This window comes from Bufo bufo, chromosome 4 (assembly GCF_905171765.1).
Source record: "Bufo bufo chromosome 4, aBufBuf1.1, whole genome shotgun sequence".
Taxonomy (NCBI): domain Eukaryota; kingdom Metazoa; phylum Chordata; class Amphibia; order Anura; family Bufonidae; genus Bufo; species Bufo bufo.
The window spans coordinates 205,707,526-205,851,704 of NC_053392.1; positions in this window are offsets into that span (position 1 = coordinate 205,707,526).

Sequence of the window (144,179 nt, forward strand, 5' to 3'; positions counted from 1 at the left end):
TCAGTAATGAGTAGCTCCGCCGTTATTGTTTATCACTTAAAAAATTTGTTTCGGCATGCTTGATGCAAGCGTTTCCATGAGGTGAGTAGGAACATTTCTCCAAGTGGTGAAGATGGCCGCACGAAGGCCATCTACTGTCTGGAACTGTTGTCCATTTTTGTAAACTTCCCTTACCATCCATCCCCAAAGGTTCTCAATTGGAATTAGATCAGGGGAACATGCAGGATGGGCCAAAAAAATAATGTTATTCTCCTGGAAGAAGTCCCTTGTCCTGCGGGCATTGTGTACTGTAGCGTTGTCCTGTTGAAAAACCCAGTCGTTACCACACAGACAAGGGCCCTCAGTCATGAGGAATGCTCTCTGCAACATCTGGACATAGCCAGCGGCCGTTTAACGCCCCTGCACATCCTGAAGCTCCATTGTTCCACTGAAGGAAAAAGCACCCCAGACCATAATGGTTCCCCCTCCACTGTGGCGCGTAGAAAACAGGTGGGATCTGCTTGTCATGCCAGTAACGTTGGAAACCATCAAGACCATCAAGGTAAAAAAAATTCTCATCAGAGAATAAAACTTTCTTCCACCTTTGAATGTCCTATGTTTGGTGCTCTCTTGCAAAGTCCAAATGAGCAGTTCTGTAGCGTTCAAGGAGACAAGGTCTTTGAAGACGTTTTTTGTTTTTGAAGCCCTTCAGTCTCAGATGCCATCTGATGGTTATGGGGCTGCAGTCAGCACCAGTAAGGTCCTTAACTTGGGTCGAGGATCGTCCAGTGTCTTGACGGACAGCCAATTGGATCCTCCGGCTCAGTGCTGATGAAATTTTTTTGGGTCTTCCACTTGACTTTTTTGTTCCATAACCCTCAGGATCATTTAAGAAATTCCTTACTGCGTCCCACCTCAGCAGCGATGGCGCGCTGTGAGAGACCCTGCTTATGCAGTTCAACAACCCAACCAAGTTCAAAAAGGGAGAGTTTTTTTGCCTTTGCCATCACAACGTGTGACTACCTGACAGAAAATGACAATGAATCCACATCTTTGCACAGATTTGGCCTTTTAAAGGCATGTGGTCCTCAAATTTTGATCGTTATTAGGCTACTTTCACACTAGCGTTCGGGTGTCCGCTTGTGAGCTCCGTTTGAAGGGGCTCACAAGCGGCCCCGAACGCATCCGTACTGCCCTAATGCATTCTGAGTGGACGCGGATCCGCTCAGAATGCATCAGTCTGGCATCGTTCAGCGTCCGCTCAGCAAGCGGACACCTGAACACTGCTTGCAGCGTTCGGGTGTCCGCCTGGCCGTGCGGAGGCAAGCGGATCCGTCCAGACTTACAATGTAAGTCAATGGGGACAGATCCGTTTGAAGTTAACACAGTATGGCTCAATTTTCAAACGGATCCATCCCCCATTGACTTTCAATGTAAAGTCTGGACGGATCCGTCTGAAGCTACTTACAGACTTAGAATTTTTTCTACAATATAATGCAGACGGATCCGTTCTGAACGGATCCCAAGTCTGCATTATATGAGCGGATCCGTCTGGGCTCTGAACGGTAGTGTGAAAGTAGCCTAAGTGATGAGCGGCACGGGTCATATTTGAATTTGCGATATTTCGCGAATATTTTGTAGAATATTCGTCGAATATTCACAAGTTCGAAAATTCACGATTTTTTTTACTCTAAAAATCGGAAAGGTAAGGATTGTGTAATATGCGAATTTTCGGATTCAAATTTTTTATTGAGAATTTTTCAACTTACAACTATTAGACAAAGAAGATTATAGCACTATATTAGCTAAATTGCTCTATATTCCATTTTTTTGGGAATATTCTCTATATTGCTATAACTTAGTTTTTTCCGAATATTCGTAATATTCTAAAACAAGAATATATAGCAATATAGCGAATATTCCAAAAAAAGAATATAGGGCAAAATTCGCAAACACTACTACTCCTAAAGTCAAGTATATTGCAGCCTTCTTATTGGCCCACAAGCTAGAAGCAGTGAGGGATCATGTGTACTGATAAAAAATAAAATAAAATGAAGAAAAAAAAATAAAAAATACATTCGAATATTCAAAATTACGAATGTATATAACTATATTCGAAATATTCGCGAATTTTCGAAGTACCTATATTCGCGATAAAAATTCGAAATTCGGATATTCGTGATCAACACTAATCGCTATTTTCAATTTATTGAATGCTCAAAAAATGTTTTGTCTCACTCTCATTTCTTCTTGTTGCATGTTGAAGCTCTACTTGGAATCTTGTTAAATATGATTTTTAAACTTTTGATCAGGACTGTATATATATATATATATATATATATTTATATATATACTGTATATATATATATATATATATATATATATATATATATTTTTTTTGTAATTACACCATTTTTACAATTACTAAACAAAATCAAAAATATATAAATGTAATTTAGCCTCTATTTCTGCAAAGTTCCTGACAGAGCTGCATGGACAGTTACTAAAAAATAAAAATAAAAATAAAATATAAGACTTCTGATGTATAGGAATACTTACCACTAGTATGTATTCCTATACAGCAGAAGTCTAATATTTTATTTTTATTTTTTTGGAACTGTCCATGCAGCTCTATAGTGCAGTGGTTACCATTCTTGGCTATAATGTAGAAGGTTGTGAGTTCAAATCCCATCAGAAACTTTTCAGAAATAGAGGCTAAATTAGATTTAAATACACCCACTTGAGCATACGCGATATTTGGCCAAACACCGCGATGTGTCTAGCATGCTCGCCCAACACTAATGCTCATATCTCTGGTATGGTAGCAGCTAGAGATATTGTTTGAAAGCTGGCATTTCAAGCTTTCATACAATACCAGAATGACAGCATTACTGTATCTTCAGTAAATGGGAACATATTAATGTCAGAAATTGGAATGCAGTGAACGCAGCTGAAAGTGAAAGTAAAAGCAGCATTTAACCGTGATTATTCCCGACTCGATTTCTAACATTGATATCTCTTATTTATCTTGGGTTAATGCTGTCATTTTGGTCTTGTATGAAAACCTGGAATGCCAGCTTTCAAACATGCATGCTTCTAGCTGTTACCAATCAGGAGATATTAGCAGCTAAAGCAGCCCTCCCCCTTCCACTTCTTGGACAGAACAGTTAAGTACCTTTCCCACAGCACAAGTTGTACATCTCATTCGTCACTTGTGACATTACTAATGCTGTTCTACTGTTAAAGAGCTTGAAAGGGGTTGTATACAAGCCCAGAAGACCACACAGCATTATATATGACTTTTCAGGGTAATTTGAGCACTTTAGATTCAGGTAAAATTTATTTATTCAAATTTTAGATTTGTAAATAATTTTTGCTGACTTAGAATTAATTGTTAGTGTCACTATCTACAGTATTTAAAAAAAAAATCCTAAAATCCTTCAGTTTTCATATTGGCCACTAAGCCCTATAATAGGCTTTTTGGGGTGCGCAGACCACTTTTTAGCAGTAATCTCCTTTGCAGGGTTAGCCTAACATATCAGCTATTTGTAGATAGATAGATAGATAGATAGATAGATAGATAGATAGATAGATAGATAAACTCTCCCATAGAAGTCAGTGAGGCCCCTTCTGTCCATTTTGTTGGCTCATGGGGCTGCCATAAAACATATCTCTAAATACTGTCAACAACAGTTCAGGCAAGATGGCAGCCTCCATAATAATATTTAGGAAGTAGAATTAAAAGAATCTACCAACAGAAAATAAAAACAGATTAAAAAGTAAGATATGTGTCGTTATGTGGTTTTAACCAGAAGAAAACTTATAGGTGACACATTCATTTAAGTTTGTTGTCTGTCAAAATCTGTTGTATCCATAAGTTTGTTGCCCCAATGAGCCAAGTAAAAGATCTCCTTGTTTAAAGTAGCACTCCCACAAAAATTGTATATTCTCTGACTTGCTAGAAAGGTACATGATGTAATCTGTACTGAATGTAAGCTTCTCACCAGAGACTGTATTTGTGATCCTTTGATCGCCAACTGACACAGGACAGGAGATCAGTTACTTCTCTTTTAATTCATATGACACTGACACTGAGGCTCCCATATGAGACTGTCTTCCTGTCCACACATAAGATGCTGTGTTATTTGGAAATTCTGATTACTGATCACATGAGATAGCTACAATTAGAAGAGAGGGGATAGCTCACAAATATAGTCACTGACAAGAAGATTATATTTACTACAGATTACATCATGTACCTTTCTAACAGGTCAGAGAATAAATTTTTTTGCAGGAGTTCTTCTTTAAGTTACAACTGTGTTTACTGGATTACTTTTTCTATACTAACTTCAGGAGTAAGGATGACCAAACCCGAGCTGCAAAGTTCGGGTTCATACCGAACTTTGCGAGTTTGAGTACCCAGACCCGAACCCAGACTTTTTCACTAAAAGTCCGGGTTCGGTGTTTGGGTGATTTTATTTTCCGTTATAACATTGTTACAGATGGGAGAGCGGGGTGACGTCATCGCACACACCACAGGTACTTTTGCAGCTCCTGCTGATTGAAGATAGAAGAGACTGCTGCAGAGCAATCAAGTGGATGAGGTGAGTTGTTTTGGTTTGTTTTTTAACCCCTAAATGGCCATATTCTTTTGCATTCTGTCTTAAGAATGCTATTATTTTCTGATATAACTATGTTATAATGGAAAATAATAAAGTGAAGTTTGGATCCCCATTAACTTCAAACTTGACCCGAACTTGACCCAGAACCCGAACTTTGACCTGAATTTAGTCCGAACCCGGTGAAACCGAGCTTCCACGGGTTCACTCATTCCAATTCAGGAGCAACGCATACTTCTCAGGGCTAAAAAGATCTGTTCTATAAGGTCTGACACCCTTAAATTTTGACAAAAGAGCAAACGTGTTTGTTGGGTGATTGTTTACTTTATGTGGCAATAAAAATTGTTGGTAGCACTACTCCGTGTGTAAACAGGGGAAGTGCTGCTGATGAATGAAGACAGCATGTGGACAAACAATCGCATGAACTGCTCTAAAAGAGCGTCAGTCAACAAGTTAAAGTTAATTGTAATCCAAAGGGTGGTATAAAATGTCACACAAAAGCACATAAAATAGCAGCATATTAAGAACAATACGTAGTTCCGTAAGGCTATCAAGTAACCTGAGAAAGGGATACAACAATGTAAACTTGGCTATAAGGGGTGTAGTAAGGAGCAAGGGTCCGTCATTGATGGAAGGTAAGCGTCACCAAGGTTCCTGGCCTCGGTGAGATAAGAACCGGGAATTTTGTGTGTCAGCGGCAGCTAGTGCTCGCTGACACTGTTTTAGTTAGTGTGGCTGTAAAGCCCGGTTCTTATTGGGAGCAGCCAAAGAGCAGGGTGGGTGGCTGTTCCCCATGTCCAGGCAGGGTTTTGGGCTGGGGTTTAAAAACCCAGCCAGCAGCTCAGCTGGGTGTGGAATGAACCTCCAGGTGATAGTGGAGCTCTGTGTTTTGGAAGCTGAGGAGTTCTGCCATACTGCAAGGCCGAGAGCTGCATGAGAGCTGCCAGCTGGAAGCCAGGCGTCCTAAAGCCTGCTTTGGACTGCCAGGTGACGTGTTTTTGAGTTCTGTGGACTTTTGCTGTGTGAATTAACACAAGGATTCCTGCAGTGTGAATTAACACCAGGGCCCTGCCAAGTATTGTGTTTCTTTTCTGCCTTTTTGTGTGACTAAACACTGACTTTTGCTTTTCAACCGTGGTTTTGCCTCTGTATTGCGTCCTCTTACCCTGCCTACCAAAGCAAATCCCTACAGGGGTTAAAGCAGTTGAAGATGGGGGGAGTCCTAACAAGTCATGTCCATCCTGGTGAAGTACAAACAAGGGAAACACACACCATGGAACAAATGGCCCTTCAAGTGTAGTCCATGTTGTGGCTCCCATTAGTCCTTTATTTCTAGAAAAGGAAGGCATTTTTAGAGAAGGAATTCCAGGTCTTCCTCGCTGCTGGAGCTACTAAACCTCATTAGAGGGCACTCCTGCTTCTGGTAGCTCAGGGTTGCAGCAGTTGTGGTGCGCCAGTGCCCTCTAGTGGTGCCTTTTGAGGATGGCTGAGCAAAACCGGGATCCCACGGTGCAGAGGTGGGCAATACCTCTGGCTGGAGAGGCTCTGGAAGGCAGACTGGGGGTGTCTGTGGCAGCTTCCATGGGAGGATGTATGGCTGCACCCCGGGGTTAAATGTCAGCACACAATTATTAATCTGGCCGAACCATAGTGTTGGTGGTGCGGCCAGGTCAGGGATGAGGGGCTTCGGTTCTGGCTGGGGTTGTTCCCTCAAGTGCATCCTTCCATCTGGGGCCTCCTGAAGGCAGCGTACTCTCCCTGCAGAGCCTGGGTCTTCCTGTCAGGTCTCTGGGGTAACTGCAGGGGACAATGGTTTGGCAAGCAAAGTCACATCGGCGGCGAAAGGGCCTTGAATGGAGCGCATGGGGGTGTATTCCACCCATATACAGGTTGTGGTGGACCTACGGCAAATAGTGGCGCTTAACGGAGCGGTGGCCCACAAATATCTATACTCCCACGAGGTTTGGGCATAAGCGGTTATTTCTACCGGGACTTTAGGGTTGAGGCGTCCTGACCCAGGGGTGTCTTTTCTTGGCGGCGCAGTGGAAATTCCGGCCGCCTCTGCCGCATCAGAAAGCGTGCGGGGCGGAGCCTGTTCGGGTCTAGTGGCAGTTTCGGGACCCACCGGGCGCTGTGCAGGGGCAGCTTTGGTTCAGACCGGGGGCCTCCTGTTGGCGCTTGGCGGTGGTCACGGCCATCTCTGGAGCTGGGACGTCAGGTGATGGGGACGTAGATGTAGTCAGCAATGCAGGAACCTCAAGGGCCTGGGCAGCTTGACTGATGGTGGCTTCCGCAGGAGCAGGCTGGTCGCCGCTGGCAGCCATCTTGGGGGATGTCTCGTCTGTGCATCTAGCCGTTGCGGAGGGATCTACAGCCTCCGGGTTCCGGACTGTAGACAAGATGTCGTCATCCATGGGAGCGGGTTCCGGAATGGCGCCCATCTTTATTTGAATGGCGGCGGTCGTCTTTCCACCAGTCGCAGCATGCATAGCTTCCGGGGACACTCCAAACGTGCAGAGGCCAGCTCTCCTCATGAGCTGGGAGACCCATATCTCTGGTGGCTAAGTCTCGTAGACTAGTTCTCCCTGGATCGCCATTTGATCCCACTTGGGTGATGAGAGCGCCATGTTTCCTGCGTCTCCTCTCTCACTCGGTACATGGAATGAGGATGGAGCCCAGAGGGAGGAGTTTTCACTCCATTGGCTCACATTGCAAAGTTCTTGCTGGGTGTTCTTGAGTTTTCCCGCTTCTGAAAGGCATGAAGAAGCGGCGCCATTACACGAATATGCCGATTTAACCCTTGAAGTCCTGGTGCACACGTTTTAGCGCTTTCTGGCACCGCAATTAAGTCAATAAAGTAAATTTTTAGGATTTTGGCACAATTCTTAGGCCTTGTAGCAGTGTTAAACATGCAATTTGATCCTGATGAGGCACACAATTCGATCCGATCCTGTTATGGCACACAGTTTGATCCTGTTGGCACACAGCTTGATCCTGTTCCAGTGATGCCACTTATGCAGTGACCAGAAATGGGTACGCTGACGCCAATTATGCTGTGGGTCAGGATATACAGTCGTGGCCAAAAGTTTTGAGAATTACATAAATATTGGAAATTGGAAAAGTTGCTGCTTAAGTTTTTATAATAGCAATTTGCATATACTCCAGAATGCTATGAAGAGTGATCAGATGAATTGCATAGTCCTTCTTTGCCATGTAAATTAACTTAATCCCCAAAAAAACTTTCCACTGCATTTCATTGCTGTCATTAAAGGACCTGCTGAGATCATTTCAGTAATCGTCTTGTTAACTCAGGTGAGAATGTTGATGAGCACAAGGCTGGAGATCATTATGTCAGGCTGATTGGGTTAAAATGGCAGACTTGACATGTTAAAAGGAGGGTGATGCTTGAAATCATTGTTCTTCCATTGTTAACCATGGTGACCTGCAAAGAAACGCATGAAGCCATCATTGCGTTGCATAAAAATGGCTTCACAGGCAAGGATATTGTGGCTACTAAGATTGCACCTCAATCAACAATTTATAGGATCATCAAGAACTTCAAGGAAAGAGGTTCAATTCTTGTTAAGAAGGCTTCAGGGCGTACAAGAAAGTCCAGCAAGCGCCAGGATCGTCTCCTAAAGAGGATTCAGCTGCGGGATCGGAGTGCCACCAGTGCAGAGCTTGCTCAGGAATGGCAGCAGGCAGGTGTGAGTGCATCTGCACGCACAGTGAGGCGAAGACTTTTGGAAGATGGCCTGGTGTCAAGAAGGGCAGCAAAGAAGCCACTTCTCTCCAAAAAAAACATCAGGGACAGATTGATCTTCTGCAGAAAGTATGGTGAATGGACTGCTGAGGACTGGGGCAAAGTCATATTCTCCGATGAAGCCTTTTTCCGATTGTTGGGGCATCTGGAAAAAGGCTTGTCCGGAGAAGAAAAGGTGAGCGCTACCATCAGTCCTGTGTCATGCCAACAGTAAAGCATCCTGAGACCATTCATGTGTGGGGTTGCTTCTCATCCAAGGGAGTGGGCTCACTCCCAATTTTGCCCAAAAACACAGCCATGAATAAAGAATGGTACCAAAACACCCTCCAACAGCAACTTCTTCCAACAATCCAACAACAGTTTGGTGAAGAACAATGCATTTTCCAGCACGATGGAGCACCGTGCTATAAGGCAAAAGTGATAACTAAGTGGCTCGGGGACCAAAACGTTGACATTTTGGGTCCATGGCCTGGAAACTCCCCAGATCTTTATCCCATTGAGAACTTGTGATCAATCCTCAAGAGGCGGGTGGACAAACAAAAACCCACTAATTCTGACAAACTCCAAGAAGTGATTATGAAAGAATGGGTTGCTATCAGTCAGGAATTGGCCCAGAATTTGATTGAGAGCATGCCCAGTCGTATTGCAGAAGTCCTGAAAAAGAAGGGCCAACACTGCAAATACTGACTCTTTGCATAAATGTCATGTAATTGTCGATAAAAGCCTTTGAAACGTATGAAGTGCATGTAATTATATTTCACTACATCACAGAAACAACTGAAACAAAGATCTAAAAGCAGTTTAGCAGCAAACTTTGTGAAAACTAATATTTTTGTCATTCTCAAAACTTTTGGCCACGACTGTAGGTGGTTAATAGTTTGTAGTTTGCTCATTACGCCAATTGCAGCGTGCGCAGGGTACAATCACAGGGCCCTTCAAAGGTGTTATAACGCACGTCCCAGAGTAGGAATGGCAGAGTGGTGTGATTGCCTATAAAGTCTCTGTATGATGATGATAATGGAATGGTGTCAACGGTGTCTCCTACCTGGGTACGGCTGGACTCCTGGCTCAATTGCAATAAAATTAAGTGTAGAGATAGGTGGAGTAATGGAGGGATTTTGCAGCAGAAACTGATATCCAGACTTTTGATAAAGTTCAAACTCGTCTTTACTGAGAGTAACTTTCATCCAAGCAATTTACAACTTTGGTCTTAGGTCCCAGCAGGCTTTCAGCAATAGTTGGCAGGAATTTATCTTCTGCTCTATCACCCTGGAGCTTGCAGGAAAGGACGTCTGCTTTGTAGCTCTAAACATGTGGCAGGGATTTAGCTTCTGCACTTTCTATCTTTTGCTGTATGGGAGCTGACTAGCTGAGGAGGAATATGACTTCTCCTGGGTCTCTGGAGTTTACTCACAGTTATATTCTCAGGGAATTCTTTCTTCCTGGAATTGGAGGTTGTCTGCTTGTTTCATCCAGCTGAGGCTGCAGGGCTCAGGCTGGGGCTTGTGATCAATGTCAGCATGAGACTAGATCCTGGCTTGGTTTCCCTATATCTGGGTGACTCCTGAGCTCTATCACACAGCCCTCCCAACAGGGATGGCTGGCACACTGCCTCTAACTTGCTTCTCCACCTAAGCTGCAGGATGTGGGCACAGCCCACTTTGCTCACAACGGGGGAGCTAAGCGGGAATGAACTATTCCAGCTTAGAAATACTAAACTGAACCTGAGTCCTTACCAAGCCATTGCTGCCACCTGCTGGTGAACATGGAAAACTATAACAATACACATTTAACATGGTTTATAATGCACAGTTGTGAAGACATAATGTAAAATCATATGAGATAACAAGGTAAAGGCTCTTAACAGATTGTAGCGGGGAAGAAGAGTTTAGTAACACAACTCTGGGGTGTTACAGGGCTATAGCTGGGCTACATTGAGTTTCAGTTTAATCATTTGCTTACACAGTACTGTTCATCTGATAAACTATAAAAGATGTAGATTTAATATACATTTATAGACAAACAATCTGCTTTCTTTTTGCCATTTCAGTCTTACGTTTATTAAAAAGTAACATCATGAACATTTCATTCAGTATAAAGAATAGAAGGAATCAGATCAGCTCCACAGAGAGTGGAGTTTTAACTAAATGAAACAATAGCAATCTTTTAGATAAGGGAAAGATTAGCCATTTTAGCTTCTGGCTAGAAATCCAGGGGAATACGATTTTCTTCAAAACTGACAAAGAACATCAAATAGAGCCATTAAATGGAAGCTGCATACTTGGGAATTCAGATGGTAATATGAATCTACGACAAAGCTCTGCTCTCTTAGCATGTGGAGGCTTAATCGTTGTTCTGCAGAGAGGCTCAGCATGGTGTATTCATCTGCAATATCTTCACATGTCTGTGTGGATTAGATTTACAAAACACAAAACCTTTATTAGTTGAATTACTAATAAAGATTAGGTGAAATCTCTATTGACACTTTTAGTTTTACCTTGCTGAAGGTAATAACATCCCATTGCTTCTAGCTATACATGCAATGGAAGTTAGAAACGTCTCAGACCCATTCATGTACAGTCTATCTGAGAAAGGCACTCAACCCCAAAATGCATTATTTTGGACTAATGCATCTTTTAGTTCCATTGCATGTATCGCTCCCGATGCTGGGGACTGCAGCTTAGAGGTGCTATCTGTTAACATCTGCTTCAGCCATGGGATTTGGATTGACATCTATATATAAAAACTTTTTACAACAAAGTTAGGTGAGCATACATCACTTTCCCTTTACAGTGTACTCTGCAATATTAACTCTTTATTTTTTTTTCTCCAATAGCCTTTTAATGCTCTAAGCTAATCATTCAATTTACAGGACATATAACAGTTCACATGCTCTTCAATTACATTTGTTCTCCAGTAGAGAAGCAGAAATGGTAATCTACACTGCAATTATGTACTGTATATTGTGTAATCATAAATGGTTGAGTGACATAATCACATGATCACTCTTTACTTTCCGGCCATGGGTGGTAATATTTCTGAAACTGAGCAGTTTGTGAACCGCCAGCATGCTGCTGTGGTGAAAGTGTATTGTCAGTGGATAAATGGAACAACACCACATGCCATTGTTGTGATGGGATGTGAACTTCAGCAACAAAGGTGCTCACTGGTGGCCCGACATTGTACAGTGGAACAGCTCAACACCAAAGTGAACCAAGGGGCTACCAGACGTGTGTCTACAACAGCAGGTCGGTTAACCCTACTGAGTATGGTGCACCAAAGAAGATAAAGTTGCATTGGCAGAAAAGGCTTCAATTTTCCCTTTAGTATCAGAACTGGACCATAGCTTCATCGAATCGATGGATGTTGGTGTGCAAGCAAAAATTATAGAACACCCTAAAACCATTGCTGGATAAACAATTGCTGGTAATGTCAGCGTTATGGTTTGATTGAAGCAGGGGTGTTATATAGCAATAATATACTTTCTATATAGTGCATTTAGGTAGTGCAGCATTTGTTTGCGGTTTTACTGCGTTATTGCAGCTACACAGAGTGACAAACGCTATTGGAGCAAATAATTTCAACTGGTGTGATATACCAGTTGCCCCCCAAAAAAACTGATTAAAGCAGGGGTGTTATATACCAATAATATACTTTCTATATTGGCAGTATATACTTTCTATATCACCACTGAGAAAGAAGTCAGAACCCACAAGACTTCAAAATGCGTCTGGGAGTAATCTGGACCCTCCAATACCACCATTTCTGCGTACGCTACAGACTACCAGGACTTGCACCTCTTCTTTATCTGCTGGTTGAGAACAGATTTGTCCCATGCCTGCTAAAGAATTCCCTGGAGCTATATTGTCCCATTCCACCTTGATTGGAGCAACCCAGGATCTGTGCACGAGAGACGCTGAAACAGCAGAGACCAGATGAAAGAGCTACATTTCGCTTTGGAGGTAAGGGAGTAGTACAGCTCATAAAGAGGTGGGACGCCACCAGAGAGCCTGAATCCCGAATTATTCAAGCTAACTTGTGAATTATTACACAGTGTTTCTATTACAAAATATTGACTTTGTGAGCCGATCGAATATATGGTGTTGGATCAATACAACACCTGTAACTAACAGGCAATAATCGAACTGAAACCACGTCCTGCTTTCTGTGAAAATTACACAAATGCATTTCAACATGTTAAAAGGCGATCGCTAATGTCGAATATTTGGTGATCACCTGATCGAAAATCCGGCTTGAACGATCATTATTTGTTAACCAGAGTACACTGTGGTGCGCATACAAATTGCGGTTATCGAATTCATTGTGGTTATCGAATATATGGTGATGGTTTGATCGAAATTCTGCCCGAACGATCATATTATTCGATGACCTGATTACATTTGCTGCCAGGCATATAGGTACAACAAATTACCTTATACCTCAGTTATTTATATATCCAATCGTCATTTTAGTGTTGTTTTAAATTTTAATCATTGTGTGTTTTATTTTTTGCACAATTTACGTATCTTGTATGCTGATTTTAGAATTATGATTTTTCAATATTTGTGACCTGTATAACATTACAATATCTGAATTTAATAAAAATTCAATGTTTGAGCAGTCCTCCGGATATATGAGTGCCATATCTTCCTTAACTATCTTTTTGCAATATACTTTCTATATAGTGCATTTGGGTAGTGCAGCATTTGTTTGCGGTTTTGTTGCGTTACCACAGCTACACAGATTGACAAACGCTATTGGAACGAATAATTTCTACTGGTGTGATATACCAGTTGCCCCCCCAAAAAACTGATTGAGGCAGGGGTGTGGCATACCTTCTTACACACATACTACTCTTCTATAGGGACTTTTGTCACAGGGTCATTTTGAAAATGACTGGCAGAGGAAGTGGCAGGCCATTCCGCAGGGGTGGTAGGGGTCGGGCAGGTGCATTAGGCCGAAGCCTAAGTGGGAAGTTTCAGAAGGTGCGTGCTTAAGGACGCACCAGAATTGGTTGAGTGGCTCACTCAGCATTCCGCTTCTGCACCCTCCTCATCCTCTCTATCTGCACCCTCTTCACTCTCTGCTTTGTGCACCCCAAAGTCACCACCAGCACCACCACCATATCCCCTCCGCTCGTGTCAGAGGAATTATTTTCCAAACCATTCCAAGACGTTGCCGATGCACAGCTATTCTTGGCATCGGATCAGGAATAGGAGGTATCAATGGTCGCCACCGAGCAGTCTGAAGACACTTTCAAGATCAGCCCAAGGAGGGTGGTCCCCGCTGTTGCTGCCTACGCCAAGATCCCTAATGTCAGTGGTGGTGAAGGTGACGATGATGACGTGTCGATGGACATCACGTGGGTGCCCACAAGAGAAGAAGTGGAGGGGAGTTCAGAGGGAGAGACGGAGCAGCAGACAGGGATGAGAAGGAGGAGAAGCAGGCAGAACTTACATTGCACAGGAGGTAAAATGCAGACTGCTAATGTATCTGGAATGAGCCATCCACTATGCACGGTCACATCTGGCGCTTCCAGGACGCCGACACATGGCTCCGCAGTGTGGGCTTTTTTTAACATGTCCACTGCTGACAATAGTGTTGCCATCTGCAGCCTGTGCTGTCAATGCATATGTCGCGGTAAGCCCAACACTTACTTAGGGACGACCGCCTTAAGAAGGCAACTGGCCTCCTATCACCGAGCCCAGTGGGAGCAACACCGTCAGAACCCACAAAGCCACACTCCCGGAGCTCCACGTCCTGCCTCTTCTCCTTCTCCTCTCTCCTCCTATTTTTCCTCCACTCCACCGTGCTGTCATCGCATTCATCTGACAAAAGGCAGGCTTCCGTGGCCCAAATCTTTAAGTGTAAAAAGATGATGACGCTGGAAAACACTCTTGCCCAACGTCTGACCGCTGACTTGTCAGATATGCTAGACCACCAACTACTGCCATATAAACTGGTGGATTCGGAGGCCTTTAGAAGATTTGTGGCCATTGGCAAACCCCAATGGAAGGTCCCCGGAAGGAAATATTTCTCCCAGAAGGGCATCCCAGAGCTATATGGCCATGTTCAGCTGCAAGTGAATGTATCTCTGTCACACAACGTCGGTTCCAAGATATATCTGACCACAGATACTTGGTCTAGCAAGCACGGGCAGAGAAGGTACATAACTTTTACTGCCCACCAGGTAAACCTTCTGACGGCCGTCAAGCATGCAACCCGTGGCACCCGTGTGGATTTGGGGTTACCACCACGGATTGCATGCAGGCCTGCCTCTTCTTTTCCTCCTCCTACTCCATCCTTCGTCTCCTCCTCGGCTGACTCCTCCTTTTCCACTGCTAGCGACTCTTCTTCTGCACCCCCCCAAGCTCCCCAGAACCTATTTGTTGTGCCTATTCAGCTTTGCGGTCACAGGCCGATCAGTGGCTAACCCCACTCAATTTGACAGTTGGTAAAGTGGTGTGTGACAACGGTGCCAATCTGCTGAGCGCGCTGAAACAGGGCAAAATGACACACATGCCGTGCATGGCACACATCCTTAACTTAGTCGTGCAGCGATTTGTTGCCAAATACCCCGGGGAAGTCTTACGGCAGGCCAGGGAAATCTCTGGCCATTTTAGAAGATCTTACACGGCCATGGCTTGCCTTGCTGACGTTCAGCAGCGACACCACCTGCCCATCAGTTGTCTGATTTGTGACAGCCCGACGCGCTGGAACTCCACCTTGTATATGCTTGATAGGCTGCTCTAGCAGAAATGTGCCAATAGCAGTCAGCGCGCCATCAGTGACATCGTACCTTATGCCTTCTTTCTGGAGCGTGCATTTCGTCGTGTCATTGATCAAGCCGTTGAGAAACAGAAGCAGGAAGATGAGGAAGTCTCAATGCTGGATGAATTCCCAAGTCAACAGGAGTCTGAAGAGGAGTCAGAGGAGGATGGTGCCGGGGCGGAGAAGGAGCAAGAAGAGCATGCTTTAAATGTTTCTGGGATCCCTGGTGTTGTCCGGGGCTGGGGAGAGGAGACGGAGGAAGACATTATCCTGGATGATGAGCAGGAGCCAGGCCACTCTACCGCTTCCAGTTCAGTGCAAATGGGGGCCTTCATGCTCCAGTGTTTGAAGAGGGACCCCCGAATAAAAAGCATGAAGGGCAAGGACGAATACTGGGTGGCAACGTACTTAGACCCCCGGTACAAACACAAAATGGCGAACATGTTTCCAGCATCACAGAGGGCTGTCAGAATGCAGCACTTTCAGGTCTTGCTTTGAGAAATGCTGCATTCTGATTTTGCGAGCGCAGAGAAATTTCAGAGAAACAGTTGAGGGGTACCAATCCTACAGCGCATGCAAGAAGAGGGAGGTTTGAAGATGTGTTGGTCACTTCGGATATGAGATCATTCTTGTAGCCAACCCATTGTCAGCCGCACTGCCAATCCAGCTTCAGGAAACAGCTAGACAAACAGGTGTCCAAATACATTGGGTTAACGGCCGATGTCGATGCTCTGAGAAGCAAGGAACCCCTGACTACTGGGTGTACAGGCTTGACCTGTGGCCAGAGCTGGCACCATTTGCCATGGAACTCTTGGCTAGCCCCTCGTCCAGTGTCCTGTCTGACGTTTAGCACAGCAGGGGGGATCGTGACCGACAAGTGCACTCACCTAGCTCACGAAAGCGTGGACTACCTCACATTTATCAAAATGAATGAGGCATGGATCTCGAAAGAATTCAACACATGTGACGACCACGTTTAATTGAATTTCCTCATGACAGCCCACAAATATCTGCCACCACCCAGATCAAATAATGGTCCCTATCTTAGGTAAATACAGGGGCATAAAAGTCCTTTTCTGTCAGTTGAATGCCTAATGTTTTGGGCCTCGGAGTAATTCAACACCTGTGATGACCACGTGTTTCAACTAGTATCACTAGGGGTTTTGTCAAGAGGGGGGATTTCATTAGCCATGTTTTTAATACAATTTTATATTTTTTGTTCTTTTAAAACATATGTATTTGACCTATATTTGTACTGGCCTTCAGTAAAATTTAGATCCATTGACTGTAGACCTCCAGCCACATAATCGCTTGATCTTTTCTGTACGGTGAATGCATAATTTTTGGGCCTGTAATACACTGACCTGCAGTAAAATTGATATCCAATAACCGTTAGTGATGATCGAGCACCAAAGTATTCGGATGTTCGGGTGTTCAACCCGAACACATTGCTACATTTGTGTGCTCGAGTATAATATAAGTCAATGGGAGACAACCATGCACCCCCTGCTCTGAAGAGGGTGCATTGGAAAAAGTCAGAAAGTGACAGAAACAACCACCTAAATGGATCAGGATCAGCATGGTGACGATGTCTGGATGCATCTTGGACTCCCAGGTCACTGCCTGGAACCATGTTGTCAGAGTTGTACGTCACTTTTACAGACTGACAAAAATACACACAAAACCCCCCAAAAAATCTATTTTACAGGAAAAATTCTTAGGAAACATTCTTTCCTGTATATTCAATTGTATATAAAGTGCAAGTGCTGCAAAAAATTACAAGCACGAGGCACAGGCTTTATCACATAAAGAGGGCCTCGTTCACATTGCAGTACAATTGTTCAGGTAGTGGGACTCCTACAGTACACCACAGATTATGGACACTATATTAGGCCCAGATTAATGGAATTTGCAATACAGACACTGTTTTCTGATGTAGTACAGTATTGGTTACAGAACACCACAGATTATGGACACTATATTAGTAGAGATGTCCCGAACTATTCCCTGGCGAACAGTTCCCGGCGAAATAGAGCTTGTTCGCGTTCGACGCGGCGGGCGAACATATGCGATGTTCGGTCCACCTCCTATACATCATCATTGAGCAAACTTTGACCCTGTACCTCACAGTCAGCAGACACATTCCAGCCAATCAGCATACCCTCCCTCCCAGACCCTCCCACCTCCTATCAAAAAGCAAGGACAGCATCCATCTTAGATTTATTCTGAAGCTGCAGTGTCAAAAATTTGACTAAGTTGTATTAGCAATGCGATTAATACAGGTTATATTAATCACATTGCGAATACAACTTAGAGCTGGGTTCCTAATGGTTGTATTGCTAGAATATAGCGAAGATTGAGAATATAGTGCTATATTAGTTATATTCTTCAATTCTAGCAATACAACCATTAGGAACTCAGATCTAAGTTGTAATCGCAATGTGATTAATACAGGTTATATTAATCGCATTGCAAATTCAACTTAGAGCTAGGTTCCTAATGGTTGTATTGCTAGAATATAACGAAGATTGAGAATATAGTGCTATATTCGTTATATTCGTCAATTCTAGCAATACAACCATTAGGAACTTAGCTCTAAGTTGAATTCGCAATGCGATTAATGCAGGTTATATTAATCGCATTGCGAATTCAACTTACCACACTCTGCGTCAACTACGTAATTTTCCATGGGAGTTTTGCCATGGATCCCCCTCCAGCATGCCACAGTCCAGGTGTTAGTCCCCTTGAAACAACTTTTCCATCACTATTGTGGCCAGAAAGAGTCCCTGTGGGTTTTAAAATTCGCCTGTCTATTGAAGTCTAAGGTGGTTCACCCGTTCGCGAACATTTGCGTAAATTTGTGTTCGCCGCCCACGAACGCAAAATTTTATGTTCGCGACATCTCTATATATTAGGCCCAGATTATTGGAATTTGCAATACAGACACAGTTTTTGGATGCAGGACAGTATATGTCACAGAACACCACAGATTATGGACACTATATTAGGCCCAGATTATTGGAATTTGCTATACAGACACTGTTTTCTGATGTAGTACAGAATTGGTTACAGAACATCACAGATTATGGACACTATATTAGGCCCAGATTATTGGAATTTGCAATACAGACACAGTTTTCGGATACAGGACAGTATATGACACAGAACACCACAGATATGGGCACTATATAAGGCCCAGGTAATTGGAATTTGCAATACAGATACTGTTTGCAGATATAGTTCAATATTTTTTACACAAAGCCACACACTATGGACACTATTCTGAAGCTGTACACCACTCATGGTGGAGCACAGCTTCAGAATAGCAGGAGTTTACATGCAAAAGTTCAAAGGAAGAAATACTAAGCGGCACTAACCAGTGTGGAATTCAAACTTGATGCTTTAATCGGTAAAGTCACAATCCAAGTGTATACGGCATGGGGCAGACGAACAACCTACACGCCCCAAACAGCGGTGGCCGTTTCACGCTAGTTGCGCTTCGTCGGGCTGTAATTTCATGTGTCAGCGGCAGCTAGTGCTGGCTGACATGGTTTTGCTATTTAGTATGGCTGTAAAGCTGATCCAGGCCGGCTCTTACTGGGAGCATCCAAAGTGCAGGGTGAGGGCTGCTCCCCACTTTCCAGGCCGGGTCTTGGTTTGGGTTATAAAACACAGGCAACACTGACAGGTGGTAGGAATTTACTCCTCTCTGACAGTGAAGCTCTGTCAGCCTCTGTGTTGGGACCTGAGAGTTTGGGCCTGGGTAAAGGCCTGCTGCCTTGTTGGCGTGAGAGCTGGTGGTTTTCTGCTATGTCAAAGGACTTCTGCATTGCTGCATGGTGTGATCAAACACCAGACTCAAGGTGACTGTTTTCCTTGAAACTGACTTTTTGTTTTGCTTATCTTTATGTGTGAATAAACACCGAACTGTTTAAGTTGAAAACGTTGTTGTTGCCTCTATCCTGCGTCCGCAAGCCTATCTACCAGAGCAAATCCCCACAACACCTATATCCCAACCCTCAGGTAATCTGGGATTGTTTCTTAATACACTATTTGTGTTTTAACAGTTTCTGTATATTTTTTAAAACACAATCTCTTACATTTTATTAAAAACAACAATATATATATATATATATATATGGAATTCAAAATATATAAAAATTTCACAATTCTCATTCCTTACATTTTTTTTTTAAAATGTGTGCTTGTCTACTCTATGTCTGTCCCTTTAGATCTTATACAGGGTCTCCTTTAAACACTAAGGTTAGGCATCTTACAACAGAAGATAATTTAGATCTTTCCAAGGCATATTACCACGCATTTGTATCAGCTCTGGGTTTAAACTTTCACTCAGAGGAGTGCCGTATTCTATCTAATAGTCGGTCTGATATTCTCTATAGAAGTTGGTATACGAAGAATAGGAGGAATACACTGCGGTATGTATATCTCACTCCTTCTGCACCTGTAGTTATTCATGAAACTAGCTTGAACAAAAGGAAGAAACACATACCCATGCATTCCTCCTCTGAGTACTGTATATCCTCTGATAAATCCTACCTCCCTTCAAATATACTCTAGGAGAGAACACATGCCACTCGCAAAGGCATACATGCCTAGGATCACAATACTAGGGGCCAGATTTTTCCAATCCCTACCTCATTAACATATTTTCATCCTGATTCAATTTTGTCTCTAATAGGCCCCTAAAAAAAATATATATTATTTTTATTTAATGGAGATGCATATAAAGTCAACCTGGGGGGCATATATTGATATATTTTAGCCCCCACCTACATAATATTCTTCTCATACTTAATGGAGGTATCTGTCACGGCGGACAGGATCTCAGATACACAGACAACTAAATACACAAGTGTCTAGGCTAGATGCTGGGGAAAGTTCACCTCCTAGCACATCCCTGACTTCTCTCCCTATGCTGCTAAGCCCACATTCAGACCTTGATGGTAGGAATGATGTGTCCTCATGCCTGGACTGCAAACACCCTAGAATCCCTGAGATGGTGAAAGGGGAGAAGGGGCAGAAGACACACAAATAGCCTAGACCACAAACAACACAAACAGAAACCAAACTTATCTGAGCTGGAACAGACAATCCTTCCTTCCTTGAATCCAAGGCCAGACTGAATTCTATAACCTGCACGGCCCTCTGGGATTGAAGGCAATTTAAGCCAATGACCCCACCCAGAGCACCTGAAGGAAGGCGGATCCAGCATGATTCCAAAACAAACAAAAGGTTAGACACCGGCTGCCAATCTGACAGACCTCCGCACACCGTCCGAGCAGGGCATGACAGTATCTCTATATCATACATGCAGATTTGATATCCCACTCAATATTCAAACCCACAGGCTGCAATGTACTCATGTTATATATCCATTCCACGTCCCTTTTATTTATCTGTTTCACCCGATTCCCTTCTCTCCATTTTTTATGTACCACTTCTACACCCATAAATTTCAAACCTGCTGGATTTTTTGATGCATTTTTTTAAAATGCGCAGAAACACTATGAGTTTCTAAACCTTTTTTAATGTTTCTGATGTGTTCACTTATCCTTGCTTTTAATTTTCTTAGTGTTCTTCCCACATATTGGAGCTTACACGGGCACTCCAGTACATAAATAACTCTCGCACTTTCACAGGATAGGTTTCCTTTTACTTTTAACTCTCTTTGATTTACTGTCGACTCAACCATATTTCTAGTTCTGTTCTTTTTTTCCTCTCTGGATCTGTTCTTACATCCTATACAGAAACTGCACCATGTGAACGTGCTTCTTGCTACGTGGAGCCCCTCTTTCTTCAGCTATGTACAATTTAATCCTTCACTGTGGGTGCTCGTTTAAAAATGAATGGGGGTTTGTCTGGAATTAGGGGGCCTATTACTCCATCATTTTTAGGATTCCCCAATTTTTCTGGATGATATGTTTTATTTAAGGACATACTATGGAATATGATGTTGAAAATGCAAACTTATATCTATCTTCATCTACTATTGTTCTATTTTTTGCATCCACACTTCCTGATCGTACTTCCTCCCTATGGGTCCTCAACATCCCCTCCTTATAGCCCTTCTCTCTAAACCTGTTCGTCATAATCCTTTATTTGTGAACAGCTCCTCCATATTCTCTGGAATTGACGCTTTGGTATGTTTTTGATCCAGGAGTTATAATGACAACTCTTCACATCTATATAGCCATTTCGATCTGTGGGCTTAAAGAAGGTTTTGGTGTGTATTACACCACCTATTACCATCATTTCCAGATCCAGAGAATTCACTGACTTTTTGCTAATATTTTCTGTGAATTTAATGTTCCAGGTGTTTTCATTAATGTACGCAATAAATTCCTTCAGAAAAGTCTCCTCCCCCTTCCAGATAAACAGGCAGTCATCAATATATCTCTTCCATATGACTAAATTGCCTTCTCCCCTCACTCTATTCATGAAGGGGTTGATATAAAACTGCTCCCAGTACGCCATAAATATATTTGCAAAACTTGGTGTGAATTTCGCGCCCATCGCTGTACCGGTCGCCTGGGCATAAAATCGCTCCCCATACCCGAAGTAATTGTGCTCTAGGCAATAGTCAAAACAATCAAGGATGAATCGTTTTTGATTATCCCCGTTCATAAAATGTCGCACTGCTTCCAAACCTATTGTTTTAGGGATAATGGTATATAAAGATGTTACATCTACTGTTACTAAGTACATATCATCCATAAACATTCGATGTTCATTCAATATTTTCAATGCTTGTCCAGTGTTTTTCAGATAGGAATGTGTGGTGGGCACATATTTTTGAAGGAATATGTCTACATATTCGGAGACCCTACTTGTAATGGATTCCATTCCGGAGACAATGGGTCTCCCAAGGGGGTTTTCAGAATCCTTATATATTCTCGGTAATAAATAGATAACTGGTGTGTTGGGATGTGCATTATTTAAATAATTATATTCTCTCTTATCTAGGATTTCTTTTTTTAACCCTCTATCTAGGAGCTTTTTCAGTTCCCTTTTATATTCAATTACAGGATTTCCTTTCAGTGTTTTATATGTGGTGTGGTCACTCAGTATTTTTAGCATCCCCTGTTCATATCTGTCTCTATCAAACACCACTATCCCACCCCCTTTGTCCGCCGGCTTTATGACTATTTTGTCATTTTTCTTCCAAACCTCTCAGAGCTTCTCGTCCTTTCCTATTTAGGTTTGTCTTCTTCTCACCTTTATAGTTTATTTCTTCTAATCCTTTTAACACACTCCTTTGAAATGCTACTACGCACTCATTCTCCTTATTCTTGGGGTAGAATGTAGACTTATTCCTGAGATTAGTGTGTACACAATTACTATCTATTACTTTACTTTGGATGGGGTTAGGCGTTATATATTTAAAAATATTCAATTTCCTCACGTACCTTCGGACATCTAAATAAGTTTGAAACTTGTTCCCCATACTAGTAGGGGCAAATTTAAGACATTTATTCAATACTTTTTCTTCTTCTGGTGGCAGCCACTGATGAAGGAGCAGGATGCTCCGAAACGCGTATGGTACTTATCAATCTGAGAACATATCGAAAGGAGCAACAACACAATATGTAACAAATTCTTCTACCAAAATAGAAGATATTTAGGTAAAGCGCTATAATAGAAGTCCGGCACAAGCATCTAACACTTGGGACGCCACATGAGACGCCAAAAAACACGTGGCACGCTGCACAGCAGACTATCTGCAGACTGTCATACACACAAGAGCAAGCCTCAGTGAGTAGAACACGAGTGCCTCAGTGACAGCTTTTCATCTGGAAATCGACACCACGGTAAAGTACAACTATTTATCTATTGGGACATACACAAATACTAAAAACTTGGTGTCTGCTTGGAGAAACACGAACAAATCTATTATAATTCTCCTCCTTAGCAGCTAGCACCCTGACACAGCGACATAGCTGTTTTCACAAAGTATATACATATGCCTATGTTCCATCTTTTTGCAATTAACTACTAATGAACTGAAACCAACCAATATCTAACAACAACTAAGAACTATTACCTCTCTATGACAATATCATTTTTTCTAATGGGCAGCATAAAATCATGAATAGGCTTTAATTACAAAAGGAAAAATTATGTCTACCGAATGTTAAATCATGTTCTTTGATTGCTAAATTATTTTTATGAACTACAGTGTATCAGGATGTACTCAGTTTATTGGATCAATTTGTAGGATTTTGATGAAATTTTAGGACTGTAAAGTATTTTTCTTCCATTCTTTACTGGCAGAACTTTCATTGCAGGACTATTGACTGTCCCACCATGGTGGACCATTTTTAATACACTTTTTTTACTATGTTTTAGTTTTAATTTTAATTAATTTGCTATTTTTATCTTGTCATATAAATTTTAAGTGTCACATATTTTTATTCATTAAAGGTATGTTAAATGTAAATAAAACTTGCCTGTTACATTTTTAAACTAAATTATTTTTATTCATATGCAAATAAGCAAGTACGAGCCCCAAGGGGAAGGGCTGAATCATTTGAGCACTGCTTTATAACACCCCCTGTGCTCTGCACACTCCCACCTACTCTTGATTGACAGGGCTAGGCACCGTTAGAGCTGTGTCCAAATATGTACATATCATCTACACTATGTACTATAGCCTTACCACATTGAGATATGCTCAGAAAGCTAATATACATATTTTACATTTATTCACAGGCACAATATATGATTATAAAGACACCAGTAATATTTGCCAGCTTCCAAAGATAAAAAAAAAAAATGATGTTCTCTATGTAAAAAGGCTATAGCTTACTTATAAGAACTAAGTTTTGTATGTAGAAATACCAGTTTTGAATCTTGGGATAGACTTTTTTTCTTCATATTTTATTTCTTCCACATGTAACTCATAATAAAAGCCAATATCCTTATCATATAGAGAATAAAGTTTTTGTGCCTATAAAGCTAATAAATATTGATGTTTTTTTCTATAATCATATAGTGTGTCTATAAATTAAAAAGTAATAGCTTTTAGATATCTAAGCAAATATAAATATATTAAGGCCTTTTCCTATTATGATTATAAATTATGTATTATAATATAGCCTTTTATTACAAGTTAAATGAGAATCAATCAAGGGGATGAGGGAGTGTGCAGAGCACAGGGGGTGTTACAAAGCAGTGTTGAAAGGACTCAGTCCCACCCCGTGGTGCCCGAGCTTGCTAATTTCCATATAAATAAAAACACAGCTGTATCGACAAAAGAAAGGTATCATTTTAATCAGCATGAGTCCTACCAGGCAGTATGCCTAGTTTTATAGGGTTGATCATGCTGATAGAGCCTCTTTAAGACCCTCCTTTTTAAACTCGAGACAACAGATTGAGTGATTTGAACTCCATTTATTAAAACCACACAACTCTTAATAAATTTGCTGCATTTTGGAGTGTCCTATAGTAAAAAAAATAAAAACAATGCTTGTTTTGAGCAGGCATAGTTTTGCATTAATAAATCTATATAAAAGTCATAGGTCACAACCCCTCCCAATAAATCATACCCACTATTTTAACTTTTAGTGAACACAGAATATAAAGTGAAAATTTTGTGCAGTTTGCAGGTTGTGCCATTTTGTTGAGCAAATTATCATTTTCTACCTAAAGCAAAAACATCTGCCAGACATTTCTCTCAATGTGCCTATAGAATCTTGACATTGCTATAATTCATGCTAATTTATGATTAATTTCAACTTTAAACGGTTTTGGTAAATGTCTGCGAGTGGTACTACCATAACTCATGTGCAACATATCCGCTGTCTTGGGGTTATGTTTGAGTAAGATCTTTTCTTCATTCCCTGTACTACTACATTCGTACTTGCTTACTCAAGTCACATGCACCTCAAACACATCTCCAGAATCCAACTTTTCCTTACTCTTCATAGTAACTCTGATTCATTCTCATCATGATTACTGTAACTCCATACTAATAGATTTTACCGTAACAAAAATCTCCCCTCTCCAACCTATGTTGAATTCAGCAGCCAGGCTTATCTATCCTTACAGCTGCTACTCTGATGCCTCTAACCTATGCCAGTTACTACAGTGGTTGTTCACATGGTATAGAATTCAGTTTAAACTTCTCACTCTTATCCATAAAGCTCTCCACAGTGCTGCAACCCCCCACCCCCATCTCCTCCCTCATCTCAGTCTCAGCTCTCTGTTCTGACAATGATCTAAGACTAACATTGACTATTATGCGAACTTCATATTCCTGGATCCAAGACTCTTGAGCTGCACCAGTTCTCTGTGTAACAACGGCTGCTGTACCCTTCTGTTCCCCTGCTTATTCCCATTTCACCGCTGTGGTCCTGGGCTCTGTATCTGTAGGTGGTATTGCTTTTCAGGATTCCGCTCCACAGCTTCCACTCAGCCCTGGACACAGCATTAGGTCGGCTGGTTTCATGTTACACTGCTCTAAGGGCGGAGTGCATCACTTCCTGGGCTTTGTGGGTTAGGTCAGGTGACCTCGCTGACCAACCCTGGCTTTCCTGCAGGTATTAAAGTGGCTCAGCCCTCTTCCAAGATGCCTCAATGTCAAGGTCCTTGAGTTGCTGGTTCCTGATACTCTTGTGTGCTCCTGATTTATACTTCGTTCCTGGACTCTGCTTATTGTCTGTTCCATGCCTGCTTGCCTTGTCTCTCCTGTTGCCGTCCCGGATTGCCTGACCTGTACCTGTGCCGCCTGCACTGACCATTTGCCTGTCTGACTATGCCTCTGCATCATCCTTCGGTACTGCACTGTTGCACCTGGTAATGACCCCGCCTGCCTGACTGCGTGTGTACTTCTGGTACCTACCCAGATATCTTCTGGTCCACCTGGACACGCTGCTACTGACTCAGGTATTGCTCTGGAGTAGCCCCTGGCAACTACCCTAACGGATGAAGTCTATCCTCACCATCTGAGGCTCTAGTGAAAACCAGGTAGTTGCTTAGACACACCCCTCCAGAGTATAGCCAGTCAGTGGCACAGTGGATTCACACTCGCTGACCCGTGACACTCTGGAACACTCTTTCTTAGGGCTCTTTCACACCTGCGTTCTTTTCTTCCGGCATAGAGTTCCGTCGTCGGGGCTCTATGCCGGAAGAATCCTGATCAGGATTATCCCCATGCATTCTGAATGGAGAGAAATCCATTCAGGATGCATCAGGATGTCTTCAGTTCCGGAACGGAACGTTTTTTGGCCGGAAAAAATACTGCAGCATGCTGCGCTTTTTGCTCCAGCCAAAAATCCTGAAGACTTGCCGCAAGGCCGGATTCGGAATTAATGCCCATTGAAAGGCATTGATCTGGATACGGCCTTAAGCTAAACGTCGTTTCGGCGCATTGCGTCCTGGCAGCCATGGTAAAGTGTAGCGGGGAGCAGCATACTTACCGTCCGTGCGGCTCCCGGGGCGCTCCAGAGTGACGTCAGGGCGCCCCAAGCGCATGGATCACGTGATCGCATGGCACGTCATCCATGCGCATGGGGCGCTCTGACGTCATTCTGGAGCGCCCCGGGAGCCGCACGGACTGTAAGTATACCGCTCCCCCGCTCCCCGCTCCTACTATGGCAACCAGGACTTTAATAGCGTCCTGGCTGCCATAGTAACACTGAAAGCATTTTGAAGACGGATCCGTCTTCAAATGCTTTCAGTACACTTGCGTTTTTCCGCATCCGGCGTGTAATTCCGGCAAGTGGAGTACACGCAGTAGCCGGACCACGCAAGTGTGAAAGAGGCCTTAGACCCATTTTAAGAATTCCATACATATACATCTGTTCAGACAGACATTTCACATTCTCTAACATACTCTTCACTATCCACTTTCTGCTATGCTATTTCTCAGAAACGTATCCCTTCATTTAACAGTAACCCTAACACTCCATGTATTCAAATGCACTTCCTACTGTATATCTACATACACAAATATAAGATGGAGACTGGCTCATCTAGCTCTATGTGCACTACCCTTTAAATAAAAGATACAAACCAAGGGCTTTTACCCCTATGTACTCACATTGTAAGCTTTTGTGAGAAGGACCCTCTTTCCTATTATTTGAATTGTTGAACATTTTGTTTTATTATGTATGATTTTGTTTGTACGTGTACCCTCTGATTGTAAAGTGGTCTGGAATATGTTGGCCCTGATCACATTGAACATCCAGATGCTCCAATTGCAGACACTTTTTTGTTCAAGGCCAGGTTTATTTTTATGTTCTACTTTTTGTTAACTATTTACAGTGCTCAACACAACAATGGAGTTTTTACAGAATGAGTCCACATACAGACACAAGCGCTGTGTGACTGAACTCTCTAATTTTTACTGACAAATTGATTCCATAGGAGGGAACACATACCTAAACTTTGCAAACCATGCTTGGCTAGCCTTAAAGGGGTTAACAACAACAAAGATGGTTCATCTGACAGCCAGAGAGACTCAGTGATTACATATACAGATAGTTGCAGTGGTTTAATTTACATATGGTTGCAGAGGCAATGTAGTTTTCCCTCTCAATGAAGAAGGCTCTATGGTGCCCTCCTCAAACATGAGCCTGTCTCTCTCTTTTCTGTGCTGCATTATCTCCTTAAGATCTGTGCTTATTAGAGTACAGCTTTCACTTTCAGTACTATCAGTGTTTCTGCTGTTACCGGTCAAGCACCCTAGCATGCTTAAAGCTCTTGCTAGTTTGTTATACTTAACCCAGATTTACATGTACGTGGCACTTTGCCATGCTCTGCTAGCTCAATTTCACTCAGCAGCAGTATCTAGTGCCTTAGGTGTGACTCAAGAACTCCCTTCAGGGCTATAGCCCATGCTGCAACAAAAACAGTACTATTTTATCATTTTAGAGCCACCCAGTACAGCTTCCTTGCATATCATATCAAGTTTGTTAAACATTGCCCCAACTAATATGAACACTTTTCCTAAGCATGGAAGCCTAGGAACTTTTTCTTCACTACTAGTCGTATACAGAGGAACAAAGAAGATAAACACATATTATTAAAAGCAAAAGCCAGTATCATGTACAAAGGTAAATTATATTACAACAAACTGGTATTACGTGTCCATTACAGAACAAAATTGACACCCAACAACCACTTCCCACTCAAGATCGGAATAAACATTTGGTGTGAGCCCTTTTCTGGGACCATTGCTAAGTCTATCAAATACTATATAAATCAAGCCTCTGTACTGTTCAGTTATAGAGCACTTTCAGAAGTGCAAATATAAAATGAAATAAATTATATTTGGTATATATTGATTGCCCAAATCAATTGCCAGTGAACTGTTAATCTATTATGAAGCAATTTATTTTTTAACTTGTACAAACAAGCTACCAACTTGTTTTTCTGCATCAACTTTGCTTATTTAGGTTGGTTACATTTCTCCATATGTCTTATAATAAGATCCATGTTGACTTATTAATGTAAAAAATAGCAAATTCAAGTTCATGTTGAATAACACCAGCACAAGTTTAACTTATCACAAAAATCATTTCAAGGGTCAGCAATGTTTTTAGTTCTGTAACAAATGAATTACTTGGATAATTACTTCTCCATATTCTCCTTAATATGACCTTTTGCTGCTGGCAATTTACTAACTATTGAAGATGTCCCATGCAGTTTCATTTAAATTTAGTGATTTACATTGTCCAAATGTTTTTCACGAGCCTAAATGACCTTCACAGATTCATACATAACATTGTCAAATTCATTAACCAACACGTAATCTCTCGGTTTGGAATTATGTGGTTAAACCCCTTGACGAACAACTGTGTACACATACTGTATAAGTAGTCTCTTTAAGTTGTCTCACATAGCAAACACCTGGAACTAATGTCTGTGATTGGCAATAGTGTCAATTGCCAAAATTATCCCCTCATATTCTATGGTCAAATGTGACAGCAGAAAACCTGAGAATGCTGTACTCCCGAGTCCTGGATGCCTCTCCTGCATGGCATTTGGGGGATCTGTTGCTTATCTATGAAACTCCTAGTCTCTCTAAGAAACCAGGGCTTTTAAAAGTGTATTTCCTAAGGAGACCTGCGCGTGGCAGGGCTCCATAAGAACATAACATATCTGAAATTAATTTCAATGGCAATTCAATGCAATGCATTGTACAAGCAATCTAATGACTGCTCATTACAGTCATCTATGGTGACTAAAAAAAAAGTAAAAAAGTAAAAAATAAAAATAAAAATTTAAAATATCCCCTTTTCCCATAATTAAAATAAAAATAAATAAACAATAAAAACATGAACATCATAGGCAAAATAGCTTCCCAAAATTCCTGTACTATTAAAATATAAAAATAGTTATCCTATAGATTCACCCTTTTTTCGTCGCTTCACCTCCAATCAAAAAGTCATACACACTCAAAAATGTTGTTAAGGAAAGCTAGAGATTGTCCCACAAAAATGAGCCCCCACACAGCTCTATAGACATAACTATTTAAAAGTCATGGAGGCTAGAATATTGCAATCAAAATAAAATAAATTATTTTAGTAAAATGTAAGTTTTTATTCTTTTAGCTTTCCACTAAATTGTATGCAATATTAAATGGTGCTATTAAAAAATTCAACTTATCTTGCAAAAAGCAAGCCCTCATATGGCTTTATGAATGGAAAAATAAAAAAAAGTGGGTCAGGGAAGGCAGATGGATCTCCACTGATCTGATTCTGATTAACTATCCTGAGGATAGATCATCAATACAATAAAACTAGCAGAAAGACCCGCCTTTGCACGGGTATATATCATCTATTTCATTTAATGTTTGTGTGTGTCGTTAAAAGATATCAACAGTATCCACTTTGATATCTACAGTATCCCGCCCCTTTAACAGTGACATCCACAGCGGCCTACGCCCTTAACAGTAACATCCACAGCGCCCTCCCCTTTAACAGTAACCTCCACAGCGGCTGCCCCTTTATTAGTGACCTCCAGTGATTTCCAAAATAACCAGCCCCCTTAACAGTGACCTCCACAGAGCTCTGTTCCCTTACACTGTCACCTACACAACACCCCGCCCCTTAACAGTGACCTCTACAGCACCCATCCCCTTTAACAGTGACATCCACAGCATACGCCCCCTTAACAGTGACCTCTACAGCTGCCCACCCCTTAACAGTGACCTCCACAGCATCCCACCCCTTAACAATGACCTCCACCATTCCCTGCCCCCTTAACAGAGACCTCCACAGCACCCGCCCCTTTAATAGTGACCTCCACAGCATACGCCCCCTTAACAGTGACCTCTACAGCTGCCCACCCCTTAACAGTGACCTCCACAGCATCCCACCCCCTTAACAGTGACCTCCACAGCGGCCTCCCCTTTATTAGTGACCTCCACAGTACCCTATCTCCTTAACAGTGATTTCCACAACACCCCGTCCCCTTAACAGTGGCCTCTAGAGCAATCTGCCCTTTAACACTGACCTCCATAGCGGACCGTCCCCTTAACTGTGACCTCCACAGTAGCATGTCCCTAGGGTGGCCAGAGATCTGGTTTTAGGCCGGACAGTCCGGTTTTCAGACTCCCTATCCTCCGTCTGGCGCAAGGCCTGGACGGACACTGGGATGTCCTTTTGAACAGCTCACTCTCAGACAGCAACACTGTGCTGCCTGAGCATGAGCTGCAGGGAGAAAATCACCCTCCCTCCAACCCCAGCAGCTGACAGAAGTAGATTTTTACCTTAATTTTTTCAATCCCTGTTGGCTGCGGAGTGGGAGGGGGCATGGCCTAATCGGAGCTGGGTCGTGGCTTAGTGAGACCTAGGGGTGAGGTTTTTAAGTCTGTAATTTGAGGGTGGCTTAAATGGCCACCCTATCTGCCCCGTGAATTGTGACCTCCACAGCACTCCGCTCCCTTAACAGTGTCATCCACAGCGCCCTGCCCCTTTAAAGCCGACCTACAACAGTGAAGAAAAATGTCTGGAATGTTATGGAAACCTGGTGTAAAACTGTGTGTATGTAGAGACTAAGGGCTTGCAAGCTTCTATTGGCTGATAAGGGTCATGTGACCAGGCTTCTATTGGCTAATGCATTTTTTAGGAATTTCTCAGGAACGGTAAGTGCTAGAGAGTAGAGTTGAGCGGACACCTGGATGTTCGGGCTTGACGTGCACTTTCTGAATTTTATGATAGCCGCTATGGCACATAATAGGTATATTTAGTGTTAGGAACCCGTCTAACTAGAGATTGCCTTGACGTTCGGCAGACGGGCTCAAATAATTTTGTAAAAAACGATTTGCCAAGTATCTCTAACTTATTAGTTCAGCATTTGCTATTATGATGCAATTTTGTACCTTATTTGATTTGCAGTGAGCTGTTGCATTGCTTGTTTTGTTTAACAGTCTTGTTCTCAGCCATAGCAACGTGCCCCTGCGCTTTGGGATGTGCTGACTGACCCCCTTTTTCTTCGGGCTTGACGGGTTCGGCCAAACTTCGGAAAACAGTTCGAGTTTGGGACCTGAACTCGAACCGAACTTAACCCCGAACATTTTTCCAGCCATTTTAGTGCTCAAAAGTTCGGGTCCCCATTGCCTTCAATGGGGACCCGAACTTTTGAGCACTAAAATGGCTGGAAAAATGTAATGGAAAGGGCTAGAGGGCTGCAAATACCAGCAAAATGTGGTTAAGAACATGACAAGTGCTCTGCAAACAAATGTGGATAGGGAAATGACTTAAAATAACACAAAATACGTAAAAATAAAAAATAATAATCTTGATCTAGGAGGACCAGGTCCATATGGAGAAGGAGGTTGAGGAGGCAGTGGATGTGGCAGTGTAGGTGGAAGTGGCAGTGGAGGAGGAGGAGGTAGCCTAAACTGCTTTTTGTTTTTAAATTAATTGACAATTTTTATTATTTTCTAATTTTTCATAGCAAGGTACATGTTCTAAGACAAATTGTGAAACATTACATGTGACATAAAAGAAGGCAGCATTGGCATTCAGAAAATTGTCACAAATATAGACAACTAACGGGCTATTAAGCCCAACATTAACAGGTATCAGATGTAATTAGACATAGTTACAATTCAGAATAAACAGAGTATCAGGGATGCTTGAATATATTTCCTGTGGTGTAAGGAAGGGGCCAAGCGGAATAAAAGGATTCCTCTAGCAAACTGTGGACAGGTAGACTACATCCAATATGTACATGTTGATAGAGCTTATTATACAAACTTTCTATACAACTTCCATGGTGTCCATACTTTTAGGAACGAGGATCTAGAATGTGATTCCCAATGGGAGATTTCCTCCAGCCTATATATCTGGTCTACTTTATTGATCCAGTGGTCAATACTGGGGATTTCAGAGGACAGCCAGTGCGTTGGTAGGAGTAGTCTAGCAGCAGCCAGTAAGAGAGAGAAGAAGGACGATTTGTGAGGTCCTATATTACCCATTCCCAGGGATATCAGGGCTAGCTCAGGTGTGCAGGGGAGGGATGACTGGCATATCTGATTGCATAATTGAATTATCTTATGCCACCAAGGATTAATTAGAACACAAGACCACCAGATGTGCATAAATGTACCTTTAGATACATGACACCTCCAGCAAACGTCGGAGGCTGTGGAGCTGTACATACATGTTTTGTCCGGGGTCTTGTACCATCGCATTAGAATTTTGTAACTATTCTCTAGGATGCGAATACACCTGGATATCTTGTGGGGGGAAATTAAGAGTTTAGAGATCTCTTGGGGTGACAGGTTTCGTTGTAAGTCCCTTTCCCAAAGGTCCACAATTGCAGGCTTAGGAAAGGAGGAGGGCGACTTCAGGTGTTTATATATTTTAGAAATAGCTTTGGATGGGTATGTCTTACTGCACAGCATTTCCTCAAACCAGCTAGATTCCCCTGTTTGGGAGGCATTTTTTGCCAAGAGAAGCGTTTCTGTCCTGAGGAAATGTAGTAGGGCAGGATTGTGGATCTGTGTATCCAGCGACATGCATATTTCAGGGTCAGAGAGAACACAGCCCTCATGATCGAGTAGTTGCGAGGTGACCATCTCTGAAGATCTTATGATAGATGGGCAGCTATCCCTTAGTTCCTTTGGTGCCAAATCAATAATATCCTTTATAAGCAAAAGAGGAGAAGGAAGTGTAGGGCCCTCAGGGCTGGACGTGAACTTCCTCCAAACCTTTAGGGTGTTGCGAGTGAGTGGGTTGGTTGTTGAGCAATGTGGTGGGAGTGTCTTATTGGCCAGCAGAAGTGCCCGAGAGGAAGAGGGGAGTAAAGCGTTCTCTAGTTTGAGCCAGGATTTGTGGGTCGGTTCTCTAATCAAGTCTAAAGCTCTAGAAAGTTGGATAGCATCCATGTAGGCCTCAGGGTCAGGGAGACCAATACCACCTTTAGGTCTAGGCTTGGTCAGAGTTTCAAAGGAGATACGTGGGCTTTTACCTTGCCAAATGAACTTACGAATAGCTTTATTCAGAGAGGCAAAATATGATTTAGGTATTTCAATAGGGAGAACCTGCATCAAATAGGTGAGTTTTGGCATGATCAGAGACATAAAGATGTTTTTCCTACCAAACCACGAGAGATAATGAGAATCTAGTGATTCCATCTGGGCCTGCATGGATGGTAGGAGGGGTTTGTAATTTAGTCGGAATAGGTCAGACAAAGGGGGCGATAATTTGACCCCTAAATAAGTTAATTGCTGGGTTTGCCAATTAAATGGGGAATTTACTTGAAGAGAGGAGAGGCTAGTGGAAGAGAGGCCTATATGGAGTACTTGGGACTTGGAGGGATTAATCTTGAAATTATAGAGGGAACCGAAAAGGCTAAGTGTAGATAGGATCTTGGGCATGGATTTATGCGGATTGGTGGTGATAATTAATAAGTAATCAGCAAACGCAGCTATTTTAAATTCTCGGGCCCCAACCTTCAGACCTTTAATAAAAGGGGTGAGAGGGGGCACCCCTGCCTCGTTCCATTTCTAATGAGGAAACTGGAGGAGAGTATTCCATTGACCGACACGGACGCCGAGGAGCAGGTGTACATAGCAAACACTGCATTAATATATTGTTCCAGTAATTGGAATTTCGACAGAGTCAATCTGATATATGTCCAATCGACTCTGTCAAATGCTTTCTCGGCATCCGTGCCGATCAGGACCAGGGGATGGGGGTGCTTTTGAGAGGCAAAGTATAAGGCGTCTAATATTTTGGTGGTATTATCTTTCCCTTCCCTTCCTTTTACAAAGCCCACTTGGTCAGGGTGGATTAGCTCTGGTAAGAAGCTCTGTAACCTGGTGGCTAACATCTTGGCTATGAGTTTAAGGTCTACATTAAGTAAGGAAATTGGGCGATAGTTGGAGCATGATGTAGGATCTTTGCCTTCTTTGGGAATTATTGTTATAGTGGCCTTAGTCATATCGGAGGAGAGTGGAAGATTGGTAAGTGCAAGATTGCAGACAGGAAGCAAATGGGGTAACAAAATGTCTTTGAAGGTTGAGAAGTAAGATATGGGGAGACCATCTGGGCCAGGGCATTTACCTCTGGGGGTTGATTTGATGGCTGCAGTTAGTTCCGAGACAGTGAATGGCTTGGCTAAAGATTCCTGTTGTAGTAAAGTTAAGGTTGGGAGATTAAGAGTATCTAGGAAGGAGGTAATGTTAGATTCCCTACTCAAAGAAGGATTAGGAAGGTCAGGGACTGGGAGATTATAAAGGGATTTATAGAATAGTCTAAATTGTTCAGCGATCTCCTCTGCTTTGAACAGTTGGGTGCCCTGCAGGGATTTAAGGGATTGAACATAGCAGGAATTCCTTCTCTGCTTGATCCGATTCATCACATATTTAGAGGCTTTATTGCCGTGAGCAAAAATTTTCTGCTGAGCAGTCAAGAAAAACTTGGCTGAGCGTTCATTTAAGAAATTTTTTAACTGAGCTCTGAGGGAAGATAGTTCCGCTAGTTGTTGGTCCTTCAGGGATTGCTTATGTGCTTTTTCAATCAGGTGGATTTTTGTCAGTAGATCGTTGAGTTTTTTCTCTGATTCTTTCTTCAGAAAGGAGCAGAGACCAATCAACCTGCCTCTGATGTAGGCTTTGTGGGCGTCCCAAAGAACTTGGGGGGACACTTCAGAGGTATTATTTATTAGGAAATAATCCTCAAGATGAGAGGATATTAGGGCAGTGTGTTTGGCGTTGTTTAGTAGAGATTCATTAAATCTCCAGTTGGGTTGTCTATTGGTTTTTTGGTCTGGGCGTACTTCACAGAAAATCGGGGTGTGGTCAGATAGGGTAATATTCCTAATTTTTGGAAATGAACAGAATTGCAGTTTTCTCTTTCGGGACTAAAATATAATCGATTCTACTATATGAGTTATTAGCAGGGGAATAAAAGGAGTAATCAATTGCTTCGGGGTTGTGGCAGCGGCAAATATCCAAAACTCCCAGGTTATGTAGTTTCATATGTAGTAATCTGCGAGTTTTCGCTGATGTTGGGGATTTTTTGGAGGAGGTATCCATTGAGGGATTCAAGGCTATATTAAAGTCACCGGCCACAATGAGAAAGCCTTCTCTATGTTTCTCTATCAGAGAAAAAACAGGGGAGAGCCAACTGACTTGATCTACATTTGGGGCGTATATGTTTGCAAAAGTAAACATAGATTGTCCCACTTGGCCCTTGAGGATTAGGTATCTACCATCTGGGTCCTGAACATGGGATTTGTATTGGAAAGGGAGCCCCCTACCAAATCAATACTGACTCCCCTCGAGGCCGCACCCCCAGCCCCACAATGGTACCAGCCAGGAAATTTAGAGTGGGAAAGGTTGGGGTAATTATCATGCTTGAAATGTGTCTCCTGCAGAAAGACCATTGAACATTTCTCTTTATGCAAGAGAGAGAGAATCTGACATCTCTTAGAAGGAAATCTCAGTCCCTTAACATTGTACGAAGCTAATTTAAAATCTACCATATCTTTTTAGAGAGAAGGGCAGTTGGAAAGGCTATAAGTGGTGTAGCAAAAAAAAATCTGACCAACCAGCACCAAAGCGGAGGAGAGAGCGCGACCACGAGGGGAGCCAGAAAGCATCCATTCACCAGGGGGAGCCCCAACATACGTATTCTGTAATTGTGGGGACATCTGTTTACACTTTAGAGAGAGTATTGAAGTGGCATCAGAGTACCTGTCAAAACAAAAACAATATGGAACACAAAATAAAACAGTGAATAAAGACCAAAAATTTGTGGTTATTATCCAAACAAGATAGGGCATATCAATTGTGCCTTTCTGATTAGGCAGCATACAGGGGGGGAAGGGTAAAGTACCCAGAAGCATTTCCCTCTTTAATGAATTTTATACTGGAATATATTGACTCAGGTAGTGATAGTGGAAAAACCGGGGAGTCAGCAGGGTGATAAGGAGAACCTTTATATGCCCATTAAGGAACAGGTAAAGGGACGGATGGTGGGGGTGGGGATCATGTCTAGACCCACTGGTAGAGAAGGTAATGTGGAATATTTAAAGATATAGGTGTGCAAGAGAGGGTCACCCACTTGGTACCTTAGGTATGGAAGGGCATAATTGTATAGGAGGTAATTTGTTTGTTACTGAGACAGTAATTGGCATTGTGACTGTCTTGACCTTAAAACAGATGGGAAAACTAACAGGAGAAATCCCTACTGTCTCGACGTCTAATACTGGGAGGAGAGTAAAGCATAGTTAGAGAGAATGAGAAAATGCAAGCTAGATTCTCCACCCAGTATATAGGATATAGTCACATATTAAGCATTGTAATAGTAACTTGGAATTAGGAAGTCCCGTATAGTGATTTTCTTGGACCCCTAGACTTAGGGGGGAGAAAGCAGAGCAGATTACTTATCCACCATAGACAGACATTTGGGGGTGGAAAAGGAATACCCCCTTCTGTTTCTTTGGATCTTTGGGGTGCGTAGAGGTTCCCAGGGGGTCACCGTAGGGAGGTCAGGTAAGGAACTCAAGTTCTGGACCATGTCCCAGTTCTCAATGGGCAATGGGGAAAGCTGAAGAAGGTCATATGTTTTATCCAGATCTGTAAAAGAGGTAATATGGATGCGTCGTCCCTCATGCAGGAAAGATAGACCAAAAGGGAATGTCCACCTGTAAATAATTCTGTGCTGACGTAGCCAGTCGGTGAGAGGCCTCAGGGCTTTACGTTTTTTGAGAGTTGACTGTGCTAAATCCTGGAAAATAGTGATGTTGTTTTCCTCCTAATCCACAGAATTAGAATTTCTGGCGCTTTCCAGTATGGCTTCTTTTACAGGGAAGTGCAGGAATTTGCAAATTATATCCCTGGGGGCTCATTTGCTTGCGGTTTAGGTCGGAGAGCTCTATGGGCCCTTTCAAGCAGGACCTCATGTGCAGAATCAGGACCCAGAATTTTGAGGCATATCTGGATTACCGTTTCTGGAATATCCATGGCTGAGACAGTTTCAGGAATGCCTCTAAAACACAAATTGTTGCGCCTGCTCCTGTTCTCTTGGTCCTCCATGGCTGTGTACAGTGAGTTGATGTGGCTTTGAGCTAGCGACAGGCTAGATGACACCTCGCTCTGATGGTGCAGAATTACGGCCTGGGTTTCCTCTAAAGCCTCCACCCTCCGGCCTATGTGTCTAACGTCCTCTTTTATTGAGGAGATATCGAGACTAAGGGGACCCAGGGCTTCTGCAAGAGCCTCCTTCAGGTAAGATCTGGATATGGGCAGACAGTCCGCATCGCTGGGATCATCCCCTACCTTATTGCCTCCAGTAGCTGCTGATGTCTTGTGTCCTGAGCGTGGGGTGCCGGGTGCCATCTTGGATTCGCGGCTCACTGCCGCAGCGGATGCTTTTTTAATAAATTTCTCCATCTCACCAGCTTGAGTCTGGGAGTGATTGTTACCCAGTTGTTCAGTGGGTTTCTGGCCCCCGATTTTAACCATTGTAGAGTCCAGTAAGCCTATAATAAGGTGCTGTGAGGGGTATGCAGGCAGGAGAGCAGCTCTTCACACGTCCATCCGGCTCAAGCGCAGGCTCCACCCCTAAACTGCTTTTTGGTTTTACTTTTTTTTTTTTTTTTTAATTAGGGTACACCCCAAAACTTTGGAAAAAATATAACCCTCCAGTCGTGCTAAACACACGTTCAGACAATACACCAGCTGCAGGGCAGGCCAGCACCTCCAAGACGTAAAGGGCAAGCTTATGCCATGTGCCCAATTTGGAGACCCAGAAGTTGCAGGGGCTGAGTTCGTGTAGGCGTGTGCATACTTACTGCCCCACCCACCATGTCGCACGTCCCTGTGATGTTCACGATCCAATTTGATATCTGCTCTATCAACTTTCGATGTTCTTTTATGCGCCTACCATGGTGATTACTGGTGGCGGGGAATCAGGGTTCCAGGCCAGAGAGGGAGCGTGAGAAAAATAGACCAAATTTAAGTGAGATGAATTTATTTAAAAAATTTGGGATCAAGAAGAAATGTGGGAAAAGTTATTGAGGCGCAAATGTGGGACAAATTACAGAAGCCCAAATGTGGGCCAAAAGAGTCAAGCGGAATTGTGGAAAAAGCTATTGAGTCGCAAATGTTGGCCAAAAGAGTATAGCGCAAATGTGGGACAAAGTATTGAAGCTTAAATGTGGTACAACTTGCTTAAGTTTAAGCATTGAATCAAAGGAGGTGGCGCGCATCAATTAAAGAAGCATTTCAGAAATTTTATTCCCTGTCACCTATGCAGAGCAGGGGTTTATTCACGTCTAAAATTGTATAATGTCAACCCAAGAATGTAACAGAAAAATTACAGAAATTAATTAACCTGTCTACTTGGTAGAGCAGGGGTCTATGACAGAAAACAATTGTTTATTGTCACCCGAAAATGTAAAATAAAAATTATTGAAATTTATTAAGCTGTCAACTAGGTAGAGGATATGGAACAGAAGACCGGCACTTCACAGGTGGAATCTTCAAACTTTTATTTCAGCATAGGAGGAAATAGCACAGATGCGACACGTGTTTCGGCTCAGGTGTGAGCCTTTGTCAAGCATAATGAACTATTGCATGAAACACATTTAAATAGGCCGCCTACATGGGCGTCGAACGTGATGAAGTCACATCACCATGGGAACGGAGATACAAATCATAAGGTGCAACAATTCTCTACATTGTTGCAACAAGGTACTATGCTGTATGTGATACAATTACATCTTTAAGAGTATTACAGAAAAGAGAAATCAATAGTAGACATGGGATACAATAAATCTAGAAATTACAATAAACATATTCAATGTAATGATAATAATAATCATCTATTTGAGAACTAAATAACCCACTGGCTGTCTCAAAATATCAACATATTAAATCTTGCTGCTCTTTTTTCTTTTTTCAGATGCTTCATTATTTTCATTTTCTCTGTGACTGAATGAATAAAGAATATATATAGTACATTAAAAATGTAATTACAGTAGAATTTCCTATTGGATCTTACAGGAATGCACTCAAATCATATTCTCGATTTAAACCTTTCGGTTCAATGGTCTGCAGGGTGTGAATCCAAAAACTTTCACGTTTTTTCAGTAATAGCAACCTGTTGCCACCTCTGCGTGGTGGCAGTACCTGCTCAATTATTTGAAACCTTAATTGTGAGACATTGTGAGCACACCTGTCAAAATGAAGGGGAACAGGCAATAGCAAATTTTTCTTACGTATGGTGGATTTGTGATTACTGAACCTGTCCTTCATTCTGACAGATGTCTCACCAATGTACAATAAGCCACAAGGGCATTTTAGCAGATATACAACAAAATTGCTATCGCAAGTGAAGAAACCTTTTACTGGAAATTTCTTACCAGTGTGCGGATGAAAAAAGGATTCGCCCTTAATTACCGCAGAACAGTGAACACACTGTAGACAAGGGAAAGTGCCTCTTTTTGGTGTGGAAAGAAAAAGTTGACGGGGCATGCTAGTAGTACCACCTATGTCCGCTTTTACAATAGTGTCTCTAATGTTCCTGGTTCTCTTATAGCAGATCAAAGGGATATCGTGGAATTCGGCAACATCTGGATAAGCTGAGCGCATAATCCCCCAGTGTTTATTAACCACATGACGAAACTTATTTATCCAGGGGTGATATTTGACAATAAACGGTAACCGCTTATTTTCAACATGGGGCTTAAATGTCTCAATCTTACATTTCTCTATCTCTGAATCTAAGAGGGGTTTAGGATATCCCCTTAGCAAGAATTTTTCTGCCATTTCATTGAATCTGACCTCCCTCACTAATGGATCTGACACAATCCTCTTGATACGCTTAAATTGTGAGGAGGGTAAAGACCTTTTCACCGCCGGTGAATGGTTGCTGGAGTAGTACAACAAACTGTTCTTATCCGTTTTTTTGATGTATAAATCAGTCTGTACACAACCATCATGACCCTTTATCACCAAAGTATCTAAAAAATTAATTTTGTCATGGTCATGCTGCACTGTAAAGCACAACTCGGGCCATATATTGTTAATGTACTGGGTAAATTTTTCCAAGGACTCAATGCCGCCCCGCCATACGCAAAAAATGTCGTCTATAAAACGACGCCAGGCAATACACGATTGTTTATATAATGGATTTACGTATATGAATTTCTCCTCAAGCCACGACATATAGCTATTTGCGTACGGCGGTGCGGCATGCGAGCCCATCGCGGTACCCCGTTTCTGCTGAAAGAATGTGTCCTGGAACAGAAAATAATTTTCCTGTAAAGTCAGTGCCAATAATTGTAGAAAAAATTGTTTTTCTTGACTAGAATATTCTGACTGTTCCAGGATCCATTCTACGGCAGTAAGACCTTTTGTGTGCTCAATAGATGTGTAAAGACTGCACACATCAAATGTTACCAATAAATCTCCTACCTCAAGACGTACATTTTTAATGTCTAACAAAAATTGATTAGTGTCAAGTACAAAAGATGGCATTTTTTTCGTTAATGGGGTGAGGACTTTTTCAATCAACATGGCTGGTGCAGATAAGATGGAGTCATTTGATGCTACAATGGGCCGTCCCGGGGGGGCTGTCATACATTTGTGAATTTTAGGCAGCGTGTATAAGACTGGTGTGACAGGATGTTGATTTATCAGAAATTGACACAATTTTTCATCGAGCAGACCCAATTCTTTGTATGTGTGAACAATACTGGTTAATTTACGTTTAATATCATAAATAATATAAGAGAACCAGGAACATTAGAGACACTATTGTAAAAGCGGACATAGGTGGTACTACTAGCATGCCCCGTCAACTTTTTCTTTCCACACCAAAAAGAGGCACTTTCCCTTGTCTACAGTGTGTTCACTGTTCTGCGGTAATTAAGGGCGAATCCTTTTTTCATCCGCACACTGGTAAGAAATTTCCAGTAAAAGGTTTCTTCACTTGCGATAGCAATTTTGTTGTATATCTGCTAAAATGCCCTTGTGGCTTATTGTACATTGGTGAGACATCTGTCAGAATGAAGGACAGGTTCAGTAATCACAAATCCACCATACGTAAGAAAAATTTGCTATTGCCTGTTCCCCTTCATTTTGACAGGTGTGCTCACAATGTCTCACAATTAAGGTTTCAAATAATTGAGCAGGTACTGCCACCACGCAGAGGTGGCAACAGGTTGCTATTACTGAAAAAACGTGAAAGTTTTTGGATTCACACCCTGCAGACCATTGAACCGAAAGGTTTAAATCGAGAATATGATTTGAGTGCATTCCTGTAAGATCCAATAGGAAATTCTACTGTAATTACATTTTTAATGTACTATATATATTCTTTATTCATTCAGTCACAGAGAAAATGAAAATAATGAAGCATCTGAAAAAAGAAAAAAGAGCAGCAAGATTTAATATGTTGATATTTTGAGACAGCCAGTGGGTTATTTAGTTCTCAAATAGATGATTATTATTATCATTACATTGAATATGTTTATTGTAATTTCTAGATTTATTGTATCCCATGTCTACTATTGATTTCTCTTTTCTGTAATACTCTTAAAGATGTAATTGTATCACATACAGCATAGTACCTTGTTGCAACAATGTAGAGAATTGTTGCACCTTATGATTTGTATCTCCGTTCCCATGGTGATGTGACTTCATCACGTTCGACGCCCATGTAGGCGGCCTATTTAAATGTGTTTCATGCAATAGTTCATTATGCTTGACAAAGGCTCACACCTGAGCCGAAACACGTGTCGCATCTGTGCTATTTCCTCCTATGCTGAAATAAAAGTTTGAAGATTCCACCTGTGAAGTGCCGGTCTTCTGTTCCATATTGTAAGTGGGCTTTTCATACCCTGGACGCGTGCACCACGACTCTGCCAGAGGAGTGCCGACTGCTTTCCCCTTTTTGGTATCCAACTAGGTAGAGGAGGGGTATATTACACCCAAAAATTGGTGAATTTGACCATAAAATGTAACTGAGAAATGTTTTTTTTTTTTTTACCGGTCTAATAGGTATAGCAGTGGTACATCACACCAAAAAATTGCTGAATTTCACCAGAAAATGTAACTGCCAATTTTTTTTATTGTTTAATCCGTCTACTAGGTATAGCAGTGGTACTTCACACCCAAAAATTGTTGAATTTCAACTGAAAATGTAACTGACAAATATATTTAATTTTTTTAACCGTCATACTAGGTAAAGCAGTGGCACTATACACCCAAAAATTGGTGAATTTCACCCGAAAATGTTAATGACAATTTTATTTAATTTTTTTAACCGGCCTACTAGATAGAGCAGTTGTACTATACACCCAAAAATTAGTGAATTTCACCATAAAATGTAAGAGACCAATTTTTTTATTGTTTAATCTGTCTACTAGGTATAGCAGTGGTACTTCACACCCAAAAATGGTTGAATTTCAACTGCAAATGTAACTGACAAATATATTTTTTTCTGTTAACCGGCCTACTAGGTATAGCAGTGGTACTATACACCCAAAAATTGGTGAATTCCACCAGAAAATGTAAATGACAAAGTAGTGAAATGATATAAAATAAAACACGTACAAAAAAAAAATAGATTTTTGAGGTGGAGTTCCATATGGAGTAGGAGTTTGAGGAGGCATTGGACGTAGTGAAGTAGGTGGAAGCGGCGGTGGAGGAGGACGAGATAGACAACACAGGTTTTTGGTTTTAATTTAATTTTGCAAAAATTAAGGTACACTTCAAAAGAGTGTGAAATATCCAAAATACAAACATGAGCAATTGCACTGCAGTATAACAATGGCTGCTTAGTGCCGGTATACATGTCTATTCTGCACAAGGTACGAACAAGTCCCGAGGGATCCATGCCTGGTTCATTTTAATGAACGTGAGCTTGTCCACATTGGCTGTGGACAGGCGGCTGCGCTTGTCTGTGATGACGCCCCCTGCCGTGCTAAACACACGTTCAGATAATACACTGGCTGCACGGCAGGCCAGCACCTCCAAGGCGTAAAGGGCAAGCTCAGGTCATGTGCCCAATTTGGAGACCCAGAAGTTGAAGGGGGCAGACCCGTCATTCAGTACGTGTAGGCGTTTGCACACATACTGCTCCACCATGTTGGTGAAATGCTGCCTCCTGCTAAGACGTTCCATATCAGCTGGTGGTGCTGGTTGTTGTGGCGACAAAGCTGACAAAGCTTTTCCACATGTCGGACATGCTAACCCTGCCTTCTGAGGTGCTGGCGGTGCCCCAGCTGCGTTGGCGACCTCTTTCTCGTCCTCTGCCCTCGCCTTGTGCTTCCACTGTGCCCCCGCTGTCAGGTGGGAATGCCACCAGCAGCGCTTCTACTAGCGTGCACTTGTACTCGCGCATCTTACGATCACGCTCCAGTGAGGAAATTAAGGACAGTATTTTGTCCTTGTAACGGGGATCCAGCAGTGTGGCCACCCAGTAATCAGCACAAGTTAGAATGTGGGCAACTCGGCGGTCATTGCGGAAACACTGCAGCATGAAATCGCTCATGTGTGCCAGGCTGCCCAGAGGCAACGAAAAGCTGTCCTCTGTGGGAGGTGTATCGTCTATGTCCTCTGTATCCCCCAATCCACGCACCAGTGATGGCCATGAGCTGGTCTGGGTGCCACCCTGCTGTGAACATGGTTCCTCCTCATCCTCCACCTCCTCCACCTCCAAAACTGTGCCCTGGCTGGACAATTGTGTACCTTGGGTTTGTGGGTGCAGGAACCCACCCTCGGAGCCACTTGAGAATAACTGTCCGGAAACCCTACAAAATGATCCCTCTTCCTCCTCCTCCTCCTAATGTGCCACATCCTCTTCCATCATCGCTAGGAGCGTTTTTTCAAGGATGCATATAAGTAGGATAGTATCGCTGAGAACGGCGTTATCGGCACTGGCCATGTTGGTGGAGTACTCATAACAGCGCAACAAGGAACACAGGTCTCGCATGGAGGTCCAGTCATTGGTGGTGAAGTGGTGCTGTTCCGCCGAGCGACTCATCCGTGCGTGCTGCAGCTGAAACTCCACTATCGCCTGCTGCTGCTCGCACAGTCTGGCCAGCATGTGCAAGGTGGAGTTCAACCTTGTGGGCATGTCGCATATGAGGCGGTGAGCGGGAAGGCTGAAGTTACGCTGCAGCGCTGACAGGTGAGCAGCAGCAGGGTGAGAACGCCTAAAGCGCACACACTTTATGCAGCAGCTCTGACATGTCTGGAAAATTTTAAGGAATCTCTGCACCACCAATTTCAGCACATGCACAAGGCAAGGGATGTGCGTCAAACCGGCTAGTCCCAGAGCTGCTACGAAATATCGCCAATTATCGCACACCACTAGGCCGGGCTTGAGGCTGACTGGCACAAACAACTCACCGGTCTGTTGTTCAAGGAACGTTCACAGCTCCTGCGCGGTGTGTGGTTTGTCCCCAAAACAGATAAGTTTTAAAACTGCCTGCTGTCATTTTCCCCTGGCTGTGCTGAAGTTGGTGGTGAAGTGTTACGCTGACCGGATGAGGAGCTGGTAGAGGATGAGGAAGCAGAGTAGGAAGAGGAAGCAACAGGAGGCAAACTGAAGCGCCCTGCAATCCTCGGTGGTGGAAGGACATGCACCAAACTGCTATGCGCCTCAGGCCCAGCCGCCACTGCATTTACCCAGTGTGCTGTTATGGAAATATAACGTCCCTGACCGTGCTTACTGGTCCACGTATCCGTAGTCAGGTGCACCTTGCCACAGATGGCGTTGCGCAGTGCACACCTGATTTTGTCCCCTACTTGGTTGTGCAGGGAAGGGATGGCTTGCCTTGAAAAGTAGTGGCGGCTGGGCACGACGTACTGTGGGACAGCCACCGCCATAAGGCCTTTAAAACTATCCGTCTCCAACAGACAGAATGACAGCATTTCAAATGCCAGTAATTTAGAAATGCTGGCACTCAGGGCTAGGGATCGTGGGTGGGTAGGGGGGTACTTCCTCTTCCTCTCCAGTGTTTGGGATATGGAAAGCTGAACGCTTGCGTGGGACATTGTGGCGATGCTTGGTGACCCAGGTGTTGGTGTTGCTGGCAAATCTTCTGTTTGCGGGGTGGCAGGTGGCACTGTCACTCCAGAGGTGGATGAAGAGACCGCGACTGCAGCAGAAGAGGAAGCAGGAGGAGCCAGAGACCTTTCTTGGTTTTTAAGGTGTCTACTCCACTGCAGCTCGTGCTTTGCACTTAAATGCCTGGTCATGCAGGTTGTTCTCAGGTTGAGAACGTTTATGCCTCGCTTCAGGCTCTGATTGCACAGCGTGCAAACCACTCGTGTCTTGTTGTCAGCACATTGTGTGAAGAACTGCCACGCCAGGGAACTCCTTGGAGCTGGCTTTGGTGTGCTCTGTCCCTTGCTGCGGTGGGCAGTAGGAGGCGTACTGTCTAGAGGACGGCCGCTCCGCTTTTGCACCCTGCTCCCTCTTCTGCTGTGCTGGTGGCTCTGTGCGACCACCGCCTCTATCTCTGAACTACATCGGTGACTCGCATGACTTTGATTCCATGTGGGGTCGAGGACCTCATCTTCCTCCACATCATCTTCCACCCAGTCTTCACCCCTGACTTCCTTGTCGGTCTGCACGCTTTCAAAAGCCCCAGCAGTTGGCACCTGTGTTTTCTCATCATCCGAGACGTGCTGCGATGGTCCTCCCTTGTACTCATCTTGAAAAATAAGTGGTTGGGCATCAGTGCACTCAATCTCTTCCACTTCTGGGGCAGGGCTAGGTGGATGGCCCTGGGAAACCCTGCTAACAGAGTCATCAAAAAGCAGAAGAGACTGCTGCATGACTTGGGGCTCAGACTGCTTGGCTGATTTGCAAGGGGGTGAGGTGAAAGATTGATGGACATCGGCTGCAGGTGCCAACTGTGGTCTTTCAGCAGGAGACTGGGTGGGAGACAATGTGAAGGAACTGGATCCACTGTCAGCAACCCAATCTACTATCGCCTGTACTTGTTCAGGCCTCACCATTCGTAGAGCAGCATTAGGCCTGACCAAATACCGCTGCAGGTTTTGTTGCCTACTCGCACCTGAGGAAGGGATTTCACTTGTGCGTGTAGCTGGCACAGATCGACCACGTCCTCACCCTGCAACAGGAGCTCCACTAGCAGCACCACGACCTGGGCCACGTCCCTTATTTGACGTTCTTCTCATATTTTGCCCTAAATGGGTGTTTAATTAATAGTAGAAAAGAACTACAGTATGTAAAGGGTGTATCTCACACGGCCTGAACCAGACTAGGCCTCAATTAAAGATTTCTTTGCACAAAATGGCTATATTTCAAATAGCTGTATTTCAAATGCCTAATTCAAACCCCTGTATGTAGAGGTAGTATCTTAGAGGGCCTGAACCTCTGTAGGTCTGCAGTAAATATATCTTTGCACAAAATGGCTGTATTTCAAATGGCTGTATTTCAAATGCCTAATTCAAACCCCTGTATGTAGAGGTGGTATCTCACAGGGCCTGAACCTCTGTAGGCCTGAAGTAAATATATCTTTGAACAAAATGGCTGTATTTCAAATGCTTAATTCAAACCCCTGCATGTATAGGTGGTATCTCACAGGGCCTGAACCTCTGTAGGCCTGAAGTAAATATATCTTTGCACAAAAAGGCTGTATTTCAAATGGCTGTATTTCAAATGCCTAATTCAAACCCCTGTATGTAGATGTAGTATCTCAGAGGGCCTGAACCTCTGTAGGCCTGCAGTAAATATATCTTTGCACAAAATGGCTGTATTTCAAAAGCCTAATTTAATATTGGTGCACTAAATGGCTTTATTTAAAATCTCTGAATGTAACCCTAAAGTATTAAGCGTGTATCTCACAATGACATCTGCATCAAAGGCTGCCAAGTAAATATTTTGTGCCCAAATGAGTGTTTGTTTAAAAACTGAATTCGACAGCAGTACATAAGCCTGTAATTTCACACGTGCTGATGCTGCAAGGCCTCAAAATAGTGTTTTTTGTCAAAAGAGTGTGTTTTTCAAACCCCAGAAAATGATGGGTGTATTTCTACCTGAAAGGGAACCTGTCACCGGGATTTTGTGCATAGATCTGAGGACATGGGCTGCTAGATGGCCGCTAGCACATCCGCAATATCCAGTCCCCATAGCTCTGTGTGCTTTTATTGTGTAAAAAACCCGATTTGATACATTTGCAAATTAACCTGAGATGAGTCCTGTCCCTGACTCATCTCAGGGACAGGACTCATCTCAGGTTAATTTGCATATGTATTAAATAGTTTTTTTTACACAATAAAAGCATACAGAGCTATGGGGAGAATATGCTGCTGTTCTGCCATAGTTCTAGTGGGGAAGGCAATAGACATATTTAGCAGAGCTGTACTGTATATGTTTCGGGTCAGCATCAATGCTGGTGGAAGAGAGAAACTGATGTAGCAGAGCTGTACTGTATATGTTGCGGGTCAGCATCAATGCTGGTGGAAGAGAGAAACTGATGTAGCAGGGCTGAATATGTTGCGGGTCATTATCAATGCTGATGGAAGAGAGAAACTGATGTAGCAGTGCTGTATATGTTGCGGGTCAGCATCAATGCTGGTGGAAGAGAGAAACTGATGTAGCAGAGCTGTATATGTTGCGGGTCAGCATCAATGCTGGTGGAAGAGAGAAACTGATGTAGCAGAGCTGTATATGTTGCTGGTCAGCATCAATGTTGGTGGAAGAGAGAAACTGATGTAGCAGTGCTGTATATGTTTCGGGTCAGCATCAATGCTGGTGGAAGAGAGAAACTGATGTAGCAGTGCTGTATATGTTGCGGGTCAGCATCAATGCTGGTGGAAGAGAGAAACTGATGTCGCAGGGCTGTATATGTTGCAGGTCAGCATCAATGCTGGTGGAAGAGAGAAACTGATGTAGCAAAGCTGTATATGTTGAGGGTCAGCATCAATGCTAGGGGAAGAGAGAAACTGATGTAGCAGTGCTGTATATGTTGAGGGTCAGCATCAATGCTGGTGGAAGAGAGAAACTGATGTAGCAGAGCTGTATATGTGGCTGTTCTGACACAGTGCTGTTTGAAGAGATAAACAGACAGATGTAGCAGAGCTGTATATGTAACTTTTCAGACCCCGTGCTAGCGGGGGAGTAGAATAAAGATGTAGCAGGGCTGTATGGGAAGCCATTCAGCCAATGTGATGTTAGGGGACTGTAGAAGACACATGTAGCTGATCTGTATATGCATCTATAAAGATACATAGTGTAAGATTTATACACAACTAGAGTACAGCTGTAATGGAAACAAATCTGCATCAGTGCTGGTGGGTGGGGGTTGGTCAAGCTTGTTAGCTAATGTATAATATGGAATTATAGTTTTTGATGCACAGAATGGGTTTGTAAAAGATCAGACTGAGATTTTGTGTGCAAAACTGCAGAACAGCCACGTGTTACTGTACACTGAGCTCACTTCACATGGCTCTCTGATTCCCCAGCAGGGGGAGGGGCCTCACACACACTGCAGGCTGCCAGACTGATGAGTCATACTTTTCACATGAACTAGCACGCAAGGACTGAGTTCTCAGTGTGATGTCATAAGGAGGTGTGGCCGGCCTTCACTCTAGCTGCCTAAGCCCGTCCAGCCTTAGCAGCAGAAAACTAGGAAGTGAACAGCTAGCTGGCAGCAATTAAGGATGAAGAAGCAAGGTGAGAATACCCCTTTAACAGTGACCCCCCACAGTGCCCCATCTTCTTAAAATGGGACCTCCACAGCAGCCCACTTCCTTAACTTTGACCTTTACAGTAGCCTGCCCCTTTAACAGTGAGTTTCACAGCACACCACCCCTTTGACAGTGACCTCCACAGGGGCCTGCCCCCTTAACTTTGACCTCTACAGCACCCGCACCTTAACACTGACCATAAGTTACAGTCCCCTTAACTGACCTCCACCATTCACGGCCCCCTTAACAAAGACACCCACAGCGACTGCCCCTTTAACAGTGACCTCCACTGTACCCCGCTCCCTTAACAGTTACATAGTTACATAGTTGCTATGGTTGCCAAAAGACATAAGTCAAGTTCAACCAAGGGATAGGTGGGGACGTGAATCCCAAAAGGAAGTGAGATTCAGATTTCTACACGTTTTCACAAGCATTGAACTGTCCACTGTTCCTGCTGTGACCACGTCCTAAGGAAGTCTATTCCACAGATTAATAGTTCTTAGAGTAAAGAAGCTATGACACTTCTGGAGAAAGAACTGCCTCTTCTCCAGTCGGAGGCAGTGCCCCCTTGTCTTTTGAGGGCATTTTATATGAAACTGTTTTTCACCATATTTTTTGTATGGCCCATTCATATATTTGTATAGGTTAATCATGTCCCTCCTTAGACATCTCTTCTCAAGACTAAATAAATTCAATTCTTTTAATCTTTCTTCATAACTAAGACCCTTCGTGCCCTTTATCAGTTTAGTTGTTCTCCTTTGTACTTTTTCCAGCTGCAGTGCATCCTTTCTATGGACTGGTGCCCAGAACTGAACTGCATATTTCAGATGAGGCCGCACCAACCCTTTGTAAAGTGGTAATTAGAGATGGCCTTGTGGTTCGCCAGGCAGTCGTTTTGCGGCGAACTTTGCTCATTCGCGATTCGCCGAACATGCAAACATATGGCGATGTCGGCCGGCGCCATATTCTTTTGCATTGCGCCGAACTTTGACCCATGATACATCCAGCAGGTGGGACAGGACAGCCAATTAAGATGTTTAAGCACATGGACGCACCTCCTACCCTATAAAAAAAAATATATCTGGCTGCCATTTTACATTTAGTCTTTTGCCAGTGTAGGGAAAGGTTGCTGTGTGGATCAGGGACAGACTGATAGGGACACCAAACGCTAGCTAATAGGGCCACAAAAGTCATTTTAAGAACTTGTATTGGTGTGCTATCGATCGGTGTAACATATTGAGGGGTGCAATTTACTTATAATATACTTTCTAACATAGAAAGTATATTATAGTGCATTTGAATTGTGCAGCAGTTGTGTGCTGTTCTGCTGCAATACTGCAGCTATACAGAACAAACGCTATTGGAACAACTAATTGCAACTGGTGTGATATACCAGTTGCCCCTCCAAAAAACTGATTGAGGCAGGGGTGTCAGATACCTATAATATAATTTCTATATAGTGCATTTGTATTGTACAGCAGTTGTGTGCGGTTCTGCAGAGATACAGCAGCTATACAGAGAACAACTAATTGCTATTGGAACAACTAATTGCAACTATTGTGATATACCTGTTGCCCCCCAAAAAAATGATTAGGGGTTTGATATACCTGCTTCCAGCAAATAATCATTAAGGGGTTCTATATACCTAATTCCACAAATACTCTTCTATAGGGACTTTGTCACAGGGTCATTTTTAAAATGACAGGCAGAGGAAGAGGCATGCCATTCTGCAGGGCTGGTAGAGGTCGGGCAGGTGCACCATGAAAGAACCTAAGTGGGAAGTTGGAGAAGGTGCGTGCGATTACATCAAAGGAAGCACCAGAGTTGGTTGAGTGGTTAACGCAGCCTTCCGCTTCTGCACCCTTCTCATCCTCTGCATCAGCACCCTCCTCACTCTCTGCTATGTGCACCCCCAAAGACACCTCCACCACCATAGCCCCTCCACTCGAGTCAGAGGAATGGTTTTGCCATCCATTCCCAGATGATACTGATGCGCAGCCTTTCTTGGCATCGGATGAGGACGAGGAGGTAGCAATGTCTGCCATCCAGCAGTCTGACAACAGTAGCCAGATCAGCCCAAGGAGGGTGGTCCCCACTGTTGCTGCCTACTTTGAGATCTCTAATGTCAGTGGTGGTGAAGGTGACAATGATTACGTGTCGATGGGGTGCCAACAAGAGAGGAAGAGGAGGGGAATTAATAGGGAGAGATAGAGCAGCACATAGGGAGGAGAAGGAGGAGAAGCAGGTAGAAATCGCAGTGCACAGGAGGCAAAAAACAGTCTGCAAATGTATCTGGAGCGAGCCATCCACCATGCACGGTCACATCTTGCGCTCCCTCGATGCCGACACATGGCTCCGCAGTGTGGTCTTTTTATTAACTTGTCAGCTGCTGACAATAGTGTTGCCATCTGCAGCCTGTGCTGTCAACGCACAAGTCGCAGTCAGGGATGGACTGGGACAATAAAGTGGCCCTGGACTTCAGCCAGACCGGCCCACTGACCGGCCCACCGGGGGCGGAGCAAATAAAGGGGCGGGGCTCACATACATCCATTCAGCGGAGCAAATAGAGGGGCGGGGCTCACATACATCCATTCAGCAGAGCCGGGGGCGGAGCAAATAGAGGGGCGGGGAAACAAGAGAGGCGTGGCTCACATCCATCCATTCAGCAGAGCCGGGGGCGGAGCGGCAGGAGGGGTGGTGGCGGTGCTCACAGCCATCCATTCTGCTAAACGGGGGGCGGAGCAGCAGTAGGGGCGGGGCTCATATCCATTTATTCAGGCGAGCCGGGGGCGGAGCACCAGGAGGGGAGGGGCTCACATTCATTCAGCTGCGCTGGAGGGCGAAGCAGGAGGCGGGGCTCACATCCATCTATTCAGCTGAGCCGGGGGCGGGGCTAACATCTCTCTTCAGTCTATCAGGGCCTCGCTGATAACCGCCCCGCCCCCGTCTGGTAGTGATGCCGCCGCTGAGTGTACTGTGCGTGCAGGGGGGTCGTGCGGCCAGGGCCCCCTGATGGCGGCCCTGGCCGGCCCATAATTCGATCGGCCCACCGGGATTCTCCCGGTACTCCCGATGGCCAGTCCATCGCTGGTCGCAGTAAGCCCAACAGTCACCTAGGGACGACTGCCTTAAGAAGACAACTGGCCTAACATCACCGAGACCAGTGGGAGCAACACCGTCAGAACCCACAAAGACACACTCCCGACGCTCTATGTCCTGCCTCTTCTCCTTCTCCTCTCTCCTCCCATTTGTCCTCCACTCCAACTTCCACCGTGCTGTCGTCATATTCATCTGGCAAAAGGCAGGCTTCCGTGGCCCAAATGTTTGAACGTAAATAGTTGATGATGCTGGATAACCCTCTTGTCCAATGGCTGACCGCCGGCTTGTCGGAACTGCTAGCCCGCCAACTACTGCCATATAAACTGGTGGACTCGAAGCCTTTAGAAAATTTGTGGCCATTGGCACACCGCAATGGATGGTTCCCGGAAGGAAATATTTCTCCCAGAAGGGCATCACAGAGCTATATGGCCATGTTCGGCGGCAAGTGAATGTATCTCTGGCACACAGTGTCGGTGCCAAGATATATCTGACCACAGACACGTGGTCTGGGTGAACCTTCTGATGGCTGTCAAGCATGCAACCCGTGGCACCCGTGTGGATTTGGTGTTACCGCCACGGATTGCATGCAGGCCTGCCTCCTTTTCCACTTCTGTGCTGCGGCTGTTGTGCCTGGAAACCAAGAGCTACACCGGTTCTGCGCTCCTTTAAGCTCTACTTTCACAGGCTGATCAGTGGCTAACCCCGCTCAATTTGACAGTTGGTAAAGTGGTGAGTGACAATGGCGCCAATCTGCTGAGCGTGCTGAAACAGGGCAAATGACACATGTGTCGTGCATGGCACATGTCCTGAACTTAGTAGTGCAGCGATTCGTTGCCAAATACCCCGGGGTCCAGGAAATCTTGCGGCAGGCCAGGAAAATCTCTGGCCATTTTAGAAGATCTTACACGGCCATGGCTCACCTTGCTGACGTTCAGAGGCGACACCACTTGCCCGTCAGACGTCTGATTTATTACTGCCCGGCACGCTGGAACTCCACCTTGTATATGCTTGATAGGCTGTTACAGCAGAAACGTGCCGTTAACGACTACCTGTACGAACTCTGCAGCAGGACAGGTTCTGGGAGCTTGTTGTTTTTTCACCCTGCCAGTGGCTGCTCATGCACGATGCATGCAGACTTCTGCGGCTATTTGATGAGATCACCAAACTGGTCAGTCGCAGCCAGGGCGCCATCAATGACATCGTACCTTATGCCTTCTTTCTGGAGTGTGCATTGTGTCATGTCATTGATCAAGCCATCAAGGAGCAGAAAGATGAGGAAGTCGCAATGCTGAATGAATTCCCAGGGGGGCTACTCCATCTGAGACAAGTCAGCAGGAGTCTGAAGAGGAGTTAGAGGAGGATGGTGCCTGGGGAAGGAGGAGGAGCAAGAAGAGCAGGCTTTAAACTTTTCTTGAATCCCTGGTGTTGTCCGTGGATGGGGGAAAGAGACAGAGGACATTCTCCTGGGCGATGAGCAGGAGCCAGTTCGCTCCACCGCTTCCATTTTAGCGCAAATGGGGGCCTTCATGCTGCAGTGTTTGAAGAGGGACCCCCATATAAAAAGCATAAAGGGCAAGGACCAGTACTGGGTGGCAATGTACTTAGACAAAATGGAGGACATGTTACCAGCATCACAGAGGGTTGTCAGAATGCAGCATTTCCAGGCCTTGCTTCTAGAGATGCTGCATTCTGCTGTTGCGGGTGCTGGCAGAGGAATTTTCACCCACAGACAAACAGTTCCGGGTACCAATCCTACCGCACATGCAAGGAGATGGCGGTTTGAAGATGTGTTAATCACGGATATAAGATAATTTTTGCAGCCAACCCATCGACAGCCACTCTCCGGATCCAGTCTAAGGGAACTGCTAGACCGACAGGTGTCCGACTACATCGGGTTAACGGCCGATGTGGACGCTTTGAGAAGCGAGGAACCCCTGGACTATTGGTGTGCAATTTGCCATGGAACTCTTGGCTTGGCCCTCGTCGAGTGTCATGTCCGAAAGGACGTGCAGCGCAGCAGGGGGGATCGTGACCGATAAGTACACTCGCCTAACTCACGACAGTGTGGACTACCTAACATTTCTAAAAATGAATGAGGCATGGATCTCGGAGGAATTCAACACCTGTGACGACCACGTTTAATTGAATTTCACCTATTACCATTGGGGGGGGGTTTCAAGAGGGGGGATTTCGTTAGCCATGTTTTTAATCCAATTTTATTTTTAGTTCTTTTAAACATATGTATTTGACATGTATTTGATTTGTACCGGCCTGCAGTAAAATTAATATCCAATGACCGTCTAATATTCCTCCTGCCACATAATGACTTGATCTTTTCTGTATGGTGAATGCATCATTTTTGTGGCCTATAATGTAACTGGCCAACAGTAAAATTGTTATACGGTGACCGCCTAATGTACCTCCAGCCACATAATCTCTTGTTCTTTTCTGTACGGTGAATTAATAATTTATGGGGCCTGTAGTCCACTGGCCTGCAGTAAAATTGATTTCCAATGACCGTCTAATATACCTCTAGCCACATAATCACTTGACGTTTTCTGTCCGGTGAATGAATAATTTTTGGTGCCTGTAGTCCACTGGCCTGCAGTAAAATTGAGATCCATTGACCAACTAATATACCTTCAGCCACGTAATCACTTGATGTTTTTTGTCCTGTAAATGCCTAATGTTTGGGGCCTGTACTCCAGTGGCCTGCATCAAAATTGTTATCCACTGACCATCTAATATATCTCCAGCCACATAATCACTTAATGTTTTCTGTCCGGTGAATGCCTAATGTTTGGGGCCTGTAATCCCGTGGCCTAAAATAAATTTTTTCTAGGCTTCAGCAGGGCGCATTTTTGAGACTTTCCCATTAAGACGCATAAAAATGGCCCCTGATTAAAATGCACATTTTTTGTGGGAATTTTTGCCATTGATCCCCCTATGTCACTGTCCATTTTGTGGGACGATTTGTGCACTTCTAGTAAGTATTTGGTGGCGGCAAATATTACCTGAAGGTTTTTCAGGTTCGCCTGCCATTAAAGTGAATGGGGCCGGCGGCGAACTTGCGGTTCGCGAACATTTGATCGGGTTCGCGCGATCGCATTCGCGAATTGTCCCGGCCGATGTTCGTCCATCACTAGTGGTAATATAACATCCCTGCTTTGCAAGTCCATGCCTCGTTTAATGCATGACTATATCCTGGTGGCCTTAGAAGCAGCTGATTGACATCGTATGCTGTTATTTAATCTACTATCTACAAGGACACCAAAATCCTTCTCTATAAGTGACTCTCCCAGTGTTACATTACCTAGGAAATATTAAGCACGGAGATTATTACTACCAAAATGCATAACTTTACATTTATCCACATTGAACCTCATTTGCCAAGTTGATGCCCAATCCCTCAGAGTGTTCAAGTCAGCTTGTAGTATATGGACATCTTCCATAGACTGTACAGTACTACATAGCTTGGTGTCATCTGAAAAAATAGAAATGGTGCTATTAATCCCATCCTCGATATTATTAATAAATAAATTAAATAATAGAAGTCCCAGCACTGAACCTTGGGGTACACCACTTATAACCCCGAACCATTCTGAATTGGAATCATTGACCTCAACTCTCTGGACACGGTCCTTCAGCCAGTTTTCAATCCAATTACAAACTATACTTTCCAAGCCTATAGATCTTACTTTACCTATTAAACGTCCTTGAGGGACAGTATCAAAAGCCTTTGCAAAATCCATAAACACTACATCTACACCTGTCCTTGTGTCCAGGCTACTACTCACCTCCTCATAAAAACAAATCAGGTTAGTCTGACAACTTCTGTCCTTTGTAAACCCATGTTGGTTATCACTTATAATATTATTTACAGTTACATACTTCTATATATAGTCCCTTAAGAGTCCTTCAAACATTTTTCCCACAACAGAAGTTAAACTAACTGATCTAAAATTACCTGTGAAGGACCTAGATCCTTTTCTGAATATGGGCACCACATTTTCCTTGCGCCAGTCACTTGGCACTGTACCAGTACCTAGAGAATCTTTAAAAATTATAAACAGGGGCACAGCAATGACTGAACTGAGCTCTTTAAGTACTCTTAGGTGTAATCAATCTGGACTCAGAGCCTTGTTCACATTTACCTTATTTAACTTACCTTGGACCATATCTATAGTTAGCCAATTGAGTATATTACTGGATGTACTAACAGCCCCAGCACCACAGATATCAGCTCCTTTCTCTTCTTTTGTATATACAGAGCTAAAATACACATTTAGTAACTCTGCCTTTTCCTTATCTTCAGTGACTATCCCCCCTTTACCATTATTTAGGGGACCTACCTGCTCGGATCTTTTTAGCATTTATATATTTAAAGAATTTTTGGGGATTTGTTTTGCTCTCTTTTACCACCTGCTGTTCGTTTTGTATTTTTGTAAATTTTGTCAGATTTTATTAAGCCCTTTGTAATCTTCAAACGCTACAGCTAACCCCTCAGATTTGTATTTTCTAAATGCCCTTTTTTTGTCATTTGTTGCTCTTATTACAGTAGCTATAAGCCATGGGGGGTTTAATTTTAGCTGTTTATACTTGTTACATAAAGGAATACATTTTTTAGTGCAATTACTCAATGTGGATTTAAAGCTCTTCCATTTATGCTCAGTATGATTATGTGACAGTAGATGCTCCCAGTCTATGCCCTAAAATGCTGCCCTCAACCCAGGGAAATTAGCCTTTTTAAAATTCAAGACTTTGCTCTGCCTGACAGAGTTTGCTTCTTATAGTTTAGGGGGAATATAATTATATTGTGGTCACTATTACCTAGTGTTTCTCGAACAGTAACATTTCCAACAAGCTCAGTATCATTAGAAATTACCAGATCCAACAGAACATTGCCCCTAGTGGGAGTTTCTACAAATTGGCCCATAGAGTGGTCCTGTAGTAAGTTGAGGAATTTTCTCCCCTTTGCGGTTGAGGCGGAATCATGACCCCAATTAATGTCTGGGAAGTTAAAATCTCCCATTATGACCACTGTGACCAGCCTGTGCCGCTTACTCTATTTGGTTATACAGTTGAGTTTCTATCTCCTCTGTGATGTTAGGGGGTCTATAGATTACACCAAGTATTATTTTTCAGTGTTTATATCCATTTGAACTTCCACCCATAAGGTTTCCACATCTTCACCATCCTCACGCACAATTGCCTCTTTCACACTTGTCTTCAGATCACTCCTCACATATAGGCACACGCCACCACCTATTCTATTGACCCTGTCTTTCCTAAATAGTGTAAAACCCTCCATATTTACAGCCCAGTTATGCAAAGAATCCATGTCTCAGCCACACCAACTACATCTATATGTTCTTTTAGTACCATAGCCTCCAGCTTCACCATTTTTCTAGCTAGACTTCTGGCATTTGTGAAAATACATTTTAAATTACTATTACCTGTAAAGTGAATATCTGGGATTTTTGGGTTACCTTGGTTGATGTTGTAACAGGTTCTTGTTTCTAGCAGTTATATTTTCCATTGTTGTATAATTTTGCCCAGTCTTCTCCCTACTTTCCTCACTAATAGGGTTGTGCGAACCCGAACTGTAAAGTTCGGGTTCGTACCGAACTTTAGGATTTTTGGACCCCGGACCCTGTTATAGAAATATTAATAGTAGAAATCCGCTCGTATCAAACTTTGTGTAAGGAAAGGTAAATATCTTCAACTGCAGTCATAGTCAGACAAAGGTGTTTTCATGCCCAGCTCCTGCCCAGTCTGTTCACTTTTATTTACAAAACGTGCAACAATAGAAAAGGGGCTGGCCCATCACCCGACCACTTACTTCATGTAACAAGTATGCAGGAAGTGATGACATACAGAAAGTGATGACATAGGAAGACAAGACGCCATCATTTAGAATAACATAGCCAGCTAACACCCATTTCCACTGGAGCAAACTTTATCTCGCCTTGCTCAGTGATCAATGCCAAATAAAGTTACTATGATCCTCATGCATGTTTATTTACAGGACAACGTCTTTATCTCCAGCGGCTGAACAGGCGCACTAGAGACAACAAACCACGTTCCTTTCATTTATTGTTCTCTTAACAAATGCATCCACGCCAAGCCAATAATTCTGCGCCTTGCGCTGGGGCCCTAGCTGGCGTCCATACATCGGCAAAGAAAACACTGCTCTGCTGAACACATCTGTCTCCCCCGGCCCACAGCCCAGTGCATAGCACATTGGACCATTCGCCGACGGAGACCTCTGCGCCCGGCAGCTGTGTCTCCACATACACAGGAAGATATCCACTCCAATGGTTTACCCTGACACTGAGAGACATGATGACAATACACAATATATTAAAAACACATCCTAATAAAATTTCCACAACAACCCGAACATTTCAGTAAATGTTCGGGTTCGGGGTTTGGCAATTTCTTTGCGCTTTTTGAAAGGCTGCAGAGCAGTCAATCAACAAGCATTTAACTGTCTGACCTTAGAAGCCATCACAGCCATGCCTACTAATGGCATGGCTGTGATTGGCCAGTGCAGCATGTGACCCAGCCTCTATACAAGCTGGAGTCACAGAGCGCTGCACGTCACTCTGCTGTTACTAGTGTAGGGAGAGGATGCTGCTGGTGATTTCAGGGAGAAAATAGGACAGAATCTGTGATCAGAACTCAAATCTAACTCGGCGATCTACATACATTTAGTTGTGTGGGTGCAGTGCACAATCTTTTTACCCTGCCCTGAGCCCAGGGACTTTTTACCCAAAATAACTTTTATCCGTCCGTTAGTTAGGTGGGCGGCGGCGGCAGCCATTTTATGCAAGCTCAGTGCACCAGCACTGCATCTGAGCTTTTATGACATTCAAATCTAAACTTGAAATACTGCACTAATAATCTGGTTTTAAAAAATCACCCTTTTTTGGCAATATACAACATCTAGTACATTTGCAGGATTAGTCAGTGTGCAATTTAAGCTAGAAATACAGCCATAATTTTCTGGGTTTTTAAAAACACACTTTTTTGCCAAAATACACAATTTTACAGCCCTTGCAGCATCAGCACGTGTGAAATTCAAAGGTTATATACAGCTTTCATATTCAGTTAGTAAAAAAATACACTTTTTTGGCAATATCCAACATCTGGATTAGTCAGTGTGCAATTTAAGGGCTCTTTCACACCTGCGTTATTGTCTTCCGGCATAGAGTTCCGTCGTCGGGACTCTATGCCGGAAGAATCCTGATCAGGATTATCCTAATGCATTCTGAATGGAGAGAAATCCGTTCAGGATGCATCAGGATGTCTTCAGTTCCGGTACGGAACGTTTTTTGGCCGGCCAAAAATCCTGAAGACTTGCCGCAAGGCCGGATCCGGGATTAATGCCCATTGAAAGGCATTGATCCGGATCCGGCCTTAAGCTAAACGTCGTTTCGGCGCATTGCCGGAGCCGACATTTAGCTTTTTCAGAGTGGTTACCATGGCTGCCGGGACGCTAAAGTCCTGACAGCCATGGTAAGTGTAGCGGGGAGCGGGGGAGCGGCATACTTACCGTCCGTGCGGCTCCCCGGGCGCTCCAGAGTGACGTCAGGGCGCCCCAAGCGCATGGATCACGTGATCACATGGATCACGTCATCCATGCGCATGGGGCGCTCTGACGTCACTCTGGAGCGCCCGGGGAGCCGCACGGACTGTAAGTATACCGCTCCCCCGCTCCCCGCTCCTACTATGGCAACCAGGACTTTAATAGCGTCCTGGGTGCCATAGTAACACTGAAAGCATTTGGAAGACGGTTCCATCTTCAAATGCTTTCAGTACACTTGAGTTGTTACGGATCCGGCAGGCACCTCCGGCAACGGAAGTGCATGCCGGATCCCAACAACGCAAGTGTGAAAGAGGCCTAAGCTAGAAATACAGCAATCATTTCCTGGGTTTTTAAAAACTATTTTTTTTTTTCCAAAATACACTGTTTTACAGCCATTGCAGCATCAGCACATGTGAAATCCAAGGGTTATATACAGCTTTCATATTCAGTTAGTAAAAAAAAAAAACTTTTTTGCCAATATCCAACATCTGGATTAGTCAGTGTGCAATTTAAGCTAGAAATACAGGGAGTGCAGAATTATTAGGCAAGTTGTATTTTTAAGGATTAATTTTATTATTGAACAACAACCATGTTCTCAATGAACCCAAAAAACTCATTAATATCAAAGCTGAATATTTTTGGAAGTAGTTTTTAGTTTGTTTTTAGTTTTAGCTATTTTAGGGGGATATCTGTGTGTGCAGGTGACTATTACTGTGCATAATTATTAGGCAACTTAACAAAAAACAAATATATACCCATTTCAATTATTTATTTTTACCAGTGAAACCAAGATAACATCTCAACATTCACAAATATACATTTCTGACATTCAAAAACAAAACAAAAACAAATCAGTGACCAATATAGCCACCTTTCTTTGCAAGGACACTCAAAAGCCTGCCATCCATGGATTCTGTCAGTGTTTTGATCTGTTCACCATCAACATTGCGTGCAGCAGCAACCACAGCCTCCCAGACACTGTTCAGAGAGGTGTACTGTTTTCCCTCCTTGTAAATCTCACATTTGATGATGGACCACAGGTTCTCAATGGGGTTCAGATCAGGTGAACAAGGAGGTCATGTCATTAGATTTTCTTCTTTTATACCCTTTCTTGCCAGCCACGCTGTGGAGTACTTGGACGCTTGTGATGGAGCATTGTCCTGCATGAAAATCATGTTTTTCTTGAAGAATGCAGACTTCTTCCTGTACCACTGCTTGAAGAAGGTGTCTTCCAGAAACTGGCAGTAGGACTGAGAGTTGAGCTTGACTCCATCCTCAACCGACTGGAGCTCTCTGCCCTTTACCAATCCAGCCACGGGCCCATCCATCTGGCCCATCAAGACTCACTCTCATTTCATCAGTCCATAAAACCTTAGAAAAATCAGTCTTGAGATATTTCTTGGCCCAGTCTTGAGGTTTCAGCTTGTGTGTCTTGTTCAGTGGTGGTCGTCTTTCAGCCTTTCTTACCTTGGCCATGTCTCTGAGTATTGCACACCTTGTGCTTTTGGGCACTCCAGTGATGTTGCAGCTCTGAAATATGGCCAAACTGGTGGCAAGTGGCATCTTGGCAGCTGCACGCATGACTTTTCTCAGTTCATGGGCAGTTATTTTGTGCCTTGGTTTTTCCACACGCTTCTTGCGACCCTGTTGACTATTTTGAATGAAACGCTTGATTGTTCGATGATCACGCTTCAAAAGCTTTGCAATTTTAAGAGTGCTGCATCCCTCTGCAAGATATCTCACTATTTTTTACTTTTCTGAGCCTGTCAAGTCCTTCTTTTGACCCATTTTGCCAAAGGAAAGGAAGTTGCCTAATAATTATGCACACCTAATATAGGGTGTTGATGTCATTAGACCACACCCCTTCTCATTACAGAGATGCACATCACCTAATATGCTTAATTGGTAGTAGGCTTTCGAGCCTATACAGCTTGGAGTAAGACAACATGCATAAAGAGCATGATGTGGTCAAAATACTCATTTGCCTAATAATTCTGCACGCAGTGTACAGCCATAATTTTCTGGGTTTTTAAAAACACACTTTTTTGCCAAAATACACTATTTTACATATCTGCACGTGTGAAATACAAGCTTAATATACTATACATCTTTCATATTCAGTTAGTAAAAAAGCACACTTTTTTGGCAATATCCAACATCTGGATTAGTCAGTGTGCAATTTAAGCTAGAAATACAGCTATAATTTTCTGGGTTATTAACAACACACACTTTTTTGCCAAAATACACAATTTTACAGCCCTTGCAGCATCAGCACGTGTGAAATTCAAGGGTTATATGCAGCTTTCATATTCAGTTATTAAAAAAAACACTTTTTTGGCAATATCCAACATCTGGATTAGTCAGTGTGCAATTTAAGCTAAAAATACAGCCATAATTTTCTGGGTTTTTAAAAACACACTTTTTTTGCCAAAATACACAATTTTACAACCCTTGCAGCATCAGCACATGTGAAATTCAAGGGTTATATACAGGGTTGAGCGAACCCGAACTGTAAAGTTCGGGTTCGTACCGAACTTTAGGATTTTTGGACCCCGGATCCGAAACTGAACATTTCCGTAAAAGTTCGGGTTCGGTGTTCGGCACTTTCTTGGTGCTTTTTGAAAGGCTGCAAAGCAGCCAATCAACAAGCAGTTAACTGTCCTCATGGCATGGCTGTGATTAGCCAGAGTAGCATGTGACCCAGGCTCTATATAAGCTTGAGTCACGTAGCGCTGCACGTCACTCTGCTGTTACAAGTCTAGGGAGAGGATGCTGCTGGACTTGTGATTTCAGGGAGAGAATAGGAGAGAATCTAACTAAGCGATCTACAGAGAAATAGTTGTGTGGGTGCAGGACACAATCGTTTTACCCTGCCCTGCGCTCATTGACCAAAAAAATAAATAACTTTTATAATTCTGTTAGTTAGGTGGGTTGCGGCAGCGGCCATTTTATGCAAGCTCAATGCACCAGCACTGCATCTGAGCTTTGGGGACATTGCAAATCACCATTTTTTTGGCAAACTACAACATCATGATTAGACAGTGTGCAATTTAAGGTAGAAATACACCCATCATTTTCTGGGCTTTGAAAAACACACTTTTTTTTCAAAAAACAGAATTTTCCAGATCTGCAAGTGTTAAATTCAAGTTTAATATATACAGCTTTCATATTCTGTTACCAAAAAAACACTTTTTTGGCAATCTACAACATCTGTATTAGTCAGTGTGCAATTTAAGCTAGAAATACACCCATCATTTTATGGGGTTTTCAAAACACACTTTTTTGAGAAAAAACACAATTTTCAGACCTTGCAGCATCAGAACGTGTGAAATTACAGGCTTATATACTGCTGTCAAATTCAGTTGTTAAACAAACACTCGTTTGGGCACAAAAAATTTAGTTGCCAGCCTTTGATGCAGTTGTCATTGTGAGATACACCATTAATACATTCAGAGATTTCAAATACCGCCATTTGGTGCACCAATATTAAATTCAGGCCTACACTGGTTCAGGCCGTGTGAGATACACCCTCTACATACAGGGGTTTGAGTCAGGGATTTGAAATAAAGCCATTTGAAATACAGCCATTTTGGGCAAAGAAATATTTACTTCAGGCCTACACTGGTTCAGACTGTGTGAGATACCCCCTCTACATACAGGGGTTTGAATAAGGCATTTGAAATACAGCCTTTTGAAATACAGCCATTTAGGTCAAAGAAATATTTATTTCAGGCCTACACTGGTTCAGACCGTGTGAGATACACCCTTTACATACTGTCGTTCTATTCTACTATTAATTAAACAGCCATTTAGGGCAAGATCCGAAATTCAAAAAATATGAGAAGAGCGTCAAATACGGGACGTGGCCCAGGTCGTGGTGCTGCTGGTGGAGCTCCTGTTGCAGGGAGAGGACGTGGTCGATCTGTGCCAGCTAAACGCACAAGTGAAACCCCCTCCTCAGGTGCGAGTAGGCGACAAAACCTGCAGCGGTATTTGGTCGGGCCTAATGCTGCTCTACGAATGGTGAGGCCTGAACAAGTACAGGCAATAGTAGATTGGGTTGCTGACAGTGGATCCAGTTCCTTCACATTGTCTCCCACCCAGTCTCCTGCTGAAAGACCACAGTTGGCACCTGCAGCCAATGTCTATCAGTCTTTCACCTCATCCCCTTGCAAATCAGCCAACCAGTCTGAGCCCCAAGTCATGCAGCAGTCTCTTCTGCTTTTTGATGACTCTGTTAGCAAGGTTTCCCAGGGCCATCCACCTAGCCCTGCTAACAGAAATGGAAGAGATTGAGTGCACCGATGCCCAACCACTAATCTTTGAAGATGAGTACATGGGAGGACCATCACAGCATGTCTCGGATGATGACGAAACACAACTGCTGGGGCTTTCGATAGTGTGCAGACCGACAAGGAAGGCAGGGGTGAAGACTGGGTGGAAGATGATGTGGAGGACGATGAGGTCCTCGACCCCACATGGAATCAAGGTCATGCGAGTGACCGATGTAGTTCGGAGGAAGAGGCGGTGGTCGCACAGAGCCACCAGCACAGCAGAAGAGGGAGCAGGGTGCAAAAGCGGAGCGGCCGTCCTATAGACAGTACGCCTCCTACTGCCCACCGCAGCAAGGGACAAAGAACACCAAAGCTAGCTCTAAGGAGCTCCCTGGCATGGCAGTTCATCAGACAATGTGCTGACGTCAAGACACGAGTGGTTTGCACGCTGTTCAATCAGAGCCTGAAGCAAGGCATAAACGTTCTCAACCTGAGAACAACCTGCATGACCAGGCATTTAAGTGCAAAGCACGAGCTGCAGTGGAGTAGACACCTTAAAAACCAAGAAAAGTCTCTGGCTCCTCTTCATCCACCTCTGGAGTGACAGTGCCACCTGCCACCCCGCAAACAGAGGATCTGCCAGCAACACCAACACCTGGGTCACCAAGCATCTCCACAATGTCCCACGGAAGCATTCAGCTCTCCATATCCCAAATGCTGGAGAGGAAGAGGAAGTACCCCCCTACCCACCTGCGATCCCTAGCCCTGAATGCCAGCATTTCTAAATTACTGGCCTTTAAAATGCTGTCATTCCGTCTGGTGGAGACGGATAGTTTTAAAGGCCTTATGGCAGTGACTGTCCCACAGTACGTCGTGCCCAGCCGCCACTACTTTTCAAGGCGAGCCATCCCTTCCCTTCACAACCAAGAAGGGGATAAAATCAGGTGTGCACTGCGCAACGCTATCTGTGGCAAGGTGCACCTGACTACCAGTAAGCACGGTCAGGGCCGTTTTATCTCCATAACAGCACACTGGGTAAATGCAGTAGCGGCTGGGCCTGAGGCGGATAGCAGTTTGGCGCATGTGCAGCACACCAGACCTGCAGGGTATTGCGATAGTGAGGTCACGGTTATGGGCAATCGAGGGTTACTCACTGTTTATAGGAGAACCCTGAGCAGGCATGCGACAGTGAAGGAGAGGCTGACACAAAGTTCCTCTGGGGCACACTCTGTATGTAGGGACCAGGCCTGATGGTGGATGAGGTGCCCTGGATGTTGCAGGTGTTTTGAGTGCCTGGGGCAAGGTCCCTTTAAGGATCGTGACGCCAGTGCCTGTAACGGTGGCACACCGGTTTCCAGTAGCAATAAGTGAGGTACACAGGTGGTATAGTGAACCAAACGTTGCTTTACTTAACCACCTCAGCCCCCCTAGCTTAAACACCCTTAATGACCAGGCCACTTTTTACACTTCTGACCTACACTACTTTAACTGTTTATTGCTCGGTCATGCAACTTACCACTCAAATGAATTTTACCTCCTTTTCTTCTCACTAATAGAGCTTTCATTTGGTGGTATTTCTGCTGCTGACATTTTTACTTTTTTTGTTATTAATCAAAATTTAACGATTTTTGTGCAAAAAAATGACATTTTTCGCTTTCAGTTGTAAAATTTTGCAAAAAAAAACGACATCCATATATAAATTTTTCTCTAAATTTATTGTTCTACATGTCTTTGATAAAAAAAAAAAATGTTTGGGTAAAAAAAAATGGTTTGGGTAAAAGTTATAGCGTTTACAAACTATGGTACAAAAATGTGAATTTCCGCTTTTTGAAGCAGCTCTGACTTTCTGAGCACCTGTCATGTTTCCTGAGGTTCTACAATGGCCAGACAGTACAAACACCCCACTAATGACCCCATTTCGGAAAGTAGACACCCTAAGGTATTCGCTGATGGGCATAGTGAGTTCATAGAACTTTTTATTTTTTGTCACAAGTTAGCGGAAAATGATGATTTTTTTTTTTTTCTTACAAAGTCTCATATTCCACTAACTTGTGACAAAAAATAGAAACTTCTATGAACTCACTATGCCCATCAGCGAATACCTTGGGGTGTCTTCTTTCCAAAATGGGGTCAGTTGTGGGGTAGTTATACTGCCCTAGCATTCTAGGGGCCCTAATGTGTGGTAAGTAGTTTGAAATCAAAATCTGTAAAAAATGGCCGGTGAAATCCGAAAGGTGCTCTTTGGAATGTGGGCCCCTTTGCCCACCTAGGCTGCAAAAAAGTGTCACACATGTGGTATCTCCGTACTCAGGAGAAGTAGGGCAATGTGTTTTGGGGTGCCATTTTACATATACCCATGCTGGGTGAGAGAAATATCTTGGCAAAAGACAACTCATCCAGCATGGAGGCAGGGCAGATTGCTGGATGCAGAGTGCTATCACATTTGCATTTTCCGTTTGTATATGTATTTCGCCATAGTGATGTGCACCTACATACAGGTTGTGCTGACTCAATCCCCCAAATTTTTTCTTTGTAGTATATATTGGAGGCGTGGCGATCTCCTTGGAGTCATGCAACACCTGACCAGTCAATCTGTCCTGGAGGCTGGTTTTAAAGTCAGTATAAAACTGAGTCTGCTTATATAGAACCTACCAGTAGCCATTTGGCTCCAGGAGAAGTATATGGTGGGCTCAGCGTGCATGTTGGTACTTGCATCCCTGGATCCGATGAAAGCTGTAATGGCACCGGACGGGATTAAAAGCAGAGTGTGCTTGGCGTGCATGCTGACCTGCATTCCCTGGACTTTGTGTGGCTGTCATGGCCCATAAACAGGTAGGAACTAGTGTTAGAGACCACTCAATAGAGGCAACCTTGAAGTGGTGAGTGGCTTATTACGCTTTGGCCAAAATGTACACCAATGCCTCATCCAGCATGGAGGCAGGGCAGAATGCTGGATGCAGAGTGCTATCACATTTGCATTTTCCGTTTGTAAAAGACAACTTTTCCCATTTTTTTTATACAAAGTTGGCATTTGACCAAGATATTTATCTCACCCAGCATGGGTATATGTAAAATGACAGCCCAAAACAAATTGCCCAACTTCTCCTGAGTATGGAGATACCACATGTGTGACACTTTTTTGCAGCCTAGGTGGGCAAAGGGGCCCACATTCCAAAGAGCACCTTTCGGATTTCACCGGCCATTTTTTTTACAGATTTTGATTTCAAACTACTTACCACACATTTGGGCCCCTAGAATGCCAGGGCAGTATAACTTCCCCACAAGTGACCCCATTTTGGAAAGAAGACACCCCAAGGTATTCCGTGAGGGGCATGGCGAGTTCCTCGAATTTTTTATTTTTTATCACAAGTTAGCGGAAAATTATGATTTTTTATTATTATTTTTTTCTTACAAAGTCTCATATTCCACTAACTTGTGACAAAAAATAAAAACTTCCATGAAGTCACTATGCCCATCAGCGAATACCTTGGGGTGTCTTCTTTCCAAAATGGGGTCACTTGTGGGGTAGTTATACTGCCCTGGGATTCTAGGGGCCCTAATGTGTGGTAAGTAGTTTGAAATAAAAATCTGTAAGAAATGGCCGGTGAAATCCGAAAGGTGCTCTTTGGAATGTGGGCCCCTTTGCCCACCTAGGATGCAAAAAAGTGTCACACATCTGGTATCCCCGTACTCAGGAGAAGTTGGGCAATGTGTTTTGGGGTGTCATTTTACATATACCCATGCTGGGTGAGATAAATATCTCGGTCAAATGCCAACTTTGTATAAAAAAATGGGAAAAGTTGTCTTTTGCCAAGATATTTCTCTCACCCAGCATGGGTATATGTAAAAAGACACCCCAAAACACATTGCCCAACTTCTCCTGAGTACGGGGATACCAGATGTGTGACACTTTTTTTCAGCCTAGTTGGGCAAAGGGGCCCACATTTCAAAGAGCACCTTTCGGATTTCACCGGCCATTTTTTACAGATTTTGATTTCAAACCACTTCTCACGCATTCGGCCCCTAAAATGCCAGGGCAGTATAACTACCCCACAAGTGACCCCATTTTGGAAAGAAGACACCCCAAGGTATTTCGTGATGGGCATAGTGAGTTCATGGAAGTTTTTATTTTTTGTCACAAGGTAGTGGAATATGAGACTTTGTAAGAAAAAAAAAAATATAAAAATCATCATTTTCCGCTAACTTGTGACAAAAAATATAAAATTCTAGGAACTCGCCATGCCCCTCACGGAATACCTTGGGGTGTCTTCTTTCCAAAATGGGGTTACTTGTGGGGTAGTTATACTGCCCTGGCATTCTAGGGGCCCTAATGTGTGGTAAGTAGGTAAATGACCTGTGAAATCCGAAAGGTGCTCTTTGGAATGTGGGCCCCTTTGCCCACCTAGGCTGCAAAAAAGTGTCACACATGTGGTATCGCCGTATTCAGGAGAAGTTGGGCAATGTGTTTTGGGGTGTCTTTTTACATATACTCATGCTGGGTGAGAGAAATATCTCGGCAAAAGACAACTTTTCCCATTTTTTATACAAAGTTGGCATTTGACCAAGATATTTATCTCACCCAGCATGGGTATATGTAAAATGACACCCCAAAACACATTGCTTAACTTCTCCTGAGTACGGCGATACCAGATGTGTGACACCTTTTTGCAGCCTAGATGCGCAAAGGGGCCCACATTCCTTTTATGAGGGCATTTTTAGACATTTGGATCCCAGACTTCTTCTCATGCTTTAGGGCCCCTAGAATGCCAGGGCAGTATAAATACCCCACATGTGACCCCATTTTGGAAAGAAGACACCCCAAGGTATTCAATGAGGGGCATGGCGAGTTCATAGAATTTTTTTTTTTTTGGCACAAGTTAGCGGAAATTGATTTTTTTTTTTCTCACAAAGTATCCCTTTCCGCTAACTTGGGACAAAAATTTCAATCTTTCATGGACTCAATATGCCCCTCACAGAATACCTTGGGGTGTCTTCTTTCCGAAATGGGGTCACATGTGGGGTATTTATACTTTCCTGGCATTCTAGGCGCCCTAAAGCGTGAGAAGAAGTCTGGAATATAAATGTCTAAAAATTTTTACGCATTTGGATTCCGTGAGGGGTATGGTGAGTTCATGTGAGATTTTATTTTTTGACACAAGTTAGTGGAATATGAGACTTTGTAAGAAAAAAAAAAATAATTTCCGCTAACTTGGGCCAAAAAAAGGTCTGAATGTAACCTTACAGGGGGGTGATCAATGACAGGGGGGTGATCAGGGAGTCTATATCGGGTGATCACCCCCTTGTCATTGATCACCCCCCTGTAAGGCTCCATTCAGACGTCTGTATGTTTTGCGGATCCGATCCATGTATCAGTGGATCTGTAAAAATCATACGGACATCTGAATGCAGCCTTACAGGGGGGTGCTTAATGACAGGGGGGTGATCAATGACAGGGGGGTGATCAGGGAGTCTATATGGGGTGATCACCCCCCTGTAAGGCATCATTCAGATGTCCGTATGTGTTTTGCGGATCCGATCCATGTATCAGTGGATCCGTAAAAGTCATACGGACGTCTGAATGGAGCCTTACAAGGGGGTGATCAATGACAGGGGGGTGATCAGGGAGTCTATATGGGGTGATCACCCCCCTGTAAGGCTCCATTCAGACGCCTGTATGTGTTTTGCGGATCCGATCCATGTATCCGTGGATCCGTAAAAAACATACGGACATCTGAATGCAGCCTTACAGGGGGGTAATCAATGACAGGGGGGTGATCAGGGAGTCTATATGGGGTGATCACCCCCGTCATTGAGCACCCCCCTGTAAGGCTCCATTCAGACGTCCATATGCGTTTTGCGGATCCGATCCATGTATCAGTGGATCCGTAAAAATCATACGGACATCTGAATGGAGCCTTACAGGGGGGTGATCAATGACAGGGGGGTGATCAGGGAGTCTATATGGGGTGATCAGGGGTTCAAATGGGGTTAACAAGTGACAGGGGGGGGTGTAGTGTAGTGTAGTGGTGTTTGGTGCTACTTTACTGAGCTACCTGTGTCCTCTGGTGGTCGATCCAAACAAAAGGGACCACCAGACGACCAGGTAGCAGGTATATTAGACGCTGTTATCAAAACAGCGTCTAATATACCTGTTAGGGGTTAAAAAAAATCGCATCTCCAGCCTGCCAGCGAACGATCGCCGCTGGCAGGCTGGAGATCCACTCGCTTACCTTCCGATCCTGTGAACACGCGCGCCTGTGTGCGCGCGTTCACAGGAAATCTCGCGTCTCGCGAGATGACGCGTAGATGCGTGACTGTGCACAGGGCTGCCGCCTCCGGAACGCGATCCTGCGTTAGACGGTCTGAAGGCGGTTAAAACAGTCCAACTTTGTACATCAAGATGGTAATGCAGTCCCTTATATCATATGCTTCACAAGCAGGCTTATTTTCAGTATTGGCAGGTATTATCTTGCAAGATACTTGGAGGGGAATCAACAACACACTCAGAATCAGGTTGTACCTTTTCCTTAGAAATAGTGTACACTGTTCTTTAGAACTCCTGTCTGGTTTCTATCCCAAGGCCGGGATGCCTAAATGCTGGCTTTAATCCTTGGTAAATAATCTTCCTCCCGTATTGACCCTTGCTCCCACTTTATAGTTCCTCTGCCCATCAGTTTACTTAATTGGATGCAATGACACTGCTTGGTTTGAGGGTAACTGCAGGTTTCTCCCAGGAGGCACATCTCTTCTCTTGGGGTAATCTTCTGAGCTAACTGTGGCTCACTTTATCAACAGGCAGGCTATAATCCTTCACTAGCCTCCTGGTAGCAACTTGCAGCCTGGACTATCTAGCTGCATGTCAGGAGGAGGCCCTCAGCATATCTCTGGCTAAGATGCCTTCTCACTTCTGTGTCCACAGACTCCTGACTACAGACTAACTCCACCCTGTCTGGGCCTGAACATTTATACTAGGGGCTCCCTATCTCCCTCTAGTGTCTAGGATGCCTAACTACACCCTCATAGGCCAGCTATGCATGTCACAGGGGAACAATATACACAAAAGAACATAGAAAATACATTAAAGTACATGGTTAAATATAATATCACTGTCCCTTAGGAGTAGGAGTAACACGTGACCCGATTGACCCTTGTGTAGTGCCCACCCCTACCTAGTGGTACACTACATATGTCCTTCCACCACCGAGGATTGCAGAGCGCTTCAGTTTGTCTCCTGTTGCTTCCTCCTCCTACTCCGCTTCCTCATCCTCTACCAGCTCCTCATCCGGTCAGCGTAACACCTTCACCACCAACTTCAGCATAGCCAGGGGTAAATGACAGCAGGCAGTTTTAAAACTTATCAGTTTGGGGGACAAACCCCACACCGCGCAGGAGCTATGGACGGGCCTTGAACAACAGACCGATGAGTGGTTTGTGCCAGTCAGCCTCAAGCCCGGCCTGGTAGTGTGCGATAATGGGCGAAATCTCGTAGCAGCTCTGGGACTAGCCGGTTTGACGCACATCCCTTGCCTGGCGCATGTGCTGAAATTGGTGGTGCAGAGATTCCTTAAAAATTACCCCGACATGTCAGAGCTGCTGCATAAAGTTCGGGCCGTCTGTGCGCGCTTTCGGCATTCTCACCCTGCTGCTGCTCGCCTGTCAGCGCTGCAGCGTAACTTCGGCCTTCCCGCTCACTGCCTCATATGCGACGTGCCCACAATATGGAACTCCACCTTGCACACGCTGGCCAGACTGCAGGTGATAGTGGAGTTTCAGCTGCAGCACGCACGGGTGAGTCTCTCGGCCGAACAGCACCACTTCACCACCAATGACTAGGCCTCCATGCAAGACCTGTGTTCCTTGTTGCGCTGTTTCGAGTACTCTACCAACATGGCCAGTGCCGATAACGCCATTCTCAGCATTACTATCCCACTTCTATGCCTCCTTGAAAAAATGCTCCTGGCGATGATGGAAGAGGATGTGGCACAGGAGGAGGAGGAGGAGGAGGAAGAGGGATCATTTCGTAGGGTTTCCGGCCAGTCATTTCCAAGTGGCTCCGAGGGTGGGTTCCTGCACCCACAAACCCAAGGTACACAATTGTCTAGCCAGGGCACAGTTCTGGAGGATGAGGAGGTGGAGGATGAGGAGGAGGAGATGGAGGAGGAGGAACCATGTTCACAGCAGGGTGGCAACCAGACCAGCTCATGGCCATCACTGGTGCGTGGATGGGGGGATACAGAGGACACCGACGATACACCTCCTACAGAGGACAGCTTTTCGTTGCCTCTGGGCAGCCTTGCACACATAAGCGATTACATACTGCAGTGTCTCCGCAACGACCGCAGAGTTGCCCACATTCTAACTTGTGCTGATTACTGGGTGGCCACGCTGCTGGATCTCTGTTACAAGGACAACGTACCGTCCTTAATTCCGTCACTGGAGTGTGATCGCAAGATGCGCGAGTACAAGCGCACGCTGGTAGACACGCTGCTGGTGGCATTCCCACCTGACAGCGGGGGCACAGTGGACTCACAAGGCGAAGGCAGAGGAAGAGGAGGAGGTCGCCAACGCAGCTGGGGCACCGCCAGTACCTCAGAAGGCAGGGTTAGCATGGCCGACATGTGGAAAAACTTTGTCAGCATGCCACAACAACCAGCACCACCAGCTGATACGGAACGTCTTAGCAGGAGGCAGCATTTCACCAACATAGTGGAGCAATATGTGTGCAGACACCTACACGTACTGAATGACGGGTCTGCCCCCTGCAATTTCTGGGTCTCCAAATTGGGCTCATGGCCTGAGCTTGCCCTTTACGCCTTGGAGGTGCTGGCCTGCCCTGAAGCCAATGTATTATCTGGACGTGTGTTTAGCACGGCAGGGGGCGTCATCACAGACAAGTGCAGCCGCCTGTCCACAGCCAACGTGGACAAGCTCATGTTCATTAAAATGAACCAGGCTTGGATCCCACAAGACTTGTCTGTACCTGCTGCAGAATAGACATTTATACCACCATCAAACATACATTCTTGTACTCAAGTTAAGTGCAATGATTCTTTGTTTTCTTTTTTTTTATTTGTCACAATAATTTGGGGGCTACCTACCCCAATAAATAAATAAATAAAAACATTGTTTACTACCTCCTCCTCCTTCATTGCTGCCTCCACCTATAACACCACATTCACCGCCTCCTCAACCTCCGACTCCATATCCACCTCCTTCTCTGAGTTGCAGCTTAATAATTTGTAATTTTTTATTATTTTATTTGAAGTTATTTCCCTATCCACATTTGTTAACAGAGCAGTTGCCGTGCTCTTAAGCACATTTTACTGCCTTTTACATCCATCTAGCCTTTTTAAGGACTATTTTATAGCCATTTTTATGCAAAAAAAGTTCTAATTTTAGTCCCCTAAATTAAATAAATTCTTATTTTCAATTGTCGGGTGACATTTTACCATTTTTGGCGTATACAACCCCCTGCTGTGCCTCGGTGACAGGGGCCTAAATCTCTCAAAATCCTCTGTTCTATTACTGGGTGACATGAACCCCCTTTTGACGTGAATAAACCCCTGCTGTGCCTGGGCGACAGGGACCTAAATCTCTCAAAATTGTCTGTTCTATTGCTGGGTGACATGAACCCCCTTTTGCCGTGGATAAACCCCTGCTGTGCCTGGGTGACAGGGGCCTAAATCTCTCAAAATCGTCTGTTGTATTGCTGGCTGACATGAACCCCCTTTTGCCGTGAATAAACCCCTGCTGTGCCTGGGTGACAGGGGCCTAAATATATCAAAATCGTCTGTTGTATTGCTGGGTGACATGTACCCCCTTTTGCCGTGAATAATCCCCTGCTGTGCCTGGGTGACAGGGGCCTAAATCTCTCAAAATCCTCTGTTATATTGCTGAGTGACATGAACCCCCTTTTGCCGTAAATAAACCCCTGCTGTGCCTGGGTGACAGGGGCCTAAATCTCTCAAAATCCTCTGTTCTATTGCTGGGTGACATGAACCCCCTTTTGTCGTGAATGAACCCCTTCTGTGCCTGCGTGACAGGGGCCTAAATCTCTCAAACTCCTCTGTTCTATTGCTGGGTGACATGAACCCCCTTTTGCCGTGAATGAACCCCTGCTGTGCCTGGTTGACAGGGCCTAAATCTCTCAAAATCCTCTGCTCTATTGCTGGGTGACATGAACCCCCTTTTGCCGTGAATGAACCCCTGCTGTGTCTCGGTGACAGGGGCCTAAATCTCCCAAAATCGTCCGTTGAATTGCTGGGAGACAAGAACCCCCTTTTGCCGTAAATGAACCCCTGCTGTGCCTGGGTGACATGGGCCTAAATCTCTCAAAATCCTCTGTTCTATTTCTGGGTGAAAATATCCCCCTTTTGTCGTGAATGAACCCCTGCTGTGCCTGGGTGACAGGGGCCTAAATCTCTCAAAATCGTCCGATGTATTGCTGGGTGACATGATCCCCCTTTTGCCGTGAATAAACCCCTGCTGTGCCTGGGTGACAGGGCCTAAATCTCTCAATATCCTCTGTTTTATTGCTGGGTGACATGAACCCTCTTTTGTCGTGAATGAACCCCTTCTGTGCCTGCGTGACAGGGGCCTAAATCTCTCAAAATCCTCTGTTCTATTGCCGAGTGACATGAACCCCCTTCTGCCGTGAATGAACCGCTGCTGTGCCTGGGTGACAGGGCCTAAATCTCTCAAAATCCTCTGTTCTATTGCTGGGTGACATGAACCCCCTTTTGCCGTGAATAATCCCCTGCTGTGCCTGGGTGACAGGGGCCTAAATCTCTCAAAATCCTCTGTTCTATTGCTGGGTGACATGAACCCCCTTTTGCCGTAAATGAACCCCTGCTGTGCCTGGGTGACATGGGCCTAAATCTCTCAAAATCCTCTGTTCTATTTCTGGGTGAAAAGATCCCCCTTTTGTCGTGAATGAACCCCTGCTGTGCCTGGGTGACAGGGGCCTAAATCTCTCAAAATCGTCCGTTGTATTGCTGGGTGACATGAACCCCCTTTTGCCGTGAATAAACCCCTGCTGTGCCTGGGTAACAGGGGCCTAAATCTCTCAAAATCCTCTGTTGTATTGCTGGGTGACATGAACCACCTTTCGCCGTGAATGAACCCCTGCTTTTCCTGGGTGACAGGGGCCTAAATCTCTCAAAATCCTCTGTTCTATTGCTGGGTGACATGAACCCCCTTTTGCCGTGAATAAACCCCTGCTGTGCCTGGGTGACAGGGCCTAAATCTCTCAATATCCTCTGTTTTATTGCTGGGTGACATGAACCCCCTTTTGCCGTGAATAAACCCCTGCTGTGCCTGGGTGACAGGGGCCTAAATCTCTCAAAATCCTCTGTTCGATTGCTGGGTGACATGAACCCATTTTTGTCGTGAATGAACCCCTGCTGTGCCTGGGTGACAGGGGCCTAAATCTCTCAAAATCGTCTATTGTATTGCTGGGTGACATGAACCGCCTTTTGCAGTGAATAAACCTCTGCTGTGCTTGGGTGACAGGGGCCTAAATCTCTCAAAATCCTCTGTTGTATTGCTGGGTGACATGAGCCCCCTTTTGCCGTGAATGAACCCCTGCTGTGCCTGGGTGACAGGGCCTAAATCTCTCACAATCCTCTGTTCTATTGCTGGGTGACATGAACCCCCTTTTGCCATGAATGAACCCCTGCTGTGCCTGGGTGACAGGGGCCTAAATCTCTCAAAATCCTCTGTTCAATTGCTGGGTGACATGAACCCCATTTTGCCGTGAATGAACCCCTGCTGTTCCTGGGTGACAGGGGCCTAAATCTCTCAAAATCGTCCGATGTATTGCTGGGTGACATGAACCCCCTTTTGCTGTGAATAAACCCCTGCTGTGCCTGGGTGACAGGGGCCTTAATCTCTCAAAACCCTCTGTTCTATTGCTGAACGACATGAACCACCTTTTGCCGTGAATGAACCCCTTCTGTGCCTGGGTGACAGGGGCCTAAATCTCTCAAAATGCTCTGTTCTATTGCTGGGTGACATGAACCCCCTTTTGCCGTGAATGAACCCCTGCTGTGCCTGGGTGACAGGGCCTAAATCTCTCAAAATCCTCTGTTCTATTGCTGGGTGACATGAACCCCCTTTTGCAGTGAATGAACCCCTGCTGTGCCTGGGTGACAGGGGCCTAAATCTCTCAAAATCCTCTGTTCTATTGCTGGGTGACAAGAACCCACTTTTACTGTGAATGATCCCCTGCTCTGCATTGCTGATAGGGAACTAAATTTAGTGAAAACATCTGTTACTGATCGGAAGATGCGCGACTACAAGCGCACGCTGATTATAGCATTCCCACCTGACAGCGGGGTCACAGTGGAAGCACAAGGCGAAGGCAGAGGAGGAGGAAGAGGTTGCCAACGCAGCTGGGGCACCACCAGCACCTGAGAAGGCAGGGTTAGCATGGCCAAATTGTGGAAAAGCTTTGTCAGCCTTGGAGGTGCTGACCTGCCCTGCAGCCAGTGTATAGTGTAAACGTGTGTTTAGCACGGCAGAGAGCATTATCACAGGCCGCAGCCAATGTGGATAAGCTTACGTTTATTAAAATGAACCAGGCATGGATCCCACAGGACTTGTCCGTACCTCGTGCAGAATAGACATTTATACCAGCCTCAAATATTCATTCTTGTACTCAAGTGCACTTATTCTTTGTTTTATTTTGTTATATGTCCCAATATTTTGGGGGATACCCCAATTTAAAAATAAAAAATAACACAAATCAGTGTTGGCTAACTATTTGTCACTAGAGTTGAGCGAACACCTGGATGTTCGGGTTCGAGAAGTTCGGCCGAACTTCCCGGAAATGTTCAGGTTCGGGATCCGAACCCGAACCGAACTTCGTCCCGAACCCGAACCCCATTGAAGTCAATGGGGACCCGAACTTTTGAGCACTAAAAAGGCTGTAAAACAGCCCAGGAAAGAGCTAGAGGGCTGCAAAAGGCAGCAACATGTAGGTAAATCCCCTGCAAACACATGTGGATAGGGAAATGAATTAAAATAAAAATAAAAAAAATAAAAATGACCCAATATCAATTGGACAGAGGTCCCATAGCAGAGAATCTGGCTTCACATCAGCAGAGAATCAGTCTCTTCATGCCATAGCAAAGAATCTGGCTTCATGTCAGCAGAGAATCAGTCTCTTCATGCCATAGCAGAGAATCTGGCTTCATGTCACCCACCACTGGAAGAGGCCACTGTCACATATTTAGGCCCCGGCACCCAGACAGAGGAGAGCGGTCCCGTAACAGAGAATCTAGCCTTATGTCAGCGCAGAATCTGTCTTCATGTCATAGCAGAGAATCAGGCTTCACGTCACCCACCACTGGAACAGGCCACTGTCACACATTTAGGCCCAGGCACCCAGGCAGAGGAGAGAGGTCGCATAACAGAGAATCTGGCCTTATGTCAGCGCAGAATCTGTCTTCATGTCATAGCAGAGAATCAGGCTTCACGTCACCCACCACTGGAACAGGCCACTGTCACACATTTAGGCCCAGGCACCCAGGCAGAGGAGAGAGGTCCCGTAACAGAGAATCTGACATTATGTCAGCACAGAATCTGTCTTCATGTCATAGCAGAGAATCAGGCTTCACGTCACCCACCACTGGAACAGGCCACTGTCACACATTTAGGCCCAGGCACCCAGGCAGAGGAGAGAGGTCCCGTAACAGAGAATCTGGCCTTATGTCAGCACAGAATCTGTCTTCATGTCATAGCAGAGAATCAGGCTTCACGTCACCCACCACTGGAACAGGCCACTGTCACACATTTAGGCCCAGGCACCCAGGCAGAGGAGAGAGGTCCCGTAACAGAGAATCTGGCCTTATGTCAGCACAGAATCTGTCTTCATGTCATAGCAGAGAATCAGGATTCACGTCACCCACCACTGGAACAGGCCACTGTCACACATTTAGGCCCAGGCACCCAGGCAGAGGAGAGAGGTCCCGTAACAGAGAATCTGGCCTTATGTCAGCGCTGAATCAGTCTTCATGTCATAGCAGAGAATCAGGCTTCACGTCACCCACCACTGGAACAGGCCACTGTCACACATTTAGGCCCAGGCACCCAGGCAGAGGAGAGAGGTCCCGTAACAGAGAATCAGGCCTTATGTCAGTGCAGAATCTGTCTTCATGTCATAGCAGAGAATCAGGCTTCACGTCACCCACCACTGGAACAGGCCACTGTCACATATTTAGGCCCAGGCACCCAGGCAGAGGAGAGAGGTCCCGTAACAGAGAATATGGCCTTATGTCAGCGCAGAATCTGTCTTCATGTCATAGCAGAGAATCAGGCTTCACGTCACCCACCACTGGAACAGGCCACTGTCACACATTTAGGCCCAGGCACCCAGGCAGAGGAGAGAGGTCCCGTAACAGAGAATCTGGCCTTATGTCAGCGCAGAATCTGTCTTCATGTCATAGCAGAGAATCAGGCTTCACGTTACCCACCACTGGAACAGGCCACTGTCACACATTTAGGCCCAGGCACCCAGGCAGAGGAGAGAGGTCCCGTAACAGAGAATCTGGCCTTATGTCAGCACAGAATCTGTCTTCATGTCATAGCAGAGAATCAGGCTTCACGTCACCCACCACTGGAACAGGCCACTGTCACACATTTAGGCCCAGGCACCCAGGCAGAGGAGAGAGGTCCCGTAACAGAGAATCTGGCCTTATGTCAGCGCAGAATCTGTCTTCATGTCATAGCAGAGAATCAGGCTTCACGTCACCCACCACTAGAACAGGCCACTGTCACATATTTAGGCCCAGGCACCCAGGCAGAGGAGAGAGGTCGCGTAACAGAGAATCTGGCTTCATATCAGCACAGAATAAGTCTTCATGTCATAGCAGAGAATCAGGCTTCACGTCACCCACCACTGGAACAGGCCACTGTCACACATTTAGGCCCAGGCACCCAGGCAGAGGAGAGAGGTCCCGTAACAGAGAATCTGACCTCATGTCAGCGCAGAATCTGTCTTCATGTCATAGCAGAGAATCAGGCTTCACGTCACCCACCACTGGAACAGGCCACTGTCACATATTTAGGCCCAGGCACCCAGGCAGAGGAGAGAGGTCCCGTAACAGAGAATCTGGCCTTATGTCAGCGCAGAATCTGTCTTCATGTCATAGCTGAGAATCAGGCTTCACGTCACCCACCACTGGAACAGGCCACTGTCACACATTTAGGCCCAGGCACCCAGGCAGAGGAGAGAGGTCCCGTAACAGAGAATCTGGCCTTATGTCAGCGCAGAATCTGTCTTCATGTCATAGCAGAGAATCAGGCTTCACGTCACCCACCACTAGAACAGGCCACTGTCACATATTTAGGCCCAGGCACCCAGGCAGAAGAGAGAGGTCGCGTAACAGAGAATCTGGCTTCATGTCAGCACAGAATAAGTCTTCATGTCATAGCAGAGAATCAGGCTTCACGTCACCCACCACTGGAACAGGCCACTGTCACACATTTAGGCTCAGGCACCCAGGCAGAGGAGAGAGGTCCCGTAACAGAGAATCTGGCCTTATGTCAGCACAGAATCTGTCTTCATGTCATAGCAGAGAATCAGGATTCACGTCACCCACCACTGGAACAGGCCACTGTCACACATATAGGCCCAGGCACCCAGGCAGAGGAGAGAGGTCCCGTAACAGAGAATATGGCCTTATGTCAGCGCAGAATCTGTCTTCATGTCATAGCAGAGAATCAGGCTTCACGTCACCCACCACTGGAACAGGCCACTGTCACATATTTAGGCCCAGGCACCCAGGCAGAGGAGAGAGGTCGCGTAACAGAGAATCTGGCTTCATGTCAGCACAGAATAAGTCTTCATGTCATAGCAGAGAATCAGGCTTCACGTCACCCACTACTGGAACAGGCCACTGTCACACATTTAGGCCCCGGCACCCAGACAGAGGAGAGGTTCATTCAACTTTGGGTTGCCCCGCAATATAATGGTAAAATGAAATTAAAAATAGTATTGAATGAGGAAGTGCCCTGGAGTAGAATAATATATTGTTAAGGGGAGGTAGTTAATATCTAATCTGCACAAGGGATGGACAGGTCCTGTGGGATCCATGCCTGGTTCATTTTTATGAACGTCAGCTTGTCCACATTGGCTGTAGACAGGCGGCTGCGTTTGTCTGTAATGACGCCCCCTGCCGTGCTGAATACACGTTCAGACAAAACGCTGGCCGCTGGGCAGGATAGCACCTCAAAGGCATAAAAGGCTAGCTCTGGCCACGTGGACAATTTGGAGACCCAGAAGTTGAATGGGGCCGAACCATCAGTCAGTACGTGGAGGGGTGTGCACAGGTACTGTTCCACCATGTTAGTGAAATGTTGCCTCCTGCTAACACGTTCCGTATCAGGTGGTGGTGCAGTTAGCTGTGGCGTGGTGACAAAACTTTTCCACATCTCTGCCATGCTAACCCTGCCCTCAGAGGAGATGGCCGTGACACAGCTGCGTTGGCGACCTCTTGCTCCTCCTCTGCCTTCGCCTTGGGCTTCCACTGGTTCCCCTGTGACATTTGGGAATGCTCTCAGTAGCGCGTCTATCAACGTGCGCTTGTACTCGCGCATCTTCCTATCACGCTCTAGTGTAGGAAGTAAGGTGGGCACATTGTCTTTGTACCGGGGATCCAGCAGGGTGGCAACCCAGTAGTCCGCACACGTTAAAATGTGGGCAACTCTGCTGTCGTTGCGCAGGCACTGCAGCATGTAGTCGCTCATGTGTGCCAGGCTGCCCAGAGGTAAGGACAAGCTGTCCTCTGTGGGAGGCGTATCGTCATCGTCCTGAGTTTCCCCCCAGCCACGCACCAGTGATGGGCCCGAGCTGCTTTGGGTGCCACCCCGCTGTGAACATGCTTCATCCTCATCCTCCTCCACCTCCTCCTCATCCTCGTCCTCCTCGTCCTCCAGTTGTGGGCCCTGTCTGGCCACATTTGTACCTGGCCTCTGGTGTTGCAAAAAACCTCCCTCTGAGTCACTTCGAAGAGACTGGCCTGAAAGTGCTAAAAATGACCCCTCTTCCTCCTCTTCCTCCTGGGCCACCTCCTCTTCCATCATCGCCCTAAGTGTTTTCTCAAGGAGACATAGAAGTGGTATTGCAACGCTGATAACGGCGTCATCGCCACTGGCCATGTTGGTGGAGTACTCGAAACAACGCAACAGGGCACACAGGTCTCGCATGGAGGCCCAGTCATTGGTGGTGAAGTGTGTCTGATCCGCAGTGCGACTGACCCGTGCGTGCTGCAGCTGAAACTCCACTATGGCCTGCTGCTGCTCGCACAGTCTGTCCAGTATATGCAAGGTGGAGTTCCACCTGGTGGGCACGTCGCATATGAGGCGGTGAGCGGGAAGGCCGAAGTTACGCTGTAGCGCAGACAGGCAAGCAGCGGCAGGGTGTGAACGCCGGAAGCGCGAACAGACGGCCCGCACTTTATGCAGCAGCTCTGACATGTCGGGGTAGTTGCGAATGAACTTCTGCACCACCAAATTCAGCACATGCGCCAGGCAAGGGATGTGCGTCAAACCGGCTAGTCCCAGAGCTGCAACGAGATTTCGCCCATTATCGCACACCACCAGGCCGGGCTTGAGGCTCACCGGCAGCAACCACTCGTCGGTCTGTTGTTCTATACCCCGCCACAACTCCTGTGCGGTGTGGGGCCTGTCCCCCAAACATATGAGTTTCAGAATGGCCTGCTGACGTTTACCCCGGGCTGTGCTGAAGTTGGTGGTGAAGGTGTGTGGCTGACTGGATGAGAAGGTGGAAGAAGAGGAGGAGGAAGCTGAGTAGGAGGAGGAGGAGACAGGAGGCAAAGAATGTTGCCCTGCGATCCTTGGCGGCGGAAGGACGTGCGCCAAACAGCTCTCCGCCTGGGGCCCAGCCGCCACTACATTTACCCAGTGTGCAGTTAGGGAGATATAGCGTCCCTGGCCGTGCTTACTTGTCCACGTATCTGTGGTTAGGTGGACCTTGCCACAGATGGCGTTGCGCAGTGCACACTTGATTTTATCGGACACTTGTTTGTGCAGGGAAGGCACGGCTCTCTTGGAGAAGTAGTGGCGGCTGGGAACAACATACTGTGGGACAGCAAGTGACATGAGCTGTTTGAAGCTGTGTGTGTCCACCAGCCTAAATGACAGCATTTCATAGGCCAGTAGTTTAGAAATGCTGGCATTCAGGGCCAGGGATCGAGGGTGGCTAGGTGGGAATTTACGCTTTCTCTCAAATGTTTGTGAGATGGAGAGCTGAACGCTGCCGTGTGACATGGTTGAGATGCTTGGTGACGCAGGTGGTGGTGTTGGTGGTACATCCCATGTTTGCTGGGCGGCAGGTGCCAACGTTTCTCTAGAGGCAGAGGCCGAGGCGGCGGCAGCAGCAGCAGAAGAGGCCGAGGCGGCGGCAGCAGCAGAAGAGGCCGAGGCGGCAGCAGCAGAAGAGGTAGCAGGGGGAGCCTGAGTGAGTTCCTTGTTTTTAAGGTGTTTACTCCACTGCAGTTTATGCTTTGCATGCAGGTGCCTGGTCATGCAGGTTGTGCTAAGGTTCAGAACGTTAATGCCTCGCTTCAGGCTCTGATGGCACAGCGTGCAAACCACTCGGGTCTTGTCGTCAGCACATTGTTTGAAGAAGTGCCATGCCAGGGAACTCCTTGAAGCTGCCTTTGGGGTGCTCGGTCCCAGATGGCGGCGGTCAGTAGCAGGCGGAGTCTCTTGGCGGCGGGTGTTCTGATTTTGCCCACTGCTCCCTCTTTTGCTACGCTGTTGGCTCGGTCTCACCACTGCCTCTTCCTCCGAACTGTGAAAGTCAGTGGCACGACCTTCATTCCATGTGGGGTCTAGGACTTCATCGTCCCCTGCATCGTCTTCCACCCAGTCTTGATCCCTGACCTCCTGTTCAGTCTGCACACTGCAGAAAGACGCAGCAGTTGGCACCTGTGTTTCGTCATCATCAGAGACGTGCTGAGGTGGTATTCCCATGTCCTCATCATCAGGAAAAATAAGTGGTTGTGCGTTAGTGCATTCTATCTCTTCCACCCCTGGGGAAGGGCTAGGTGGATGCCCTTGGGAAACCCTGGCAGCAGAGTCTTCAAACAGCATAAGAGACTGCTGCATAACTTGAGGCTCAGACAGTTTCCCTGAAATGCATGGGGGTGATGTGACAGACCGATGGGCTTGGTTTTCATGCGCCATCTGTGCGCTTTCTGCAGAAGACTGGGTGGGAGATAATGTGAACGTGCTGGATCCACTGTCGGCCACCCAATTGACTAATGACTGTACCTGCTCAGGCCTTACCATCCTTAGAACGGCATTGGGCCCCACCAAATATCGCTGTAAATTCTGCTGGCTACTGGGACCTGAGGTAGTTGGTTCACTAGGACGTGTGGCTGTGGCAGAACGGCCACGTCCTCTCCCAGCACCAGAGGGTCCACTAACACCACCACGACCATGTCCACGTCCGCGTCCGCGTCCCTTATTAGATGTTTTCCTCATTGTTCCCGTTCACCACAATTTTGAGAATGGCAAATTTGGGAATAGTTTTTCAACCCAGAACAAAAAATGTGCTTTTACGGTCACTACAAATAACTTGACCAGATAAAACAGTACAGATTTGGTTGAATAGAAATGTCAGGCCTGTTTTTTTTTTGCGCTATGTGACAGGTATAGGTTTAATCACAGAATCAGACTTCTATCTGCACGGTAGCGTGTGTCTTAGGTTTTTCTGAATGACACTATCAGCACCTTCAATGTAAGATATCCTTTTTGGGATAGATTTCAAGTAGGCCTCAAATACCAGAAACTAGTTATTTTGAGAATGGCAAATTTGGGAATAGTTTTTGAACCTAGAACAAAAAGTCTGCTTTTACGGTCACTACAAATAACTTGACCAGCTAAAACAGTACAGATTTGGTTGAATAGAAATGTCAGGCCTGTTTTTTTTTGCGCTGTGTGACAGGTATAGGTTTAATCACAGAATCAGACTTCTATCTGCACGGTAGCGTGTGTCTTAGGTTTTTCTGAATGACACTATCAGCACCTTCAATGTAAGATATCCTTTTTGGGATAGATTTCAAGTAGGCCTCAAATACCAGAAACTAGTTATTTTGAGAATGGCAAATTTGGGAATAGTTTTTCAACCCAGAACAAAAAGTCTGCTTTTACGGTCACTACAAATAACTTGACTAGCTAAAACACTACAGATTTGGTTGAATAGAAATGTCAGGCCTGTTTTTTTTTGCGCTGTGTGACAGGTATAGGTTTAATCACAGAATCAGACTTCTATCTGCACGGTAGCGTGTGTCTTAGGTTTTTCTGAATGACACTATCAGCACCTTCAATGTAAGATATCCTTTTTGGGATAGATTTCAAGTAGGCCTCATATACCAGAAACTAGTTATTTTGAGAATGGCAAATTTGGGAATAGTTTTTCAACCCAGAACAAAAAGTCTGCTTTTACGGTCACTACAAATAACTTGACTAGCTAAAACACTACAGATTTGGTTGAATAGAAATGTCAGGCCTGTTTTTTTTTGCGCTGTGTGACAGGTATAGGTTTAATCACAGAATCAGACTTCTATCTGCACGGTAGCGTGTGTCTTAGGTTTTTCTGAATGACACTATCAGCACCTTCAATGTAAGATATCCTTTTTGGGATAGATTTCAAGTAGGCCTCATATACCAGAAACTAGTTATTTTGAGAATGGCAAATTTGGGAATAGTTTTTGAACCCAGAACAAAAAGTCTGCTTTTACGGTCACTACAAATAACTTGACCAGCTAAAACAGTACAGATTTGGTTGAATAGAAATGTCAGGCCTGTTTTTTTTTGCGCTGTGTGACAGGTATAGGTTTAATCACAGAATCAGACTTCTATCTGCACGGTAGCGTGTGTCTTAGGTTTTTCTGAATGACACTATCAGCACCTTCAATGTAAGATATCCTTTTTGGGATAGATTTTAAGTAGGCCTCAAATACCAGAAACTAGTTATTTTGAGAATGGCAAATTTGGGAATAGTTTTTCAACCCAGAACAAAAAGTCTGCTTTTACGGTCACTACAAATAACTTGACTAGCTAAAACACTACAGATTTGGTTGAATAGAAATGTCAGGCCTGGTTTTTTTTGCGCTGTGTGACAGGTATAGGTTTAATCACAGAATCAGACTTCTATCTGCACGGTAGCGTGTGTCTTAGGTTTTTCTGAATGACACTATCAGCACCTTCAATGTAAGATATCCTTTTTGGGATAGATTTCAAGTAGGCCTCATATACCAGAAACTAGTTATTTTGAGAATGGCAAATTTGGGAATAGTTTTTCAACCCAGAACAAAAAGTCTTCTTTTACGGTCACTACAAATAACTTGACTAGCTAAAACACTACAGATTTGGTTGAATAGAAATGTCAGGCCTGTTTTTTTTTGCGCTGTGTGACAGGTATAGGTTTAATCACAGAATCAGACTTCTATCTGCACGGTAGCGTGTGTCTTAGGTTTTTCTGAATGACACTATCAGCACCTTCAATGTAAGATATCCTTTTTGGGATAGATTTCAAGTAGGCCTCATATACCAGAAACTAGTTATTTTGAGAATGGCAAATTTGGGAATAGTTTTTCAACCCAGAACAAAAAAGTCTGCTTTTACGGTCACTACAAATAACTTGACCAGCTAAAACACTACAGATTTGGTTGAATAGAAATGTCAGGCCTGTTTTATTTTTGCGCTATGTGACAGGTATAGGTTTAATCACAGAATTAGACTTCTATCTGCACGGTAGCGTGTGTCTTAGGTTTTTCTGAATGACACTATCAGCACCTTCAATGTAAGATATCCTTTTTGGGATAGATTTCAAGTAGGCCTCATATACCAGAAACTAGTTATTTTGAGAATGGCAAATTTGGGAATAGTTTTTTAACCCAGAACAAAAAGTCTGCTTTTACGGTCACTACAAATAACTTGACCAGCTAAAACAGTACAGATTTGGTTGAATAGAAATGTCAGGCCTGTTTTTTTTTTGCGCTGTGTGACAGGTATAGATTTAATCACAGAATCAGACTTCTATCTGCACGGTAGCGTGTGTCTTAGGTTTTTCTGAGTGACACTATCAGCACCTTCAATGTAAGATATCCTTTTTTGGATAGATTTCAAGTAGGCCTCATATACCAGAAACTAGTTATTTTGAGAATGGCAAATTTGGGAATTGTTTTTAAACCCAGAACAAAAAGTGTGCTTTTACGGTCACTACAAATAACTTGACCAGCTAAAACAGTACAGATTTGGTTGAATAGAAATGTCAGGTCTATTTTTTAGGCGCTGGGTGACAGGCTCAACTTGCCCCTGATGTAGTATATGGCCAAAAAATTACCACACTGTTGATGGTTAAATGCACTCGTGTGACACAGGCTCAGCCTGCACCAGATGTAGTATATGGCCAAAAAATAACCAGACTTTTGATGGTTAAATGCACTTCGGTGACACAGGCTCAGCCTGCAGCTGATGTAGTATATGGCCAAAAAATAACCAGACTGTTGATGGTTAAATGCACTTCGGTGACACAGGCTCAGCCTGCAGCTGATGTAGGATATAGCACAAAATAACCACACTATTGATGGTTAAATACACTTGGTGATAGCTTGTGCTGGCGCACCACAAGTCACAAAATGGCCGCCGATCACCCCAGAAAAAAAGTGATCTAAAAACGCTCTGGGCAGCCTCAAAAAAGTGAGCAAGTCAATATTAGCACTTCAATGGTCCACAGCTGCAGATCGATCACAGAATGAAGTCTTTTGGAGGAGTTAATCTGCCTAATCTCGCCCTAACGTCGCAGCTGCAACCTCTCCCTATGCTTGAATCAGCAGAGTGACGTGCAGCGCAACGTGACCCAAGCTTATATAGAGGCTGGGTCACATGCTGCACTGGCCAATCACAGCCATGCCAATAGTAGGCAAGGCTGTGATGGCCTCTTGGGGCAAGTAGTATGACGCTTGTTTATTGGCTGCTTTGCAGCCTTTCAAAAAGCGCCAAGAAAGCGCCGAACCCGAACCCAGACTTTTACGAAAATGTTCGGGTTCGGGTCCGTGTCACGGACTCCCCAAAATTCGGTACGAACCCGAACTATACAGTTCGGGTTCGCTCATCCCTATTTGTCACGGATGGTGTTGCAGAAAACTGAAAGTCACAAATAAACATCAGACTGACTTTATCCCAAACTAAGGAACATATGTGTAAGCACTGTATAAGCCTTAGAGCTCTCCCTTACTGCTCAGCCCATGCAAAGATCTCTATGATAGATAATTGCATGCCTTCGTGCCTCGACTATATGACACCTGAAAACCCTACAATAGGGAGGGGACACGACCACCGGCTCCCTGCACTTAATACGGAGGGAGTCAGGGTCACCTAGATTTAAGCCAGCAGAAAAACACAAATAAAGGAAGAGACTTATCTGAGGAACCAGCAGTTGCAGCTTCTAGCAGAGAGCACAATCCAGGAAGTATTATAAACCACAAAGTGAGGCAGTATGGGAGGGGATATAAAGGGAGGCAATCAGTGTGAATATATGACAGCTGGGAGAAGGAAAAGAGATGACAAAGTGAAAGCAAAACAAAAGAACATCATGCAGGAGGTACAGAAAAACGTCTGTCAGAACTTCTTAGAGATCTGGCGGTGACAGTACCCCTCCCTCTACGAGTGGACTCCGGACACTCAGGGCCCACCTTCTCAGGATGGAACCTATGGAAAGCCCTGATAAGACAAGAGGCCTTAATGTCCGCAACTGGGACCCACATCCTCTTCTCAGGACCATAACCCTCCCAATGAATGAGATACTGGAGAGAACTGCAGGAATCCACAATCCTAGAGACCTGAAATTCAAGATTAACATCAACCACAATCGGAGGAGGAGGCAAAGAGGAGAGTGCAGTGGGTTGGACATAAGGTTTTAATAGGGACTTGTGAAAAACATTATGGATCTTCCAAGTCTGAGGAAGATCAAGACGGAAGGCAACGGGATTGATGACGGACAAGATTTTGTAAGGCCCAATAAACCTAGGACCCAACTTCCAGGAGGGAAATAAACCTAGGACCCAACTTCCAGGAGGGAACCTTCAGTTTGATATTTTTAGTAGACAACCACACCAAATCACCCACATTCAGGTCCGGACCAGGCACACGTCTCTTATCCGCCACATGCTTATATCTCTCACTCATGCTCTTTAGATTACCCTGAATCTTTTGCCAAATAGATGACAAAGACGAGGAAAATCTCTCCTCATTAGTGATGAGCGGGAGGTGCCATATTCGATTTCGCAATATTTCGTGAATATTCAATTGAATATTCGTCTTATATTCGTCGAAATCGAATATTCGTCATTATGCGATTTAATTAATCGCGTATTGCGATTGTTCTTTTGACAGTATAAGGCAACGTTCGACTAATTGACTATGGCTAGGCTAATATGTGTATTTTACGAATATTCTTAATATTGCTCTAACTTCGTCTTTTAGAATATTCGTAATATTCTAAAAGACGAAGTTAGAGCAATATTACGAATTTTCGTAAAATACACATATAGATTGTAATTTAGCTAATATAGTGCTATAATCCTTTTTTTTTTCTCTAATTTTTTTGCCTCTTCTGAACTTCAGTTTTGGAAAATATGTACACTATTAAAAAAATTACTATAGCAGTATAGTAGCTAAATTACAATCTATATGTGTATTTTACGAATATTCTTAATATTGCTCTAACTTCGTCTTTTAGAATATTCGTAATATTCTAAAAGACGAAGTTAGAGCAATATTACGAATATTCTAAAAGACAAAGTTAGAGCAATAATATTCCACTTTGGCATATTGCTCCCCGACAAGCGTCCCCGTAACCATGGGAACGCCTGTGGGTTAGAATATACCATCGGATTTGAGTTTTTATGATCTCAGGGAAAACTCAGATCCGATGGTATTTTCTAACCCACCGGCGTTCCCATGGTGACGGGGACACTTGTCGGGGAGGTGTATGCTGAAGTTGATTAAATAACGATTTTGTCATGCGGTCGGGCACACGTATTAACCATTACGATTTTTCTGTTGTAATATTCGTGAACTCGAATATTATAACCGAGATTATTGGTTTAGATTAGAATAGGACAAATATTCTAAAATCGAATATACAGCAATATATTCTTTATTTTGAATATTCGTCATATTTGGTCCATCTGAAAATGTTATTCCTTCCAGCTTCAATTCAGGTGCTTGAGGGCCAATGGCTCATTGACCCACAAGCAAGAAGCAGTGAGGAATCATATATTTTCAGATGGAAAAAAAAACAAGCAAAAAAACGAATATTCGATTTCGCGAATATACTGTATAGAACTATATTCGAAATATTCGTGAAATCTCAAAGTTGCGATATTCGAGATAAAAATTCATTATTCGAATATTCGCGCTCAACACTACTCCTCATCAGGTAAACCAGAAGACCCCTCTCCAGAGAATGTCCCAAACTGCGGATGAAACCCATATGCACCAAAAAATGGTGACTTATCCGAGGACTCCTGGCAACGGTTATTTAAAGCAAACTCAGCAAGGGACAAAAAAGAACACCAATCCTCCTTATTCTCTGCCACAAAACAGTGCAGATATGTCTCCAGATTCTGATTGACGCGTTCTGTCTGACCATTCGACTGCGGGTGAAAAGCAGAAGCGAACGTCAACCGAACCCCCAAGCAAGAACAGAAAGCCTTCCAGAATCTGGAAACAAACTGCATGCCCCTATCAGAGACTATGTCTGAAGGAATGCCATGCAATTTGACAATATGATCAACAAATGCCTGCGCCAGCGTTTTAGCATGGGTGACCCAGGAAAGGGAATGAAATGCGCCATTTGCTAAAACGGTCCACCACCACCAGAATCACAGTCTTCCCCGAGGATCGAGGCAGGTCCATAATGAAGTCCATGGACAGATGCGTCCAAGGACGGGAAGGAATGGGTAACAGGAGGAGAGGACCCGATGGCCGTGAATGAGGGACCTTGGCACGAGCGCAGGTCTAGCAGGCTGCCACAAAACCCTCAACCGTCTTACGAAGAGACGACCACTAGAATCTCCGAGCAATGAGATCCACTGTGGATCTACTCCCCGGGTGCCCAGCAAGGACAGTATCGTGGTGCTCCTTAAAAACCTTCTGTCGTAAAGCGAGAGGCACAAACAACCTCCCAGGAGGACAAAGATCAGGAGCCTCTGCCTGGGCTGCCTGAACCTCTGCTTCCAATTCAGGATAAAGAGCAGAGACGACCACCCCTTCAGCCAAAATGGGACCTGGGTCTTCAAAGTTCCCCCCTCCCGGAAAACAACATGACAGGGCATCCTCCTTCACATTTTTAACCCCAGGGCAGAACATGACAACAAAATTAAACATGGAAAAGAATAAAGACCATCTGGCCTGTCTCGGATTCAGACACTTTGCTGACTCCAAGTAGGCCAGATTCTTATGGTTGGTAAACACGGTAATGGGGTGACTGGCTCCCTCTAGCCAATGGCGCCATTCCTCAAAAGCTAATTTGATGGCCAACAACTCCATATCTCCCACATAGTAATTTCTCTCTGCGGAGGAGAGTTTCTTTGAGAAAAAGGCACACGGTCACCATTTGGCAGGAGAGGGACCCTGAGACAAGACCGCACCCACACCCACCTCAGAAGCGTCCACCTCAACAATGAAAGGCAGAGAGACATCGGGTTGTACCAAGATGGGAGCGGAAACAAAACTCTCTTTGATAGTAGAAAAGGCCTTAAGCGCATCCACCGACCAGGAGGAAAAATCTACCCCCTTTTTAGTCATATCAGAGAGTGGCTTAACAACAGAGGAATAATTCAAAATGAACTTCCTGTAATAATTGGCAAAGCCCAAAAACTGCATCAGCGCCTTCTGATTCTCAGGAAGCTCCCAATCAAGCGCAGCACGGACCTTCTCAGGGTCCATGCGAAAACCAGAAGCGGAGAGAAGAAAAACCAGAAATTGAATTTCTGGAACCGCAAACACACATTTTTCCAGTTTAGCGTACAATTTATTCTCCCGCAGAATCAGCAAGACCTGACGTAGGTGGTCCCTATGACTTTTGAAATCAGGAGAAAAAATCTAAATGTCATCTAGATACACCAGTACATATTTTCCCATTAAATGACAGAAAATGCTGTTCACAAAATGTTGGAAGACGGCTGGAGCATTCATCAAACCAAAGGGCATAACCAAATTCTCAAAATGGCCTTCAGGGGTATTGAAGGCCGTCTTCCATTCGTCTCCTTCCCTGACCCTGACCAGGTTGTATGCCCCTCTTAAATCCAACTTAGAAAAAACTTTTGCCCCAACAATCTGGTTAAACAGGCCCGGGATCAGAGGAAGCGGATAAGGATCACAAATTGTGATACAGTTCAGCTCCCTGAAATCCAGACATGGTCTTAAAGAACCATCTTTTTTCTTAACAAAAAAAAACCAGCGGCAACAGGAGGGTCGGATGTGTCTCTTTCTCAGGCTCTCAGAGATATAAGTACACATAGCAAAACTTTCAGGTTGGGAGAGATTGTATAAATGTGATTTAGGCAGCTTGGCGCCTGGGATGAGATTAATAGGGCAATCATACTCCCGGTGAGGAGGGAGCTCTTGGACACCACTCTCTGAAAACACATCCAAAAATTCAGAGAGAAAAGATGGTACAGTCTTGGTAGAAACCTCTGAGAGAGACGCCGTGAGGCAATTCTCTCTGCAAAAGTCACTCCAACCATTTATTTGCCTTGCTTGCCAATCAATGGTGGGGTTATGTTTAGTGAGCCAGGGTTGCCCCAACACTAGAGGAGTAGTTAATCCGCCCAGGACGAAACATGACACATCCTCAACATGAGCATCATCCACAGTCAAACGGATATTGTGAACTATACCCTTTAACGATTTTTGAGAAAGTGGAGCGGAATTGATAGCAAAAACAGGTATATCCTTTCCCAAAGTGCATACCTGGAAACCATGTGTTATAGCAAATTGATTATCAATGAGATTGACAGCTGCTCCACTATCTACAAAAATCTCACAAACAATGTTCTTGCAATCTAGCGCCACCCTGGCAGGTAGGACAAACCGGGAACTACAAGCAAACGGAAAACTTTTAATTTCCGCATCAACATTGCCAATAGTAACAGATGGAAAGTTTTTAGAGAATTTTTTTCTTTTTGTTTCTTTATTACCCTCAAAAGACTCCCTGAATCTCCTAGAGGGGCAAACATTTGTTAAATGATTTATACGGCCACAACAGAAACAAACCCTCCTCTGAGAGCTGAATCTTCTACTATCCGAGGCAAGCAAACCCAGCTGCATGGGCTCCTGCTCAGATGGAATTGAGAGAGACTGAGGCCCCTGTGCACTGAATGAGACCTCCCCACTGTCCTTGGACTGGATATGACAGGAAGGAGTGATCTCTCCTCTCTCTCTAAGACGCCTGTCAATACGAACAGCTCGAGACATGGCAGACTTCAACGAGGCAGGTCTCTCATGAAAGGCAAATGCATCTTTCTATCCCTCTGAGAGACCATGGCAAAACTGACTTCGGAGTGCAGCATCATTCCAACCAGTATCAGCTGCCCATCTCCGAAATTCTGAACAGTATATCTCTGCGGACTGTTTACCCTGGCATAAAAGACGCAGTTTAGATTCAGCCAGAGCAATACGATCCGGATCATCATATATCTGACCCAGGGCTACAAAAAATTCATCCACCGATCGGAGGGGCCGTGCCCCCACTGGCAGCGAAAAGGCCCAAGACTGAGCGTAATCCCTGAGCAGCGAGATGATGATCCCCACCCTCTGCTCCTCATCACCAGAGGAATGGGGAAGTAGGCGAAAATGGAGTTTGCAAGCCTCTCGAAAACGAACAAAATTCTCACTACCCCCAGAGAAAGTATCCGGAAGCGAGATCTTAGGCTCAGAATAAACTCCATGAACGCAAGCAGAACCGGTCACCTGAAACTGAGATACAGTTTTACGGAGATCTGCTACCTCCAATGAAAGACCCCGCATGCGGTCCGTCAAGGCTGAAACCGGATCCATGCTTAAAACGGTTTTGGTGGTTTATAATGTCACGGATGGTGTTGCAGAAAACTGGAAGTCACAAATAAACATCAGACTGACTTGATCCCAAAGTAAGGAACATATGGGTAAGCCCTGTAAAAGCCCTAGAGCTCTCCCTTACTGCTCAGCCCATGCAAAGATCTCTATGATAGATAATTGCATGCCCTCGTGCCTCGACTATATGACACCTGAAAACCCTACAATAGGGAGGGGACACGACCACCGGCTCCCTGCACTTAATACGGAGGGAGTCAGGGTCACCTAGAATCAAGCCAGGAGAAAAACACAAATAAAGGAAAAGACTTATCTGAGGAACCAGCAGTTGCAGCTTCTAGCAGAGAGCACAATCCAGGAAGTAGTATAAACCACAAAGTGAGGCAGTATGGGAGGGGATATAAAGGGAGGCAATCAGTGTGAATAGATGACAGCTGGGAGAAGGAAAAGAGATGACAAAGTGAAAGCAAAACAAAAGAACATCATGCAGGAGGTACAGAAGAACGTCTGTCAGAGCTTCTTAGAGATCTGGCGGTGACAGTACCCCTCCCTCTACGAGTGGATTCCAGACACTCAGGGCCCACCTTCTCAGGATGGAACCTATGGAAAGCCCTGATAAGACGAGAGGCCTTAATGTCCGCCACTGGGACCCACATCCTTACCTCAGGACCATAACCCTCCCAATGAATGAGATACTAGAGAGAACCGCGGACAATGCGGGAATCCACAATCCTAGAGATGACAGCTGGGAGAAGGAAAAGAGATGACAAATTGAAAGCAAAACAAAATAACATCATGCAGGAGGTACAGAAGAATGTCTGTCAGAGCTTCTTAGAGATCTGGCGGTGACACTATTCCTCCTTCACCGCCGCTTGCACCTACACCGCCACGTCAACCTACACTGCCACATCCACCCATCCACCGCCTCCTCAACCTCCTACTCCTAGATCCAGATTGTTATTTAGAATTTTTCTGTATTTTATGTTATTTTAAGTCATTTTCCTATCCACATTTGTTTGCAGAACAGTTGCCATGCTCTTAAGCACATTTTGATGCCTTTTGCAGCCCTCTAGCCCTTTCCAGGACTATTTTAGAGCCATTTTAGTGCCCAAAAGTTCGGGTCCCCATTGACTTCAATGGGGTTCGGGTTCGGGGTCAAGTTCGGGTCCCGAACTCGAACTTTTTTTTCAGGTCCCGAACCCGAACATCCAGGTGTCCGCTCAATAGAGATGTCCCGAATAGTTCGCCGGTGAATAGTTCCCGGCGAACATATGCGATGTTCGGTCCGCCCCCTATTCGTCATCATTGAGTAAACTTTGAACCTGTACCTCACAGTCAGCAGACACATTCCAGCCAATCAGCAGCAGACCCTCCCTCCCAGACCCTCCCACCTCCTGGACAGCATCCATTTTAGATTCATTTGGAAGCTGCATTCTTAGTGAGAGGAGGGACAGTGTAGCTGCTGCTGATTTAATAGGGAAATTGATAGCTAGGCTACTGCATTCAGTGTCCACTACAGTCCTGAAAGACTCATCTGATCTCTGCTGTAAGGACAGCACCCCAAAAAGCCCATTTTAGGGCTAGAACATCAGTCTGCTTTTTTTTTTTTTTCCTGTGTAATCTAATTGCAGTTGCCTACCTGCCAGCGTGTGTGTCAGGCTCACAGCGTATACTGTGCCCACTTGCCCAGTGCCACCACTCATATCTGGTGTCACAATAGCTTGCATTTAAAAAAAACAACACTTTTTGGACTGAAATAATAGCAGTCATTTTCCTTCACAAGTGTGCGTTTCAGGGCCTGCAAGGGCACAGTGTCACAACAGTGCAACTCATATCTGGTGTAACAGTGGTGCACATAAAAAAAAAAAAGACTTTTTGGACTGAAATAATAGCAGTCATTTTCCTTCACAAGTGTGCGTTTCAGGGCCTGCAAGGGCACAGTGTCACAACAGTGCAACTCATATCTCGTGTAACAGTGGTTCACATTTAAAAAAAAAACAACACTTTTTGGACTGAAATAATAGCAGTCCTTTTCCTTCACAAGTGTGCGTTTCAGGGCCTGCAAGGGCACAGTGTCACACTAGTGCAACTCATATCTGGTGTAACAGTAGTGCACATTTAAATTTTTTTTTTTTTGTAATAGACTGTAATAGATTGAATAGCAGTTAGTTGTCTGCAAGCGTGTGTGTCAGGCCTACAGTGTATACTCTGCCAACTTCTGCCAGTGCACAGTGCCACTCATATCTGGTGTCACAGTAGCTTGCACGCATAGTACAACTTAACTAATCTAAAAAAAAATGACAGGCAGAGGCAGGCCACCCCGCAGGGGCCGTCATGGTTGTGGTGCTGTGATTCCCTTTGGCCCTAGAATAATGCCCAGTGTTCAGAGGCCACATACCCTGAACTCGAAAAGTTCTGAGGACATAGTTGACTGGCTAACACAGGACACCCAATCTTCTACAGCTTCCGCTCGGAACCTTGACGCACCATCCTCCTCCAGCTTAGCTTCGGGCACCTCTCAAGTTACCACTCGCCCGCCTGCCGCCACCACCAACTCTAGCACCACAGCCGCTTCACTTGATCTGTCAGAGGAGTTATTTACACATCAGTTGGAAGAAATGAATGATGCGCAACCATTATTGCAAGAGGATGTAGATAACAGGGATATATCTCAGTCAGGCAGCATTACACACATGGACGTACGGTGTGATGATGATGATGTTGTACCCGCTGCGCTTTCCTTTGCTGAGTTGTCAGATACAAGTGAAGCGGTTGATGATGACGATGTCACGTGGGTGCCCGCTAGAAGAAAAGAAGAACAGGGGAAAAGTTCAGATGGGGAGACAGAGAGGAGGAGGAGACGAGTTGGAAGCAGGGGGAGGTCGTCGCAAGGAGCTAGTGGCAAAGTCAGACAGCATGCATCGGCACCCGGGGTCAGCCAGACAGCACGCCAATCAACGCATGCTGTTGCCACCACCAGAATACCGTCATTGCAGAGATCAGCAGTGTGGCATTTTTTTTGTGTGTGTGCCTCTGACAACAGCGATGCCATTTGCAACCTGTGCCAAAAGAAACTGAGTCGTGGGAAGTCCAACACCCACCTAGGTACAACTGCTTTGCGAAGGCACATGATCGCACATCACAAATGCCTATGGGATCAACACATGAGTACAAGCAGCACACAAACTCAAAGCCGCCATCCTCCTCCTGGTCCAGCATCTTCAGCTTTGTCAACACCACTGCTGTCCTCCTTGCCCCCTCTCAACCATCCGCCACTCCTTCTCTCGCCTTGAGCAGTTCCTGCTCATCTGCCCACAGTCAGGTGTCTGTCAAGGACATGTTTGAGCGTAAGAAGCCAATGTCACAAAGTCACCCCCTTGCCCAGCGTCTGACAGCTGGCTTGTCTGAACTCTTAGCCCGCCAGCTTTTACCATACAAGCTGGTGGAGTCTGAGGCGTTCCAAATATTTTTAGCTATTGGGACACCGCAGTGGAAGGTAACCGGCCGAAATTTCTTTGCACAAAAGGCAATCCCCAACCTGTACTCGATTGTGCAAAAGGGAGTAATGGCATGTCTGGCACACAGTGTTGGGGCAAGGGTCCATCTGACCACTGATACCTGGTCTGCAAAGCACGGTCAGGGCAGGTATATCACCTACACTGCGCATTGGGTAAACCTGCTGACGGCTGCCAAGCATACTCCTCCTACTCCATCCTCTTCCATAACCTCCTCGGCTGAGTCCTCTTCTGCTGCTGCGTCTTTCTCCACATCAACTGCACCCCCCCAGCTCCCCAGGGGCTATTCCACATCCCGGATACGGCAGTGTCACGCCGTCTTGGGGTTGACTTGCCTGAAAGCTGATAGGGGACGTAACAGGGATTAAACTGATAAAAATAGAACTACTTAACACACCACTCCTATCTGGTGGCACATTAGATTACACGCGCAGTGCTCCAAATTTGAAGTAGGAGGACCGACCAAGCATCTTTTTCCATCTCCCCGTTCCTAAAATCGATGCCATATACACGTCCCCTGATAGGGGACGTAACAGGGATTAAACTGATAAGAATAGAACAACATAACAAACCACAACTATCTGGCGGCATATTAGATTGCACGCGCAGTGCCCCAAATTTGAAGTAGGAGGACCGACCAAGCATCTTTTTCCATCTCCCCGTTCCTAAAATCAATGCCATATACAAGTCCCCTGATAGGGGACGTAACAGGGATTAAACTGATAAGAATAGAACAACATAACACACCACAACTATCTGGCGGCACATTAGATTGCACGCGCAGTGCCCCAAATTTGAAGTAGGAGGACCGACCAAGCATCTTTTTTCCATCTCCCCGTTCCTAAAATCAATGCCATATACACGTCCCCTGATAGGGGACGTAACAGGGATTAAACTGATAAGAATAGAACATAACACACCACAACTATCTGGCGGCACATCAGATTGCACGCGCAGTGCCCCAAATTTGAAGTCGGAGGACCGATCAAGCATCTTTTTCCATCTCCACGTTCCTAAAATCAATGCCATATACACGTCCCCTGATAGGGGACGTAACAGGGATTAAACTAAAAGGAATAGTACTACTTAACACACCTTATAATAACGCAGAGAGAGGCAACGCAGAGAGAGGAGTCTGAAGAAGAGGAGGAAGGTTGCTTTGAGGAGGTGGAAGACCAACCACAGCAGGCATCCTAGGGGGCTTGTTGTCACCTTTCGGGGACCCTTGGTGTTGTATGTGGCTGGGTGGAGGAAGAGACCTTCAATGACATCAGTGAGGACAAATCACGTTATTCCAACAATTTAGGAATGTTAGGTGATTTATGCCCTTTATGGATTAAAACCCGACTCTGCGTCAACTACGTAATTTTCCATGGGAGTTTTGCCATGGATCCCCCTCCGTCATGCCACAGTCCAGGTGTCAGTCCCCTTGAAACAACTTTTCCATCACTATTGTAGCCAGAAAGAGTCCCTGTGGGTTTTAAAATTCGCCTGCCAACTGAAGTCTATGGCGGTTCGCCCGGTTCGCCAGTTCGCAAACATTTGCGAAAATTTGCGTTCGCCGTTCGCGAACGGAAAATTTTATGTTCGCGACATCTCTACCGCTCAATTGTAGTTATAGGGCAAACTTGTTACATTTTAAAAAGATAGTAAAAAAATGTAAATTAGTAAAGTTAATAAAAAAAATGATATATTACAAATAATATTTGGAAAACAGTAATCAATAAATATGTACACAAAGTACTCAACAATCTAACAATAGATAAATAATAAAAAGAAACATGATTTTTAAAAATTACATATATATATTTCATAATATAAAAAAGAATAAATCAAGGAATCAAGAGAAACATGATTGGAAAAAATTTATAAATATAAAAAGACAATTAGACATTACATAATTCAAACATTTAACAATTCATAAATAATTAAAACAATAAATTAATAAATTCATGATTAAAATTTACAATAAATATAGATAGAATAAATAATAAGTAAATAAATAATTAAAAAAATAAAGAATTATCATACATTTTTTTTAATACAATGGATTTTTGGAGGGAGAGCAAAGGAGAGGGATGGACAAGGGACCCTTCAGCGCCCTGAACCGACAGCGGGGGCCAAGAAGTCACTGCCGATCCAGGACTCATTTTGATGAATGTCAGTCTGTCCACTCTGTCAGTGGACAGATGGGTCCTCTTTTTGGTGACCACCCCACCTGCCGCTCTGAATGTTCGCTCAGACAGTACGCTGGAGGGGGGGGAAGAAAGTAACTCCAGTGCATACTGAGTGAGCTCACAGCAGGTGTCCAGCCTGGCAACCCAGTATTCCATGGGGTCGTCGGTGCTCATGCTGTCGGAAGCACCAAAAGACCCCATGTAGTCTGCCATCATGCGGGCCAGCCGCTAGTGGTGACTGATGCTGCTGCTGCTGCTGGTACTGGGTCGCGCAGACTGGTAGAACAGCCTCATCTCACCCATAAGGTCACCTGCTCGGTTGGTGCTGCTGGGTCCAGCCACCTGCTGGGTGAGATGGGCGGGGAGAACTGAAGTGTGAGGCCGAGGGATTGCCTCCTCCAGCCGGTGGACCAGACAGGCCCGCAATTTTTCAATATCGGCCTGCCTCCGGCTGGCTGGGGATGGACTGCTCCAGTTTCCCCTTGCAGCGAGGGTCTAAAAGGGTGGCCAACCAAAACTCATCCCTCTCCTTTATTTTCCTGATCCAGGGGTCCCTCTTGCGACATTGCAGCATATGGGCAGCCATGGGGAAGAGCACAGCCCGCTGTGACTCTTCAGGGCTGCCCAGGACCATGACCTCTTGTTCCTCCTGCTGTTGATGCTGCTGCTCCCGATAGGAGCTGCCCCACCCCCAGACTAACAGTGCCCCCAGCACCGGCTCTCCCTCTTGACCAGGCCCAGACTCCTGGACGTCCACTAATTCATCATCCTCCTCCTAGTTCTGGGCCTGGTCCTGGTGGAGCATGGTTGACTCTTCATGCTCCACCAAGGCACTCTCCCCAGCCTTGAGCAGGCGATCTAGTGTCCTGTTGTAGCAGGAACACTAGGGGGAGCGCGTCATTGAGGCCGACATGCTCCCTGCTGACCATCTTTGTTGCCTGCTCGAATGGGGCCAACACGTGGCAGACCTGCTGTATCTGCCCCCACTCCGCATTAGTGATGTAGGGGAGTGGGTGTGATGGCCCTGGAGTGCCTAGCTCCAGCAGGTATTCCCTTTACCGCCCGTCTCTGCTCCCACAACCTCTCCAGCATGTTGAGGGTGGAGTTCCACCACATCACACTGTCCACAATCAACCTGTGGGGGGCAGGCTGTTGTCCCGCTGCAGTTTGGACAGGGAAGCAGTGGCAGTTGGGGATCGGTGGAAGTGGCTGGCAATCCTACGTACCCTTTGCACAATGTCACTCAACCCTGGGTAAGTGCGTAGGAATTTCTGGACCACAAGGTTGAGGAGATGTGCCATGCAGGGCACATGTGTGAGACTGCCAGCATGAAGGGCGGCGAGTAGGTTGCTGCCATTGTCACAGACAACCATACCTGCCTGGAGCCTACGGGGTGTCAGCCACTTCTGGACCTGAGCCTGTAGTGCGGCCAGAACCTCAGGTCGGTCCAGTGTGTCTCCGTTCCGCTAAGCTCACAAGCTGGAGCACGGCCTGGCAGCGGACATGCCCCACACTTGAGTAGCAACGGGGACGCTTGCTGGGGGGATCAGCAGCCGTGGAGACACTGGCTTGCGGGAGAGAAGCAGTTCTCCCCTGGACACACCGGGGTGGCACCACAAACGCTGATGCCGCCGATCCCTTCCCAGCACCTCGGAAGGACACCCAATGGGCAGTAAAACATATGTATCGCCCCTGCCCATGCCTGCTGGTCAAAGCATCCATTGTGAGATGCACCCTGTCGCTGACAGCATGATCCAGCGACAGGGATACATTCTGCACAAGGTGCTGGTGTAGGGCAGGGATGCCAGTCCTGGCAAAGTAATGGTGGCTGGGGACACGCCATCTGGGTTGTGCTTGCTCCAACATCTGCCTGAATGGATTGCTGTCCACCATATTGTAAGGCAGCAGATGTTGGGCGATAACCCTTGCCAGGAGCTCATTGAGTGAACGCACACGTCGGTCCCCTGGGGCGCAGTGCGTTTAAAAGCATCTGTAACTGTAAGCTGGTGCCAGACGGCAGAGGAGGAGTGGATAGAGGAAAGTGCAGTGGTGGCAGAGGTATGGTTGCCAGTACCAGTACCTCTACTAGAGGGAGCGGGGGAGTGGGAATCAATTGTTGGAAGAGGTTGGGGTGGCTGCAGTACAGTGGCAGGAGCTGCTGTCGCCTGCACACTGCTGGTGGTGCTGCTGCTGCGACCACCCTTCATCTGTTCCCACTCCCGCCAGTGGTTTATTCGCATGTGCTGGGTGAGGGCAGTGGTACCCAGCCGAGCCACTGACCTCCCTCTCCTCACCCTGGCATGGCAAAGGTTACAAATGCTAATTGTAACATCATCTGCTGCTAGGGTGAAGAAAGCCCAAACAGGCGACTACTGCACCGACCTACTGTCAGCTGGGGTGGTGATGGATTGCGCCTGTTCGGGCTCGGTGCGCATAGGTGCAGCTGACTGCTGCGGCTGCTGCTTGCTCCTGCTGCCATTACCAGTGGAGCCCCTGCTGCTGAGCTCCCTGGTGACCTTGCGCACCGTTTTCCTTGGGTGCCTACCTTCGTCGGTGCTGCTGTCACCTGACAAAGTAGGTGGCACCCATTTGGCATCACCCTCCTCTTCTTCTATAATGTCAGACCCAGGGCCAACTAGTGGTGGACTGAGGGGAACAGCAGACAAGGAGCCCCTGACCGGGCTCCGCTGTCCCCTCGCTGACGACTGGGTCTGACTAGGTGCGGGGGCTGTGTGGCTGACACCACTCGCACCAGTTGGAAGGGATTTCAAAGGGGTATTTATTGGGGTTAACCCCTTGTCCTTCTCATCTGCCATCACTTCCAACAACTCCGGCCAATCTGGAGGGCTGAACTGTAAATCCGCCTCCTGCTGTTCCTCCCCCAAGATGTCCAGCTCTGTGTCTCTGACTTTACACATGAGCAGGGACAATTCTTGGGGGCTGGGGGTTGGTCCTATAGGAGGCGGAGTGGTACAGCTGCTGCGAGCCAGGGCTGAGGACTCTGTGGCACTAGAATCAGCCACAAGAGCCACCACAGCCTCAGCATCTTGGGATGTTATGGTCCTTTGGCCAAAACTGAAAAAGTCATGGATCAGGCGGACGCCCCTGCCACCTGCACCCACCTGTCCGTGGCTAGAGGAGCGGCCCCGTGCTGGCGGCGGTCCAGCACCGGAACCAACTCCCCTAGTAACCCTACTCCGACCGGGGTGGGGCCGATGGGAGAAAAATAAATATGTGTAAAAAAAATAATTATGTGTAGAACTAAAAATAATTACAGTAGTGAACTTCAAATTATTCACACCCTAACTAAAATAATAACCCAAATAAAAATTTAAATAAAGGACTTTTTTTTTGTACATAAACAATAAAACTAAATAAAATCAAGAGTAGACACAGACCAGACGCAGGACCAAACTAAGACACAAAAACTTAAAAGATATAACAAAGGACGCAAAAACCTACACACAAACACTAACTAAAACACAGAGACAGAAAGATGATTTAACAAAGGACGCAAAAAACTAACCTATACACTAAACACGTAAATCTATAAACTTTTTTTGTTTTGTTTTTAACACCTGACACACAAACACTAACTAAAACACACAGACAAAAAGACGATTTAACAAAGGACGCAAAAAATTAACCTTTACACAAAACACGTAAACCTATAAACTATTGTTGCTTTGTTTTTAACACCTAACACACAAACAATAACTGAAACAGAGCCAAAAAGACAATTTAACAAAGGACACAAAAAACTAACCTATACACAAAACACGTAAACCAATAAACTTTTCATTTTTAACTCCCAACACAAACACTAACTAAAACAGAGCCAAAAAGACGATTTAACAAAGGAAGCCAAAAACTAACTAAAACTGTTTTTTAACACTCTTTGCTATTATTATATTGTTATATTGATTTTCACATCCACATAATTGCTATCTTGTGTAGGATGTCTATTGTGGTACTTGTGGTCCACTGCAGGCATCCTCCACTGTATGCATTTTTGCTGGGGATCGCCATTAGCAACGGGTCACAAGTGCAGGATTTGCTCCCCTGTTTATATATGCACAACTGCATATGGGTTTGAGCACTTCCTGCCTGTTTAACACCCCACCTTTTTTTAATTTGTTTGCATATAGAGATACCTGGAGGTGTATAAACTCCAATTTAAATGAGCCTGTTTTCCATCCACAGGCTACATTTAGGTGCACCTGTGAGGCCTGAGCCATATCAGCCAGTCTTGAGTGGGACTTGCAGACTCCTCCCTCCTCCCATTGCTAGCATGGTTTCATGCTGGAGGTAACTGGTGAGTTGTCTGTGAGTCTGACTTTACGCTCCTGTAATTTGCCCACTGGCTCCTGGTATTGCCCATACGGCTCAGGTAGATGAGTGTTAGGACCCGAGCTACTTGAGAAACCTTGGCACGGTGCTCGGGCTCAGACATGTCCTCCTAGTAGGAGATGTTGGCTAATCTCTCAATTTTATCATCAGTTTGAGGGTTTAGTAAGTTTGCAGAGTGCACCTGTCTTTGCTATTATTATATTGTTTTTTAACACCTAACACACAAACACTAACTAAAACAGAGCCAAAAAGACGATTTAACAAAGGATGCCAAAAACTAACCTATACACAAAACACGTAAACCAATAAACTTTTTTTTTTTATTACAAAAAAATAAAATAAAAATTATAGTACACTAACTGGACGGACACTAAGACAAAGACTTTTTTTTTACAACTAACAGGCAAAACAGACAGACCGACCCTACACTAATAACACTATATCCCTAACTAACCTAAACTACACCCTACTGTGAAAAATATAAACTGTTCTATTCCCTAACTGTAGCCCTAAACCCTAACCTAAACTATCAATCACTATCTATCTATATATTACAGCTCCCTAATGCCCTACATTAAACCCTGCACTAAACCCTATCTGCTAATTATGCCCTAGCACTCACTAGATTTTTCAGCTAACTAATACTATTCTAAACTATCTATAATTATTCAGACCCTAACAACTATAAAACTGCACTATTCACTAATCCCTACATAACACTAAATAACAATATTAAAGGTTATTGAACACACCACAGCTCCTCTCTCACTCAAAAACAACACCACAAAATGGCTGCTGGGGAGTGCATTCATTTATATCAGAGGTGCACAACCTGCGGCCCGGGGGCCACATGCGGCCCTCGATATCATTCTGTGTCTGGTGACAGACATGTATGTCTATGTCTTGTGGCTACTCACATGCATTTTTCATGTATTCTCCCATTAGATGGGAGTCCTGGAGGTGTAAGCAGACATTTATGGTGTATACTGTATGTACAATATGCAATAAATACAGTATATCAGCTGGTAATACCCCTTTAACTTTTATTTTCGGCCCATGGGATTCCTTCAGTCTGACAATGTGGCCCCCAACCGGAAAAGGTTGTGCACCCCTGATTTATATAGTGAAGAGGTAGGCTAGTTTCTGATTGGTTGCTAGGGATGTTGCTAAGCTGTGACAAAGCCTTCTCATTGGCTATTCAAGCTAGGAGAAGGAAGGGATTATAAGTCACCTCATGTACTGTAGAAAAAAAAAAAAAGTGAATATTCGAATTGCAAATATATCGCTATGTTCCACATATTCGAAAATTCGCCCTTACGCGAATCGATTTATGCGAATATTCAGTACCAAATTTTTTGCATAAGATAAACTATAATGAAAAATTCTAAGTTAGTACTGAATGGTATTTTAGCTGTCACTGACTGTGTATTTTACGAATATTCGCTATATTGCTATAACTTGTCATATTCTAAAACAAGAATATATAGCAATATAGCGAATATTCGTAAAATACACATATAGTCTGCAATTTAGCTAATATAGCGCTATAGTATTTTTTTTATAGTGTTAATTTTTTCCAAATCTGAAGTTCAGAGCAGAAAAAAAAATAATTAGACTATAAAAAAAGAGATTATAGCACTTTATTAGCTAAATTGCAGTCTATATGTGTATTTTACGAATATTCTCTATATTGCAATATATTCTTGTTTTAGAATATGACGAATATTCTAAAAAACAAAGTTATAGCAATATAGCAAATATATCCGTTATTTCGAATATTCGTCTTTTTTTTCCATATGAGAACATGATTCCTTCCTGCTTAAGTTGCTTATGGGCCAATGACTCATTGACCCACAAGAAAGAAGTAGGGAGGAATCATGTTTTCAGATGTTAAAAAATGACGAGTATTCGATATAGCGAATATATAGCACTATATTCAAAATATTCGCGAATTAGTGAAGTTGCGATATTCGCGATTAATATTCGCTATTTGAATATTTGCGCTCAACACTAGTCCCCACTGTGCCCCAGAAGTAATAATGCTCCCATATTGCCCATACTAGTAATCATGTTCCCTATAGACCCCCAGTAGTAATAAAGCCCACCATAATTCCCCCCAGTAATAATAATTCTCCTTATAATGTGACAGTGCAAAAAATACCCCCTTTTAATGCCCCTAGTTGAGCTAATGCCCCCATAGTGCCCCCATAATGTGCCAGTATAAAATACCCCTATATAGTGCGCTCAGTAAATGCCCCCATAGTGCTCCTCTCCCCCCTTCCTCCTAGTGCCCCCTATAATGTACCAGTATAAAATACCCCTATATAGTGCCCCAGTAGATGCCCTCAGTTTCCCCCATAATTTGCAAGTATAAAATACCCCTTCTTAGTGCCCCTGTAGATAACCCCATAGTACTCCTCTCCTCCCTTCTCCATAGTACCCAGTATAATGTGTCCCAGTATAAAATGCCCCTATGCCGAGCCCCTCATATAAAATACTCCATCTTTGTGGCCTCAGTAGATGCCCCCATAGTGCCCCCAATAATGTGCCAGTAAAAAGTGCCCCCATAGTGCCACCCAATAATGTGCAAGTAAAAAGTACCTCCAATAATGTTCCAGTAAAAAGTGCCCCCCATAGATGCCCCCCAATAATGTGCCAGTAAGTGCCAACATAGATGCCCCCAATCATGTGCCAGTGAGAAGTGCCTCCCATAGATGGCCCCCAATCATGTGCCAGTAAGAAGTTCCCCAATCATGTGCCAGTGAGAAGTGCCCCCCATAGATGGCCCCCCAATCATGTGCCAGTAGCCAGTATTGTAGCATATAAAAAAATAAACACTTATACTTACCTCCATGGCAGAGATGCGATGCAGACCTCTTCCGGCCTGTGTCCCGCGCTGTACGGTTCAGGTGGCGCAATGATGTCTGCACCGGCCTCTGATAGGCTGCAGGCCTAGTGCCTGCAGCCTATCAGAGGAAGAGGGAAGGGAGATGCATCTCCCCTGCCCCGCACCACATCCATCTGTATCGCTGTCCTGAGGATAGCGATACAAATGACTATGGGAATGAGCGCTCCCGCAATGGAACCGCTCATCTCCCTGTGCCCTTCCGCCGCCCCCCACTTTTGAGCAGGGCCGCGCCGCCTGGGGCGATCGCCTCACTTTGTCTAATTTTCAGTGTGGCCCTGCTGGCGCCCCTTAAAATTTTGCGCCCGGGGAAGAAGCCCCCCCCACACACACACACTACGCCACTGGATGGATAGATAGATATAAAACAAATAAATTTCATAAGCATGTTTTTTTATTATTCTTTTCTGAATAAAATTTTATCGATAATGAAAAATTATAAACATATTTGATATACTCAAATATAGAGTTTTCTATAGGGAAAACTGGCAGATAAAAAGCAATAAAAATGTATGACAAAAAAAAAGCTTTTAAAAAAATATTATCTCTTTTTTCTTTCTTTTTTAATGATCCCAGAAAGACTGTCACAGACATGGTGGGAAGGAAGCCTTATGTTAATAAATGGGGTGTGCAAAACATTTTGATAAACTTACAGAGGAATCTGCCTACTGACCTCAATTTACGTTAAATATCCACCCAAATTTGATTCCAAGAATATCTAAAAATAGTCACACCAGGAGAAGAGCGCTGAAGTGAAATGTTAACTAATAGTGTCAAGTTATCTGCGACTCAAAATGTTCCACAATTCTCTGTAGAGCATTTAAAAGAAAATTTAGCTCTCTTATCATTTTGAACTTAATTGTACTGACTAGACATCAGGTGAACAAGTTGGTCTCTAGAGATGGGAACATCTGCTTTCTACTGGAGACTTGCATTGTCTCATTGCTAGCTATATTATTACTTATTACCTGCATGGCTAAGCATCATACCAGTAATATTTACTTACCTTTGTAAATAGGGGCTTAACCTGATTTTACATATTACATATTACGTATGCATTGCATACCCACTCATTATTACTATCCAATAGCAAAAAAGACTAGGGTATGCTAAGTAAGGCAAGCCAGTTATATAACCTTGATTGAGTTCATGTCAGGAGGCATATTTTTACGCGAATGTGATGACCAGTAGAGTATAAAAAATGCGATGAACCTACTGTCTGTTGACTATTGGCAATATGGTTCAGGGAATACATTTCTAAGCTGCCACTTTTCATCACCTGTGGGTTTTCTGTCTCAGAGGAAGATTAAATTTTTCCCAAAGATCATTAGAAAGTGACATTCATTTTAAAATGTAGAGTATGCCCATAATGTAATGTTTAGATGTCAGGAGAGCAGAACACCAGGAAATACAATAGCATGCACCTTGAAACATTTGGCACATGTTTCAAAACATCATTTTGATAGAGAGCTTCATTTCAGAACAACATTATGTACTGTCAGATAATAAGAGTACTCTATCTCAAGGATACTGCACAACTAAGTGTGTAAATGCACATTAAATGAACTGCCCTTTTTTCATTTACAGATTTCAAGGTTAGGATTAAAAAGGTTTTCCGACATTAGTGATTTTTTTTCCCTAAAGATGGCATGCGTCTATTCTGTGGGAATTATCTGGTATTATAGATACAGCTCAATTCAATTCAATTGTAAGAATAACTTCTACTCCGGTAGGCCTGGCTCGTTCATGTATTGTGTGGGCTTTCATTAAGGCCTCATGCACACGACCGTTGTGTGCATCCGTGGCCGTTGTTCCGTTTTCCGTGATTTTCTGCGGACCCATTGACTTTCAATGGGTCCGTTGAAAACTCGGAAAATGCACCGTTGTTCATCCGCGGCCGTGATCCGTGTTTCCTGTCCGTCCAAAAAATAGGACCTGTCCTATTTTTTGGACGGACAACGGTTCACGGACCCATTCAAGTCAATGGGTCAGTGAAAAAACACGGATGCACACAAGATTGGCATCCGCGTCCATGATCCGTGGCCGTTGGCAACTTTCACACAGATGGATCGCAGAAAAGCTTTTTCAGATATGAGTTTTCACTTTGTGAAAACTCATATCCGACAGTATATTCTAACAGAGAGGCGTTCCCATAGTGATGGGGATGCTTCAAGTTAGAATATACTGAGAACTGTGTACATGACTGCCCCCTGCTGCCTGGCAGCACCCGATCTCTTACAGGGGGCTGTGATCTGCACAATTAACCCCTCAGGTGCCGCACCTAAAGGGTTAATTGTGCGTATCATAGTCCCCTGTAAGAGATCAGGTGCTGCCAGGCAGGAGAGGGCAGACCCCCTCCCCTGTATTTAACTCATTGGTGGCCAGTACGGCCCCCCTCCCTCCCCCCCTCACCAATATTATATTCATTGGTGGCCAGTGCGGCCTCCCCTCCCCCCCCCTCCCTAATCAAAATCACCCCCATCATTGGTGGCCAGTGCGGCCTCACCTCTCCCCCCCCTAGTTAAAATCACATTCCGAATCCCCCATCATTGGTGGCAGCGGAGAGTTCCGATCGGAGTCCCAGTTTAATCGCTGGGGCTCCGATTGGTAACCATGGCAACCAGGACGCTACTGCAGTCCTGGTTGCCATAGTTACTTAGCAATTTTTAGAAGCATTATACTTACCTGCGATGTCTGTGACCGGACGGTTTTTTGCTTCTAAAAATTGCTAAGTAACCATGGCAACCAGGACTGCAGTAGCGCCCTGGTTGCCATGGTTACCGATCGGAGCCCCAGCGATTAAACTGGGACTCCGATCGGAACTCTCCGCTGCCACCAATAATGGGGGAACGTGATTTTAACTAGGAAGGGGGGAGATGTGAGGCCGCACTGGCCACCAATGATGGGGGAACGTGATTTTAACTAGGGGGGGAGAGGTGAGGCTGCACTGGCCACCAATGATGGGGGAACGTGATTTTAACTAGGGGGGGAGAGGTGAGGCCGCACTGGCCACCAATGATGGGGGATTCGGAACGTGATTTTAACTAGGGGGGGAGAGGTGAGGCCGCACTGGCCACCAATGATGGGGGAAGGTGATTTTAATTAGGGGGGGGAGAGGGGAGGCCGCACTGGCCACCAATGAATGTAATACAGGGGAGGGAGGGGGGTCTGCCCCCTCCTGCCTGGCAGCACCTGATCTCTTACAGGGGGCTATGATCCACACAATTAACCCCTCAGGTGAGGCACCTGAGGGGTTAATTGTGTGGATCACAGCCCCCTGTAAGAGATCGGGTGCTGCCAGGCAGCAGGGGGCAGACATGTACACGGTTCGTAGGATATTCTAACTTAAAGCATCCCCATCACTATGGGAACGCCTCTGTGTTAGAATATACTGTCGGATATGAGTTTCACGATCTAACTCAAATCCGATGGTATATTCTAACATAGATAAGTATAATGCTTCAAGTTAAAATATACCATAGGATTGGAGAAAACTCAGATCCGATGGTATAATAGGGACTCCTGACTTTACATTGAAAGTCAATGGGGGACTGATCCATTTGCAATTGAACCATATTGTGTCAACGTCAAACGGATCCGTCCCATTGACTTGCATTGTAAGTCAGGAGGGATCTGTTTGGGCTCCGCACGGCCAGGCGGACACCAAAACGACTTTTTTTTCATGTCCGTGGATCCTCCAAAAATCAAGGAAGACCCACGGACGAAAAAACGGTCACAGAACAACGGAAATCCGTTTTGCGGACCTGAAAAAAAAACGTCCGTGTGCATGAGGCCTATGCCGAATGGCTAGTATGTATTGCTAGCTTTTTGCTTGCTGCTGGGGGGGAAATATGTCCAGAAGAAATTTAGCCTGATTAAGCCTGGTTGAAGTCTGTGATCAGTCTGCTCCATTTAGAAAGGAATCATCTTCAGAACACAACCACATTTAAAAGCATTTTAGGAAATGTATATTTTAAACTTCCAAATGTAATTGCATTTATAAAAAATGTATAATTTAAAGGGCCTGTCTTCAGGAAATGGCATTTAGAGAAAGTTAATACAAGGCACTTCATGTATTGTGATTGTCCATATTTCCTCCTTCATTGGCTTGATACTCTAACCCATCTGTAATTCAGCAGGGGTGGTCATGCTTGCACTCTATAGGAAAAAGCACCAGCCTATTTGGTGGCCCTTACTTTGGGAGTGTGCATAGGAAGGTACTTTTTCCTACAGTGTGCAAGCACTGGTGGTCGTAACCATGGCAAAAAAGAAGTGTATAATGCGATGGAAAAATGAATCAAGACAGGAAAGGAAACAATATAAGTAATTATAATACATTAGTAAGTGCCTTGTATTAACCTTCTCTACATGATGAATGCAATTTGCTGAATTGAGACAACCCTTTCAAGTAACTATTCATGTAATATCTAATGTTCAACCTATGGATACTGCATTATAAATAAAGGGGTTGTCACAGTAATTATTTTTATTTATTTATTTTTAATGGCAGCGAGAGTATTGAAATATTGATAAAACGTATAACATTCCAAACCCCCTCTGTTCCTGTACTGTTGCCATGATGCTCCCCTATACTATAACCATGATTGTATGCTTTGGCTGCAGCAATGACATGCCCATATACTGCACATGAAAACTTCAGCAAATTACTGAGCTTAGTGGTATAAGGCACGTGCAATATATGGCTACATCAAGAAGAGTAGGACTGGAGTCCATTGAGCCAACCCTCTGTATATACAGGACATACTGTGAGAGATAGAACACCATCTTGTCTCTCTCTGAACCAGAGTTCAATAAGAGTTTAGTGATATGTCAGCTTCTTTGCAGCTGTGAGGGAACAGATGACCCCCACCTTCTCTCTTCTCTGAAATGCTAGCTTCTGCTGTTCTAGTTTTGCATCCTCTTTCTGATAAGATGTCTTGTTTCTGTGTAGCGGTTTCGTCTCACTGTGCTTTGTGGTTTTTTGCTCAAGTTATGTAATGCCCACAGCTGCTGTATTTCTGGCAGAAAAATTCTAATATAAGTTTTGTCTGTAACCTAATAAACTCAGATTACTTGATAAAGCCATCTTGACTGTATCAGATTTTCTCTATGTGCACATATAACTTTCTTGGATTTGAACCCCGATAATGATAGAAAGAGTATGTACAACAATACTGTATGTACAGCCATTTTTTAAAGCAAGCAAACATTATATGATGCAGCACCCTGCTCCAGGCGCAAAGACACACGCAAACACTAGAAACATGACTTATAATAAATTGCATTACTGTTGTACTTAGTAAAGATAAAAACTTTATATCTTTGAGCACATTTTTATTGAAATCATGTTGGGCCCATCTACCAATGACAAGTTGGTAGATGGAAAGTATAGTGCAGTGTAGGATCCAGCTATAGTATACTCTATTTAAAGGAATATCCTGGTTGTTTCAAGTTATTGAATTGGTGGGGGTCCTACCACTGGAATCCACACTGGTCACAAGAATGGAGGCCCTGTACCCCCTGAAATGGACAGGGCGGCCAGTCGCACATGCATGCAGTCGGTCTATTAATTTCTATGGGAATAGCGGACATAGCCGAACACTGTACACAGCTACCTCCGGAACTCCCATATAAACGAATGAAGCAGCTGCGGCAGTGGAAGTGGTAGGACCCCACCAATCTAATAGTTAGATTGGCGGGTAGGGGAAAACTTGTGGATAGGGGGAAACTTGAAGCAACCAGATTACCTTGTTAAAAACTTTGGGAAGATGGGCAGGAGGAGATAGTCTAAATTGAAGCAGCCATGGTCTAAACGGAGGCTTTTCAAAAGGGTTTAGTACAGGTAGATTTTATTTTTGCCCTTAATTTTGTAGACTTAGGCCATCGAGAGGCAATGCTGATAGTTTAAGGTTCCTATCTGCAGAAGCCACCTTGTTGTTGGTAAATGGACCCAACACTAAATTGATCAAAATGTGCAAAAAAAGCATCACGTTTTCATGCATGGTAAGTATAGCAGTAATACAATTTAATATACTTGATGTTTCCAGTGTTTTCATGTGTCTTTGCATATGGAGCAGGATGCTACTGCATAAGAAGGGAGGTTTATCAAAACTGGTGTAAAGAAAAACTGGCTTAGTTGCCCATAGCAACCAAGCAGCATCCACCTTTCATTTTCCAAATGACGTCTGAAAAATGAAAAGTGGAATCTGATTTGCTGCTAAGTCAGTTTTTCTTTACACCAGTTTTGGTAAATCTTCCCCCTAGTGTTTGCTTTTGCATGTCTGCCATGGCAGTGTGCACATTTAGTTCATATTGCTTGAAGGTGCTGGTATAATTTTATTATATACTTTTTTGCATTGTACACACACTTAAGTAATTTTTTTAAATCAGGACTTATCAGCAACAAGGTTTAATAGGATATCCGATTTAGAGGTGGATCCCTGAACAAGAAAACTATGTGGGCTTCTTTCCTCTAACAGTTCTTAGAGAAGGGCTTATCTTAGAGCTCCTTTCTAACAAGTTATTTAATGTACCAACTTTTATACAGATAGTGTTGTAGCAACTTAGATACATAGATTTGAGGTAGATATATAACCCCCAAATAGAATAATATTTATTAATTCTGGGCTGACCATTGTGAGTTAAAAACATTGAAGTTGAGAAAATAAATCTATAGAAAACTGGCTCCAAATAGCCACATTTGAAACCTTTTCCTATAGTTATTAAGCAAATGTATCTATCTATCTATTTACCATATTTTCATGGCCATCCTAGCGCCGGGCAAGCTGACACACATAGAGTTGAGCGGACAACTGGATGTTTGGGTTCGGCAGGCTCGGCCGAACTTGAAAAAAAAATTTGGGTTCGAGACCCGAACTTGACTCGAACTTGACCCCGAACCCCATTGAAGTCAATGGGGACCCGAACTTTGGAGCACTAAAATGGCTGTAAAAATGTCATGGAAAGAGCTAGAGGGCAGTAAAATGTGCTTAAGAGCAAGGCAAATGCTCTGCAAACAAATGTGGATAGGGAAATGAATTAAAAAAACATAAAGACCTTAAAAAATAAAAGTTGGAAGTGGCGGCGAAGGAAGAATAGGTAGCCAACACAGATGTGTTATTTAGCATTTTTACATAGGGGTATCCCCCAAAATATTGGGACATAAAAAAATAAAAAAAAGGAATAAGTGCACTTGAGTACAAGGACGGTTGGTTGAGGCTGTTAGAAATGTCTATTATGCACAAGGTACAGACAAGTCCTGAGGGATCCAAGCCTGGTTCATTTTAATGAACGTGAGCTTGTCCACGTTGGCTGTGGACAGGCGGCTGCGTCTGTTTGTAATGACGCCTCTTGCCGTGCTAAACACACGCTAGAGAGTACACTGGCGGCAGGGCAGGCCAGCACCTCCAAGGCATACAGGGAAAGCTCTGGCCATGTGGACAATTTGGAGACCCAGAGTTGAATGGGGCAGAACCATCAGTCAGTACGTGTAGTCGTGTGCACAGGTATAGAGTTGAGCGAACACCTGGATGTTCGGGTTCGATAAGTTCGGCCGAACTTCCCGGAAATGTTCGTGTTCGGGATCCGAACCCGAACCGAACTTCGTCCCGAACCCGAAACCCCATTGAAGTCAATGGGGACCCGAACTTTTGGGCACTAAAAGGCTGTAAAACAGCCCAGGAAAGAGCTAGAGGGCTGCAAAAGGCAGCAACATGTAGGTAAATCCCCTGCAAACAAATGTAAATAGGGAAATCAATTAAAATAAAAATAAAAAAAATAAAAATGACCCAATATCAATTGGACAGAGTCCCATAGCAGAGAATCTGGCTTCACGTCAGCAGAGAATCAGTCTCTTCATGCCATAGCAAAGAATCTGGCTTCATGTCAGCAGAGAATCAGTCTCTTCATGCCATAGCAGAGAATCTGGCTTCATGTCACCCACCACTGGAAGAGGCCACTGTCACATATTTAGGCCCCGGCACCCAGACAGAGGAGAGAGGTCCCGTAACAGAGAATATGGCCTTATGTCAGCGCAGAATCTGTCTTCATGTCATAGCAGAGAATCAGGCTTCACGTCACCCACCACTGGAACAGGCCACTGTCACACATTTAGGCCCAGGCACCCAGGCAGAGGAGAGAGGTCCCGTAACAGAGAATCTGGCCTTATGTCAGCACAGAATCTGTCTTCATGTCATAGCAGAGAATCAGGCTTCACGTCACCCACCTACTGGAACAGGCCACTGTCACATATTTAGGCCCAGGCACCCAGGCAGAGGAGAGAGGTCCCGTAACAGAGAATCTGGCCTTATGTCAGCGCAGAATCTGTCTTCATGTCATAGCAGAGAATCAGGCTTCACGTCACCCACCACTGGAACAGGCCACTGTCACATATTTAGGCCCAGGCACCCAGGCAGAGGAGAGAGGTCCCGTAACAGAGAATCTGGCCTTATGTCAGCGCAGAATCTGTCTTCATGTCATAGCAGAGAATCAGGCTTCACGTCACCCACCACTGGAACAGGCCACTGTCACATATTTATGCCCAGGCACCCAGGCAGAGGAAGAGAGGTGCCGTAACAGAGAATCTGGCCTTATGTCAGCGCAGAATCTGTCTTCATGTCATAGCAGAGAATCAGGCTTCACGTCACCCACCACTGGAACAGGCCACAGTCACATATTTAGGCCCAGGCACCCAGGCAGAGGAGAGAGGTCCCGTAACAGAGAATCTGGCCTTATGTCAGCGCAGAATCTGTCTTCATGTCATAGCAGAGAATCAGGCTTCACGTCACCCACAACTGGAACAGGCCACTGTCACATATTTAGGCCCAGGCACCCAGGCAGAGGAGAGAGGTCCCGAAACAGAGAATCTGGCATTATGTCAGCGCAGAATCTGTCTTCATGTCATAGCAGAGGAATCACGGCTTCACGTCACCCACAACTGGAACAGGCCACTGTCACAATTTAGGCCCCCGGCACCCAGACAGAGGAGAGGTTCATTCAACTTTGGGTTGCCCCGCAATATAATGGTAAAATGAAAATAAAAATAGGATTGAATGAGGAAGTGCCCTGGAGTACAATAATATATTGTTAAGGGGAGGTAGTTAATGTCTAATCTGCACAAGGGATGGACAGGTCCTGTGGGATCCATGCCTGGTTCATTTTTATGAACGTCAGCTTGTCCACATTGGCTGTAGACAGGCGGCTGCGTTTGTCTCTAATGAAGCCCCCTGCCGTGCTGAATACACGTTCAGACAAAACGCTGGCCGCCGGGCAGGCCAGCACCTCCAAGGCATAAAAGGCTAGCTCTGGCCATGTGCACAATTTGGAGACCCAGAAGTTGAATGGGGCCGAACCATCAGTCAGTACTTGGAGGGGTGTGCACAGGTACTGTTCCACCATGTTAGTGAAATGTTGCCTCCTGCTAACACGTTCCGTATCAGGTGGTGGTGCAGTTAGCTGTGGCGTGGTGACAAAACTTTTCCACATCTCTGCCATGCTAACCCTGCCCTCAGAGGAGCTGGCCGTGACACAGCTGCGTTGGCGACCTCTTGCTCCTCCTCTGCCTTCGCCTTGGGCTTCCACTGGTTCCCCTGTGACATTTGGGAATGCTCTCAGTAGCGCGTCTACCAACGTGAGCTTGTACTCGCGCATCTTCCTATCACGCTCCAGTGTAGGAAGTAAGGTGGGCACATTGTCTTTGTACCGGGGATCCAGCAGGGTGGCAACCCAGTAGTCCTCACACGTTAAAATGTGGGCAACTCTGCTGTCGTTGCGCAGGCACTGCAGCATGTAGTCGCTCATGTGTGCCAGGCTGCCCAGAGGTAAGGACAAGCTGTCCTCTGTGGGAGGCGTATCGTCATCGTCCTGTGTTTCCCCCCAGCCACGCACCAGTGATGGGCCCGAGCTGCTTTGGGTGCCACCCCGACGTGAACATGCTTCATCCTCATCCTCCTCCACCTCCTCCTCGTCCTCCTCGTCCTCCAGTAGTGGGTCCTGTCTGGCCACATTTGTACCTGGCCTCTGGTGTTGCAAAAAACCTCCCTCTGAGTCACTTCGAAGAGACTGGCCTGAAAGTGCTTAAAATGACCCCTCTTCCTCCTCTTCCTCCTGGGCCACCTCCTCTTCCATCATCGCCCTAAGTGTTTTCTCAAGGAGACATAGAAGTGGTATTGTAACGCTGATAACGGCGTCATCGCCACTGGCCATGTTGGTGGAGTACTCGAAACAGCGCAACAGGGCACACAGGTCTCGCATGGAGGCCCAGTCATTGGTGGTGAAGTGGGGCTGATCCGCAGTGCGACTGACCCGTGCGTGCTGCAGCTGAAACTCCACTATGGCCTGCTGCTGCTCGCACAGTCTGTCCAGCATATGCAAGGTGGAGTTCCACCTGGTGGGTACGTCGCATATGAGGCGGTGAGCGGGAAGGCCGAAGTTACGCTGTAGCGCAGACAGGCGAGCAGCGGCAGGGTGTGAATGCCGGAAGCGCCAACAGACGGCCCGCACTTTATGCAGCAGCTCTGACATGTCGGGGTAGTTGCGAATGAACTTCTGCACCACCAAATTCAGCACATGCGCCAGGCAAGGGATGTGCGTCAAACCGGCTAGTCCCAGAGCTGCAACGAGATTTCGCCCATTATCGCACACCACCAGGCCGGGCTTGAGGCTCACCGGCAGCAACCACTCGTCGGTCTGTTGTTCTATACCCCCCCCACAACTCCTGTGCGGTGTGGGGCCTGTCCCCCAAACATATGAGTTTCAGAACGGCCTGCTGACGTTTACCCCGGGCTGTGCTGAAGTTGGTGGTGAAGGTGTGTGGCTGACTGGATGAGCTGGTGGAAGAAGAGGAGGAGGAAGCTGAGGAGGAGGAGGAGGAGACAGGAGGCAAAGAATGTTGCCCTGCGATCCTTGGCGGCGGAAAGACGTGCGCCAAACAGCTCTCCGCCTGGGGCCCAGCCGCCACTACATTTACCCAGTGTGCAGTTAGGGAGATATAGCGTCCCTGGCCGTGCTTACTGGTCCACGTATCTGTGGTTAGGTGGACCTTGCCACAGATGGCGTTGCGCAGTGCACACTTGATTTTATCGGACACTTGGTTGTGCAGAGAAGGCACGGCTCTCTTGGAGAAGTAGTGCCGGCTGGGAACAACATACTGTGGGACAGCAAGCGACATGAGCTGTTCGAAGCTGTGTGTGTCCACCAGCCTAAAAGAAAGCATTTCATAGGCCAGTAGTTTAGAAATGCTGGTATTCAGGGCCAGGGATCGAGGGTGGCTAGGTGGGAATTTACGCTTTCTCTCAAATGTTTGTGAGATGGAGAGCTGAACGCTGCCGTGTGACATGGTTGAGATGCTTGGTGACGCAGGTGGTGGTGTTGGTGGTACATCCCATGTTTGCTGGGCGGCAGGTGCCAACGTTCCTCCAGAGGCGGAGGAAGAGGCTGAGGCGGCGGCAGCAGCAGCAGCAGAAGAGGCCGAGGCGGCGGCAGCAGCAGAAGAGGCCGAGGCGGCAGCAGCAGCAGAAGAGGTAGCAGGGGGAGCCTGAGTGACTTCCTTGTTTTTAAGATGCAATTGTAACAGAAAAACTGCAGCACTCTCCAGCCTTGATCCTTAATGCTTTATTTCACCAACAAATGCGACGTTTCGATCAGTGTGATCTTTCTCAAGCAATCTGATTGCTTGAGAAAGATCACACTGATCGAAACGTCGCATTTGTTGGTGAAATAAAGCATTAAGGATCAAGGCTGGAGAGTGCTGCAGTTTTTCTGTTACAATTGCATCTGGATTTGGGGAAGCTAAGGACTGGCTTCTGACACAGCGAGCACCACCACAGTAAGAAACATTCTATATTTTTCGTAGTGCTGCTGCACATTTTTTCTTTTTATTTCCTTGTTTTTAAGGTGTTTACTCCACTGCAGTTCATGCTTTGCATGCAGGTGCCTGGTCATGCAGGTTGTGCTAAGGTTCAGAACGTTAATGTCTCCCTTCAGGCTCTGATGGCACAGCGTGCAAACCACTCGGGTCTTGTCGTCAGCACATTGTTTGAAGAAGTGCCATGCCAGGGAACTCCTTGAAGCTGCCCTTTGGGTGCTCGGTCCCAGATGGCGGCGGTCAGTAGCAGGCGGAGTCTCTTGGCGGCGGGTGTTCTGATTTTGCCCACTGCTCCCTCTTTTGCTACGCTGTTGGCTCGGTCTCACCACTGCCTCTTCCTCCGAACTGTGAAAGTCAGTGGCACGACCTTCATTCCATGTGGGGTCTAGGACCCTCATCGTCCCCTGCATCGTCTTCCACCCAGTCTTGATCCCTGACCTCCTGTTCAGTCTGCACACTGCAGAAAGACGCAGCAGTTGGCACCTGTGTTTCGTCATCATCAGAGACGTGCTGAGGTGGTATTCCCATGTCCTCATCATCAGGAAAAATAAGTGGTTGTGCGTTAGTGCATTCTATCTCTTCCACCCCTGGGGAAGGGCTAGGTGGATGCCCTTGGGAAACCCTGGCAGCAGAGTCTTCAAACAGCATAAGAGACTGCTGCATAACTTGAGGCTCAGACAGTTTCCCTGATATGTATGGGGGTTATGTGACAGACAGATGGGCTTGGTTTTCAGGCGCCATCTGTGCGCTTTCTGCAGAAGACTGGGTGGGAGATAATGTGAACGTGCTGGATCCACTGTCGGCCACCCAATTGACTAATGCCTGTACCTGCTCAGGCATTACCATCCTTAGAATGGCATTGGGCCTCACCAAATATCGCAGTAAATTCTGCTGGCTACTGGGACCTGAGGTAGTTGGTTCACTAGGACGTGTGGCTGAGGCAGAACGGCCACGTCCTCTCCCAGCACCAGAGGGTCCACTAACACCACCACGACCATGTCCACGTCCGCGTCCCCTATTAGATGTTTTCCTCATTGTTCCCGTTCACCACAATTTTGAGAATGGAAAATTTGGGAATAGTTTTTCAACCCAGAACAAAAAATGTGCTTTTACGGTCACTACAAATAACTTGACCAGCTAAAACAGTACATATTTGGTTGAATATAAATGTAAGGCCTGTTTTTTTTTGCGCTGTGTGACAGGTATAGGTTTAATCACAGAATTAGACTTCTATCTGCACGGTAGCAAGTGTGTCTTAGGTTTTTCTGAATGACACTATCAGCACCTAATATGTAAGATATCCTTTTTGTGATAGATTTCAAGTAGGCCTTATATAGCAGAGACTAGTTATTCTGAGAATGGCAAATTTGGGAATAGTTTTTCAACCCAGAACAAAAAATGTGCTTTTACGGTCAATACAAATAACTTGACCAGCTAAAACAGTACAGATTTGGTTGAATAGAAATGTGAGGCCTGTTTTTTTTTGCGCTGTGTGACAGGTATAGGTTTAATCACAGAATTAGACTTTTATCTGCACGGTAGCAAGTGTGTCTTAGGTTTTTCTGAATGACACTATCAGCATCTTCAATGTAAGATATCCTTTTTGGGATAGATTTCAAGTAGGCCTCATATAGCAGAAACTAGTTATTCTGAGAATGGCAAATTTGGGAATAGTTTTTCAACCCAGAACAAAAGTGTGCTTTTACGGTCACTACAAATAACTTGACCAGCTAAAACAGTACAGATTTGGTTGAAAAGAAATGTGAGGCCTGTTTTTTTTTGCGCTGTGTGACAGGTATAGGTTTAATCACAGAATTAGACTTCTATCTGCACGGTAGCAAGTGTGTCTTAGGTTTTCTGAATGACACTATCAGCACCTAATATGTAAGATATCCTTTTTGTGATAGATTTCAAGTAGGCCTCATATAACAGAAACTAGTTATTTGAGAATGGCAAATTTGGGAATAGTTTTTCAACCCAGAACAAAAAGTGTGCTTTTACGGTCACTACAAATAACTTGACCAGCTAAAACAGTACAGATTTGGTTGAATAGAAATGTGAGGCCTGTTTTTTTTTTGCGCTGTGTGACAGGTATAGGTTTAATCACAGAATTAGACTTCTATCTGCACGGTAGCAAGTGTGTCTTAGGTTTTTCTGAATGACACTATAAGCACCTAATATGTAAGATATCCTTTTTGTGATAGATTTCAAGTAGGCCTCATATAGCAGAAACTAGTTATTCTGAGAATGGCAAATTTGGGAATAGTTTTTCAACCCAGAACAAAAAATGTGCTATTACGGTCACTACAAATAACTTGACCAGCTAAAACAGTACAGATTTGGTTGAATAGAAATGTGAGGCCTGTTTTTTTTTGCGCTGTGTGACAGGTATAGGTTTAATCACAGAATTAGACTTCTATCTGCACGGTAGCAAGTGTGTCTTAGGTTTTTCTGAATGACACTATCAGCACCTAATATGTAAGATATCCTTTTTGGGATAGATTTCAAGTAGGCCTCATATAGCAGAAACTAGTTATTCTGAGATTGGCAAATTTGGGAATAGTTTTTCAACCAAGAACAAAAAATGTGCTTTTACGGTCAATACAAATAACTTGACCAGCTAAAACAGTACAGATTTGGTTGAATAGAAATGTGAGGCCTGTTTTTTTTTGCGCTGTTGTGACAGGTATAGGTTTAATCACAGAATTAGACTTCTATCTGCTCGGTAGCAAGTGTGTCTTAGGTTTTTCTGAATGACACTATCAGCACCTTCAATGTAAGATATCCTTTTTGGGATAGATTTCAAGTAGGCCTCATATAGCAGAAACTAGTTATTTTGAGAATGGCAAATTTGGAATAGTTTTTCAACCCAGAACAAAAAATGTGCTTTTACGGTCACTACAAATAACTTGACCAGCTAAAACAGTACAGATTTGGTTGAATAGAAATGTGAGGCCTGGTTTTTTTTTGCGCTGTGTGACAGGTATAGGTTTAATCACAGAATTAGACTTCTATCTGCACGGTAGCGTGTGTCTTAGGTTTTTCTGAATGACACTATCAGCACCTAATATGTAAGATATCCTTTTTGGGATAGTTTTCAAGTAGGCCTCATATAGCAGAAACTAGTTATTTTGAGAATGGCAAATTTGGGAATAGTTTTTTAACCCAGAACAAAAAATGTGCTTTCACGGTCACTACAAATAACTAGACCAGCTAAAACAGTACAAATTTGGTTGAATAGAAATGGTCAGGTCTATTTTTTTAGGCGCTGGGTGACAGGCTCAACTTGCCCCTGATGTAGTATATGGCCAAAAAATAACCATACTATTGATGGTTAAATGCACTTTGGGTGACACGGCTCAGCCTGCACAGATGTAGTATATGGCCAAAAATAACCAGACTGTTGATGGTTAAATGCACTTCGGTGACACAGGCTCAGCCTGCAGCTGATGTAGGATATAGCACAAAATAAGTACACTATTGATGGTTAAATACACTTGGTGATAGCTTGTGCTGGCGCACCACAAGCCCAAAATGGCCGCCGATCACCCCAGAAAAAAAGTGATCTAAAAACGCTCTGGGCAGCCTCAAAAAAGGGAACAAGTCGATATTAGCACTTCAATGATCCACAGCTGCAGATCGATCACAGAATGAAGTCTTTTGGAGGAGGTTAATCTGCCTAATCTCGCCCTAACGTCGCAGCAGCAACCTCTCCCTATGCTTCAATCAGCAGAGTGACGTGCAGCGCTACGTGACCCAAGCTTATATAGAGGCTGGGTCACATGCTGCACTGGCCAATCACAGCCATGCCAATAGTAGGCAAGGCTGTGATGGCCTCTTGGGGGCAAGTAGTATAACGCTTGTTGATTGGCTGCTTTGCAGCCTTTCAAAAAGCGCCAAGAAAGCGCCGAACACCGAACCCGGACTTTTACGAAAATGTTCGGGTTCGGGTCCGTGTCACAGTTCGGGTTCGCTCATCCCTATCTCTAACACATATCGGCTGCCTGGTGATGGAAGGATTCATATGAGGAACAGTTTCTTCTAACTCTAAGATATTGTCCCTTTGGGATGCCACGTTTTAAACTCTCAGGTTGATAGCTGTCCCACCGCAACAAGCTATTGGTAGCCGTTTGTTTTCTGTAAGTTTCGTTATGCAGCTCGCCCTGGACGCTTAGTGATGCGTATTACCCAAAAAGGCAATACTGGTCTCTGATACTTTCATAAGTGAATCTGAGACCTATATTGTTGATATTAAGGTGAGTGAGAAATTAAGAAAAGGAGTCACTAATACCATCCCATATGATAAACGTGTCGTCAATGTATCTCCCCCAGAATAAAATATTCGGGGCCCATTGACGACATGGCTCATTGAACACAATGGTGTCCTCCCACCAGCCCAGGGATAGATTGGCATAACTGGGCGCACAGGAGCTACCCATTGACGTACCCCTGAGCTGGTGGAGGAAACGCGTCCCAAATACAAAATAGTTATGCGTCAGTATAAATTCAAGTGACTGGATAACAAAATCAGAGTTAGACTTGTATTGAGTCCCTCTTGTGCTGAGGAAATATTTAACAGATGTAATGCCCATTCCATGAGGGATGCTAGTATACAAAGCCTCTACATCAATGGACGCAACAGAACATTATCATCTGCTTGGATGTTATCAATCTTAAGTAGTAGATCCGTTGTGTCTCTAATATAAGAGGGCAAGGCTGACACAAAGGGACGCAGGATGTTATCAACATATGTGCTGAGACTGTGAGTGATTGATCCTACCCCAGATACAATGGGGCGGCCCATAAGGGGGGGGGGTACCCCTTATGGATTTTAGGAAGTGAATAGAAGGTGGGAATCTGTGGGTGTGATGGCACCAAGAATTTCATCTCATCCTTAGAAATCAAACCCTTATCAAGGGCTTGTATAAGGATAGACTCTAAGTGGTCGGAAAACCCAGCTGTCGGATTTGATGGAAGAATGGAGTAGCATGTCCTATCATCCAATAGTTTAAGACACATATTGTGATAAGTGGGATGATCCATTATCACAATATTTCCACCTTTATCAGATGGTTTGCATACAATATTCTTGGCTGATTCTAGACTTTTTAATGCATCCATCTGATCCTTACTTAAAGGGCTTCTGTCAGCCCACTAAACCGTTTTTTTTTTTTTTTGTTTACTAATAATTCCTACACTGCAATTTATGCATACATAAGTTAAATAATCATTTCTGTTAAGTAGAATTTGCTAAAAAGCGATTTTTAAAATATGCAAATTACCTTGCTACCAGCAAGTAGGGCGGCTACTTGCTGGTAGCAGCCGCATCCTCCGACCCTAATGACGCCCCCTCCGCATTGTGATTGACAGGGCCAGGGAACGGAATCGTTCTCTGCTGGCCCTGCCTGTTAGCATTCAAAATCTGGCGCCTGCGCCGCGGCCGTACCTATCTTTAATCTGCGCAGGCGCACTGAGAGACGGCCACTCGCTCGGCCGCTCCATCCTCAATGCGCCTGCGCCGATGACGTCACATCTACTCCCGGCGCAGGCGCATTGAGGAGAGAGCGGCCGCCTCTCAGTGCACCTGCGCAGATTGAAGATACGTACGGCCGCAGCGCAGGCGCCAGATTTTGAATGCTAACAGGCAGGGCCAGCAGAGAACGATTCCGTTCCCTGGCCCTGTCAATCACAATGCGGAGTGGGCGTCATTAGGGTCGGAGGATGCGGCTGCTACCAGCAAGTAGCCGCCCTACTTGCTGGTAGCAAGGTAATTTACATATTTTAAAAATCTCTTTTTAGCAAATTCTACTGAACAGAAATGATTATTTAACTCATGTATGCATAAATCGCAGTGTAGGGATTATTAGTAAACAAAAAAAAAAAAACGGTTTAGTGGGCTGACAGAAGCCCTTTAAGTTCATGGGCCCTTTTCTGTTGGCTTCCTGCAGTTTTTCTAGTTGGTATATCACTAGTCTATTGAAAAGATCAATAGCTGGAGTGTCCTGTGGTGGAGGCATTCTAGTACTTTTAGGCCTAAGATGTGTGAAGGGACCTAGACTGGGGTACACTCATTCTCGGTCAGGAGCAAGCTCAATGTCGAACACCCTCCAAATCTTCCAAGGAAATACCTAATTTGATACATTCCTCGTTGTCGTGGGTTTTTGAAAATTTTATGCCACTTAAATTTAAGGACGAAGAGACTAAGATCCTTAACCCAGTCAAAGCAACAAAATTTAGTTGTGGGAACGAATGAAAGACCCCTTGTTAGAAGTCTCTCTTCCTGGTAAGTCAACAGTCTGTCCGTCAGATTGATCACTTGATTGGGAAGTGGTGCTATTTGGTTTTGGCAGACTTCTGGATTGTTCCAGTGTCCCTGTCTCTCAGTTGGTAGGGAAACGTGTTTGTCCCCCCCACTTACTTCTAAAAAAGTACTTGTGGAGGATGTTGGAATTGGTAAGGAAGAAAGTGAAGAAAAGGAAGAAGATGATGCAGAGGAGGGTGCCTGGAGTATAGGTTCTCGTATTGTGTTTTGTGAGAAACCCTGATAATTGGCCGTAGTATTCATGCCCCTGTATTCTCGTTGTCCTTGTGGCCATCGTCTCCTCCCTCTGCCTCTGTTTCTACCCCTAAATGAAGTGGTATCTCTCTCTGTATCTGAAGACTCAAAGTCAGTGGAGGATATGTCAGTGCCGGGGTTGCTTTGGTTCTTAGTGTTAAGAAACTCAAAAGCGTGTTTTTCACGGAATTCGGACAAATCCCGTACAAACTGTCTATGTTGTCTCTCCTTGAGAACTGTCTGATATCGTTCAACGTTTGTACGTAAAAAAATTTCTCTTCTGCTGAAATCAGGTTCTGATTCCAGTTTTAAAGCTGACTCAATGAGGGTATTGAGATGTTTTTAAGTTCTGTCCAGAATCACCTTCTCCTCATCCAGCAGCAGCTGCATGAAGCGAATTGAGCTGGACAACAACTCCTCCTCCCACTTCTCCAATAATTGTGTTGAGCATGATCGCTGTGCTGGTGTGACCTGTACTCTAAGTCCTTTTAGAACTATTTTGTTCTTGATATAGTTTTCTAAGGATTGGCACTCCCACCAGGACTTTAGGTTCTCTTTGTAACCCTCATATAAATCACTAAAGGTGCCCTTCAGTGTTGGTGTGTTATCCAGATTTAAGTCTCCCTCTCTCTCAGAAAAAACGTCCTGAGCATCATTTAACCACGCGTTAGTATCTATGGGTCCTGTAAGAAAACCTGCCATACTAACAATTGCAAACAATTCACAGTAGTATTATAGGGTTGTGAAAAGTATCAATATAGTATATCACAGAGAGAAATGACTTTTCATCTAAAACATAACTTTTACTATCGTTGGTTAAAATATTATAAGGGTTTGATTTCTAAGGATGAGATGAAATTCTTGGTACCATCACACCCACAGATTCCCACCTTCTATTCACTTCCCAAAATCCATAAGGGGTACCCCCCCCCTTATGGGCCATCCCATTGTATCTGGGGTAGGATCAATCACCCATAGTCTCAGCACATATGTTTATAACATCCTGCGTCCCTTTGTGTCAGCCTTGCACTCTTATATTAGAGACACAACGGATCTTTGTATACTAGCATCCCTCATGAATGGGGGATTACAGCTGCTGAATATTTCCTCAGCACAAGAGGGACTCAATACAAGTCTCACTCTGATTTTGTTATCCAGTCACTTGAATTTATACTGACGCATAACTAGTTTGTATTTGGGACGCGTTTCCTCCACCAGCTCAGGGGTACGGCAATGGGTAGCCCCTGTGCGCCCAGTTATGCCAATCTATTCCTGGGCTGGTGGGAGGACACCATTGTGTTCAATGAGCCATGTCGTCAATGGGCCCAGAATATTTTATTCTGGGGGAGATACATTGACGACGTTTTTATCATATGGGATGGCACCAGTGACTCCTTTTCTGAATTTCTCACTCACCTAAATATCAACAATATAGGTCTCAGATTCACTTATGAAAGTAACAGAGACAGTATTGCCTTTTTGGATATACGCATCACTAAGCGTCAGGGCGAGCTGCATACCGAAACTTACAGAAAACCAACGGCTACCAATAGCTTGTTGCGGTGGGACAGCTATCACCCTGAGAGTTTAAAACGCGGTATCCCAAAGGGACAATATCTTAGAGTTAGAAGAAACTGTTCCTCATATGAATCCTTCCATCACCAGGCAGCCGATATGTGTTAGAGATAGGGATGAGCGAACCCGAACTGTGACACGGACCCGAACCCGAACATTTTCGTAAAAGTCCGGGTTCGGTGTTCGGCGCTTTCTTGGCGCTTTTTGAAGGCTGCAAAGCAGCCAATCAACAAGCGTTTATACTACTTGCCCCAAGAGGCCATCACAGCCAATCACCAGGCAGCCGATATGTGTAAGTGTTTTCAACAACGGGGATATCCCAATCGAGTTTTGAGGATGCGTTTCAACATTCTAGCAAATTTGAATGCCAAGCCTTGTTAGTTTAGGCAAGACCCAGAATGCTAAAAAAGGGGATAATACCTTCAGAAGTATCGGCACTTTTGATCATCAAAATCAGAAAGTTAGGGGTATCCTAAGTAGATATTGGGATGTTCTCCTGACTGATCTAGATTATAAAAGATATGCTCACATATAGACGTGGACGATCCTTAAAGGACAGACTGGTACACAGTCACTACCAGAAACCAGTAGAACCACCACATGGCTTAATCCCAAACCAACAGGAAACTACAAGTGTGGTGGAAACTGTGTCTGTTGCCCCTTTATTTTAAAATCGAAGGTTTTACTAGTGTCAGCACAGGAATAACATACACTATACAGGATTTTGCCACCTGTCATACTCAAGGGGTCATTTATCTGTGTACTTGTAGCTGTCCCCATAAGTTATGTTGGAAAAACCCCAAACACGAATTTAGGAGATGGGTTGGGGAAACACTGGGTGATGTTAGGAACCGCAGAGACAAACCGATCGCACGTCATGTACTTGAGGTACTGAGGGCGATGTGAGTATACTCAAATTCCAAGTCATCGAAGTCATACCGGCAGTCACCAAGGGGTGCAAGATTCTGGGATAATAGAATTCTCTGCAAAGATGCCCAATGGATATACCGCCTCAAAACAGTATTTCCCATGGGACTAAATGAGCATAGTGGTGAGAGCGCAATATTCGAATATCGAATTTTTTCGCGAATATCGGCACTTCAGCATAATTCGCAAATATTCGAATATAGTGATATAAATTCGATATTTCGAATATTCTTTTTTTTTTATTGTTATATTTTTTTCTTTCCCACTTCCCTAAAGTTGTTCTTACCTGTCCTTTGGATTCCTGGCTGCTCCAGTCCAGTGCCCGTTGCCGCCTTCTGCCGACTTCCGTGCTCATGGAGCGTCCCCATCACCATGGGAATGTCTCCATATACTAGAATGTACTGTCGGATTTGAGAATTACGTGAAAAATCGCAATTCGATTATTTCAAGTTATAATAATCGAATTTCGATTTTAACTTAGCACTGCTATATTTAATTCTAGCCTAATGTGGAATATAGCAGTGCTAAGTTAAAATCGAAATTCGATTATTATAACTTAAATATATATATATTTTTTTTTATTGTTATATTTTTTTCTTTCCCACTTCCCTAAAGTTGTTCTTACCTGTCCTTTGGATTCCTGGCTTCCTGGCTGCTCCAGTCAGTGCCCGTTGCCGCTTCTGCCGACTTCCGCGCTCATGGAGCGTCCCCATCACCATGGGAACGTCTCCATATACTAGAATGTACTGTCGGATTTGAGAATTACGTGAAAAATCGCAATTCGATTATTTCAAGTTACAATAATCGAATTTCGATTTTAACTTAGCACTGCTATATTTAATTCTAGCCTAATATGGGATATAGCAGTGCTAAGTTAAAATCGAAATTCGATTATTATAACTTGAATTAATCGAATTGCGATTTCAACTTGGACCTGGTTTACTATGGTTGGCTTGGTAGAATTAGCGAATATGACGAATGTATTCGTCATATTCCACAAAACGAATATAACGAATGTATTCGTCATAGTCCACAAAACGAAGATAACGAAGTATTCTGCATCTTCGTTTTAGCTACCTATTCATCAACTTCGCTAATTCTAGCAATCATATAGGAAAGTTTACTATAGAGACAGCTAAGTTTAATTCGCTATGCGATTATATGACTGCTTTTTAAAAAAAAAAAAATAGAATAATTATAATACCTGATAATTATTACAATTATTCTATTTATAAAAAAAAGCAAAGTAATATAATCGCATAGCGAATTAAACTTAGCTGTCTCTATAGTAAACTTTCCTATATAATTGCTAGAATTAGCGAAGTTGATGAATAGGTAGCTAAAACGAAGATGCAGAATACTTTGTTATCTTCGTTTTGTGGAATATGACGAATACATTCGTCATATTCGCTAATTCTACCAAGCCAACCATAGTAAACCAGGTCCAAGTTGAAATCGCAATTCGATTAATTCAAGTTATAATAATCGAATTTCGATTTTAACTTAGCAGCTGCATAAATTCCATATTAGGCTAGAATTAAATATAGCAGTGCTAAGTTTAAAATCGAAATTCGATTATTATAACTTGAAATAATCGAATTGCGATTTTTCATGTAATTCTCAAATCCGACAGTACATTCTAGTATATGGAGACGTTCCCATGGTGATGGGGACGCTCCATGAACACGGAGGTCGGCAGAAGCGGCAACGGGCACTGACTGGAGCAGCCAGGAAGCCAGGAATCCAAAGGACAGGTAAGAACAACTTTAGGGAAGTGGGAAAGAAAAAAATATAACAATAAAAAAAAAAAAAATTAAAGTTAGAATAATCGAATTTCGATTTTAACTTAGCACTGCCTATATTCCATATTAAGCTAGAATTAATGAATATGGAATATAGCAGTGCTAAGTTTAAAATCGAAATTCGATTATTATAACTTGAAATTAATCGCATTGCTATTTCAATAGGAGAGTAGCCTTTAAGTTAAAATCGCAATACGCGATTATTTAAATCGCATATTAATCGCGATAACAAGAATAATGACGAATATTCGATTTCGACGAATATTCTATCGAATATTCGCGAATTTCGTCGAAATCGAATATGGCACCTGCCGCTCATCACTAAATGAGCATATTTCCTTCGGTTGTTTTATTTAGTCTCCCTTGTTTTCATACAATAGCCATAAACTATGGTTACCTTTTCAAATATGTGATTCTAGAATAACTTGCCTTGTATCGGACTGAAATTGGTTCATTTTGATATATACCATAATGGGGGGCCTGTTCTTTTGACAGGAATGTATGTCAATACAGTCTATTTATCCAGCCCTTCTTCATACCCCCTCAACATGTATGTGGGACGGTTTGCTTATAAAGATGCATATTTTTATAAATTATGGCTCTAGAACTTATATATCTAATATTCCTCCCCTCCCCCTTTTAATCATGTGGGCAGTATCGTTATCTGCCTCCTTGAGTCTCCTCCCACACTCCTGCAAGCGTTCCATAGGCAGGAAGTGACGAGGAGAATGACGCCGCTCACTTCCGGTTTTGGAATCCACCTGGCGCCGCGTGCGTTCCAAACACCAGAAGTGGTGCTGTGTTCGATATCAAGGCAGTCATAGGGTTATCCAGGAGGTGGGGCATTCTTTTAGGTGCCAAAAACAGGTATTTGAACCGCCTATCTAGCAATACCAGTGCACCTTATGATACCAGGAGGTCTGCTATATAATTATCAGAAGTTTGCACTATAATATCAGATGGGCAATTATCTAATGAAACCTGCAACAATTGATTATCTATCGTGAGTACCCTGATGAACCTGTTTTTACAACTACTGGGGAAACGCGTCGGGACAAACTGCTAAGAAGGGACAAACATCTTCAATCCTTACAGGCGGGGTAATATTTGGCGACAGCGAGGACTTAGCCACCGAGAGGTGGGGTCGCCCCTTTCGGGGCGGGTGCTCCGCCTGTAGGCAGAGGTACATTGAGGGATGTATTAGGGACTTTGTTCGCCCTCCCCCTCATCTATCCCCGGCCCAGACTTCACCTCTCTTTCACCGTCTGGCTGTAAGTTGCCGTTATTTTTTATATATTGGACTGTACTATCCTGGACACGTCCAAAGTAAGGTCTTGTCTATTCATTTTGACGTAGCCTAACATTCATATTTAGATGGGATAATATTTTAACCAACGATAGTAAAAGTTATGTTTTAGATGAAAAGTCATTTCTCTCTGTGATATACTACTGTATATTGATACTATTCGCAACCCTATAATACTACTGTGATTTGAATATATTAGATGGTTTTTTCACCCCAGTAACCAAAAAGATGTATTTCTGGCCTAAATGTGACAGTCACTTATGCACGTCTTATCCCAGATTTTGCAGTATATTAAAGGGTTTTTTCACCCCCAGTAAGCAAAATAATGTATTTCTGGCCAAAATGTGACAGTCACTTATGCACGTCTATCCCAGATTTAGCAGTATATTAGAGGGTTTTTTCACCCAGTAAGCAAAAAGATGTATTTCTGGCCTAAATGTGACAGTCACTTTTGCACGTCTTATCCCAGATGTGCAGTATGTTAGAGGGTTTTTTCACCCCAGTAACCAAAAAGATGATTTTCTGGCCTAAATGTGACAGTCACTTGTGCATGTCTTATCCCAGATGTACAGTATATTAGAGTTTTTTTTCACCCCAGTAAGCAAAAAGATGTATTTCTGGCCAAAATGTGACAGTCACTTATGCACGTCTTATCCCAGATGTGCAGTATATCAGAGGGTTTTTTCACCCCAGTAACCAAAAAGATGTATTTCTGGCCTAAATGTGACAGTCACTTATGCACGTCTTATCCCAGATGTGCAGTATATTAGAGGGTTTTTTTCACCCCAGTAAGCAAAAAGATGTATTTCAGGACTTGCAGACATGCAGATAGCCTGTGCTGGTGCACTATTGTTGCACAAAATGGCTGCCGATTATGTATTGATATTGACAAACTGAAGTAAAAAAAGTTCGTTTTCAGCAGTAGTTGGCTCAGGGCAGGCTTAAAAAAATTGTGCACTGCACCCACAAAACACATTTTCTGTAGATCGCTGAGTGACGGGCGGCGCTACGTGACTCCAGCTTAAATAGAGGCTGGGTCACATGCTGCAGTTGGCCAATCACAGCCATGCCAATAGTAGGCATGGCTGTGATGGCCTTTTGGGGCAAGTAGTATGACGCTTGCTGATTGACTGCTGTGCAGCCTTTCAAAAAGCGCCAAGAAAGCGGCGAACACCGAACCCGATCCCGAACATTTACGTAAATGTTCGGGTTCGGGTCCGGGTGCCGAAAAACCTAAAATTCAGTACGAACCCGAACTTTACAGTTCGGGTTCGCTCAACTCTAGACAAACACCATCAGTTTGGCAGTGCTCTTCAGACTATACTTTCCACGTGCACACCAGCAGCTCTTGATGATTCTCATTGATGAAAAGCGTTGAGCTTAGACACTAGATATGGGAGTTTTAGCTAGCCATTTGGATAGGTAGTTAGGGAGTTGGTTTTATTATCCTCTCAGGTCCATCCACATATTCACCATGTGATCGGTGACTTTAGAGAGGGTTTACCACTATGGAGCTGTTACCCTTAGGGCAGTGATTACGTCTGCCTGTTTTGGGAACATAATAGCCCCCATACTCATACCTTAACTTACCTGCTAGGGAATTTTTTTACCACACAGTATTATCCGGTGAACGGTGCCACCTACCTAGACACCACCAGACTTTTTATTTTTCTGTACGACCATGTGGTCTCTAAGGCACTCTAGTGGTTTTATACTGACCCAGTGGCATCATAGTTTTTACACTGGTCCACTCCCATTTCTATGGACAGACATGACTTATATGTTGACAGTCCTCTGTCTTGTCCGGATTATATTGGGTTATTAAGTGCCTTTTTGGTACTTTTTGTACTCTGTGTACTTCTTGAGGGTTATCATATATACCACCCTCTTTGTCTGTTTTGTTTGTGTATTACCAATAATAATAAGATTTAATTTTATTTTTTAATGCCTCTTTTATACTGTGATAAAATAAATTACGCAAGAGGCGTTTACCTTCTTTCACTTACTATCCGTGATTTATTTACTACCATATTTTACCCTATAATACACTGAAATTTTTCCACCACTGATAGTGTGAATACTAATAAGCATTTCCATTATGGAATGCTCATTATTACAGTAGGACCAGGGGACCAGTGAATACAGCACTCCCTGTTCAGGCTCTGTACTCACTGCTTCCTGGTCTTCTCCTGCAGGCGCTGCATGCTGTTATGTGACCTGTGCACAGTGTGAGGATGTAGGCATGCTCTGTGACCTCACACTGTGAAACGTCAGGTCACAGCACAATTCGGCAGGAAGAGTGCTGGTTCTGAGAATCGGCATCCGGAACATCTGAGTCTAATTTACTAAGGGGGTTTGATGAACATCGGAGGTCTGATTTAAGATTTAATTGGGGGTCTGAGCTGCATTTTAATTAGCATTTGGGGTCTGATCTGAGGTCTGATTGGGGGTCTGAGTTCGTCTAATCAGCATTGGAGGTCTTATTTGAGGTTTTATTGAGGGTCTGTTTTGGAGTCTAATTAACATTGGGGGTCTGATCTGAGGTCTGATTGGGGGTCTGAGTTGAGGTTGAATTAACATTGTGGGTCTGATTGGGGTCTGATCTGGGGTCTGCCGAAATGTTTTATTTTATTATTATCCTCCTCTAAAACCTTGGTGTGTCTTATGGGCAGGTGTGTCTTATAGGCCAAAAAATATGGTTATTTATCTATCCATTTGTCTATTTTCTGTGTACAGCCAGTAGCTATGAGTGAAAGGACAGAAATGCTCAGTACATTACATTCCAGTTTTGAAAACATTATGGCCGGTACACATGGAACCTAACACAAATCTTTTTGACCCATTTCTTGGCACGTATATCTTACAACTTTCTTCTTGACCTATTTCTTGCCATCTATATCTTGCAACTTTGAGCATGCCCTTGGCAGAGTCTTAACACCACTGAAAAGTCTGACCTTTATTTCACACTTAAGAACGCAAGAAGTTTTCTGACATGTTAACACAGATGACAATGTGGTCTTATCTTATTTCCATAGGCCTTATGTAAATGGCGAATTCTATGAAATTGCTTGATTCCATCTTCTTAGACAGCTACATAAGATTTCTTCACCGTATACATCTTTTTTAAAATTTAAGGATGCCCACGGGAGGTGAGCCATTCCGCATTAGGTCTAAAAGCTTAACAGCTTTCCTGCCATGTCTCTCAAGAGAACTTGTTATGTGTAATATATCTGTGGTAAGGCTTAAGCGATAGTTTGTTCCCCATCTCAAGTAAAGTAAAAAACATAATTATGTTTTCAGTTTATCTCTATGCCGTCTTCTAGTTCATGACAACAAATTGTGCTAGGTCCTGCAAAACAGTGCAGCTGGGTGCACTTAATCTAGGGAAACTCTTCCATATTGTGCTACGTGTCAGAAAGCAAGTCATTTTAATAGAATAATAAAAGGTGTTATTTTTTAAATTCTGGAAATAATCAGGGAATATTACATAGAGAACTACGGGGGAGATTTATCAAGACTTGCATTCCCATATACGAGTCTTGATCTCCCTGCATTGTAGTAAGATGTGTCTAATTAATTAAAAGGCAGCTATCCCTTAATAATAATAATAATAATAATAACAATAATAATCTCTTAATTAGTCACATCTCTGGCAGTCCATGCGCCAGAAACTCAAATCTACAACAGCCAGGGGTTGTGAAAGACTTGAGCTATAGCCTACTCCAATTTCTGGAGCAAGTTATAGTGAATCTTGCGGGACGCAATATGCATTGCCTCTCTCCTGCTAAGCTTTACCCCTTTTTAGAAAAGTGTCGACAAGCTGAAAAAGGCCCGAATTTGGAGTGCACCATAATTAGAAATTTTTTTACGCCACTATAGTGGCATAAAAAGTTTGCTAGATCTTATGTGCATAACAACTGCATGCAATGATTCATCCATCTACCAGCCTTGTTTATGAACCTATAAATAATCTATTATGCCAGTGATACAGATGTGTCCACCTGTTATTTTCAACTTGAATAAAATCTATTGGCTCCATTACCAAACACCTCTTAAAAAGCCTGACAGAGCAAATTAGAATTAATAAGCAAAGTTTCAAGAGTGTCATCTAAAGACAGAATGTATTGAACCTTTACACATAACACAATATTCCACATAAGCATGGGTTGTAAAGTCTGTGTAAGGAGATCAGATCACTGCTCATTTGGGAATTTTGATCTACAGCAGTTTTAGGGTTTCATACAGATTGATGACTAAATGACTAATGCATGGGCAATTTCACTCCGAACACTAGATCAAATACTGGACAGCTTGTAACTTAAGTAATGTATGGGGAAAGGTGGAAAGGGCAGATTAACTTAATTAAAATTCAAAGCTAAGTCATACTTCAGTATTCGTAGCTTAACAATCAAATTATATTTGCAACCAGGTGCTGTTCAGTCTGAAGGTATAATGAGCATTAAGTATTCATGTAGAGTCTGATTATCTAATGGACTGGGTCAGTGACTGAACCTTAACCACAGTAGAATACAAGGAACTAAGCAGATTCCAGACATGAATATCCAAAATGACTGCTGATAATTTCCAGCATTGAAAAACAGATTTATTTTTTACCTACAACTGTGCACGACAAAGTGTTGGAGCATCAACATTTAACATTGCATTGATTTTAAATCAAAATGTACAAAGAACATATACTGTATCTGTCAAAGTAAGCTAGGGATACCCGCGCTGCAGTTAGTATGAGGAACCACACTATACTTTGAGGTTATGTGTGGGTCCTTAGGACCTGTCTGCGTCTTTTTTCATGTGCTGTTATATTTAAAACTTTTAATTAGGTATATTTAATAAAACAGTTGGTTTTAATAAAAATACCTAAATAAAAGTGAAGTTTTATATATAACAGCACATGAAAAAAGACGCAGACAGGTCCTAAGGACCATTATTTTGTTGTACTATTGAAGTAATCGTCGTACATGTGCTGAGAGGTCCTATGATTCTGTATTATGTGTGGGTCCTGTCGCTGCTGGGTTCAAAGGGGTTAATTGCCTGTCCCCTTAAAATAAGTTGCTGAGATTAATTATATGGTCGAACCCGCGCTGACTTGGCAAAGGTGTGTTGTCTATGAGATTATTTATTAATTATTAAGTATCCTCTGCGACTGTACATAGTATATTTTAATGAATGTGATTAAGTGAGCAAGAACAGGATTCTATATATCACATATACTGTATCTGTTCATTGTATTAAAACACAGACGTGCTGCCAAAAAAAGATAACATGATTGGATCAAACAGGAGGAAGAAATGCAATTAAAGGGGTTATTTGGGCCTATTATTTGAGTTATAAGGCAAAATTGATTTGATTCTGTTAAAAAGAAATATTAAATGAAATAAAAAACAAACAAAAAACAAAAACAGTAGTAGTCTTGTCCATGGGCTATGCTTTGCATTGCAACTCAGCACCATTCACTTTTAGGAGACAATGCCACAATACTGTGTCAGCTCAAGGACAATTGTTTCAATTGTTAACAAGACATTTGTAATCAATTGCACGCATTTCTGGATAAAAAAAAATATATAGCTTTTTGTCTTCTGCAGCTGTCATACATAACACTACATAGCAAGCTACAGAATGCCATTGAGAATGAAATCTGGCAGACTGAAAGCAACCTTCTAGTTCAAGAAAAAAAAAATCATATTAACTTGGGAAAACACTTACATGGTGCCATCCATTTTCATTTTTTAAGCTGCAGATTTGTCAGTTCCCTGGCCTCTCTTTTTCTGTACAAGATGGCTGCACCACTTCTCAGACTACTTGATGCACAATGTGCATTTGGTAGCCTAAGACTCCTACTTGTCCAACCCTGCTCCTGGATAGGCCAGCGATGGTTATGTAAGCAATGCTGACCCATCCATGGGCATCAGAAAGTGTGTCAGGCGGCCAAATGCACAGTATGCATCAGGCAGTCTGAGAAGCAGTGCAACCATCTTGGATGGCAGAAGAAGAGCCTGAGAAGCTGCAGATATGCACTACAATGATGAAAAGGAGGTCACCATCTTAGTATCCTAGTTATTGGGAATTTTATTTTTTCCTGAACTGAAGGGTAGCTTGAACTTTAATTTATTGATAAATTAGCTTTAAAAGATTGTACAGGAGAGGAGGAAGAGGGCAGTCTGACAGATTTTGCTATTGAATAGAATTCTGTAGCTTGCTATGCACTATATGGCGAGACATAGCAAAAAAGGTCAGTAAATTTTTAATTATTGTAAACAGTATATGAGAGCAATGTATTAACTAGTAGCTACTGTATTAAGAAAATGAGCAAGAGAGAAATTGCCGCACAGTATACTGATGAGCAAAAGGGTAATAATGTTTTCAAACTTTGATTTTCAGGTTCCATATTTCACCATCCACTACAGCTTCGAATGTGAGATAATTTTATAGACAATAATCTTGGCTATCTCATACATACCGTATTTATCGGCGTATAACACACACTTTTTCCCCCTGAAAATAGGGGGCAAATGATGCATGCGTGTTATACGCCGATATTCATTGCGGCCCGGCAAAGATGCAGCATCACAGACTGCGCTGTATGAGCCGGGAGAGAGGAGGGGCTGGAGTCCGTAACTAGGGGCGGGGCCCGGTGCAGTCACTGTACTCTTACACCGGGCCCCGCCGCTCTCCAAAGTATTTATAAACGTGAATCCTTATCCTGTTATTAAGCTGCCCTCTCCCATGTTCCCATGTCCCCCCTGTATCCCCATAGCACTTACTTAAGCTTCAATAGCAGGCAGAGCAGACGGCAGCAGTAACGTCACTCACTGACGTCGAGCGCCTGCTCCGCCCCCTTTATGAATGAAGCAGGCGGAGCAGACGCGCGACGTCAGTGAGTGACGTTACTGGTGCCGTCCGCCCTGCCTGCTATGGAAGCGTGTGAATCGTAAGTGCTGTGGGGATACAGGGGAACATGGGAACATGGGAGAGGGCAGCGTTAGTTCAACTTAATAACAGGATAAGGATTCACTTTTATAAATACTTCGGTGAGCGGCGGGGCCCGGTGTATTGGGGGACACTGTTATGAGGGGGATCTGTGGATGACATATAGCAGTGTCATCCAGAGATCCCCCCATAACAGTTCCATCCACAGATCCCCCCACCCCATAGCAGTACCATCCACAGATCTCCCACCCCATAGCAGTACCATTCACAGATATCCCACCCCATAACAATGCCATCCACAGATCTCCCACCCCATAACAATGCCATCCACAGATCTCCCACCCCATAACAATGCCATCCACAGATCCCCCATAACAGCACCATCCACAGATCCCCCACCCCATAACAGTGCCATCCACAGATCAACAGTTGCTTTTACTGTCCTTTTACATTATTTACCTTATAAGTGGTAATAATATTAATAAAAAAAAGTTCTGAGCTACCCTTATTTTGCTTCAAAGTTCTTTATTTGAAATTTAATTTTTTTCCCTGAAATTTCCCTTAAAATGAAGGTGCGTGTTATACGCCTGTGCGTGTTATACGCCGATAAATACGGTAAATTGGAGTTACAACTAGCATATGATTAGGTATATAGATTCTTGTCATGTAACTGCATTGTTACTGTTTTGCCCCATGGTGGTGAAAAAAATCTTATTGTTCTTGCATACTACAAATTACAACCTGTTCTCACATTCCCTAATAGCTCAGTGGGTTATTAGGTTTATTCCCAAGCAAAAGGTTACTGGTTTCGAATCCAAAAGCAGCCATTAAGAAGATTTCCCAAGAAAAGAAAAACAGCATCATCCAGCTAATTGATAGTGGTATCTTGGCCAAGAAAATTGCTAAACATGAGTGAGTGACATGACAGTTGGAAGAATATGAAATGAAGGCCGTCCATCCATTCCAAAGCCAAGAGATGTACGTCCAGCCAAAATATTGGAATCAACAAGTTGGATCATTACAAAGTCTATCAGTTCTGGTGTGACATACACGGCAATAGAGGTGGCTCGTATACATCATAATAGAGAGATCACAGACATCCATGCAATGTACATTACACAAGTCTGGAATGGTGGGCGACAAAAAGGTGAAGAAGCCTCAACTTCAATATTGTAATAAGAAGCGTCAGCTCGAGGTTGCAAAAAAGTATGAACAGTGGACAGTAGTAAATTGGGAATAGGTGATTTGGAGAAATGAGACGAAATTCAATAGACTGGGCTCTAAAGGGTGCAAATGGGTCTGGAAGAAACAAGGTAAATAGGGGCTAATGGATTGAGAAATTGAAAGAACCGTCAAGTTCGTTGAAAAAAGCCTGATGATATGTGGGTTTTTTTCCCAGCCAAAGGCGTGGGATACGTGGTGCCTATAGAGACTAAAGTAAATAATTACACAAAAATGATCTATCCTATGGCCAAAAAACAAGCAGTAGCCCCTGACTGGGTAAATAGGGACACCTGTGTAAAGCCAGGGGCCAGTGGGCTCAGGCTAGCTGGTATATAGCAGCTGGTGTACAGCATAACTTAACAATAGCCGTGACTCATCCACGCTGCACACTGCATTCATATAGAAGAGCCTGCTAATGATGACAGCTGACCGCCTGACGCCGCTCACATAGGCAGCATCCAGCCGGAAGTCATGACTGCCACATGAAAGCATCTCCACTGCTAAGCTACAGCCAGACAGATTGTCAGCTCAGTCTGATCGCAGTCTGCTGCCTCTGCAGGTAGAAAATTAAGAAGTTTACTAGTTGTTCAAGACTATCTACGCTATACTAGCAAGAGTCTTTTAGACCAAGCAAAGCTCCTCTGGGTTTCTTGGAAAAATATATGCAAATTGTATTTCCTTCCAAAAGGAAAAGTCATTGCTTAACCGTTTAACAAGGTCTTGAAGCACAACTTTGATCTCATTTTCAGACAGCTGTTTTGGGGTGATTGCCCCTCATCACTGCAGAGCAGAGAGAACTGTCTTCGCTAGCTGAACGCTCCTTTTTTCTCTCTCTCTTTTTTTTTTAAATACATGTGCATTGTTTCTTGGCGGTTTTAAATAGTGTTTTTGCAAAGTGTTAAAAAGCACCAGACGTTAAAACACACTATATGGGCAAAGAAACATCTTAAAAACACTTGTAAAAGGCTACAAAACATTGATCAAGTGAGGGCTTTTGCGTGACCTAATTCTGACATACCAAAGAGCGTGTGTGCAGTGTAGTGTGAGCCATGTTGATCATCACAGCATATACGGTAAGTAAAATGCAGAATACTGCACAGTATGAGGTCACCAAAACTTCTGTACAGAAAAGAGGAACTTTTTTTGGTGAATAAGCTGCACAGCTGTAACTCGTGAAACTAGTAAAAAAAAATACAAATGGCCATAAAATAGCTAGCGGACCTGAAAACTGAGAACGGTCGGTGGTTCAATTGCATTGATAAATACGTCCCACTTCAGCCATTTAAAACAAATTCAAGTAAAAGGTTTTAACATTTGAGAAACCTTATAGAGACATATTTAACATAGCAAAAATGGTGACATTTCTAGAGAATCTTTAAAGCTATAAATAGCACATAAAAAGTGTAAATCCATTTGTCTTGGCATTTACTGTGTATTCACTTCAGATAAGAGGCAGTACGGCTTATATCTATTTATAAGTTTTGTGCCTACTGGCACAATATGTGTAAGATTAGTGTCCCTGAAAGACCAATAGAAAATAGACTCTAGGGGGCAATCCATCCCATGTCTTCCATCTGTGTTCTCTAAAAAGTCTATTAGCAGGCTTCAAATTATAATATGGAATGTAGCACAGATGCCCAAGTGCTGTTTAGATGGAGGAAAAAACACACATTTACTATGTTTTTATGTCTACGGTTTTTAAATCATAGCCTCAGGATCAGGTGACATAGTACTGTATAGTATACACGGTTCTGCACTGAAGGGAACCTCATGCAGCCTTATGGAAGCAGGATAATGCATTATATTACCAATGTCTTATCTGTTCTAGCATGACAAATAATTCTGCTCAGCTTGTCATTGGTGACAGCTGAGACTTTTTGCTTACATGCCTTGACAGTGCTTGTATTAAACAGCTAGAGTCGTGCGCTCCATTAAGTTTTTGTAAAATTAACTGTCTGCTACTTGCTGTTTCACTGATAGTGGCAGCAGTTGTGAGCCACTGTAATCCCCTCTGCTTGCTGGATTGTTTGAGCGAATGACTTCACTCATTCGGCAGGTGTCTTCTGCACTGGTGTGCCTGTAGAGCTGAATTTTATGTTTGACACACATCACATTTCAGAGAGAATAAAATAGTAAGATTACAGTGTAGACTAGATAATAACTGCATTACAGTAACCAGGTTATAACATGGAAAACAAACCTGGTACTTTTGCAGGCATCAAGTGCACTATCTGTATTTTTCAGGCAGCATAGAATGACAGCCAAAAAGTTATGTATTTATATCAATCCACTTCTCGCTGTAATCTGGTGTACAATCAGGGGCGTAACAATTGTGGTCGCAGAGGGTACGGCCACGTCCGGGCCCAGCGGGGGGAGGGAGCCCGCTGCGCTCACATGTAACGCGGCCTGGCATTTTCACTGTGCTTAATGCCGGGCCCCGTCAGATCGCTCATCTCACCTGCATGATAGTCACACATTAAGCAGGTGGGCAGAGCCTAACCTACATTAGTCAGTCCCCGCCCACCTGCTTAATTTGTGACCAGTTTTAGTGTGGCAGCGCTAGGGCCTGATGCTGGAGGCCTAGAGACTGGAGAAGTGCATAGCATGCAGGTGAGATGAGTGCTCTGACAGGGCTGGGCATTAAATATAGTGAAAATGCTGGGCCCCATTACATGAAGACTGTGGGCAGTCAGGGACACTACAAGGGGTTGTGGAAGGCACTACTGGGGACATTACTGGGGCAGTGGGGTGACACTACTGGGAACATTACTTGGGGCAGTGGGGGACACTACTGGGGAAGTGGGGGACATTACTAGGGGCTGTGGGAGCCACTAAAGGGGGCTGTGGGGGGCACTACTGTGGCAGTGGGGGACACTACTGGGGACATTACTGGGGGAAGTGGTGGACACTACTGGGGAAATTACTGAGGGCAGTGGGGGACACTACTGGGGAAGTGGGGGACACTACTAGGGGCAGTGGGAGGCATTAATGGGTGGGGGCTGTGGGGGGCACTTCTGGGGACATTACTGGGGCAGTGGTAGACACTACTGGGGACATTACTGGGGGCAGTGGGGGACACTACTGGTGACATTACTGGGGGCAGTGGGACACACTACTGGGACATTACTGGGGGCAGTGGGTGACACTAATAGGGGCTGTGGGGGGTAATTCTGGGGGCTGTGGGGGGCACTTCTGGGGCCATTACTGGAGGCTGTGGGGGGCACTAGTGGGGTGCGCTACTGGGGCTGTGGGGGACACTACTAGGGGCTGTGGGGGTCACTACTAGGGCAGTGGGAGACACTACTGGGGACATTATTGGGGCAGTGGCAAACACTACTAGGGGCTGTGGGGGGCACTACTGGGGACATAACTGAGGGCAGTGAGGGACACTACTGAGGAGCAGTGAGAGACATTACTGGGGGCATTACTGGGCGATCAGGGACCAGGGGTGTGACAATTGTGGACACAGGTGAGACCGGGCATGGAGTGGGGAAGGGGCCCCGCTCCAACGTTTGCCATGGGGCCCATAACCATCTACTTATGCCACTAGGTACAATTATCTAGAGAATCTAAAATGCAGCCTATTTTACCAGCACAGAATTATAGAATAGGGCAAGAAAAACAAAATTTGGGACTGACAGAGATATCACTCAGCTCTGTCTCTACACATAATGGCAAATGACCCCTTTCAGACTTAATAACTGAACCATAGTAATTAATAAAATAACGACATGACACCTTGTGTTGGAATAGAAATGGCCACAATGCTTTAATAAGGGTAAATAAATTAATAAATAATTAAAATTTCAAATTCATTAAATAAATAACCATTAAAAACTCCATTACTGAAATCCACTCAGCAATAGCTGAGTTATACAGCCCCTCTAATAATGATAACACACATGTATTATCATGACATATTTTATTAAATGACATCATAAAAGACAACATATAAATAATTTAAAGTATGAATGAATATATAGCAGCAATGCAGTTAGCTCTGAGAATAAGCAGCTCCCCGGTAGGTACACAAAGGTAAAAAATCCCCTCTCAGGAGTAATCAACATGGCTTAACAGCAAAATGCATAAAAAGACATAAGGGACTCCTCCAATAACAAAGGAGGAAGTCCATTCCAAATGATACAGGTAAAAACCGCAAGAGTTACATAAGCCAAATAGGCAAAATAAATAATAGCATGGAAAACCAATTGCATTTGTTACAACCCATATACAGCCAAATAACAGCAAATACCGGATCAATACCTGATAATGTAGAATAGGGAGATAAAGCCTGAACCTGTAGGGAGTGCACCCTGATACGCGTTTCACTCCGCTCTCTCAAGGGGCGTGTCTAACCTGTCTTCCTGATCCTCTTAAATACCCATGTAATTGGTGCACCTAAGCTCTCACGTCCCACGATACCATATGTGAATACGCCGATGACCTCACATCCGCCCGTCCAGTCTTGCCAAGATGGAAGGTGAAGCGCGTGAAGCTCACGCGAGATTTTATCTTTTACTGTTAAGCCATATTGATTACTCCTGAGGGGGGATTTTTTACCTTTGTGTACCTACTGGGGAGCTGCTTATTCACAGCGCTAACTGCATTGCTGCTATATATTCATTCATACTTTTAAATATTTATATGTTGTCTTTTATGACGTCATTTAATAAAATATGTCATGATAATTCATGTGTGTTCTTGTTTTTTTGGCAATATTGTGTATATTTCCACACATTGTCTCATCTTTTTGATAATAATTTTGGTTGTAGCCCCTCTAATAAAGCAAAGCGACATAAAGCGTAAGAATAGGGAGGGAGGGCGGGGCGACGATCCAGGCTTGACAAAACTGGCCCAGAAGCGCCAACCAAACCCTCTTTTTAAAGGACTATAATTTCCCGCCGCTGGCATCAACACCCATCACCTGTCTGGAAATCTCCCTCAGCAACCAGCTGCACCAATGAGAGAAGATCCCCGCCTGTCATCCAAGGCTCAGGTGAGACCGGATAAAACCAGCTGATTCTGTCAGAAACTTTACCACTTGAGGTAAACCTGAAATAAAAGAGCGGGAAAAGCAAGAAGGAAGGGGGGCGGGGAGAGAAAAGAGAGCAAAAACCGTACACAAAAACCAAATTACTTACCTGTAATTCCCTTTTCATGAATCCTCCATGACGGCATGCCATGAGAGATGACCCGCCTCCAACCAGGTAGGGACAGGAAGTATAAATTTGACCCTCCTTCGGCTCTTCCTCAGTGTCTTTCCGGACCGACTAGAGAGCCTAGAGAGTTTTATCCTCATATATAAAGGATTATGATCTATTTTTTTTTTTTTTTTTTTGTATGCACACCAACACACTCCTCCACCTATCTATCGACCTATATGTGTATCTCTATATAAATATCCCTATATATATACAGTTGCAAGAAAAAGTATGTGAACCCTTTGGAATGATATGAATTTCTGCACAAATTGGTCATAAAATGTGATCTGATCTTCATCTAAGTCACAACAATAGACAATCACAGTCTGCTTAAACTAATAACACACAAAGAGTTAAATGTTAGCATGTTTTTATTGAACACACCATGCAAACATTCACAGTGCAGGTGGAAAAAGTATGTGAACCCTTGGATTTAATAACTGGTTGAACCTCCTTTGGCAGC